The sequence below is a fragment of the Melospiza georgiana genome, chromosome 20 (assembly GCF_028018845.1).
Source record: "Melospiza georgiana isolate bMelGeo1 chromosome 20, bMelGeo1.pri, whole genome shotgun sequence".
NCBI classification, from domain to species: Eukaryota; Metazoa; Chordata; class Aves; order Passeriformes; family Passerellidae; genus Melospiza; species Melospiza georgiana.
The window spans coordinates 4,124,323-4,263,554 of NC_080449.1; the positions used below are offsets into that span (position 1 = coordinate 4,124,323).

Consider the following 139,232-nt stretch of genomic DNA (forward strand, 5'->3'; position numbering starts at 1 on the left):
CGTTCGTGTCCCGCTTTCCGTGTGTGTCCCCGTGTCCGTGTGTCCCCCTGTCCATTCATGTCCCCGTGTCCACATGTGTCCTCCTGCCCATGTATGTCCCCCGGTCCGTGTGTGTCCCTGTGTGCCTCCGTATCCGTCCGTGTCCCCCTGTCCGTCCGTGTCCCGCTGTCCGTCCGTGTCCCCCTGTCCTCGCACGGGTTCCCCCTCTGCAGTACCCGTTCCCGCCTGCCAGGGGGCGCTGCCGGCGGGCGCTGCGCTGCGGCGCGGGGCGTGGCCCTGGCAGGGCGTGGCCGGGGCGTGGCCGATGACGCAGCTCGCAAGCCCCGCCCCGGTCAGCTGAGCGCGCCGCACCGCCCCCCCCGCGGCCCCCCGACCCCCCCCATCACCACCATCCTCCTCCTCCTCCTCCTCCTCCTCCCTCCGCCCTCCGCATCCCCGCGCCGCCACCCGCAGCCTCGCCCGGCCGTGCGCGCCCCTGGGTGCCCCCCGAACCCCCCCGGCGCGGAGCCATGGCCCCCATCGGACTCAAGGCTGTGGTGGGAGAGAGTAAGATCCGCGCCCCCCCCGCGGGGTTGGGGCTGGGGGGCAGCGCGGGGAAGCGGCGGGGGCGGGGGGGCTGCCCCGGCCGGGGTGGGGTGCGGTGCGGTGCGGTGGGGTGGGGGGGATGCTGCGGATGCGCAATACGGACCCTCGGGGATGGCGGGGGGGACACACGGGACACCCCCGTGGGGACACGCGGGCGTCGTGGGCTGGGGGGGGCCGCGGGTGCTGTCACCTTCCGGGCTGTGTTTGTGGAATTTTTGCGGGTGTTTGGGGTTTTTCTGCAGTGCTGGGGGAGGGGGGGGATTGGTGACGGGGCGGCGGTGGAAAAGCCGGGGGGGGGGGGACAAGGAAGCCGGAGACGTTCGAGCCCCCCTCGGTTTTATCCCCCTTCGGATTTATCCCCCCGTGGTCACCAATCCCCCAAAGGGCCTGGGGGGGGCACAGAGGGGTGCAGACCCCCCCAAACCCTCCCCCAGCGCAGCGCCAGGCCGGGCCCTCCCGCTTTGTCTGCAGCAAATCCCGCTCAAACGCTGGGCTGTGTTGCATTATTATTATTATTATTATTTTTATTATTCCTATCATTATTATTATTATTATTTTCGCGGCTGTGCCGTTGCTCTCGCACCCTGGGGGTGCCCCTGTGTGTGTCCCCCCTCCTCGGGCATCCCTTGCCCGGGGGTCCCGCTCCGTTCCCGGCCGGAATCTCGCCGGGAGCCGCGGGGGGGGCCCGGCCCCATCGGCCCCGGCTCCGCTTCCTCCTTCCCGGCTGTGCAAGGCGATATTTCCCCGGGGGGAAACGAAGGGGGGCAGCTTGTTCTCCAAAAACACCCGAGGCTGGAGCAGCAAGGAGGGGCGCTCCTTTCCCCGGGGCGAAATTAAAGCGAAAAAACTCCGCATTATTGAGGAAAAAAAAAAATAAAAAAGGAGAAAATGAAAGGGCAGGAACCGGTGGGAACTTCCCCCCGCAGCCATGAGCCTTCCTCCTCCTCCTCCTCCTCCTCCCCGCCTCTCGCAGGGTTTATTTCCGTGGCACCGTGGCCGGCCGCGGCCGGATCTGGGTGTTTTTTTGGGGTTTTTCGCTGTTTTTGGGGGTGTTTTTGGCGTTTTTGCCGGCCGTGCCCGTGGCCGTTCCCCCGCCCTCCCGCGGGCGCTGCGGATGGCGCGGCCGGGCCGGTGTGGTGTGACCGGCTGGGTGGCGATGGCCGGGGGGGACACGAGGGGGATCCCCGGGGCTGTCTGGCCCTGCCACCCCCCTGGTGGCACCTGCCGGTGTCACCTGCCCGCGGGGATGGGGCTGCGAGCCCAAAATGGACGGGAGAGGCTGGGCAGTGTGCCGGTGGGGCTGTGCTGCAGGAGCAGCCGTGGGGAGGGGGCTTTGCTGGGCTGTAGCAGGAGGGGACCGGGCTGTCCCCAAGCCCGGGGGGATGGCAAAGAGGGGGTCAGACCCCTGGCAGGGCCCGAGAGGGGACAGAGAGCAGCGCCACTGCGTGTCCCCTATTCCCATTCATTGTCTCTGCGCTGCGAGACAGCACAGCCACACAGACACACACACACAGAGAGGTTCCAGGCAGCGTCAGGGAAATCTGACTTAATCCTCCCCTTCAGGGTTTAGTGACAAACCGCTCCGTTCTCTCCCTGCAAACATCATTCCCGGCTGGCAGTGGTGATGGGGAGCCGGGCAGCCGGGCTGGGGACGCGTGGGTGGCTGCGAGGGGGGAGCCGCGCTTGTGCATCAGAAATGCTGCAGAGCAGCGAGGGTGGCACCGGGGGGGCACCCCGGGGTCCCCACGGCGATCTGGGTGCTCCTCAGCCCCCCTCGGGGAGCGCTGGGCTCGCTGCATCAGCCTGCCTTGGGGGCTGCATGCTGAGATGCTCCCCCGGAGTTGAGCAGGGTCCCCAGAGCTCTGTCCCTGGGCACTGCACGAGGGTTCCTGGGCTGCGCCAGCCTGGCACTCCCCGGAGGATTTCCTGCAGGAGATGTTTGCTCCTGAGGAGCGGGAGAGCCAAGCCTGGGGCTGACCCCGAGGCAGGACGTGTCCTGTGGGTTCCTTTTGCAGCAGGAAGGGATGGATGGATGGATGGATGGGGAGGATGCTGCCGCGTTGCCATGGCTCGCTCCGCCAGCCCCCCCTCCCGAGCTGCATTCTGCCCTGGCTTCCCTCCAGGCCCGGATTATTCCTCTGACCAGCTGGTGCCATAACAGGACGGGGCTTGGAGGCCTCTGATGAGGTTGCAGGCGGCGGCCAGGGGGAGAGGTGGCCCAGGGCTGCAGGAGGAAAGGGCAGAAGCAGATTGTGACGCCCAGAGCTGTGGGGTGTGGGCTGGGGGTGTCCCTGCACCTTCTTGAGGTGTCCAGCCGTGGTGATTGCATCCTCCTGCACTGGCTGTTGTCTGCACAGCCCTGGAGCTGAGTGTGCTTGTCCCCAGAGGTGGTGCCCGAGGAGCAGCTCCTCCTGCTGTGTCGCTGTCCCCTCCCAGGGAGAGCTGGCCCCTCTGCCCTGGAGCTGGTTGGGAAAAATTTCACCTGAGAGTGGCAGCTCTGAGGACACCCAGCCCCAAATCTGCATCTGACCCTCCCATTGCAGGGACATCATCCCCAAATCTTCACCTGACCCCCAACTGCACAAACATCATCTCCAAACTTTCACTTGACCCTCCCATTGCAGAGACATCATCCCAAACCTTCATCTGACCCCGAACTGCTCAGACACCCCCAAATATTCACCTGACCCCCAACTGCAGGGACATCATCCCCAAATCTTCACTGACTCCCAACTGCACAGACATCATCCCCAACTCTTCACTGACCCTCCCATTGCAGGGACATTATGCCCAAATCTTCAGTGACCCCCAACTGCAGGGACATCATCCCCAGGTGTTCGCTGATCCCCCAACTGCTCAGACATCCCCAAATCTTCACCTGACCTTCCCATTGCAGGGACATCATCCCCATATCTTCATCTTACCCCCAACTGCAGGGACATCATCCCCAAATCTTCACCTCTCTCCCTGATGCACATCTCCCCAAACCTCTTGTGCCCCTTGGATCTTCTCAGGGCCAATTCCCCCGCCCTGCCCAGTGGTGGCTCTCCTGCAGCAGCCTGCAGTGAGGAGGAGGAGGCTGGTTTTACTTCACTGAAGTGTCAGCAGCCAGGAGAGACGGGCCCTGCTGCAGGGGTGACACCTGTGCAGCGCCTGCCACCGCTCTGGGCCGGCACAGGACACCAGGACACGCAGCTGGATGTGATTCCATGGTGGATCCAAACCCCTGCAGCCCTTCAGCCTCCCCAAAGGCTCCTTTGGCTGTCGTGGGCAGGAGGAGCCCTGGGATAAGGAAGCGCTTTGCAGAGGCAGCAGGAAAACACCTTTCCCCCAGGGCACCAGGTGATCCTCCCACGGGGCAGCCTCACCTGCCCAGCCTCCCCCAGAGCTCACCTGTGCCCTGTGCCTCCTGCCAGGGCCGTGCCCACGGGCAGATCCAGCCTGGACACTGCCCAGTGTCACTGCGTGTCCCCAGCTGGGCCTCTCCAGGGTCCAGCCCTGCCTGGGGATGACTCAGGGATCAGGCTTGGGTTGTGCTGCACCTGCAAGGGCAGGGCTGGGGCTGCTGCCAGCCTGGGCCACAGCCTGGTCCCTGACCCAGCCTGGCTGTTTGGGGCACCTTGCAGCCCCTGCTGGGCACAGGGAGCCATGGAGGGTGAGATGCTGCTCGTGGAGGATGTTCTGAGCCTGTCTCAGTGCCCAGGGCACCCAGGAGGGTGAGATGCTGCTCGTGGAGGATGTTCTGAGCCTGTCTCAGTGCCCACAGGACGTGCCTGCTGTGCCAGGCAGAGAGGAAGAGGAGGCAGCAAAGGGCACAGGATCATTGCAGGGTGCCCCTGGCATCCTCTTGCCTGCACAGGGCACAGCTGTGGCCTCAGAGGGTGGGTGGGTGAGGAGCAGGGGGTCTCTGCACCCTGTCCCCATCATGGGTGGGAGCAGACCCTGAGTCCAGTGGCTCCCTGAGCAGCCCATCCTCCCAATTCCTGCATTCCAGAGTGCCAGCCTGGTGTGTGGGTACAGCAATGGGCACAGCTGGGGCTGCAGCTCTGTCACCAGGCTCTGTCTCACCTCTGGTGTTGGCTCAAAGTTGGAAAAGCTTGAAAAAAATCCTTGTAAAATTCAGCGTTCACCATGTCAAGCATTGCAGAACAATTTCAGTCTCCAGAGCACAGTGTGCACCAGGAGCTGAGAAACTCCTGCCCATATGTGCCCGTGGAAGGTGACCAAGAGTGACAAACCTGAGTTTGGCAGGACTGCACCCACCCACCATGTGCAGGAAGGTTAAAAAAGCCACCAGTGGAGAGGATTTGGACTCTTTCCTTTTAGAAAGGAAAAAAGAAGTGAGGTCTGTGTCTGATTGCTCTGCACCTCTTGGAGAAAGCGGCCCAGGAGAGATTCCTGCCTCCTTCCCACAGAATCAACACTTTGCAGAGGAGAATCATCACCATCACAAGGCTCTTGGTCTCACGCTGAGGAGCAGATGCTGCTCCCTCCAACTCACAGTGCGGGGAGGGAGCTTGGCTCTGGAGAGTGCAAAAATAGAGCAGGGCTGAAGGTGCTGCAATCTGTGGGCTCCCACATTGCCCAGGATGGGAGAGAACGTTGGGGATGTGCCCACACCTGTGCTGGAGGGGCTTTTGTGCAGCCCATCAGATGGGTCAGGGAGCAGCAAGGACCACTCAGCCACGTGCCAGCTGCCCTCCAGCCTGTCCTGCTGTCCCTGATGGACTGGAGACCAGCCCAGCCTGGATTCCCACCACAATTTGTTGGTGTTTTCTTCCGTTTTGGCTCAAGGCAGAGAGAAGAACAAGCTCAGAAAGTCATGGCCACACAGAGGAATGTGGGGTCACCTCCCCTCAGGGACACTGTGACACCTCTGGGCACTGAAGCACCACAGCCATGGAGAACATCTGCTGGGGATGGAAACATCTGGAGCAAGAGGACATGTGGTGGTGAAGGGTGATGCCTTCAGCACGGACTGTGGGTCGATTGTACCCAACAGGGAAACTCTGCTCAGCTCCCAGGTCCTTGTGCTGATCCAAGGAAGTTGTCTGGAGTTGCCACAGAATATCCTGAGCTGGAAAGGACCCACAAGGATCAGCAGAATCCAGCTCTGGCCCTGCAGGACAGCCCAACCATCACCCCGTGCCTGATCCTGCAGTGGAAACCTTGTGGATTTTCCTCTGTTTCTGCAGGGCACTCAGAGGGCTCATGGGTGTGATCATGCAGTTCATTTCCCTTTTTCACTTCTGGCTGTGTTACTCAACTTCTGCAGAGTTCAGGAGCTCCAGGTCTCCATCCTCCTCCTCTTCCCTGGGCTGTGCAGCTCTCCCAGGGCTTTGCCCAGCAGGGATAAATGTGGGCACACTTGATGAGAGCAGTGCAGACAGGAACAGGAAGAGTTAAACACAACTGGGACCAATCCCTGCGTTCCTGGGTGAGAAATGTGTCCTCCAGGAAGGCTGAGGGCTTCCAGGCATAATCCAGTGGGAGAAATGGGTGTTCAGGACTTGGGCTGCTGAAGGGGAGGTGTTTGAGACTTGTTTGGGTTTTGGGCGCAGCGGTGGCCAGATTCAGGTCATCCCTGGGTGGTTCTTAGCCATGCTGGGGGACATCAGCTGGGCTTTGTCTCCTCTCAGTGATCCCACGTGCTGGTGGCCGTGTGGGGCCGTTGCTGCCACCCTGAGCTCCCTGTGCCTGTTTGATTTGGGGAGGCACCTGCAGAGCCCCAGCTGGGGCTGTTGGAGCTGGGGACGGGCTCCGCTCCGTGCTCGGATCAGTGCAGCGTTCACACTGGCTTGAGCAATGAGTTAATGAAGCTGCACAAATGCAGTTGCCAGGCCAACCCAAAGCCAAACGTGTCCGTCTGGAGATGCAGCCTGACAGCTTTTTGGGAGAGGTGGCACTCCAGCAAACCTCACCCTGATCCCATGGAGTCATGGGTTTCCATGATCCAGCTCTCCAGAGCTGCCCTGGGATTTGGGATCCTTCTCAGGTTTCTGTGGTTGAAATGATTTTCAAGGTATTAGAAAGTTGATTTGTTTTAGTTTTGCGACTGAATAAGAAGTTGAGATTTGTTGGTTTTGCTTTTTAAGGTTGTTTATTTTTTCTTATCTATTCCATTCCTTCTCTGACCTGATGAGATCTGTCCAGCAGGTTGGGTTGTGGCACAGTCCCTGCCCTTGGGGTGTTGTTAACTTTTTATACTAAAAACTGTGTGTACTTTATTTACAATAATTTTCTAATACCTATCACTTATGTTAAACTTAGACTTGTGGAAGGCTTTAAAGACTTTTGTCTTTAAACCATCAAACAGTGTCACCATCACAGCAGAAGATGGAGGACAAGAAGAAGGAGAAGAAGGACAGGATATGCCTAAATTCCTCCATCTTGCTTCTTGAACTTCCATTCTAAAATTCTACTTTTTCACCCTATGACAAATTCACTATCATTCTACTCAAACCCTTGTGTCTTGTAACTCCTCACACAAAATTGGTAATTGTTTCCATGGGCATCCCAAAATAAGCCCATCTCTTGGGGCATTATAAAAAGGGTCAATCTCTTGGGGCATCATAAAAAGGGAACCCCAAAATGGATCCATCTCTTGGGGCATCATAAAAAGGGTTAATCTCCTGGAGAACCCCAACATGGATCCATCTCTTGGAGAACCCCAGATGAGTCCATCTCTTGAGGAACCCCAAAATGGATCCATCTTTTGGAGAACCCCAGATGGGTCCATCTCTTGAGGAACCCCAAAATGGATCCATCTTTTGGAGAACCCCAGATGGGTCCATCTCTTGAGGAACCCCAAAATGGATCCATCTCTTGGAGAACCCCAGATGGGTCCATCTCTTGAGGTAACCCCAACATGGATCCATCCCTTGGAGAACCCCAGATGGGTCCATCTCTTGAGGAACCCCAACATGGATCCATCTCTTGGGGAACCCCAGATGGGTCCATCTCTTGGGGACACAGCTTTGTTGGCGTGGCAGGGATGCTCCCTCCCTGCCCAGCCCCAGTGGGACACGTGGGGCTGGCTCAGTTTCCATGTCCAGGGCAGGGCTGGGGCAAGGCCAGGGTTTAATAACGTGGGATGAGCCTCTTGGAGGGATGGATGGGCTCAAGTCCTACTAGGCCAGCGTGTCAACTGCTTGGGAATGCTGCAGGGGACACAGCCATGCTGTGTGTCACCCTGAGAATGACTCTGGGTGTCCATGACCCCTGCCTGGTGGCACTTCAGGGCCATACTGCTCCAGGAGTTCTCCATTCACAGCAGAAGTGTCCTGACCCCTGTGCTTTACTGGGATGGAGGCTGTGGAGTGGGATGGAGCTGATGGGATGGGATGATGGAGCTGATCCTCTGGTGCTGGAGGAGGATCCAGAGCTGTCTGTGTTCCCTGTTCATGGGAGAAATTGTCATTTAAATTCTTTCAGCCTGAAGGAAGCAGATGTGATGTGGAAGGTCCAGACCAGCCAAGTGTTGGAGGCACTGGATGAGATGCTCATAGGGATTTTTTTCCCTCCCTGAAACCTGGTTTTATCTCCAAGATGAAACACTTGGTTGTCAGCATCATCAGCTGATGTTAGAGCCTAAAAACCCTTTCTGGCCAGATGTTTGAGGACATGGACAGCAACATCTGGCCTGCTGATGTGGAGTGAGAGATAAGCACTTCTCCCATTTCCCCTGGGAGTGCAGAGCACTCTTCCCTGAGCTGGGGTTCAGTGGCTGCTGCAGGGACACCAGGAGGGGAAGTTCATGGTCACAGCTCCCTAAATGTGACACCAACCTCCAGCTGTTGCTGGACTTTGTGCCCTTTGGAGGACCCTGGATCTCCTTGGAGGATGCTCTGTGGATCGGCCTCTTTCCTGACCCTACCGGGGCTCTGGGCTCCAAATTTTGTGGAAGAGCCAAAATTTGGAGTCAGATCTGTCCCAGGGTAGGAGAGGACATCAGTGTAGGGAATGAGTGTGCCCAGGGAGCAGGGATTTAGGGACTGACCCCCTAACCCTACCAGGCTCAGAGAAATTGCTCTTTGAGGTGCCCAGCTCCTGCTCTGAGGCCCATCCTGGTTCCAGGGTGGGGCTGGGGATGTGACAGCACTTTGTGCAGCCAGGCAGATGCTCCCCCCTCAGACATCCCCCATCCATCCAGCCCGTCCTGTGCAGGAGGGACACGGTGTTCCCACAGGAGGGACAGGGTGTTCCCACAGAGCCACAATGTCCCTGCAGCCAGGACAGGCTGGGGGAGCTGAGGCAGCACTTTGGGAGCCTTTTTTGGGATCTGCTGCCCTTGGGCTCTCTTCCCTCATGGGAACACCATCCCCTGGGCCACAGGATGCTCCTCCCAGCCTCCTTCTGTCCTTCCTTCCTTGTCCTTCCTTCCTTCCTTCCTTCCTTCCCCAGCTGGATTTGCATTGCAGGGAGGGGCAGGAATTCTCCCTGGGTGCTGCTTTCTGCTGAGCCCTTGCATGGTGCTCCAGCAGGGCCCCTGGGCTGTACTGGGATGGAACTGTGGGGTGGGATGGGATGGAGATGACGGAATGGGATGGGATGGGATGGGATGGGATGATGGAGCCTGTGGGATGGGATGGGATGGAGCTGATGGGACAGGATGAAGATGGAGCCTGTGAGATGGGATGGGACGGGATGGGATGGGATGATGGAGCAGATGGGATGGGATGGAGCCTGTGAGATGGGATGAGGATGGAGATGATGAAGCCTCTGGGATGGGATGAAGCCATTGGGATGGGATGAAGATGGAGCCATTGGGATGGGATGAAGCCATTGGGATGGGATGAAGATGGAGCCTGTGGGATGGGATGGGATAATGGAGCTGATGGGATGGGATGGAGCCTGTGGGATGGGATGAGGATGGAGATGATGAAGCCTGTAGGATGGGATGAAACCATTGGGATGGGAGGAAGATGGAGCCTGTGGGATGGGATGAAGCCATTGGGATGGGATGAAGATGAAGCCTGTAGGATGGGATGAAGCCATTGGGATGGGATGAAGATGAAGCCTGTAGGATGGGATGAAGCCATTGGGATGGGATGAAGATGGAGCCTGTGGGATGGGATGAAGCCATTGGGATGGGATAATGATGGAGTGGATGGGATGGGATGATGGAGCAGATGGGATGGGATGGAGCCTGTGGGATGGGATGAGGATGGAGATGATGAAGCCTGTAGGATGGGATGAAGCCATTGGGATGGGATGAAGATGGAGCCTGTGAGATGGGATGAAGCCATTGGGATGGGATGATGATGGAGCCTGTGGGATGGGATGGGATAATGGAGCTGATGGGATGATGGAGCCTGTGGGATGGGATGGGACAAAGTTGGAGCTGATGGGATGAGGATGGAGCCTGTGGGGATTGGATGAGGATGGAGCTGCTGGGATGGGATGAAGATGGAGCCTCAGAGCTGCCCTGCAGACAGTGCTGTTGTTGCTGTTTGCTCGCTCTGGGGCAGGAGCCAAGTGAGCAATGGCAGGAGGAGCAGGGATGAGCTGGCACAGCTCCTTGCCAGCTGTGCCCTGCTGTCACAGGGAGCAGCACTGGGCTGTGTGGGCAGCCCTCAGTGCCAGCTCCTGCCCACACAGGACCATCCCTGCTGCAGCTGGTGGCTACAGGTGGGCAGCACACGTGGGCACAGGCAGCAGCTTTGCCTGCCCAGTTCAGGTAGCCTCCATCCCCTCTCCCAGCCCAGAGCTGTCCTGTGTCCCCTCTCCCCATGGGGAGGCCAAAGGATGTGACCAAGGGCAAGGCCAGTGTCCCCTGGGGCTCCCTGCAGGCAGATTTAGTTATTTATGTATTAAGGGCACCTTTGGGTAAGAAAGGTGATGGATGTGCATTCCTACCTTGCAGTGATAGGAATGGCTGTTTGCTCCAGGTTTTCTCCAGGTTTTGCAGCAGGACAGACAGACAGACAGACAGCCAGCAGCACTCAGAGGCTCCTGTGTTACCCCTGTTGGCACCAGTGCCAGCTCTGGACCCTGCTGGGCTTTACCCAGGGAGGCAGCACCCTTGGGGTGACCCACAGGGGAGGCTCCCAGGGCTGAGGCTGGCAGGGTGACACCCTCACACCTCTGGTTTCTAGCTCAGAGATGTTCCTCAACTGGGTTTTTATTGGGCATTTCCATCCCTGTCCCTGGCACCAGGGGCTCAGAGCAAACCCCGCAGGGATGGAATCCAGGGGAAATACTGTGGGAGGAGTTGACACTGATTCCTTTGCTCAGGTTTAGCTCTGTGAGGGACAGAGATTCACACACCGGGCTCAGAGGGGACCTGCAGGGTTTGGGGGGCACCTCTGTCCCCCAAAACTGATGTTTGGGCAGCAGGGCAAGGCTTGAACCCCCCTTCCTGCCACTCAACCCCAAAGGTTGTCCCACTGCCACCTGCTCATGTCCCTGAACTGTCCCAGGGGGCTGAGCAGGAGCAGGGGAATTTGGGGTGGGTGCTCCTGGGGTGCTGCTGTCCTGCCTGGTTGCATAAGCCCAGCAGCCACGGGAGGTGAAATGGGATTGTGAGGGATTACAAGGAACAGGCTCAGGCCGCTTGATTCTTGTTTCTAAAAGGAGCTCTTAAGCTGCTGTTGTTTTCCCAGCACTTTGGATTAGGGCTGAACCTCGTGGGGCTGCCCCCAGGCTCCCCAGAGGGACCCCCCCAGCCAGCCTGGGGTCTGTCTGTGAGTGCCAAGCATGAGGGAAAAGGCAGAGCGTGCCTGGCACAGTGTGACCCTGCACAGGGGTGGGGGTTTGGTGCCCCCAGGGCAGCCCCTGTGCTGCCAGCAGGCCCTGGGGTGCTGTAGGAGGGACACTGGGGTCTGTCTGTGAGTGCCAAGCACGAGGGAAAACAGGGCTAGGGGGTGACCACCCCTCCCTGGGCACCCCAAAACCACCCCCATCCCCTCCTTCACCCCCAGTTAGGGCACAGCGTGAGTGACACAGTGTGACCCTGCACAGGGGTAGGGGTTTGGTGCCCCAGTGCAGCCCCTGGGGTGCTGTAGGGGGGACTCTGGGGTCTCACCACTGCCCACATCCCCTTTCTTGCAGAGATTATGCACGATGTGATCCGCAAGGTGAAGAAGAAGGGGGAATGGAAGGTGAGCACTGAACCCAGGGAGGGGAGGAAGCGGGCAAGGGGCAGGGTGGGGAGGGTGCTGCTGTGCCCCCAGCTCATGGGGTGCCCACAGGGTGTTCACGGGGTGCTCACAGGGTGCTCAGAGGGTGCTCAGGGTGCTCTCCTGTCCCCAGGTGCTGGTGGTGGACCAGCTGAGCATGCGCATGCTCTCGTCCTGCTGCAAGATGACTGACATCATGACAGAGGGCATCACCAGTGAGTTCCCCCTCCTGCCTCCACATTCCCTGTGGGAAGGGCCAGATCTCCCTCTGCACACCAGGACACCCACAAAGGCATCTCCAGGCTGGCACAGGGAGGATGGCACAGCCCCCATCCAGCCCTGTATCGCTTGGGATGGAGCCACTCTGCCTCCCATGGATGGCTCCTGGTGCCAGGCTGGAGTTCCACAGGTGCCTCCTTGCCTGCTGGGGCTGGAGCAGCCAGAACACTTTGTCTCCTGGCAGCCCTTCAGTTCTAGGAGGGGACCAGGTGTTGGTTTTTATCAGCCTGATAGTGAAATGGCTCCCTGCAACACCTGGGAAGGAGAAGGAAATGCCAGGCTGGATCCTGGGAGGTGCTGGGGATGGTGGGGTTTTGTGTGGGACAGCAGAGCTCAGGTGAAGGGGGGTGTGAGGGTAAACCAAGGGAGCAGGAGCACAGACAGATCCCCTGGGATGTGGCCAGGTGCCCACAGGCACAGCTCCAGCAGGGCTGGCATGGCATGGGGTGGGCTGGGGGTGTTCTGGCTGTGGAGGGGCTGCCATGGGGAATCCAATGGCTGTGGGGTATCCAGCCACCACGGGGTGTCCAGCAGCCCTGCATGGCTGAGTGCCCTGCCCACAGCCCCCCTGCCCTGATCCCTGACCCCTGTTCTCCCCCCAAGTTGTGGAAGACATCAACAAGCGCCGGGAGCCGCTGCCCAGCCTGGAGGCCGTGTACCTCATCACCCCCTCTGAGAAGGTGAGTGCATGAGGGCACAGGGACAGGGTGAGGGTGAGGGTGAGGCCTGGCACGGGCAGCTGTGCCCATGGGGAGCATCCTGGCTCCAGTGGTCTCTGGTTGCTGTTGATAATTTCTGCCCCGAGATGTGCAGGGTGTCTCTGCTTCAGCCCGCGCAACTGAAGAACGAGTCTGGACTCTTTGCTTTTTGGTCTTGAGGTTGTTTATTAATTCTTATCTATAAAGTTTTCTTTCTGCTCAGCAGGGCAGCCACAGGCACTCTGTGTTGTCCTTTTATACTACAAACTACATATAACATATTTACACTTAATTCCCAACACCTATCACCTGTGTTAGACAGTGAGCTTCTACTCTAAACCAATCCCAAAGTGCCAACAGCACTGCAGAAAATGGAGAACAAGAAGAAGGAGAAAGGCTGGACACACCCTGATTCCTCCATCTTGTCCCCATAACCCCCACACCAAAAATCCTAAAATCTACATTTTCACCCTGTGATCAATTTATTATTACACTGTTCAAACCTGTGTGACTTTCAGGTCCTCATACAAAGCTGGTAACTTGCTCCAAGGGTCAAAATCAAATCCCCAGGTGCTCTGGGCTCTGTGCCAGGGTCTCTGAGCCCCCTGGCAGGGTGCTTGGCAGCTCTGGACACCCAGAGGGATGCACTGAGCTCTGACACAGTGGTGCCAGCAGGGTGTTGGGATGGAGGTGCAGAGCCTGCCCTGAGCAGGAGGGAGGCTCACAGTGCCACCCTGCCCAGCCCAGCTGCTCCCTCTCTCTTGCAGTCCATCCACTCCCTCATCAATGACTTCAAGGATCCCCCCACCTCCAAGTACAGAGCTGCCCACGTCTTCTTCACTGACTGTGAGTACCCAGAGGGGTGGGGAGGGGTGAGAGGTGAGGGATGGAGAGATGCTGAGCACCTCCCTCCTCCTCCTCCTCCCTCACAGCCTGTCCTGACGCCCTGTTCAACGAGCTGGTGAAATCCCGCGCCGCCAAGGTCATCAAAACCCTGACTGAGATCAACATTGCCTTCCTCCCGTCTGAGTCCCAGGTGAGCCTGGGCTGGGCTGGGGGATGGCCAGGGGGGCTCCAGGTCCCTGTGCAGCCCACAGGGTTTGTGTAACCCCCAGCTGGCTCCTTGCTCCCTCCCTGTCTCCTCAGATGCCTTCCCAGGCTGATCCCAGGGGGATTTAGCGGGTGCTGTGCCTTGGCCCCGTGCCCACAGCTGTGCTGGCCAGCTCTGCCACCAGCCAAGGGCACCAGGGAGCTGGCCCTGGGCTGTGACCGTGTTCACAGGGGTCTGAGGATGAGGGAAGAGATGAGGATCTGACTCCATTTTTCTGAAGGCTGATTTATTATTTTATGATATATGTTATATTAAAACTATACTAAAAGAATAGAAGAAAGGATTTCATCAGAAGGCTGGCTAAGAATAGAAAAAGAAAGAATGATAACAAAGGTTTGTGGCTTGGGCTCTCTGCCTGAGCCAGCTGACTGTGATTGGCCATTAATTAGAAACAACCACATGAGACCAATCACAGATGCACCTGTTGCATTCCACAGCAGCAGATAATCAATGTTTACATTTTGTTCCTGAGGCCTTTCAGCTTCTCAGGAGGAAAAATCCTAAGGAAAGGATTTTTCATAAAAGATGTCTGTGACACTGGGCCATCTGACCCTGTTGGGGACAAAGGAACCAGGAGCCAGACCTGCTGAGTGCCATTAACCCTTCAATGCTCAGCATTCCTAGGGGGTGACCCCTGGGCATCTTCACATGGTTTTTGCTGGGGCTGGGGTGCAGTGTGTTTCTGCTTGGCCCCAGATCTCTGTCTCCCTGTCTGGGAGGGGTCTCCTGCCTCCTCTGCTCAGCTGGGAGGGACACGTGCACAGGGATCCTACCATGGAGCTGGAGCTGGGAACTCTGAGGGATGCCCTGAGCATCTCTGAGCTCCAGCTGCCTGGTCCCAGGCTCAGTTGTGTCCATCTGGGCATGAATCTGGTTTCCAAACCCAGCTCTACAGCAGACATCCCTCCCCTCTGACCTCCCTGCCTCTGCACCCCCAGGTTTATTCTCTGGATTCAGCTGACTCCTTCCAGAGCTTTTACAGCCCACACAAGGCCCAGATGAAGAACCCGATCCTGGAGCGCCTGGCAGAGCAGATTGCCACGCTCTGTGCCACCCTGAAGGAGTACCCAGCCGTGCGGTACCGCGGGTGAGGCCAGCTGGGCACCCAGGGGCAGGGATGGGGCAGTGTGGGCACCCAGGGGCAGGGATGGGGCAGGTGTGGGCATCCATGGGCAGGGATGGGGCCAGGATGGGCATCCAGGGGCATGGATGGGATCAGTGTGGGCATCCAGGGGCATGGATGGGGCCAATGTGGGCATCCAGGGTCATGGATCAGTGTGGGCATCTAGGGACAGGGATTGGCCCAGGGTGGGCATCCAGGGCCATGAATGGGGCAGGTGTGGGCACCCAGGGCAGGGATGGGATCAATGTGGGCATCCAGAGACATGGATGGGATCAGTATGGGCATCCAGGGCAGGGGTGGGGCTGCTGTGCCCAGTGCTGGTCAGAGCATGGGGTGGCACGGACAGACAGACAGCCATGCTCAGTGTAAACAGGCTCAGACTAGATCTGGGGAGCTGGGGGGGTTGGGACTCTGAAATCTTAAGTGGCATCAAGGCCACTTGAAGTGGGAGTGCACAACAAAACCTGCTCAGGTCCCTGCTCTCCCGTGAGCCAAGGATGCTGCACGGGGCACCCAACATCTCCTCCCCAAGCTGTGCCCTGTGGGGCTGACCTGTCCCCTGCCTCCCCAGGGATTACAAGGACAATGCCATGCTGGCACAGCTGATCCAGGACAAGCTGGATGCCTACAAGGCTGATGACCCCACCATGGGTGAGGTGAGCACTGCTGGCAGTGGGGAGGGTGCTGGGGTGATGCTCCCCTCCTGCAGTCCCATCAACCTCTGCCCTCTGGGGGCCCCCAGAGCAGCTGTGGGGCTGAGGGAGCCCCCAGGGTGGTGCTGATGGCTCTGCTGTGCCCGCAGGGTCCGGACAAGGCTCGCTCCCAGCTGCTCATCCTGGACCGTGGCTTTGACCCCGCGTCGCCGGTGCTGCACGAGCTCACCTTCCAGGCCATGAGCTACGACCTGCTGCCCATCGAGAACGACGTCTACAAGTGAGTGCAGGGCACCCCTGCCCCTGTGACACCCTGGGGGCAGTGCCAGAGCAGCAGCTGGAGACTCAGCATCCCTGCATCCACTGGGTCCTCCATCCCTTGGGTCCTGCATCCCTTGGGTTCTCCATCCATTGGGTTCTCCATCCATTGGGTTCTCCATCCATTGGGTTCTCCATCCATTGGGTTCTCCATTCATTGGGTTCTCCATCCATTGGGTTCCTCATCCGTTGGGTCCTGCATCCATTGGGTTCTCCATCCATTGCCATCCTCTATCCATTAGATTTTCCATCAAGTTCTCCATCCATTGAGTTCCTCATCTATTGGGTCCTGCATCCACTGTGTCCTCCATTCATTGGGTTCTCCATTCATTGGGTTCTCCATCCATTGGATTCTCCATCCATTGGGTTCTCCATTCATTTGGTCCTCCATCCCTTGGGTTCTCCATCCCTTGGGTCCTCCATTCATTGGGTCCTCCATCCCTTGGGTTCTCCATCCCTTGGGTTCTCCATCCGTTGCCATCCTCTATCCATTGGATTCTCCATCCATTGAGTTCTCCATCCATTGGGTTCTCCATCCATTGGGTTACTCATCCACTGGGTCCTCCATTCATTGGATTCTCCATCCATTGCATTCTCCATGCACTTGGTCCTGCATCCATTGCATTCTGCATCCATTGTGTTCCTCACCTATTGGGTCCTCCAGCCATCAGATTCTCCATCCACTGGGTCCTGCATCCATTGGGTTCCCCCTCCATTGGGTTCCCCATCCATTGGGTCCTGCATCCACTGGGTCCTGCATCCATTGGGTTCCCCCTCCATTGGGTTCCCCCTCCATTGAGTCCTGCATCCACTGGGTCCTGCATCCATTGGATTTTCCCTCCAGTGGGTTCTGCATCCATTGCCATCCTCTACAAGTCCTCCACTGGGGACACCAGTGTTGCACTCTGGCAGCCCTGGTGGGCAGGACAGGGACTAAAAGGCTTTCCCACCCTTCAGCCCTCAGCCCCTTCCCAACATTTAGGAGTTGAAGGGGTCGCAGAGGGGAAGAGGTCAATCCCAGTTGAAATCACTTTGCTGGCACAGCCAGGAAGAGCCCTCGTGTCCCCCCATCTCCCCAAACCCAGCAGTGAGGGGGCTGTGTGTGCCCTCAGCCCTGTCCCCTGTGTCACACCCCTCTCCTCACCCCAGGTACGAGACCAGTGGCATTGGTGAGGCCCGGATCAAGGAGGTTCTGCTGGATGAGGATGACGACCTGTGGGTCACCCTGCGCCACAAACACATCGCCGAGGTGTCCCAGTGAGTGGCCCTGGGGGGGACACTGGCCTGGCATTGTCACCCAGCCCTCTGTGAGGGACCCTCCCCACTCACAGCTCTGCCCTCCTGCTCTCTGCAGGGAGGTGACCCGGTCCCTGAAGGAGTTTTCTTCCAGCAAGAGGATGAACACGGGTGACAAGGTGACCTGATGCAGCCACCCAGCTGGGGACAGGCTCAGCCACGGGCTGGCACCTGCTGGGGTCTCCTGGGGACACTGTGCCAAAGGAGAAGGGTGGTCGGGGGGGGGAAATGGCTGTGGGATGCCAGCCCTGCCCCTGGGGCTGGGAAATGGGGTGCTGTGGGGTGCTGTGCACCAGGGATCAGTTTACTGGGAAATGGGGTGCTGTGGGAGAGCTCTGCACCCAGAGATCAGTTTGCTGGGAAATGGGGTGCTGTGGGACAGCTCTGCACCAGGGATCAATTTTCTGGAAATGGGGTGCTGTGGGAGAGCTCTGCACCCAGAGTTCAGTTTGCTGGGAAATGGGGTGCTGGGGAGAGATCTGCATCAGGGATCAGTTTGCTGGGAAATGGGGTGCTGGGGAGAGCTCTGTACCAGAGATCAGTTTGCTGGGAAATGGGGTGCTGGGGAGAGCTCTGCACCAGGGATCAGTTTGCTGGGAAATGGGGTGCTGTGGGAGAGCTCTGCACCCAGAGATCATTTTGCTGGGAAATGGGGTGCTGGGAAGAGCTCTGTACCCAGAGTTCAGTTTGCTGGGAAATGGGGTGCTGTGGGAGAGATCTGCACCCAGAGATCAGTTTGCTGCAAAATGGGATGCTGTGGGAGAGATCTGCACCAGGGATCAGTTTGCTGGGAAATGGGGTGCTGTGGGAGAGATCTGCACCCAGAGATCAGTTTGCTGCAAAATGGGGTGCTGTGGGAGAGCTCTGCACCAGGGATCAGTTTGCCCCCAGCACAGGGTCTGTGCACCTCCCTCAGCAGCTGCTCTGTCCCTGTTCCCTGAGTTGGTGGCAGTGAGAGGACCCTGGTGGCAGTGAGGGCTGTAAAGGTGGCCAGGACCATCTGAGCCCCAGCCAGGCACACGAGGCTCCCACAAGGAGATCCTCAGGGGGTTTCTCCCCACCACAGCCCAGTTTGCAGAGCTGCACACCCCTCCTGCCTCAGCTTCAGGGGAGGAGAGCTGGCAGTGCCACATCAGGTGTCACCAAACCCCCATGGGGGGCTCACATGGGGACAGAAGTCCTTGGCAGGGTCACCCCCTCCCTGCTGGTGGCCCCCAGGTCCCTGAGGGTGAGTGACCGTGTCCCCTTCCCTCACAGACCACCATGAGGGACCTGTCCCAGATGCTGAAGAAGATGCCACAGTACCAGAAGGAGCTCAGCAAGGTAAGGGGAAGGGACAGTGTGTGTTCAGTGACTGAGGGAGCAGGAGTGGCAGCTGTCCCCTGGCCATGGCTGGTGGCACAGGGACCCCGAGCTGCTGCCAGCCCTGCAGAGGGGTGACCACTCTTGTGTCCCCAGTACTCCACCCACCTGCACCTGGCTGAGGACTGCATGAAGCACTACCAGGGCACTGTGGACAAGCTGTGCCGAGTTGAGCAGGTACCAAACACCTCCCCTCATTGCCGTGGAGCCATGGGGGGTACAGCTCCACTCTCCCAGCATGGAGTGGTGCTGAGCACGTGTTCCTGCAGGACCTGGCCATGGGCACTGATGCTGAAGGTGAGAAGATCAAGGACCCCATGAGGGCCATTGTCCCCATCCTGCTGGATGGCAATGTCAGCACCTATGACAAGATCCGCATCATCCTGCTCTACATCTTCCTGAAGAACGGTGAGCACGTGTGGGCAGGCACAGCCAGGTCTGGCCAGGACAGTCCAGCTCTGCCTCCCTGACCAGGCTGAGTGTCCTGAGGTGGCAGCAGAGGGGCTGTGTCCCCTCTGAGACATCCCTGAGGAGAACACCCCCTGTTGCATTGCCAGGAATCACCGAGGAGAACCTGAACAAGCTGATCCAGCACGCTCAGATCCCGGCAGAGGACAGCGAGATCATCACTAACATGGCCCACCTCGGGGTGCCCATCATCACAGACGTGAGTGTGCTCCTCCCCTGGCCCTGCCCCTCTGCCCTGTCCCCCTGGGGTGGCCTGGGGCTGTCCCTGGTGCTGCTGGGGCTCAGGGTGTCCCTGTGCTCTGTGCCCAGTCCACGCTGCGCCGCCGGAGCAAGCCGGAACGCAAGGAGCGCATCAGCGAGCAGACCTACCAGCTGTCCCGGTGGACCCCGGTGATCAAGGACATCATGGAGGTGAGCCAGCAGCCAGGACAGGCCTGGGGGCAGGGCAGGGGGTCACAGAGCCACCCAGGAAGGGATTGGCACACAGCTGGGTGCTCCCAGCCCAGACCCTGCCACCTCTCGGGATGTGCGTCCTCCAGGCTGCTCCTGCCTGGGATATTTTGGGAGAATTTCCTGGCCCCAGATAGGGTGCACAGAATCACAGTTGGAAGGGGTACCAAGGAACATCAAATCCAGCCCCTAGCCCTGCACAGGCACCCCAACAACCCCACCCTGTGGTCCCAGTTCTGGCAGGGAGGACCAGGAACACAGCCTGGGGTTAAATCACTGCCTGTGGGGGACAGGACCTGCACTTGCTGAACAGGGATGGGAAACTCAACTGGTGCTGCATGGACTGAGGGAATCAGAGTAGCACAGAACATCCTGAGCTGGGAGGGACTGAAGGGATCCCCCAGCCCAGCCCCTGCCCTGCCCAGCCCCCCCAGCAGCCCCAGCCTGGGCACCCCTGGCAGCGCTGCCCAAAGGCTCCTGGAGCTCTGGCAGCCTCGGGGCCGTGCCCATTCCCTGGGCAGCCTGGGCAGTGCCAGCACCCTCTGGGGGCAGAGCCTTGCCCTGAGCTCCAGCCTGAGCTGCCCTGGCCCAGCCCCAGCCGTGCCCTGGCTCCTGTCCCTGGCCCAGAGAGCAGAGATCAGTGCCTGCCCCTTCCCTTTCCCTCCTGAGGAAGTTTCAGACTGCACTGAGGTCTCCCCTCAGTCTCCATGGCCCAAACCAGGCTTGCCAGCATCCTTGGATTACAAATGCAATAACAGCTTAGGTGGCTGTGTGTGTGCCACCGTGGCCACCAAGGTTGGGTGGCCTTGTCAAAGCCTTGCCCATGTCCTGGCAGACCAGGGGACAGGCATGGCTCTGTACAGATGTGTCCTCAGGAGCTGTGCACTGGGATAGCCCTGGGCAGTGCAGTGCTGCCTCTGCACTTAGACCAGCAGAGCCCCAGCTCCCTTGGGTCCCAAAAGCACAGAGCTCATGTTTTCCTGTGTCACACCACCCCCACCACAGGGTGGCTGCACCCCCAGGACACCCCTCAGCCTCACTCTGAGGACAGATAGGGGTGCCCAGGGCAGCAGCACCTCAGCAAGGAGTCCCAGGTGGCACTGACCCTGTGTGACACTGACCCTGTGTGACACTGACCCTGGGTGGCACTGACCGTGGGTGACACTGAGGGTGCCTCGTGCTGGAGGGGTATCCTATGGCTGGAGCCTCCAGTTCAGCACCTGCTCCTGAGCTTCTCAAGAAGGGAACCCTGGGCACAGGCTGCAGAGGGGCTGTGGGGCCTGGGGCTGTGCCTGGCTCCTCGCTGACCCCAGGCCTGTGTCTGTCTGTCCCCAGGATGCCATTGATGACAAGCTGGACACCAAGCACTACCCGTACATCTCCACCCGCTCCTCCGCCTCCTTCAGCACCACTGCCGTCAGGTGGGTGCCCCTTTGCCCTGTCCGTGCCCACCTGGGTCACTGTCTGTGCCCACATAGTCCCTGTCACCATCCACCCCACACAGCCCCTGGGGCTGCAGCCAGCAGCAGCTCTGGGAGATGCTTGCAGGGCATCCTGCCTCAGTTTCCCCTCAGGCACTTCATGTGTGCATTCCTTTGAGGCACCCCGGGTCTGTTTCCCTGCAGGCAGTCTGTGCCTCTGTGTCCCTTTAGGAATCCCTTGTCTCAGTTTCCTTCAGGCATCCTGTGCCTCAGTTTCCCTTCAGGCACTCTGTATCTCCATTTTTCTTTAGTCATCCCGTGCTCCAGTTTCCCTACAGATATCCTGTGTCTCCGTTTCCCTTTGGGAATCCTGTGCCTTCATTTCCCTTCAAGCACCCCATGCCTCAGTGTCCCTTGGAGTATCCATTCCTCAGTGTCCCTTGAGGCATCCCATTCCTCAGTTTCCCTTTAGGAATCCCATGCCTCAGTTTCCCTTTGCCTCACCTTCCCTTCATGCAGCCCATGCCTCTATTTCCCCCATGGCATCTTGTGCCTCAGTTTCCCTCCAGATATCCTGTGCTTCCGTTCCTTTGTAGGAATCCCATGCCTCAGCTTCCCTGTAGGAATCCCATTCCTCATTTTCCCTTCAGACATAACATACCTCAGTTTCCCTGCAGACATCCCATGCTTCTGTTCCCCTGTAGGAATCCCATTCCTTGTTTTCCCTTGGGACACCTGGTGCCTCAGTTTCCCTCCAGGCATCCCGTGCCTCAGTTTCCCTTGAGGAATCCCATTCCTCATTTTCCCTTCAGACACAACATGCCTCAGTTTCCCTTTAGGAATCCCATGCCTCAGTTTCCCTCCAGCCATCCCGTGCCTCAGTTTCCCTTTAGGAATCCCATGCCTCAGTTTCCCTCCAGGCATCCCGTGCCTCAGTTTCCCTTGAGGAATCCCATTCCTCATTTTCCCTTCAGACACAACATGCCTCAGTTTCCCTTTAGGAATCCCATGCCTCAGTTCCCCTTTAGGAATCACATTCCTCATTTTACCTTGGACACAACATGCCTCAGTTTCCCTCCCTGTAACAGCGAGCAGCACTCGTGGCTGGATCACTGGGCTTGCCCTGCTGCGACAGCAATGTCTGTATGATTTAACTGAGATGTGGTGCCCGTCCTTCACCCTCCTCTTCCTCTCCTCAGTGCCCGCTACGGCCACTGGCACAAGAACAAGGCCCCCGGCGAGTACCGGAGCGGGCCCCGCCTCATCATCTTCATCCTGGGCGGGGTGAGCATGAACGAGATGCGCTGCGCCTACGAGGTGACACAAGCCAGCGGCAAGTGGGAGGTGCTAATAGGTGAGTGCTGGCCCGGGCTGGCCCCTCCTGCTGGCTGCTCATCCCACTCCATCCCCAATCCCCGGCTCCCGAGCCTGCGGGAGCTGCAGCTCTGCCCGAGGGTTTTCTCCGGACATCTCTGGTCACCCCCTGTGTGTGCCCTCCTTCCCCATCGGGGTTGTGTCACTCCAAACATCCTCATTTTTGCTTCCATTTTTTCATGTCTCCTGGCTGGTGTTGTCTGAGCAGGGCTGGGTGAGAGGGGAGGTTTGGCAGCTCGGATTGCTCCTCGGTTTTGGGGGCGTTACAGGAAGAAAAGTGCAAAATGAAGAGGGGTGCAAACAGGAGCCAGGTTTTTCAGGGTCTTGCAACAGGGTCAGCTCCCATCTCTGCTCCCAGGGGAGCTGTGGGTGAGGCACACAGGACACAGTGGATGCTCTACCAGCAAGGAGCTCTTAGGTCTCTAAAACTCCTCAGGGAAGCACAGCTTGGATCCACACCCTGGAGGGCACAGGCAGGTGTCCTTTACCATCTGATCTGCTGCCTGGTGGAGCCTGTCCCCAGCATCTCCCCTGCTCCTCGGGAGCAGCATCGCAGCCTCCATCCCCTCCTGCTGCCCCGGCTGTGTCCCTGTCACCGGACACCCATGCCAGCTCCATCCTGCCTGTCACCATCTCATCCCGCCTCTCTCCAGGGTCCATCCCCTGCATGCGCCTCCAAAGCTCCGAGCTCCTCCTCCTTCCTCTTCCTCCCCCCAGAGGCAGCTGGTGGTGGTGGTGGGGGAGCCTCGGCGCAGCCGTCAGCCCCGCTCTGTTCTCCTGCAGGTTCTACTCACATTCTCACTCCCACCAAATTTCTCATGGACCTGAGGCACCCCGACTTCAGGGACTCCACTAGGGTATCATTTGAGGATCAGGCTCCAGCAATGGAGTGAGCCAAAGAAACCAAGTAAAGGCAGCTTACTAATGAAAAAGAAACTCTTCCTCCCCGAAGGGTTTTCTTTGATTCTTTGATTCTTCTTTTTTTTTAATTGTCGCTGTGGGGTCTGTTGGGTTCTCTGATTAGAAAATGCTTGCGGTTCCTCCGACCAGGTGGAAGAGCATCCATCACCCCTCAGCCATGTCCCCTGGCCAGCTCCTTCATGCCATGAGCTCCCCCTCACCAGGGCTGGAGGGATCAGGGTCCTGCCTGCCCCACGGATGGGGGGACAGAGCTCCCAAATTCTGCCCTGGGAGTGGCTGGAGCGGGGCTGGGGGAGAGGGGCTGCAGTGCAGACCCCAGCACTCACCCTGGGCTGGGCACTGCTGGGACCCCCCAGCTCTGGGGTGCCCTGGGGCTGGAGTCCCGCTCAGCTCAGCTTTGCTGTTGGATAGGCAGGAGCCTCGTGGCGTTGCAGACTCCCAAACCCTGCTCTGGGGTTCAGCTCCTGCTGGTTTCACCAGTGAGTGCCACCCCAGCACGCCCTGTGTGCTGCTCCCTGCGGTGCCAGAGTGGGCAGCACGGTGGGACCCCCCTGGCACCGTGCTGGGGGACCCCCAAACAAGGGGAGTTTTCCTTGTTTTCCTTGTCCCATCCCACCCTTCCGGCCACCTCTGTGTCCCCAGGATGCTCCGTGCAGCTTGGGGGGCCTGGGGAAGGTCCCTCCATGCCAGCTGTCCCCTGCACTCCACCCCTGCACCCAGCAGTGCCTCCTGCAGTGGCCCCAGTGCCACAACCCCCCTGCACCGGCTCCTCCCGGCCCCTGCCTCATCCCACCAGCTCCATCCCTCACCTCCATCCCTCCTCCTGGTCCTTTTCCTGTTCTCCATGCCCCCAGAGCCCTCCCCCTCCCCACAGACTGCATTTCCTCGCAAGCATTTCCAGCGGCGCGGGGCCGGCGCCGCCAGGTAAGGGGGACCTAGGACAACGGGGATGGGCTGGGCTCCCAAACCATCACTGATCCCCTTGCACCCCTTCTCCTCTGCTCCCACAGGGTCCACGCACATCCTCACCCCACAGAAACTGCTGGACACGCTGAAGAAACTCAATAAAACAGAGGAAGAGAGCAGCAGTTAAAAGGAAACGCTGTCACCACTCGATGCCGACCCATGTCCCCGCCGGGCGCCCGGCCCCGGGTGCCACCCTGCACCCTGTGGGCCCCAGCTTCTCTCTTGTTCTTGTGTTGATCCCCTCCTCTCCCCTCCCAGCGCCTCCCCCATCTCATTTTATCCACAGGGAGGGGATAACAGCCAAAAAAAAAAATAATATATATATATATATATTAAGAAAATGGATGCATTGTGTTTAAGAGAAAAAGGAAAAAAAAAAAATCTATATATTTGTAGCTGCAGCTGTGGGAAGCGCCCAGGAGCTCATTGCTGAGTAACCATCTGCCCATTGCTAGTGGTGGGGAAAATGACAGAAAAACACTTTTTTTTTGGGGAATGCTCCTCATTGGGGTCTTGTGTGGACGGGAGGACAGATGGACGGACACCCCACACCGCTCCAGCTGCTGCTCAGGCGGGCACCAGGCTGGCACCACCATCTGTCCCATGGCTTTTGGGGTGGTGGGTGCTCCTGCCAGATGTGCACAGCAACATCTGGGTGGGACTTTGCGAGGGGGGTGGTGTGGGAGTGCAGCCAGGACGCTTCACAGCGTGGTAATTCCCGTGTGAAAAGGGACCAAACCGGTCAAAACTGGGAGCTGGGGCCCGTCTGCTTGCACAGCCCTGCTGCAGCCCTGCCTCCCTCTCTGGGAATTCCTTCAAAAATATATATATATATAAAATAAAAAGCTATTTTATATATATATATGTGTGCTATCTCTCCATGGATACCTCTCTCTATCCATCCATCGCCATGGGAGCTTGGTGCCCGTGCCCAGCTCCGCTCGTGTCGTCCCGTGGTGAAGCGTTTCTGAGCGTGCCGTCACCCTGAGACCCCCAAAACCCCTCTGGGCCCTCCCTAAAACTCCTCTGGGCCCTCCCCAAAATCCCTCTGGGGCCCCCCAAACTCCCAAGGCCCCTCCCCCAAACCCTCTGGACTCTGTGTATATTAATGACTGTGTCTTGTGACGTTCTTACGAGCTTGGTGTATAGTGATTTCCCCAAACCTCTGATTTTAGTTGGGTTTTTATTTGACGCCCCTGGATTGCCCCCCTGTTCCCTTGCCTTTAGATGCACTGCAATATTTTGGGGTCTATGGTTTTGTTCTCTTCCCCCTGAAGGCTGTGAGCCCCCTTTTCCTACCCTAAAATTGCTCTTTCTTGCCTCGTTGGTGGTTAGCCCCCCCTTTTCCCTTCCTTTCCCGTCTGCTCCTTGCCCATAAAGTTAAATATATATTTTTAGGGCAAAGGCTGTATCATTGCACTGATATTTGTTGGTTCCCCTTTGGTCTCCCAGCCCGTTTCTGTTCCTCTTTGGTTTAGCAATGCAAATGCTTCAGGATCTTGTATGTTGGACATTATTATTATTATTATTATTTTTTCTGTTACAGTTATTTATATAAAAAATAATTTATCAAAAAGGAAAACTTTAAAAAAAAATTAATCTAGTCTGTCTTGGAACTTGTTTACCTTGAAATTACTGGAATCTAAATGTTTGAAAGTGTTGAAGCACAAACATGTATCATCTCTGTATATCTGTTCTTCTGTACTAAAGCACTCGAGTGACTAAATAAAAGCGATCTCCATCCCTAGTGCAACAGGGGCTGTGCTCTGCTGCTCCCTCAGGGCCAGAAAAACAGGGAAAAGGCATGGGAAAATATTCCTTCTAACCCCAAGGGAGGGCTCCTGGTGTGGTGATGCCAAACCTCCCCCTAGGAGGAGGCTTTGGGAAGGAAAATCAGCACACGAGTCATCCAACTGCATTTATTTCCTTCAAAAATAGGTGATTTCTTCGTACAAAATACCATCCCAGTGGCTCTGCTGGGCGTTAAAACATAGGGGATAAGGGAAAAAAAACAACATTTGGTCCTGGCTACTGCATTTGGAATAATTAACCACACTTTCCACATCTTCCTATCACGCCCTGCCTGGGCTGAGGGAGTCACGGCTTCCAGCTTGGGGCACAGGCATGAGCAGAGGCAACCAGAGACAATAAAACCTCTTTTAAATTCTCCAAACCTCTTTAAAATCTGCCAAACCTCTTTTTAAGTCCCCCAAACCTGTTTAAAATTCCCCAAGCCTCTTTAAAATCCCCCAAACCCAGCCCTCTTGGCCCAAAAAAGGAGGAAGGGACAGCTCCATTCCCATCCTCTCTGGGCTCATGTCAAGGATGAGGCTCAGAGGGAGCTTGGAAGGTTCCAGACCTGAGTCCTTCACTGATCCCTCCCTCCAAATGTGGGAATTTGTACAACAAATAAAAGAAAAATAAATACATTTGACACTGGCACTTCAGGTAGGTCCTACAGATGAACACAGGCTGAGGGGTGGAGCAGGGGGGTTTGGCTGGACCCATCCCTGGAAAAGCTGCCCCAACCACATCCTTTTCCCTAAAAAATAGGAATTAACTCCTTAGAAACCCAGCTGGGAGGAACAGGGGCTCCACAGCCCCACACCTGCCTTTGTCTCAGGTGACTTTTCCTCCACCAGCCCAGCTTCCCTGAGGATCCCAGGGGGAAAACCTCAAATCCTTCATTTTATTTTCTGCCTGGATGATGCTGTGGGTGGCCACATCCAGGGATGACCAGAAAAGAACCCCAAAAATGCCCTAAGGGTTGTGCTGGAAATGCAAACCAGAATATTTATATATATATGTATCTGTAGAAAGATATATCTATAGAATCAGATACAGATCTGGACATACACAGATCTATTTATATCTGTCTCTCTATAGACATAAAACTAAATATAGATATGCCTATATCTAGATATATCCATTTATAGATACACATATATCACACACACATATTATAGATCATCAATCAACACTCCAAAGAGTGATTTAGCTAAAAAAAATCACATAAAAACCAACAAAAAAATAAATTTCCCCAGGGAGGATCCTGCTGGGTTCAAGTCCAAGGGCAGAGGGCACAGGGCACAGCCCCCTGAGGAGGCCTGGAAAGGGTGGAATAGGGAATGCCAGGGGATGCCAGGGAATTCTGCCCACACAGGCACAGAGGTAAACACAGCTGCCAAGGGGGCTCGACCCACACGAGGTCAGAGCACCCCCAGAAGTGCTCAGGGTGGGGTGGCCACGGCCCTAGGGGGACACCTCACTGCTCCCAGGGGATAGGGCTGAGGAAGGCTGGAGGATTCTGCCCACACCTTCCCCCCTCCTGCAGCTTGGGAGGTCCTGGAGAGGGACAGACCGACGGACAGGCCATGCAGGGACGGCAGGACCGGGGTGGGAGCCAGGGCAGGAACCTCTGAGGTACCTCTGGCCCTGCTGCCCCGGGTTTGGCAGGGAGCACACAGTGAGGGACAAGGAGGGGTCCATGCCCCTCTCCTGGTGGTATGGAGGGTCTGGAGGTACCTCTGGCCCCAGGTTTGGCAGGGGGCACCTAGTGCAGGGACAATAAAGGGCCCATCCTCCTCTCTTGGTGGCACAGAGGGTCTGGAGGCACCTCCAGCCCTTGTGGCCCAGGTTTGGCAGGGGGCACACAGTGAGGGACACTGAGGGGGCCATCCTCCTCTCCTGGTGACATAGAGGGTCTGGAGGCATCTCTGCCCCCATGTTTGGCAGGGGGCACACAGTGAGGGACACTGAAGGGCCCATTCTCCTCTCCTGGTGGCACAGAAGGTCTGGAGGTACCTCTGGCCCTGCTGGCCCCAGGTTTGTCAGGGGGAATGCAGCGCAGGGATGCTGTGAGGAGCCCATCCTCCTCTCCTGATGGGGCACAGAGGGTTTGGAAGTGCCTCCAGCACTGCTGGCCCCAGGTTTGGCAGGGAGCACGCAGTGCAGGGACAATAAAGGGCCCAACCTCCCTTCCTGGTGGCATGGAGGGTCTGGAGGCACCTCAGGCCCCAGGTCTCGCAGGGGACATGCCATGCTGGGACACTGAGGGGCCCATTCTCCTCTCCTGTGGCACAGAAGGTCTGGAGGTACCTCTGGCCCCATGTTTGGCAGGGGGCACTCAGTGAGGGATGCTGTGAGTGGTCCATCCTCTCCTGGTGGCACGGAGGCACCTCAGGCCCCAGGTCTCACAGGGGGCATGCCGTGCTGGCACAATGAGGGCCCCATTCTTCTGTCCTGTGGCACGGAGGGCCTGGAGGTACCTCTGGCCCTAGGTTTGACAGGGGGCACACAGTGAGGGATGCTGAGGGGTCCATCTCCCTCTCCTGTGTCACAGAGGCCCCGGAGGTGCCAGCCGGGCCCTCAGAAGAGGCAGGAGCCGCGCAGGCCCCGCGGCCGGCCCAGCTCTGCGGCCAGGGCCCGGCTGAGGCGGCTGGAGCTCAGCCTGGCGCTCTGGGCAGCCTCCACAGCCCGGCCCAGGCACCAGTTCAGCTCCTCCAGCTCCTCCAGCTCCAGGCTCAGGCAGCGCTGGTGGCCCTGGGGCCGGGGAGGACGCTCTGCCCGCCGGGGACCCGCGGGGACAGCGAGGGGGACCCCGGCCATGGCTGGGGCTGAGGTAGGAACTGCTGGGGAGCAGTAGCTGGGAAGAAGAAGGGACACAGCTCAGTGATGGGGTCTGTGCCACCACCCCACCACGTTTCCATCCCTCTTCCCCATCTCCTCCAGGCCCACCTCACAGCACCACCCCCTAAACACAGCTTGTCCCCAGAGGAGCTGGTGGCAGTGTCACCCCAGAGTGGATCCCTAGGGTGGGGACAGCTCCTTCTGGGTTCTCCCTCCACCCCTGGGGATGCTGACGCCCCTGAGCCCCCTCCCAGCCCTAGGGCATCCTTACAGCATGGAGGGCACGTAAGGCACGAGGGGGACGGGTGCCAGGCAGATGGTGGCAGCAGGGGGGGCTGCCAAGTACCAAATGCCAGGTTGCTCCAGCTTCTCGGCTCCAGCGTGGGGACCTGGGGGACAGGAGCCACCAAGGCCATGCTCTGCTGAGGGAGGAAGGGGGTTAGATGTCCCCATGGGGGTTTGGTGTCCCCATGGGGGTTAGATGTCCCCATGGGGGTTCAGTGTCCCCATAGGGGTTTGGTGTCCCCAGGGCTGTGCATTGAGTGGCAGCCCCAGTGCCACCCTCCCCTGTGCCACACTGGGTGGGCACAGTCCCCTGGCATTGTCAGGGGGCTGAGGTTGTTCCTTGTCCCACCAGCCAGCCCCCAGGCAGTGAGAGCTGTGCCAGGACGTGTCACCCTTGTCACCTACCGTGTGTGGCTGTGTCCCTGGTGCCCGCGGGTGCCCGGCAGGTGGGGCAGGACGTTCTCCTGGGGGTGCTGTGCTGGGGCTGCCGGGGGGTGTCACCTGCCCCAGATGCAGCTGTGGAGAGAGGACACCAGGAATGTCCCCTGCACTGCCAGCCAGGGATGGCTGGGGAGAGCTGAGTGGTTTGGGGCGGCTGGTGAGATGGGGAGGGGGCTTTCCCTGCAGGGAAAGGGGGGTCTGCAAAGGTGGGCTCTGCACTGGCACCTGGGACAGGGCTGGGGACAGGTGACAGTGCTGCCAGTGACACCTGGAAGCCCAGGGAATCCCAGCAATCCCAGGGAATCCCAGCAATCCCAGGTATTTCTGCCCACACAGGCACAGACAAACACAGATGCCAAGGGGGGCTTGACCCCTGCAAGACCCCCACGAGATCAGAGCACCCCCAGAGCTGCCCAGGTTGGTCCCCCTGGGGGACAGTGGGGTCTGGCCAAGAGGAATGGGTTTGTCCCCTCCCTAAGCCTCTCCAGTTAATTAATTACGGTCATTAGTAGCTGTTAGGGGTGGTAGGGAAGGGAAGGGGCTGGGCACCACTCACCTGATGCCGTCCTGCCCCTGTGACATCGGGGACACCCCGAGGTGCCCGGCTCTTCTTGGGGTGCCGGGGTGGCACGTGCTGTCCCCGCCTGGTACCGTGTCCCTGCCAAACCCCAGCGTGAGCATGGCCAGGGTCCCCAGGGTGGGGACAGCCACCTTCAGCCCCACCACCGACCAGCACCCACCTGTGTGCTGTCCCCGGAATGTCACCGGCCCCGGGGGCTTCCCAAGGTGCTTCCGCAGGACGGGGGGTGCCCGTGGCCCGGGCTCTGACTCGGAGGCTGTGGCAGAGGACAGGGAAGGGGGGTGGCACCCGCCGGGACCCAGCTCCAGACCTGCAGGAGCCGCCCGGGGCTGAGCACTGTGGGATCCGTGGCACCACCAGGACCCCACAGTCCTGCAGCCCCACAACATCCTTGGGAAGGCAAGTGGCGTGCAGGGAGGAGCGTGTCCCCTCTGTCCCCACCCCACTTACCGAGGGCCAGCTCGGGCTTGTCCCGTGGCAGCGATGCCGACCTCCCCCTCTGCATGGGTGTGACCCCGGGGGCTGCCCTGCCCCGCACCGGGGGGCTCGGCTGCCTGCACAGGGGACAGAAATGCTGTCACCGCCTCCAGTGTCACCGCCTCCACTGCCACCACCTCCACCCACCAGGCTGGCAGTCCCCTCAAGCCAAACGCCTCGATGGGGATAGGGCCAGGCTGAGGCTGGGGGTGTCCCCACGCTGCCCCCGGGTCCCTCCTGTCACCTACCCCGAGGGTGCCGCGTCCTGCGGGGCCGATGGTGCGCTGGCCAGCGGCTGCCCCCTGGCCGGGGTGACACGGGGAGTGGCTTTTCCCTCGGGGTAGCTGCGGGAGTGGCACAGGCTCTCCTCCAGCCTCCGCCGCAGCCGCCACACCTCGTCCTGCAGCGCCCGGATGGCCTGGCTGCCCCAGGACACACGGCCCAGTGAGGGGGTGCAGCCAGCAGGGACCCCAACAGTGCTGGTGAGCATCAGCACCCCCCTCCCAGAGCCCCCATCCCCACCACCGGCACCCAGCAGCTGGGACCCTCCCCAAACCAAGCCTGGGCTGGGGTCCAGCGCCCAGTGGGTGCCTTTGGGGGGTCCCTGTGTCACCCAGGCGGTCTGGGGACACAGCCACTCACTCGCGCTCCAGACGGGAGCCCAGCAGGTCACAGTGAGCCGGGTCCAGGGACGGCAGGTCGGGGGACAGGAAGGTGGGGGATGGCGTTTGGGGGGAGGGCAGGGGGCTGGTGGGGGTCCTGGCCATGGCTGGGGGGCGGCCACCGGCGCTGGCACAGCTCCTGGCTCCCACCTCCGAGTCTGTGTGAGCTGGGGAGCAAGGGCAGCACAGTGAGCAGAGACTGGCATACACCTCCCTCCAAGGAGGGTGACTCCAGCACCACAAGGAGGCCTGGGAACCCCAAAAACCAGAGCCACAGAGGCAGGGCTCTCCAGATCTCTCTCCCTCACCAAGGCCCGTGTACTCACTGCCATCACCGTCGGGGTCGGGTCCCACCTCGCTGCCCTCAGCCCAGCGAGGGGGGGAGCTGCTCTCAGAGGGGCTGCTGGGGGGCCCCCCTGTGCCCCCCGGGGGGTAGATGCCCATCAGTGCTGTCTCGGAGGGGAGCGGGGTGGTCTCTCTCTCCCGTGGGGTGCGGAGGCTGCTGGGGATGGGGACGGAGGGTCCCAGCGAGCCCGGAGCCCTGCAGAAGGGACAGGTCATGCAGGCAGCCCCAGGGCTCCCCCTGGCCACGGGAGCTTGTCTTTCAAAAAAGAGCTACTCCTTTTTAACTATCTTCTCTTTACACCCCGAGAGCATCATCACGGCAACACAATGTGAGAAAGAGTACACTTCCTGCAGTGCGAGCTGAAGAAAGTGTTGCTAGCTCAGGTATCAGGAAACTGATTCCATAAGATGATTCTCAGCAAAGCTGACAGAATCACTGAACTGCAGGACAGCAGCTTGGTTTGGAAGGAACTGAAAGATCATCTGCACATCTCCAAGCCTGCTCCCCACACCTTCAGTGCCTCTCCCACCACCCCTGCTCCCCACACCTTCAGTGCCTCTCCCGCCACGCCACCCCTGCTCCCCACACCTTCAGTGCCTCTGCCACCACCCCTGCTCCCCACACCTTCAGTGCCTCTGCCACCACCCCTGCTCCCCACACCTTCAGTGCCTCTCCCACCACCCCTGCTCCCCACACCTTCAGTGCCTCTCCCACCACCCCTGCTCCCCACACCTTCAGTGCCTCTCCCACCATCCCTGCTCCCCACACCTTCTGTGCCTCTCCCGCCACCCCTGCTCCTCAAATCCCCCAAATCCCCCAGGCAGGGCCGTACCCTGGGCCGGGGGGATGGTGCTCAGGGGTGTGCACAGGGGGTGACACCCTGCTGGCCTCCGAGCCCACGAAGCCGCTGTCGGTCTCTGGGGACACGATGCGCTGCTCCTGCAGAGGGACAGGGACAGCAGTCAGTGCCCAGCAGCCCAGGAGGCTCTGGGGGGGCTCTCAGGCAGGGACCCCCAGCCCCAGGGACTCACCTTGCGGGGCCCAGGCTGGGTGGCACCACTGTCGGTCCCACCGAGGGACAGGGACACCCGTGGTGGCCCAGAGACCCCCAGGGGGGGCTTGGCAGAGGCTGGTGGCTCCTCAGCAGGGGCAGGGGAGGGGTGGCCCAGTGTCTGCTCCAGGTTTGGGGGTCCTCTGGGGGGAAGAGTTGCAGCTCTTCTCTGTGGGAGGTGCCTGTGGGGAGGGGATGGAGCGGGAATGATGGGGCAGAGCAACCCCAGGCACGGGGAAATGTCCTGTGGGGAAATGTCCTTGTCCAGCTGTGCCATGGAGGTTGTTAACCCTAAGGTAAATAAAACTGGAGACCTGATGTCAAACCTCCTGCTCACCCCCGCCCCACACAGCACTTACACTGCCAAGGGCTCGAGGCTGGGCTCCTCCTCGAGTGACCGTGTCCTGCAGGGGACCTTGCTGGGGCCACCATCCCCTGCCGTGGGTGCATCCACCTCCTCCTGGGACTGGCTCCCCACCAGGCTCAGCTGCTCCAGGCTCAGTGACTCTGGCAAGGACTTGAAGTGCTTGTACCTGGGGGGACACACAGGCAGGAGGGGGTGGCTTTGGGGACATGCCCTGTGTCAGTGTCCCCCCTGTGCTGCTGTGAGGGCACTCACTGCTCCAGCAGCTCCCCAAAATCCTCCTCCACTTGGTGCTGCTTGTGCCAGAGGGGCCAGGGCAGCCCCCCTGCCACCCCCTCGCTGTCCCCTGCTGTCCCCCGAGGATCCTCCACCAGCGCAGGGCTCTGTGGGCACAAGGGAGTAAGAGGGGCAACTCCCCATAAATGCAGTGGGGTGGGGAACCTTTGCACCCCCAGCTCACCTCGGGGTGTGGGGAGTGGGCAGCCGGTGGTGGGGACGGGGCTGGGGGGCAGCAGGGCTGCGGGGGGAGCTGAGGGAGGGACGGAGGGAGGGGCTGCCGCCTGCCCCCCGCCTCCAGCCGCTCCCTCAGCCCCTCCAGGCGCAGCCCCAGGCGGTAAATCTCCCCTTCCACTGCCCTGCAAGACACCAGCCATCAGAGCGGGGGGACAGCGACCCCCGGGGACATTCCAGGGGCTCTGGGGAGGGGGTGGCAGGGGGATGGAGCCCGTACCGGTCCGGATCGAACCCCCCCGCAGCCGCCGGGAGCTGCTGCCGGCCCCGCAGGTATTCCCGCTCCAGCGCATCCTGCGCGTCCTTCAGCATCCTCATCCTCTGCGGCACAAGAGCGCGGTCCGAGCCTGTCCAATGGGCCCTGGGCACGCTCCATGCCCCCAGACAGGGGTCTGGGAAGGGGCTGACGCACCTGGAGCTGTTCTGAGGGCGTGGGGGTCCCTGCACGCACCCAGCTTTCGAAGGATTCCACCTGGCCGGGGTTGGACGGGCTGAGCCTGGACCTACTGTGCTCCCCCTGCACCCCTCCACATGAAATATCCCCAGGGACTGCTCCAATGCAATTCCCCGCTGCAGCCCCCTCTCCTTCCTTCTTCCCTTCCCTTCCCTTCCCTTCCCTTCCCTTCCCTTCCCTTCCCTTCCCTTCCCTTCCCTTCCCTTCCCTTCCCTTCCCTTCCCTTCCCTTCCCTTCCCTTCCCTTCCCAGCACCCCACAACACTCCCTCTTCCCCACAGCATTTCCCCCAACCCCTCCCATTCAGACCCCCTCCACAGCTGCCCCCAGCAGCGCCTCCCCAGCCTATCTCCATAGTCTCCCCTCAGAACTCCCCCCAAATCCCCTCCCTGCTGCCCCACAGCCCCCACCAGCACTCCCCAAAAGCCCTTCTCCATGCAGCCCCCCTAGTATCCCCCTCTACAGCTCCCTGTTCCCGCACCTTTTCATGCCCCAGCCCCCCAGCAGCCCCCCAGTCCTCACCTGTGCCTGCAGCCGGCGGCTCTGCCCCGCCAGGGCCCGGGTGAGCCGGGGGCCGGGGCAGCAGCAGGGCCCGGGGCAGGTGGGGCAGCACCCCCCCGCTGGAGGAGGGGACTGAGGCTGGGGTGAACCCCCCTGCTCTGACACTCCCGGGGCTGCAGCTGTGAGAAAACATGAGGACAAGGGACACTGCAGGACCGGTGACACCAGAGTGGGGAAGGGGCTGTGGGGGACAATCCTCCCAGAACTGGAGTGGGAGGGGGGTGAGCGGGGCAGGGGACATGGATCTACACACCTGCGAGGTGTGGGATATGGATCATCAGACCTGTGAGGTGTGGGGCTGTGGGATGTGGGATATGGATCAACACACCTGCGAGGTGTGGAGGTGTGGGCTGTGGGACATGGATCAACACACTTGTGAGATGTTGGGCTGTGGGCTGTTGGGATGTGGATCAACACACATATGTGAGGTGTGGGGCTGTGGGATGTGGGATATGGATCTACACATCTGCGAGGTGTGGGGCTGTGGGATGTGGATCTACACACCTGCGAGGTGTGGGATATGGATCATCATACCTGTGAGGTGTGGGGCTGTGGGATGTGGGATATGGATCAACACACCTGCGAGGTGTGGGGCTGTGGGATGTGGATCAATACACCTGCAAGGTGTGGGGCTGTGGGACACAGATGAACACACCTGCAGCTGGCGAGGCCGGGGCTGTGGCCGGGGCTGTGGCCATGCCCAGAGCCGCTGTCCGTGCCTGGGGGATGCTCAGGGTCATCACTCGGCTCCCGGTGCTCACGGTGCCCACGGCGAGGCTGCGGCTGGGCTGCGGCGGGTCGGAGAACAGGCTCACCTGGGCAGGGAGAGCGGGTTTGGGCAGCCAGCCTGCACCCCGACCCACCCACCGTGCCCCGGGGCACCCCGAAGCACCCCATGGCACAGCAGTGGGTGCGGTGAAGGTGGGTACATGCGTGCGGGGGGCGGTTGGCACAGCCCTGCCTCAGTTTCCCCACCCACGCCGTGGCAGAGGTGACACGGGGACGCGCTTCCTGCCATCTCAGAGACGTGCCCCGCCATTCCGGGGACAATCCGGCTCTGCCACCGCCTGGCACAGAGGGGACCCTGCCAGGCGAGGGGAGCACGGTGCTCCCCGGCTGCTTTGGGCTCAACCCCCCTCCCTGGGCTGGGACCGCTCAACCGCAGCTCCCCGGGAGGAGGAAGAGGAGGAGGGCCGGGGGAGGAAGGCACAACTCAACCTCAGGGCAGGGGGAGCAGAGAGGGGAACCCCCCCAGGCATCCTGAGCCCCCACCCACCCTGGCGCCCAGGCGCAGCTGGTCGATGGTGTTCTCAGCCTCGGCGTACTTGGTCAGCAGCTTGTGGTAGTCGTCCTGCGGGGAGGGGACACCAGTGAGGGGACAGCACCCGGCACGGGGGCGGAGTCCCATGGGTGGGGTGCAGGAACCCCCTCTCCAAAACACCCGACCCCTCTGTGCAGATGTGACCCCCGTTTCTCTGCCCCCTCTCCTCCCAGGGGGACAAACATCCTGAGGGTCACAAGCTCTGTGGGGGTGACCGCCATCCCGGGGGGACGAGAGCATCCTGTCCCCAGGCTGAGCACTGCCCACATCCCTGCTCCTTCCCTCCTCGCCAGCTCCATGCAGGACGGGGAAAGTGTGATCAGCACCACACCCCATGAGGGTCCCAGAGGCAGTGACACCCCCATGTCCCCCCTCCCAGTGTGGCTGTACGGGGGGAGCCGGGCGTTACCTGGAGCTGCTGCACCAGCGCCGTGGCTTGTCTGGGGGACCTGAACTCCTGCGGCAGCCCGGCCGTGCTGGGGGGCTGCGGGGACGCGCCCTCCCCGCTGCTCAGCAGCACCTCCCGGACGATCTCGGCCGGGGATTTGAAGCCGACGGGGCCGCGGGGGGCGGGCGGGCAGCACCCGGCCCCGGGGCGGGCGGTAGCTCTGGTCGAACTTCACCCGCGCCTCCACCTTGGACAGGTCGGGCAGGGGGTGGTTGAGGCGCCCTCGGCCGTACTGGGTGCCCTCGGTGCCCGTTCCCGAGGGATCCTTTGTCCCCTTGGCACCCGTTCGCCTCCGGGGGCTCAGGGACCGCGACTGCCGGGCGGCCTTGGGGCGCACCACGGCGGGCGCTGCTTTCTTGGGCACTCGGGATCTGCCGTGCCCTTGGGGTGCCGGGGCATTCCCGGTGCCCTGGGGCTGCCCGGCGGGTGCCACGCCAGCGGGTGCCATCCCTGTGCCAGCCCTCTGGGGCTCGGGGACGCGCTCGGGGCCATCGGGGGAGAGCTGCAGGGGGAGGCTCCGTCTGGGGCTCCACTCCTGCCTGTGCCCCCCGAGGGTGTCCCCGGCCGTGCCCCAGCCCCGGAGCTGGCGGGACGGGGTGCCGGGGCCAGGGCTGGTGTCCGAGAGCCCTGAGGTGTCCCCGCCGTCCGTGCTGCAGCCCCGGGGCTGGCACAGAGCCCGGCGGTCCCTCACGGCCTCGGGGCTGCCGCTGGAGCCCGAGCCCCAGCAGCCCCCCGAGGACAGCTCGGGGTAGGGGTCCCCATCGCTCTCCGCCCCCCAGGGCCCCTCGTCGCCCCCGGAGCTGCCCCGCTCCTCCTCCTCCTCCTCGGCCGGCTCCTGCCGCGGCTGCCATCGCCCCTCCTGTGCCGGGGACCCCTCCTGCAGCTCCTCGCTGCCACCTGCAAAACAGCGGCACGGCGGGGCTGTCACCACCCACACCCGGCCCGCGTCCCCCGCCCCAGCGGCTCCGGCGACATTGGGGACCACCCCCTGTGGGCAGGACTCACCCCACGGGGGGCTCCTGGCGCCCTCCCCCAGGCCGATGACCCCATCCTCGTCCATCCGCCTTTCAAAGTCGTCTTCTTCCTCCTCCTCCTCCTCCTCCTGCTGCTCTTCGCCGTGCCAGCGCGTCAGCTCTGTTTGCGTCCAGCGCAGCCATGGTGCCGGGCTGGCCATGGCCCCTCACTTGTGTCGCTTCATGGCCCGCCGGCGGTGGCGGCGGCTTGGGGACCTCCTTGTCGCGAATGTAGGTCACAGCATCGCCGCCGCGTCCTGGGGGGGACGGGGGAGAGGGGGGGGGTGCTCAGCGGGACGTGCTGGGCTCTGTTTGAGGTGTCTTCCCTGTCCCCCAAATCCCGGGACAAGAGCAACCCTCGGGGGGCGCTCCTTATAAATGACGGGGGGGGACACCTCGGATCAGACCTTCCCACTGTGCATCTCACCCCAAAGCTGGAGCTGCCACATCTCTGCCAGCACTGAGGTCCTCGTGAGGAAGGAGCCCCTCAGAGCCACCCCTAAATGTCTCCCACACTGGGAGGGTCTTCCCTGTCCCCCAAATCCGGGGACAAGAGAAACCCCCGATGACGGGGGAGACACCCTCGGATCAGACCCCCCCACTGTGCATCCCACCCTGAAGCTGGAGCTGCCACATCTCTGCCAGCACTGAGGTCCTCGTGGGGAAGGAGCCCCTCAGAGCCGCCCCTAAATGTCCCCCACACTGGGAGGGTCTTCCCTGTCCCCCAAATCCCGGGGACGAGAGAAATACCCGATGACGATGGGGACACCTCACACCAGACTGCATCCCACCCTGAAGCTGGAGCTGCCACATCTCTGCCAGCACTGAGGTCCTCGTGGGGAAGGAGCCCCTCAGAGTCACCCCTAAATGTCCCCCACGTTGGGAGAGTCTTCCCTGTCCCCCAAATCCCGGGGATGAGAGAAACCCCCGATGATGGTGGGGACACACTGCATCCCACCCTGAAGCTGAGCTGCCACATCTCTGCCAGCACTGAGGTCCTCGTGGGGAAGGAGCCCCTCAGGGCCACCCCAAAAGGTTTGTCCCCCCCACCCCGGGAACACCCAGCCCATGCTGGCACCCTGTGGATGTCACCCCAGCGGGGCAGACACACCCTGGGGACCACCAGCAGGAGCACCCCAAGAGCCCTCTGGATGTGGGGTCACAGCAGAGACCTGACACACAAATTCTCCTGATGATCCCAAAGCATGAGCTCTCCCCTCACCCCCACATGGGGTTTCCGCCAGCAGCCGGATGCCAAAACCCCAAATGTGGAGTGTGGCAAGAAAGGCCACGGGGTTTCCAACCCCTCTGCTGGATTGGAGCCCCATAAACCCAAATTTTGCCCCGGGGAGCCAAACCGGGCACCTCCAGCCCCATGCAGGGACACTCACCCTGTACCAGCAGCCTCAGGACATGCCCATCACTGTGACCCCACGAAAACCGAGCCCCCCGAAACCTTCCTGTGCCTGTGGGGCAGCCCAGCTTTTGCAGAAGGAGGAAATGATGTTTCCTGCAAGTTTGCAGGTGGCCACAGAAGTTTTAACCCCATCCGGCCCTGCGCAGTGGGGGCTGAACCCTCCTCCCGCAGCATTTTCTACCAAAACCTTTATTATTTAACCCAGTTCAGAGCAAAATGCTGTAGGAAGAGAGGAGAGGGAGATCCCTGGGATCATCAGCAGCTGATCCATAAAACATCAGCACGAGGATCTTCCAGGAGACCCAAAATTGAGCTTTAAAGCCCCAAAATTCAGCCATCCTTGGAAATCCCCCAGATTTCCAAAGGGAGGGTCCATGCTGGGATGCTGCTCACACTCCCAGGGATGCTGTGGTTGCACCCAGCCACTGTGGCCTGTCTTGGCACATCCACAGGCAGCCAATTAAGCCAGCTCGTTAATGTGTAATTAGTGGCACGCAGAGGACAGCTTGACATGCTAATGAAACCACAGCACGATCCCTGGGGTGGCTGCTCTTAGCCAGAGGGTGCTGTGGTGATTTTGGGGTGCTGCTGGCTCAGGGATGGGGGTGATGAGGACTAAACCTACCCACAGCACCCACATGCTCTGGGAAAAGTCCTCTGATCCCCTCCCAAGCCTCAGTTCTGCAAATTCCTTGGGTGTTTGTGGGGTTTGAGGTTATTTTCCAGCACTGCCTGCCACCAAGGGCATCATCCTTGCACCAGCCTTGCTCCTAGTCCTGCCTGCATCCTTGGGGATTTCAAGCAGGAGCAAACCCCAAAGCATCCCTTAGGGTCCTGCAAACCTCCTGGGGGGTCTGCATGAGGTTTTCCCCCCCATAATGAGTAGATAAATCCATTCCCCACACCTGGAGATGCTCCACAGCTTCTCCTGCCACCGGGGGAGATGGGACTCTTCAGACTCTGAGTTACTGAAACCAATTTGGGATTTTGGCTTTAGCTCCTCCCTGGGCTGGGATGTTTCCAGTCCTTACACACATCCCAGAGATCCCCACTGAGTGCCTCCCATCCCACCTGGAGCCCTGCATGATCCCAGAGCCATGAGGAACCCCAAAAACCACACTCGGGGTTCCCACAGGAGAGTGCTGGGTGAAAGCAGCCTGGGTATAGGAAGGTGTTTTCTATTGACAGAGTGACCAAATTATTCTTTGTCTACTTAAAAAAGCACAATACCCACAAGTTTCTCTCCTCAATTGGGTAAAAAGACACCTCACAAGACCTTTAGGACTTCACCTCAAACCTGGGGCTGCCCAATTAGACAAAGGCCAAAAAGTCCCACCTAAGTAATTCACTAAAAAAAGAAGAGAACAAAGGAAAAAAAAAAATCACTTTTGTGGAGTATTTTACCAAAAACAAAACCCTCTTACTCCTAACTCAGTTTTTCTCTATAAGAGCTTTATTATTTTGCTTTTTATTAAAACTTTTTCTGTTTCCAGCACTACCTCAAAAACCACCCTACTAATTTTATACCATTAAAAGTAACTAAGCTATCTCAAGTGTAATAAATTCTCTACGAGCACATAAAACCTAACTCAAAAAAAACCCCATCACCTGGGGGTCCTGTTCTCTTGGGATAAAGGGATTTAAAACATTCCCAACCCATTTCTGGTGTTTCTTTAACCCCATCCCAGGCAAGGGATGGGGATTTTGCATTTCTTGAAGGAGGCCATGCCTAACCCACATACTGTCACCCCATTTCTGAGCAGTGATTCCCACATGCACAGCCCACAGCAGTCCAAACCCAGCCACAGTTATTGCTTTCCCAGAAAATCCCTCTGCTGATGGTCATGGTGGCAAGAGCAAAAAATTTCTGATTCTTTTCCCCCCTCTAAGTGATTTTCTCCCTGTTATGGGAGCACAGAAAAGCTTGAAAAATGATGTGGCTTCGTGCTCAGCAGCCACAAATCAAACAGAAACAATCCCAAATGTGTGTGCAGAAATATATCCATATATTTTAATTTTCCTCTTTGAAAGCCAGGATTTTTTGCAACAAAACCTAAAAAACAAATTTAAAAGCCTCAGCTAAAAATCCTGCACTCTGCTCTGCCCCAGCCCCTCAAATCCTCTCCTGCCCTACAAATCCCAGCCAGGGCTGTCCCAAATTGTGGATCAGGGCAGAGGGGCTCAGATGAGGGGGGGATGCTGCCAGTATTGCTGGGTGCTGCCAGGTTTCTGTCTGTCCTTCCAAACCCCTGATCCTTTCTGCAGGCAGCAATCCCATCCCTGTCCCACTCCCTGCTCGGATCCCTGCCCCGATCCCATCCTTGTCTCACTCCCTGCCCCATCCCATCTCTTATCCCATCCCTGTGCCACTTCCTGCCCTGATCTCATCCCTGCCACGATCCCATCCCTGCCCCAATCCCATCCCATCCCATCCCCTCCCATCCCATCCCATGGATCCCATCCCACCCCATCCCATCCCATCCCATCCCATCCCATCCCATCCCATCCCATCCCATCCCATCCCATCCCATCCCATCCCATCCCATCCCATCCCATCCCATCCCATCCCTTCCCATCCCTGTCCCACTCCTGGCCCCGATCTCATCCCTGTCCCACTCTCTGCCCCAATCCTATTCCTGTTCTACTCCCTGCCTTGACCCCATCCCCGATCCCACTCCCTGTCCCAATCCCACCCTGATCCCATCCCTGATCCCACTCCCTGCCCCAATCCCATCCCATCCCATCCCATCCCATCCCATCCCATCCCATCCCATCCCATCCCATCCCACCCCACCCCACCCCATCCCATCCCCTCCCCTCCCCTCCCCTCCCATCCCATCCCATCCCATCCCATCCCATCCCATCCCATCCCATCCCATCCCATCCCATCCCATCCCATCCCATCCCCTCCCTGCCCCGGGCAATGCCCGAGGTGCGAGGCTGATCCCGCCCAGCTCATCCCGTGTGTGCAGGGAAGCCGCAGCCATGCAGGCCAGCACGGAGCCATCGCCATCGTGGCTCCTGGGTTGATCAGGGCTGACAGCAGAGGAGACAGGAGCATCCTCCGCCCCAGGGCTCGCTCGGTGACAGCGAGGGGGGGACAGGGCTGCTGTCACTCTGCCTTCACTGCCCTGTCAGCCCCGGGCAGAGCAGGGGGGATGGGGGGGCTCTAAACCCCGCAGCTCCATCCCCACATTCTCTGAGTGATGTGGAATTACCCTCCTGCTCTGTGTCCCAAAAATCCCTTGCCTAGGACGGGTTACAGCCCCTCTTGCACATCTGTGCCCATCTGGGATGCAGGGGGAGCTTAACCCCCGTCCCAGACAAGGGACGGATGTTTTGCATCTCTTTTAAGAGAGGTTTGAAGGAGGCCAGAACGGCCTCGGGCTGAAACTTGGCAAGGCACGTCTGCGCTCCAGGAGGGAGAAATTCCTGGTGTATAAACCCTTTTTTAAAGCCCACAGAGCCCCGTTTTAATAGCCGTGAACCTTTTTTAAAGCCCACAGAGCCCCGTTTTAATAGCCGTGAAAGAGGGCAGAGAAGCGGAAACGCTGCACTCTCAGCTTGCATTATTTCCTACTAGAACGAGGGAGGGACCATCACAGCGAGGAAGAGCCTGACAAACCTCCCTGGTCCTCTGACAGCACACGCCTGTCACCATCACTGCACAGCCCACGTGTCACCCCAATTCCAGCGGCTGGAGGGGCCCCCCATACCGGCACACCCCCACGGAGAGGCACCAAAACACCACGGAAATGTCATTTTCCCAGCACTCGCACCGAAGCAAAGCCCCATAACAAGACAGAGAACTCTTCTTTCCTCCCTCCTCCCCGGCACACGGACCCTCCTGTCCTGGCTGGGGACACCCCCGAGCTGAACAGACGCATGGCCGGGGGCGGATGGCCGTAATTCCCGCTCTGAAGGACAGACAGCCTTAATCCCCGTCTGGAGAGCGCTGCCGCTGTCCCCACCACAGCCGGTGCCACGGAGATCCCTTCTTAGCACAGGGCAGAGAGGCAGCGGGGACACGGCCGGGGAGATTGTGCTGGGCTGAACCACCCCAGCTTCCCTGAGCCTCCACCTCCCACAGCAAAGAATTTATCCCCAATATCCCACCCAGCCCTGCTCTTTGTCAGTGTGAAGCCATTCCCTCTATCCTGTCCCTCCATCCTTTGCCCAAAGTCCCTCTCCGGCTCTCCTGGAGCCCCTTTAAGCACTGGGAGCAGCTCTGAGCTCTCCCTGGACCTTTTTCATCCCCATCTCTCCCAGCCCCTACGGGCAGCGCCTGCCCTGCCGCGCTCCCCGCCTGCCCTTGAACTTTAAGAAGCGATTTCAGCCGCGCCCGGAAGGCACCGAGCGGCTGCGGCCGAGCACGGGACATCCGCGACACCCCGGGGCAGCGGCGGCTGCCATGAGCACGGCTGCCCTTTAAATAAAACACGGAACTGAAGCTGAACCTGCCCCGGAGGAGCCGGCGGCAGCTCCCGGCCCCGCAGCCTCCGAGAGCCCCGGCCGAGCCTCCGAGCCGCCTCCGCAGCCCCTGACGAAACTCTGCCGGAATCCTCCGGCCCCGGCGGGGAGGAGGCACCGGCAGAAGGAAAGTTCTGACAAGTTTCCTCGGGGCCACAGAGGCTGCGGTGGCGTGGGGAGGACACGCCTCGGTCAGGAGCGGCGTGTCCCGCATCCTCCCGGCGTGTCCCGCATCCTCCCGCCGTGTCCCATGTCCTCGGCCGCTGGGACCCTTGCCAGGGCTTGGGGTGCCCCCGCTCAGCCCAGGGATCTCAGGCAGCCCTGCCGAGCCGGGCTCAGCAAAGCCGGGCTCAGCAGAGCCGGGAGCTCTGGATGCGGCCCCGGGATGGGGCCCGCGGGCTGCGCCTCCAGCTGTGCCTCCAGCTGTGGCTGCAGCGGGGCTCCGGAGGCTCTGTCCTTCCTTCCAGCTGCAGCAGGGGCTGCAGGGAGCAGCCCAGCCATTCCTGGTCCCCCCGGGCACAGCTGGGGCACATCTGGCCCGCGGGCACCGCTGGAGCGGAGCCCTCACCCCGCGCTGCCCACCTGTAGGAGGGCCCGGCCGGCGCCTCCTCGGCCGGCGCTGGGCGGCTCCGGTGCCGATCCTGATCCCGGTTCTGATCCCGATCCCGGTCCCGGTCCCGGTCCCGGTCCCGATCCCTGTCCCGATCCAGCCCGGCCCGGCCCCGCCGGACAAAAGCGCGGCCCGCGGCGCTAGGGGGCGTGGCCTCCCCTATTAGCATACCCGCCGCACTCCGCCAATCCGCGCGCGGAGGGAGAGGTCGTCAGCATAAACCCCGCCCGTCCTTATTTGCATATCCGCCGCTAGCGGCCAATCAGAGCCGTGGTTGAGGGAACTTCATTGGCATAATTTATGCAGCGCGGGCACCCCCTGGCGGGGCGCTGCCCATTCCTGGGAATTGGGATGGGATCCATGGAAGGAAGGGAAGGAAGGGAAGGGAAGGAAGGGAAGGGAAGGGAAGGGAAGGGAAGGAAGGGAAGGAAGGGAAGGGAAGGGAAGGAAGGAAGGGAAGGGAAGGAAGGGAAGGGAAGGGAAGGGAAGGGAAGGAGGGAAGGGAAGGGAAGGAAGGGAAGGGAAGGAGGGAAGGGAAGGGAAGGAAGGAAGGAAGGGAAGGGAAGGGAAGGGAAGGGAAGGGAAGGGAAGGGAAGGGAAGGGAAGGGAAGGGAAGGAAGGGAAGGAGGAGGAAGGGAAGGGAAGGGAAGGGAAGGGAAGGGAAGGGAAGGGAAGGGAAGGGAAGGAAGGAAGGGAAGGGAAGGGAAGGGAAGGGAAGGGAAGGGAAGGGAAGGGAAGGGAAGGGAAGGGAAGGGAAGGGAAGGGAAGGGAAGGGAAGGGAAGGGAAGGGATCCATGGGATGGCCAATCCCAGAGATCCCTGGCAGGGATTGAGATGAGAATGGAGAACGGATGGGGTGGGAATGAGGAGAAATTGAGATGGGAAATAATGAGGTGGGATGGAATGAAATGGGCATAGGACTGGGCATGGGATGGGATGGGAATAAGGACTGGATGGGTCAAGGTGGGATGGAGCTGACATAAAGCATCCCCTCATCACCACCACCACTGCACTCCCACCCACCCTGCCAGCCCTGGGAAGCTCCCAGGATATTAAAGAAAGTATCCTGGCACCCCTTCCCATTCCTAGCCCCTCATCCCAGCCCCAAAGCACCCCCCAAGCGCAGCCTTTTTTCTACCCTGATAGATTTATTGAAAAATTAAAAGCACAAGCTCTGTATATATAAATACAACGACATTGCCAGCGATTTACAAGGCCTCCGGTTGCTCTCTCTGCATCCCCACCCGTGGCTGGCACCACCCACCTGGGCACCTTGGGGACCACCCAAAGGAGCAGCAACGCCCCGAAACTCCCTGCAGCCTGAGCCACGGGCCCGCCTTGCTCTGTGTGTGGCACTCAAATGACAGCGGGGACACCCAGAACCGAGCCGTCCTGCCCCGCTCCCAGCCTGCCCGAGGGGGAGACAACATTCCCTACCCCAGAGAGGACAGGGATGGAAACTTGAAGGGATGTGCCCTAGGCAGGCAGCGAGCCTGCGGCGGGCGCAGGGACGTTTGGGGACAAGCCAGGGGTGTGTGTGCGCGTGCGGGGCCGTGGGACGCCGCTGTCCCACCTCGCTGCCATCCTCCATCCCCATCCCAGCGCTGCAAAAACCCTGCCCCTAAAGGGCCACGTTGAACTCTGTGACCAAGAAATCGATGTAGTCCTTCTCCTTCAGCTTGAAGGCCTCGGCGATGATGCGGGCGGCCTCGCGGTGCTCCTTGCCCCGCAGCCCCGTGCCGTTCACCTCCAGGATGACGTGTCCCACCTTCAGCTTCCCGCAGTTGTGTGCCGAGCCACCCCGCTGCAGGACACAGAGAGGGGTCAGATCAGCATCAAGCAGGGGGGAAAAACTGCATCCCACCTTTCCCAGGGGGGAAAAATGATGTGTCCCACCTTCAGCTTCCCACAGTCGTGTGCCGAGCCACCCCGCTGCAGGACAGAGAGGGGTCAGGCCACACTCCCACTGTCGGAACTCAGCACATCCCTCTGGGTGTCCAGAGCTGCCAAGGACCCCGTCAGGGGGCTCAGAGACCCTGGCATGCTGCCCAGAGCATCTGGGGATTTGATTGTGACCCCTGGAGCAAGTTACCAGCTTTGTATGAGGACATGAAAGTCACACAGGTTTGAATGGTGTAATAATAAAATTATCACAGGGTGAAAATGTAGATTTTAGGATTTTTGGTATGGGGGTTTTGGGGACAAGATGGAGGAACTTGGGCATGTCTAGTCCTTCTTCTTTCTTCTTCTCGTTCTCCATTTTCTGCAGTGATGTTGGCACTTTGGGATTGGTTTAGAGTAGAAGTGCACTGTCTAACACAGGTGATGGGTATTGGGAATTCAGTGTAAATATGTTATAGGTAGTTTGTAGTATAAAAAGACAACACAGAGTGCCTGTGGCTGCCCTGCTGAGCAGATCTCGGCTGGGCAGAAAGAAAATTTTATAGATAAGAATTAATAAACGACCTCAAGTCCGAAAAGTGAAGAGTCCAGACTCGTTCTTCAGTTGTGCGGGCCGAAGCAGAGACACCCTGCACATCTTGGGGCAGCAATTATCAACAGCAGCCTGAGATCCCACCCCTCCCTGCATCAAGCAGGGGGAAAAATTGGGAGGTATTTCATATCTGACATGATGGATGTGAAATATTTCACTTTTTGGAGAGAGGGGATGAATTTGGCTTCCTCCCGCTTGCTCCTGGAGCGTGACGCCAGCTGGAATGGCCAAGAATAACCAAGGCAGAGTCGGCTCTGCTTTTCTTTGCTGTAAATAACTTGAATTTTGCCCCAAGTAAACAGGCAGACAGCTCCAGAGGGCTCAGTCCCCTGGCTCCCATCCACTATTCCCCCTCCTCAATCCCCTGTCTGGCAGTTTCCAGACATCTGGAGACAGCAGCCAAGCTTTCAGGGCTGCCCTGATCCCCTCGTAGATGTCTGGAGCACACAGCTGACTCCCACACAGGAGGTGTGTTCTGGAATGGGATCATCCACAGGACACAGACACCATCCTCAGCATGGTAGAATGGTGCCTGGGGAGCTGCAGGGCTGGACAAATCTCCAAAATCCCCCTGGCCCCAGCTTGCCCAGGGAGGAGAGGGATGGGATGGAATGGGATGGGATGGGATGGGATGGACCCCCCTCTTAATCCTACTTTTCTCTCCACCTCCAAGCGATCCTGGGACCCTCTGGGACCCCTCCTCCCTTTCCATCTCTGAGGGACCCTTGGGGCCCTGCACACTGCTCCCTCACCTCCACTTCTTTTTCCTGGGATGGGATGTGATGTGCTGGGATGGGATGTGATGTGCTGGGATGGGATGGGATCTGCAATAGGCTGGGATGGGATGGGACGGGATCCATGGGATGGGCTGTGACAGGCTGGGATGGATGGGATGGGATCTGGGATGGGATCTGGGATGGGATGTGCTGGGATGGGATGTGCTGGGATGTGCCCAGAGCTGTCCCCTCCCAGCTGCCCTACCTGGATGGTGACGATGCGGGGCAGCGGCTGCCGCGTGTTGGCGCCACCCTCGATGGCGATGCCCAAGGTGGGAGCGCTCTTGGACACCCGGATCAGACACGACGTGGGCTCCAGGAGCCCTGGCTGTGGGGACAGATGGCAGCACTGCCAAGGGGGCCTGGACACCGTGTGCCAGCCGTGCTCCCTCGGCCAGGGCCCCACAGCAGGCAGGGACAAGCTGCTGCCACCACAGAGCGACAGACATAGCCCTGCAGTTGCTTTGACTCCTGATCTAAAATCCCAACTCTGGGCAGCTCTGGAAGGATTTGGGAAGGAGCAGAGCAGCTCTCTGCCTGCCTGCCTGCTCGTGTCCCTCAGCCTCACCACCACCAGAAACCCTCTGAGTTATGTCTGACACCCGCTGCCACCTTCCCTTTGGGTGACAAGTGACTTCATTCATGCAGCTTGTGGATGTCCATTTACAGCCGGGAATTCTCCCATGCCCCAGGTAGCTGCTGGCTGGAGCTGGCAGGGATGGGGTTTACCCAGGATGGAGTGAATCAGCCCTACAGTGCCCCTCTCAGCCACTCCTGACCCCTTTCAGAGAACTGACTGCCTGCAGCAGAGAGGAGAATACCCCAGCTGTGCACGGACCAGCGGCTGCTGCCTGTGGGCAGAGGGAGTGGAACGGGCTGGCCAAGGCAGCGGTGCCCCCTCCCACACAGAGCAGCACCCCAGGCCCCCCTCACCGGCTTGGAGGCCCCTTCTGCCGCCCCCTCGCTCCTGGTGGCCTCCTTGGGGCTGCGGCTCTTGCCGGGGCCTGGCTGCCGGCTCCTGTCCTTGCCGCTCGTCTCCACCTCCCCGATGTCCACCCCGCTGTCCTCGCTGAGGGTCTGCCCGCTGTCCGACAGCTGGGAGAGCGTGGAGGCTGGGGAGAGACGCGGTGTTAGCGGCGCAGTGCCAGGGCCAGGCACCCAAGGCCACGGGGAGAAGGCGGCTCCTACTCCCAGGGCTGGGCAGCTCCCCTGGGATTCAGAGCAAGATTCCCAAGCACAGCCCTGCAGAACCTTGGAATTGCTTAGCTGGGAAAAGTGTTGGAACTCAGTACATCCCTCTGGGTGTCCAGAGTTGCCAAGGGCCCTGTCAGGGGGCTCAGAGTCCCTGGCATGCTGCCCAGAACACCTGGGGATTTGATTGTGACCCCTGGAGCAAGTTGCCAGCTTTGTATGAGGACATGAAAGTCACACAGGTTTGAATAGTGTAATAATAAAATGATGACAGGGTGAGAATGTAGATTTTAGGATTTTTGGTATGGGGGTTATGGGGACAAGATGGAGGAATCTGGGTGTGTCCAGCCTTTCTCCTTCTTCTTCTTCTTGTTCTCCATTTTCTGCAGTGCTGTTGGCACTTTGGGATTGGTTTAGAGTAGAAGTGCACTGTCTAACACAGGTGATAGGTATTGGGAATTCAGTGTAAACATGTTATATGTAGTTTGTAGTATAAAAGGACAACACAGAGTGCCTGTGGCTGCCCTGCTGAGCAGATCTTGGCTGGGCAGAAAGAAAATTTTATAGATAAGAATTAATAAACAATCTCAAGACTGAAAAGTGAAGAGTCCAGACTCGTTCTTCAGCCCCGTGGGCCAAAGCAGAGACACCCTGCACATCTCAGGGCAGCGATTATCAACAGCAACCCGAGAGAAAAGAACTCTCAGATCATCAAGTCCAACCACAAGGGCAGCACTGCTAAGGCCACTTCAAAGCCATATCCTCAAGTGCCACATCCACAAGGCTTTTAGGTTCTTTCAGGGATAGGATCGCCACCACTACCCTGGGCAGCCTCTCCCCAATGCCTGACCACCTTTCAGTGAAGGGATTTTCCCAATATCCAACGTGAGGCTCCCCTGGCACACCTTGAGGCCCTTCCCTCTTGTCCTGTCCCTGTTTCTTGGGAGAAGAGACCAACCCCAACCTCACTGTACTCCCCTGTCAGAAGAGCAGAGCTGTGCACAGGCAGCATCCAGAGACAAGTGGCCTCAAACTCTGGTGTGGAATCACACCCAGATCCCAAACTGGGATGGAGGGAGAGAGTGACGAATTCAGGGGCCAGTTTATGCACCCCATGCCCCACAACAGGGGCTGGGAGGAGACAGCGACCAAGCCAAGTGAAGAGGTGCTGCCATGTAGGAGCTTTCTGCCCTCCGAGGATGAAGACCAAGTGCAGATGGAGGCTGGAAAGGTCAGAAGCAGCGGCAGAGCTGCATTGATGCACCCGCGGCGCTGCATTAACGCAGCCATACCACCCTGCGGGCAAGGGCAAGCTGCAGTGACGCTGCTGTGCCACGCGAGGGCGACATTGCCACTCGTGTCGCTGCCGCAGCGCGGGGTGGCGGGGCGGGAACGCTCCGGGACCCCCGGGATTGCCCTGGGTCCCCCTTCCCTCTCCATGTCCGACACCTTTGGATCCCACTTCCCTCTCCTTCTCAGAGAGATTATCTAGATCCCCCTTCCCTCTCCATCCCTGAGAATTCCTGGATCCCCCTTCCCTCTCCTTCTGATCACTGGATCCCCCTTCCTTTCAATCCTGGCATTCCAGAAGGGCATCAAGGGATTGGCAGATTCAAAGGGTGCCCTCTACCCCTGGGAGGCATTGCGCCATCCAGGTGTCCTTTGTCCCTTTGTCCCTCCCCTCCTGTCCCTGCTTGGTGGCTCCCTGCCCCTTCCCTGCCCTCTCCCCGGGGTTCAAAGGAGCAGCAACCACGGGCTCAGGGAGTTCTGTTGGAGCTGGTGCTGGGTTCAGAGGCCTGTGGGCCAGAATAAAGCTCTGGACCTAAACCCTCCATCAGAACCGACTCCTTTCCTTCACCATCCCCTTAAAGCTTCTCCACAGAGGGAAACCTGAGGAGCAGCCCCTGTTATGGGGGGAGGCTCCATCCCAGCACCACCAGAGCTCCTGCAGGCCTGGACTTGTCCCCATGTGCCAACTGCAGCACCCAGCCAGGCAAAAGGGTCTGTGGGGTGAAACACCACACACTCAGCCAGCCCAAAGGGTCTGTGGGGTGAAACACCACACACCCAGCCAGCCAAAAGTGTCTGTGGGGTGAAACACCACACACCCAGCCAGCCCAAAGGGTCTGTGGGGTGAAACACCACACACCCAGCCAGCCCAAAGGGTCTCTGGGTGAAACACCACAGTTGCTGCTATTTGGTTCAGCACCAAGGGCCTGACAAGCTCAGGCATGTCCCATCCTGCTGTGTTGGTAATTTGTCACAGACATGTTTTATGAAAAATCCTTTCCTTAGGATTTTTCCTCCTGAGAAGCTGAAAGGCCTCAGGAACAAAATGTAAACATTGATTATCTGCTGCTGTGGAATGCAACAGGGGCATCTGCGATTGGTCTCTTTCTAATTAATGGCCAATCACAGTCAGCTGGCTTGGACAGAGAGTCTGAGCCACAAGCCTTTGTTATCATTCTTTCCTTTTCTATTTTTAGCTAGCCTTCTGATGAAATCCTTTCTTCTATTCTTTTAGTATAGTTTTAACGTAATATATATAATAAAATAATAAATCAAGCCTTCTGAAACATGGAGTCAGATCCTCGTCTCTTCCCTTATCCTCAGACCCCTGTGAACACTATCACACACAATAATGTGGATTTCTCTCCCATTCCCTCCTCCTTTCCCTGAGCAGATCACCTTGGAGGCACAGGGCCCACACGGTGACAATGCCCACAGTGTGACAGTGACAGTGACTCTGCTCAGCCCAGCAGCCCCCAGCAGCCGTCCCTGCCCTGGGGAGGGCCTCACCTTGGTGTGGGAACACTGTCACAGCAATTATTCCAACTCTGCCCCATTTATCTCCCTCCCAGCACCCCAGGGATGGTTTCCCCCAGCTGGGGAGGTGCCACCCACCTCTGGCCTGGGGCAGGGGCCTCACTTCGTTGACGTCGGGCTCGCTGTTGGGCTGGTGCACCTCCACCATGATGAAATGCTGGTTGCCCACGGCCGAGGGGCTGCCCTTGTCCGGGGGAGGGGGCGCGGGGTGAGGGGGCGGCGGAGGAGGGGACGGGGCCGGGGGGCTCTGAGGCCCCTCTGGGGACGGGCTCTTGAGCCTGCTGGGGGACTGCACCCTGGGGAAGGGCCCGATGGGGTGCTGGCTGAGCAGGGACAGCGGGCTGTCCTTGGGCTGGCTGCGAGGGGACAGGGGGGAGATGGTGGCGTAGATGGCGCTGGGGTTGGAATCCTCGGTGGCCGTGGAGGTGACGCTGAGCGTGTCCTTCTCAGGAGGGTTGGGAGGGGGAGAGGGGTTGCGGGGGGCCACGAAGAAAAGGCCGGACTGGGAGGACTCGGACGAGGGGCGCTTGGGCTTGTCCTTGCCCGGGACACGGGGCTGGGCTGAGCAGGGCTCCAGGGGCTGCGGGGCTGAGGGAGGAGGAGGAGGAGGCTTGAAATCGGGTGGTTCCTCTGGGAAGGAGGAGAGATCATCCTGCCAAAGCAAGCACAGGTTGTTGGACACCGTGCCCAGGCTCAGTGCATGTTCATCTCCTCACACTGACCATGGCTGAAGAGATGGTTGTTATAGAAACACCTTCCCGAGCTGATGGTGATACACAAACACCTTCCTGACCCTACAGTGTCACACAAACACCTTCGTGACCCTACAGTGTCACACAAACACCTTCCTGACCCTACAGTGCTACACAAACACCTTCCTGACTCTTTGACAGGGTCACACAAACACCTTCCTGACCCTCTGACAATGAGAATTCAATTCACAAATAAGCACAGCCGCATAACACCTGATAGGCTTATAATATATTGTAATTAAGAAATGCTTATAATATATTGTAATTAAGAAATAGTTGGCTTCTGATTTTGATGATGAGAATTATAACATCTGTATTGTCTCACCTTTCTCATGAGACTGAAAATAGAATGAAAGTTTTAAAATTTTATATTTTATTTATAATAATAAAGTATATAAATATATATAAATATATAAAAATAATATATAAAACATATATTAATATATAAATAAAAATATAAAATATAAAAATAATACCTAAAACATAAAATAATATATATTTAATATATGTATATGTATACACATATATAAAAATGTATATATATAAATATATCTTAGAATATATTTTACACATAAAAATAAATATAAAATATATAAATATAAATAAATATAAATATATATTTATATATATATATATATATATATATATATATATATATATATATATATATATATAAAAAATCTATTTTATTTTATTCTCAGTTGCCCCATGTCTGGGTCAGAAAAGGGCCTAATCCAGCACAGACCATCCCCCCCCAAGCTTTTCTTTGGTTGCACAAGGCTGCTCCTCTCCAGCCAGGCAGAATCCTTGTCCTGCCCCACCTGAGGAGCTGTGCTCAGTGACTCCCCTGGCACAGCTGCTGCACTGGGGCACCACCCAGCACCCCCAGTTTGCCTCCTGCTCCCCCCAGCTGCGTGCAGCCTTACCAGGGACACATCTGGCAGGGTGTTGATGCTGCTCTGGTGGCAGTCCCCAGCTCCCTCCAGCTCTGACGTGTTCTGGGAGGGCACACAAGAACAGAGAGCCATGGCACAGCAGCAGGAGAACAGCACAGTGCCAGGGGATGGGCAGAGGGATGCTCCAAACCCCTCCCCATGCAGGACCAGCCCTACCCAGGGGGTTTTGTCTCTTTAGGATGCCTTTTTTGGGACACAGGCTGTCCCAAGCTAAGGGACGTGCTCAGAGCATGCTGTGGACCTGATACCTTGGGGTGTGCTCCTCTAGGCCAAAATCAGCTCCTCCTGCTGAATTTGGAAGGGACCAGCCCTGAGGGCTGCAGGTTCAATACCTGTTTGTTTTTTTTTTTATCCCCAGAGGAAGGACAATGGAAATTTAAAACTCTCCTCCCTGGCAACTCAGTGCAGTGTATTGCAGACATGTTTTATGAAAAATCCTTTCCTTAGGGTTTTTCCTCCTGAGAATCCTAGAGGCCTCAGGAACAAAATGTAAACATTGATTATCTGCTACTGTGGAATGCAACAGGTGCATCTGTGATTGGTCTTATGTGGTTGTTTCTAATTAATGGCCAATCACAGTCAGCTGGCTCGGACAGAAAGTCCAGCCACAAACCTTTGTTATCATTCTTTCTTTTTCTATTCTTAGCTAGCCTTCTGAGGAAATCTTTCTTCTATTCTTTTAGTATAGTTTTAATGTAATATATATCATAAAATAATAAATCAAGCCTTCTGAAACATGGAGTCAGATGCTCATCTCTTCCCTCAGCCTGAGACCCCTGTGAACACGGTCACAGCAGTGGGTCTCAGATGCAAAGAGAAGCTGCTGCTGCTTTATGAGCCCAAAAATGTCATCAGGAAATGCCAGACCGCAGTGTTGAGGAGTTCACAGCTCCAGGAATCCAGAAGGGATTCCCAGTGGGAATCTGTCTGTAGGGATGGGCCCAGGGAGAGGCCATGGGTGCACCAAACCTGGTGAAGTCAGGGGTGGCAGAGTGGGGACACAGCAGAGCTGTGAATCCTCTGCCAGGGGGGGATCATCCCCAGCTCCCTTGGTGGCAAACCCAGCCTCAGCCTCCTCTCCCTCAGCATGTGCAGCTCAGGGAGGCGGAGCTCAGCTCCTGGCAGGGCTGTTGGGATGGGGCAGGGCACAGTTTGTGTTTAAGTGCCTGCTATTTATTGCAGGGTAAACAGCTGATTAGCTGAAACTCCGGGGTTCTGCATCTTCCCCGGCTGCTGGAGGCTGCTGCTGTGCCTGGGAGATGCTCGAGTCCCAGAATAGACACGGGAGGCAATTAAGACCATTAGAGGAGCAGCAAAAACATTGATGTAAATAAAGTGCTTTTATCCCTGTGGCTTCTGAAGGAGCCCTGGAGAAGGAGAACACAAAGAAACAGCTTGTTCAGGGAGTGACAGGTAAAGACCTGGCTTGGGAAACGGGCTGGTCCCATCCTCCATTACTCCAGCATATGGGCAGGGGACTTTAAAAGAGAATCACAGAAGGATTTGGGTTGGAAAGGACTTTAAAGATCATGCAGTGCCACCCCTGCCATGGCAGGGACACCTCCCACTGTCCCAGGCTGCTCCCAGCCCTGTCCAGCCTGGCCTCGTGTCACTGACATCTTTTATGAAAAATCCTTTCCTTAGGATTTTTCCTCCTGAGAAGCTGGGAGGCCTCAGGAACAAAATGTAAACATTGATTATCTGCTGCTGTGGAATGCAACAGGTGCATCTGTGATTGGTCTCATGTGGTTGTTTCTAATTAATGGCCAATCACAGTCAGCTGGCTCGGAATCTCTCTCTAAGCCACAAGCTTTTGTTATCACTCTTTCTTTTTCTATTCTTAGCCAGCCTTCTGATGAAATCCTTTCTTCTGTTCTTTTAGTATAGTTTTATTATAATATATATCATAAAATAATATATAGTATTATATTATAATATATAGTATTATATTTAATTATATATAATATATAAAGATTAATTAATAATTAATATACATTAATAATTATATATTACATATTACAATTATATATTACATATAATATAGTATTATATAAAATATAATATATAATATAGATCATATATTATATATTTTAATATAATATATATCATAAATCAAGCCTTCTGAAACATGGAGTCCTTCTGAAACAAAGAGATCCTCATCTCTTCCCTCATCCTCAGACCCCTGTGAGCATGGTCACAGCCTTGGGCACTGCCAGGGATTCAGGGCCAGCCCCAGCTGCTCTGGGGAATTTGCCTGGCAGCAGCCAAACTGTCCCAGCTGTGCCACCACTAAAATGGGAATAATCTGCCTGATGCCCCCTAAACCTGCCAGGGCATCTCCCCCAGCCCTGTGCCCACCGCAGGCCTTGTCCCAGCTCTGGGCTCACAGCAAGGACCAGCCTGTCCCACACCCTGCCCCTGTGCCCCTCAGAGCCACTGCCAGCCCTGTCCCCCCAGCCAGGGACACGGATGCTGCTGCTGCTCCTCCTCAGGGCACCTCTGCCTGCAGGAGATTTGCTTTTCCTCACTCCTTCAGGGGGAAAAAGCAATTAAATAGTGATTGCTCTGGGCCATAAACCATGATGGCTTTTAAGCACATTTGCTTTCAGGAATTGGCAATTTCGAGGCTCTGCCTTCCTGGATTTCCCTTGAAGGACTCACAGAAACCACGGCCCTGAAAAATGAGTGTTGAGAAGGCTGCTCTCTCCTGCTCCTCTTCTATTTTCCAGTTCCTCAGGGGAACTGGGGCCAGGTGAGGCCCTTCCAGCCCCTCCTCAGAGCAGCTGGGAAATGTTTCTCCTTCTTATCCTAAAAAGAGTGCCCAGCAGAAGAGATGGAGCTGCAGAGCATCTTTCACACAGGCAGACACTTTTCATTTGCAGATTAAAGAGTGGAGAAATTGCCACCTCCCCGGGGAACACAGCCCAACCTTTAATTAACCTCTCAGCTCCAAATCTGTCCCCTAATATTTCCACTTACTGCTAACGAGAGCTTTGCTGAGCTCCTCAGCCTGAGCCCTGCAGGGTGGCAGCTTTGAACAACTGCCCCAAAACAAAATCCTGGGGATAAATCCAGCTTCCCTTCCATCTCCCACTCCGGAATGCAGCAACATTGGAGGGATGGAGGATGGAGGGGAGGGAGGGATGGAGGAGCCACAAGCCCCTCCTGCAGATTTTAGGGGCTCTAAGCATGCAAAATGACCTCCACACAGTGGTTTCGCTCTGTCCCTATCCTCATCCTCTGAGAGGAGAATTTCCAGCACGTGGGAATGCTCCATGTGGGCTATTACAGGGAGCTGATTCACTCTGGAACCAGCTGGAGCAAGGCAGCACATCTGGAACCAGCCCTGGGAGGAGAAGGCACCTCTGGCTGGCATCAGCTTTGCTAGGAGGTGGTGGAGAGGAAAACCAAAACCCCCAGGGATATCAATTCCTTCATCCCAACACTGAGGGTTGGGCAGGAGGTAGGCACAAAGGGAATGCCAGAACAATCAGGAATTCCCACTGTTCTGGTCAGGCATGCTGCACCTGATTCCTGCAGGCTGCAGCTGATCTCTGCCCTGCAGGACTCATCTGCAGGCCCAGGATTCCCAGGAGGTGCTGGTGACCCTCAGACAGTGGCTGGGCACCATCCAACATTGGCTCTGAGCACCTTGGTCCAGCTGAAGATGTCCCTGCTCACTGCAGGGCAGCTGGATTAGATGGGTTCAAAGGTCCCTTCAACCCAAACCATTCCATGATTTTCTGCTGCTGTCTAGCCAGGCTGCCCACCCAGCACAGCAGCAGGGAGGGCAGGGAGGGCTCTGCCAGGCTCCAGCTCTGCTGCTGCCTCCAAAACCCCATCCCTGAGGTGTCTGTGGCTCTCAGCTCCAGCTGGGTCTGGCTCAAGCTGAGCCTTGTGCGCACTGCAGGACCAGGGACTGGGGGAAGGAGCTGCTCTGTGCACAGGCAGGAGGAGCAGCAGGGCTGGGTGAAACAGGGGGCCCTGCAGGAGCTGCCACACCCCTGGCAGCCCATCCATCCCTCCCCTGCCCACACCCCCTGCCCCAGGCACTGCAGCCCTACCTCCATCAGGTCTATGAGCCACAGGAGCCGCTCCTGTGCCAGGGGAGAGCAGAGGGAAACAAGCACAAAAGGGAAAATGTGCCATCAGGGAGGGTGTAGAACAAAGGAGAGAGCTGAGCAAACCCTGGCACGGCGCTGTCCCCAAACCCACACCCATAACCCAGACCAGAACCCATCCCATAACCCAGCCCAGAACCCAGCCCAGAACCCACACCCAGAACCCAGCCCAAGAACCCAGTCTGGAACCCACACCCAGCATCCAACCCCAGAATTCCACCCCAGAACCCTCACCCAGAATTCAACCCCAGAACCCAGCCCAGAACCCAGCCCCAGAACCCTCACCCAGAACCCAGCCCCAGAACCCAGCCCCAGAACCCTCACCCAGAAGCCAGCCCCAGCTGCAGCCAGGGAGGGTTGGGAGGGCTGGAGGGAGCTCCTGCTCCCAGGGGTGCTGGGGAGGGAACAGCAGCAGGAGCTGAGGGATCACTTTGGGAGCCCTGCCCACATCTCTCCTGCTGTCCAAGCACCCATCCACCACAAGCTGGTGCTCTTTGCTTGGCAGCTGTTCCAGCAAGAGTGGGCACAGGCCATGCTCAGTGGCAGCATTCCCATCCCCCTGGATGGATCATCTCCATTCCTGGAGCAGGGTGTGCTCTCCCACCCCTGGGGACAGCTGCCACATGGCCAGAGAGGACACAGGGGACACGTGCTCTGGAAGGAAGCTCTTAGAGCAGTGGTGCCCCACTGGTGTCCCTCCCCGAGCTCAGGGCTTGTGTGCCAGGTGGGGCTGGGACACTGGTCACACACACTGGCCCAGGCAGGCACGTCTGGCACATATAGTGGGGCACCAGGCACACCTGGAGCACGTGGCACAGCCCCAGGCATGGGCACAGCATTAGAACAGGGTGTTACACTCAGCACACATCCCTGGCAGACCTGTGCCTGCCCTCAGAAAAATTTTCCCAGCAGCTCCTTGGAGAGCAGAGCAAAACTCACTTTGTTTATGCAGATCCAGAAAGGATCTCACTGAAATCCCTCCTGACCTGAGCAGGTGGCTTTCCTGTGGCCACTTGTGGATTTAACAGGACAAAAGCACAGCTCTGATGCTCTGACACACTCTGAGGTCTCTCACGGGCAGGCAGACCCCAGGAAAGCCCCCTCCCCTCTCCCCCATGGTCTGTGCTGGGTGGGCCCTCCCCAGCCCCATCCCAGCATCGTGGGCTGCTTTCCTCGCTGAGCACAGAGCCCATTGTTCCCCCTTCTTTCCATGAAGGGTTTAATTTCCAAGGTTACTAATGCATTTATGATGAAAGGCATTTTATGGCGAGGAAATTAATTTGGGGGCTGTGTGCCTGCACAGTCTGAGGTGATTACAGTAACTTAATTAGACAGTGCGTGCGACAGGGGCCTGGCAGAAACGTGGGAGTGCTGCTGCTGCTGCTGAGTGCTGAGAGTGGGTGGCAATGGGATGCAGCTGCCTGGCCACTGAGGCTCCCACTGGGATGGGGAACAGGCAGCCAGCATCCTTAGGGGTGATTTAGGAGCTGCTGAACAGCTGGGATGGGATTTCTGTGGGGACACAGCTCCAGGGGATTTCTGGGAGCAAGGCAGGCTCTGTCCCGCACTGGGAGGAAGGTGATGCCTCAGGTTTCAGCTTTTCTATTTTTCACATTCTGTGCTGCTTTAGTGTGTGGGTCTGAGCTTCACATCAGGGGATGGTGAGCTCTGTGCACAGAGCAGGGAGACAAAACAATTCCTGCTCCAGCTGAGCACCAAGGACAAATGATCCAAATCTCAGCCCCCAAGAGCACAAACACCGTGGGCTGGAGAGAGAAAAACAAGCAGGGTGGGACTGCCTGGGCTAAAGCTGGGATGGGACAATGAACTGCAAGGTGCAAATGGAGCAGAACTGATCACAGTGACAGACCCCGTGCCCGGCCGTGCATTTTGGGGCCATTTTAGTTCATCTTGGGTGCAGCCCTGGCTGGGCTCTTGTGCTGCCCAAGGTGCATCCATGGAGGCCTTTGAATAAATCCCTGCTTTATTCTTTATCTCTGTCCAGCCTCTGTTCTAGGCCAGCTGCACAAGGCATCAAAGGGACATGCAGCCCTTGAGCAGGGCACAGCAGCACCTCAGTGTCAGGGGCACAGAGACACCCAGCACCTCATGGCATCACCCACAAACCACCCAGAGTGCACAGAAAAGCAACAGCCTTGGGAACCCATGGGGGAAGCTGGACAGGGACCCCGGAGGGGTGAAATGGCCTTGCAGCACTCTCTGCCCCATCAGACACTCCATGAAATGTAGGATAATCCAAATCATACTCTATGCCTTTCCATGAAAAACCCAACCATTATCTCCTAAGCGGGCAGTACAGCCACCAGACACATTCTTGTTTCAGGTACCACACAGCCCAGGGAGAGCAGCTTGCTGTAGCACTGCCAGGAGGAGGGGCTGGAAGGAAGGCATCAAGCAGGAGGGACCTACCCTGGCCGAGCTGACGGTGGTGGCAGTGAAGTGGCTGCTGGAGGACGAGACGGTGTCGCTGTAGGACATCATGGAGTAGGAGTCGGGGCTGGGCCCCGCGGGCTGCCGGGCCTTCATGGACTCGATCTCCCTCTTGAGCACCAGGTTGTCAAAGCGGTCCAGGTCTTGTGGGGAGATCACCCCCCTCACCTCGGAGAGCAGCGAGAACTGGCCAGGCACACAAAGCCACAGCCAGGTTGGGGCACAGTCACATTCCTGGGGAGCTGGGGGCCTCCCTCCCACCATGGTCAGCAGTGGCAATGGCAGGTGATGGAGGAGGTTTGGTCATAAATGATACCAGAAGCTCCTCTGCCCCTGAACACCAGCCTGCATCCCCACAGGGTGCTCAGAGCAGCTGTGGCTGCCCCTGGATCCCTGGCAGCACCCAAGGCCAGGGCTTGGAGCACCCTGAGGTAGTGGAAGGTGTGGAACATGGCAGGTGTGGAACAAGGTGATTTTTACAGTCCCTTCCAACCCAGACCAGGGTGGAATTCTGTGCTCGTTCCATGATTGTCACAGACGCATTTTATGAAAAATCCTTTCCTTAGGATTTTTCCACCTGAGAAGCTGAGAAGCCTCAGAAACAAAATGTAAACAATGGTTATCTGCTGCTGTGGAATGCAACAGGTGCATCTGTGATTGTTGGTTGTTTCTAATTAATGTTGGTTGTTTCTAATTAATGGCCAATCACAGTCAGCTGGCTCAGACTCTCTGGCCAAGCCACAAACCTTTGTTATCATTTTTTCTTTTTCTATCCTTAGCCAGCCTTCTGATGAAAACCTTTCTTCTATTCTTTATAGTATAGTTTTAATGTAATATATATAATTAAATAATAAATCAAGCTTTCTGAAACAAGGAGTCAAATCCTCGTCTCTTCCCTCATCCTCAGACCCCTGTGAACACGGTCACACACAATAATGTGGATTTCTCTCCCCTTCCCTCCCCCTCTCCCTGAGCAGATCACCCTGGAGGCAAAGGGCCCACACGGTGGCAATGCCCACAGCATTGTGACAGTGACAGTGACTCTGCTCAGCCCAGCAGCCCCCAGCAGCCGTCCCTGCCCTGTGGGGATGCAGGCTCACCTTGGCGTGTGTGTTGAGCAGCTCGAAGAGGGCCATGACCAGAGCATCCACGGAGATGTTGCCCTCCTTGTACTCATCCAGGTAGTAGCCCATGGTGGCTCTCTCCTGTTCGTTGAGGAGGTGCCGGGCCTGCTCCTCCAGCATCACGCGGCTCTGGTTCACCATGGTGCTCAGGGTCACCTGCGAGCCGGCCAGCCCCCGGTAGAACACGGGCTGCAGGGCACAGGGGACAGCCTTGGGGCAGGGGGAAGGAGGGCAGAGCTCTGCTGAGCCAGCTGGGCCAAGGAGGGTGCCTGCTTTGGGCTCTGCCACCAGCCCTCCCTGCCAGCACTGCCTGCACAGGAGCTGGGAGTCAGACTGCAAGGAGAATTTTGGGAAGGACAGGAGGAAGGTACCCCCAGGTACCCCCCATTAGCCTTTCAGTGTCACCTTTTGTTTGGGTAAGTCCAGAGCCAAGAGCAGAGGAGCTGAGCTTTGCTCTCTGGGACAGGGAATGGCTGGAGCTGAACCAGGGCAGGAGCTCAGGGCAAGGCTCTGCCCCCAGAGGGTGCTGGCACTGCCCAGGCTGCCCAGGGAATGGGCACGGCCCCGAGGCTGCCAGAGCTCCAGGAGCCTTTGGGCAGCGCTGCCAGGGGTGCCCAGGGTGGGGCTGCTGGGGGGGCTGGGCAGGGACAGGGGCTGGGCTGGGGGATCCCTTCAGTCCCTCCCAGCTCAGGACATTCTGTGCTACTCTGATTCCCTCAGTCCATGCAGCACCAGTGGAGTTTCCCATCCCTGTTCAGCAAGTGCAGGTCCTGTCCCCCAGCAGGCAGTGATTTAACCCCAGGCTGTGTTCCTGTTCCTCCCTGCCAGAACTGGGGGAACTGGGGCCACAGGAGACAGGCCAGCTCCCCATCCTGTGGAAAAGGCACATTTGCCCCCACTGCCAGCTTGAGGCAGACCCTAGTGAAGAAAGAGCCACTGGCAACCAAAGAGCCACTGGCAACCAAAGAACTCCCAGGGAGAGACAAGCCTGGCTGCAGATAAAAGAGTTTTTCCCTTTGAGAGGGATTTCTGAAGGGAGGTCCTTAGTGTTTCCTCCCAGACAGAGCTGGCACAGGGATATGGAACCAGACCAGACCCTGACTATCCCAGAGACAGAGAGGAGTTGAGGCTGGGGAACATGTTTTGCCAGCAAAGAGTGCAAAGCTGTTATCAGTGAGAGCCACCTGTGAAACCTTCCTGCTTAATTTCCATTTAAAAGTGACGTGCTTTGCAAGGAGGAGATGCTGGCACAGAGCTGCAGGCACAGCACGGGGTGAGCTGGGGAGGGCTGGCTCAGCTCTGCCTTGGCTGGGACAGACCCCTGCAGCTCCCAGGACACACAGACAGCCACCATGAGGCCAGTCATGGTCACCTCTGCAGGGTGGAGGGGTCCCCATGGTCCTTGTCCATGGGTGATCATTGCCCCTTGCCCATGAAGGCTGGAGGGCACCAGGTGTGCTTAAAGTGGCACAGGAGAAGGGACACCACTGTGTCACACTGCAGAACACAGCATGGGGAGGAGAAAAGCCCATTAAAATCCCAAACCAGCATCCCTGCTGTAACCAGGAGCATGGGTCCCTCCCTCCCATGGAAAATTATCAGTGATAATTTCACAAGGATCAGGAATGTCTTACCCTGGCTGCCACGTCCATGGCATGGTCACCCACTGCCCTGTGAGGAGGGAGAAGATCAGTTAGCCCTGAGTGCCTGTCACAAGTTGGTCAGAGAGTGAAACAGATAACTTTCCCAGGCATTGTTCTGGGAAAAGCTGTGAGAAGCTCAGGGAAAAAGAATTGAAACAATTCTTATGTTAAGTCTCTGCAGATGGTGTTTGTGAACATGTGGAACGTGTTCTACGTGATGTTTATGGAAAGATGGTGCTGCTGCTAATTAACAAATGGGGTGGCAGGTGTTATTAGAACCAGTCAGGTTCTGGGTGAATGATGTTGCCTATAAAAATGTGAAGTTTTGTAATAAAGGAGCTTTTATGCCTTCTGAAAATGCATAGAGTTGTGTCGCCTACATTCCTGTTCCTGACTCAATGGTGACATCAGACAGCACAACATTGTCCACACCTGCTCCACCCTACAGGCCAGAGATGCTTCCCTGATGCAGGAGCCAGACCCTAGAATGGGGAGCTCCATGGACAGGCTGGGGGTCCCCATCCTCCCACGGGCTCTGAGCTGACAGACCTCCTCCAAACAGCCCATCTTGGGCTGGAAATGGGGCTGTGTGTTCTATCCCCACCTGTCAGAGCTGGGGCAGCTCTCTGCTGTCCATGGGGCAGTTGTTTCTTTCTCTCTCCCACAGCCAACCCTCCCTCCAGGAGATCTCTGCTGTCCATGGCCACTGAGTGTCCCTGCAGGGCTGATCCAACCCCAGCATCCCATGGGGAGATGCTGCGCCCAGGGATGGAGCCAAGCATTCCTGCCTGGATCCAATCTGAGCCTGGCACAGCACAGCAGCCTTTGCCCCCTGCATTGCCAGAGGAGCAGCTTTCTGCTGCCCTGCATGGCCAGAGGGAGCCCAGGCCCATCTGCAGCAGCCCTGGAGCTGCAGAGGAAAACTCCCCCCTTGTGCAGGATCCCTGCTGCAGCAGAGCCACAGCTGGCACTGCAGGAGGGCTGAGCCCCCCTGGGATGGGGCTGGGACACCGCCCTGACACACAGGGGGACAGGCTGGATTCAGTGGTTTGTTTTCTTTTTTTATACTATTTCATTTGTATTTTAATTTTTATAGTAAAGAACTGTTATTCCTGCTACCATACCTTTGCCTGAGGGTCCCCCTTAATTTCAAATTTCTAATAATTCAGAGGGAGGAGGTTTGCATTTTCCATTTCAGGGGATGTTCCTGCCCTCCTTAGCAGACACCTGGCTGTTCAAACCAAAGCAGCCCCCCAGGCCCTTACCCTGCAGAGCTGAGCAGGGTCTCCCCGAGCTGGGAGCTGCTGATCCAGCGGGTCTCATCCACCGTGGTGCGGGCGTGGGGCAGGCGCCCGATGTCCTTCACCGTCATCATCAGGTGCCGCGAGGACTTGAGCAGCTTCACAGCCTCGTCATGGGGGATGCTCAGGAAGCTCCGGCCGTTCACCTCCAGGATCTGGTCTCCCACCTGTGGAGTTAGGATGGACTGAGCCTGGTGTGTCCTTGGAGCTCTCCTGTTGGGAATAACCTGTCCCAGCAGGGAGGTGCTGCCCAGTCTAAGCCAGCTGCAAAGTGGGATGCAGCAGTTGGGGGGACCAGGGACAATGCTGCTGGATGGAGATCATTGTCACTGTCATATTTTCTGAAAAATCCTCTTTGCCCAGGATTTCTCTCCTAGGAAGTTTAGAAGCCTCAGAGAAAAAGGAAAACAATTCTTAACTCATTTGCTTCTCCTGTGTTTTGCTGCTTTGGAATGCGGTTGGAAATTGTTTTTCCAACATGTGAATGGTTTTAACTTAATGACCAATCATGGTCAGGCTGTGTCAGGACTCTGGAAGGAGTTCACATTCTCTGAAAAAATCTCTTCACCCAGCATTTGGTGGGGAGAACATCTGCCCAGGTGCTGCTGGCAGGTTGTGGGAGGTATGAAGTGGCTGCTGCAGGATGTGCTGGATCTATGGAAGGGTTGTTAATTGGAGATAATCAGGCACATCCCTGTGGGGTTTGTCCTGTGGGGAGAGCCTGGAATGGCCCTGCACAGTCAGCTCTGCCCAGGGAATGGCAAAGGGCTGGAGCTGGGACATTCCAGGCTGGGTGGAGGGGGATTGTGGCATTCACATTCTCTGAAAAAATCCCTTCACCCAGGGTTCTTCTCCTGGGAAGCTGAGAAGCCTCAGAGAAACGGAAAACAATTCTTGTCTCATTTGCTTCTCCTGTGCTGTGCTCATGTGGAATGTGTTTGGGGATTGTTCACCCACAGGTGATTGTTCCATTGCATTCTGCTGGGAGTTGTTTTCACTCTTTGGCCAATCAGGGCCAAACTGTCAGGACTCTGGAGAGAGTCACGAGTTTTTCATTAGTATCTTGTTAAACCTTCTGTCTGTATCCTTCCTCCATTCTTTAGTATAGTTTTAGTATAGCATTCTTTAATATAATATAGAACATAAAATAACAAATTAGCCTTCTAAGAACATGGAGTCAGATTCATCATTTCCTCCCTTTGTCCAGGGGACCCTGAAAATACCACAGATCATCCCTCAAGCTGGCAGCCAGTGAGGCTGGAGGGGCCTGTTGAGGATCCCAGCTCAGACTGATCTGCCCAGTCTCCTCCACCATCCAGACCAACCCCAAAGAACATCAAGGCCTCCAGCCCAGTCCCTGCTGCTGCTCTGGGATGTCAGGAACCATCTGTGGAGGCTCCAGCCCTCAGATCTCTGCATGCAGCAGGGAGGGGCTCACCACAGCCTCCATCACAAACTGCACATCTGGCACAGCTGCATTCCATCTCTCCTCTGCTGTTTCCTCCCCTAAGAGATTTCATTTTGTGGGCAAGGCCCTTGCTGGAACCAGGAGCTTCCCTGACAGCCTGGCCTTGTTTGAGACACAGCACCCATCTGGTGTTTCACCCTTCCTCCCAGGTCCTCTTCCTCTGTGCTCCCAGAGCATCCAGGGCTGCTCCTCCTCACTCCTGTATCACAATTCACCCTATTCCTGAGAAACCACATTTTTGAAACTGCCCTTTCCTATCTTTGCTTAACCACAGGCCTCAGCTCAGCTCTACCAAAACACAGCAGGGATTTTCTCCTTGCCTGGCCACCAAGGAGACACAGGGGGAGAAAAGTTGCAGAGAAGTGAAACAAATGCTCAGTGGCAGATGAAGGTGCCTGTGAAAGGACGGATGGAAGAGATAAGGCCTGTTAAATTTAGAGAGGAGATCATGTGGGGGGCTGGATGGAGCTGTACAAAATAAGGCTGGCACTAATGAGAAGCCAGGGAAGGGCTCCTGTTTGCCCTTCAGGAGGCTCAGGGAGGATGCTCAGAGTGGTGCTGGGAGGAAAAAGGAGAAGGAGCATCATGGAGTCATTTGGGTTGAAAAAGGCCTTTAGGATCATTGAGTCCAGATGCAGCAGAGCTCAGCTCCATGTTCAGCTCCATCCAAGGACCCTGCGTGGATTTGCCTCATTCTTCACCATAAAGTTCAATGGTTTGTGTTGGAAGTGACCTAAAACATCCCAGGAGTGTGAAGGGAGGGATCCAAGGGAAGGTAAATGACACAAATGACCCCAACCATGGGGCTCCACAAATACCTCGGGTTCCCTTTGAGCTCTGTCAGCTTTAAATCCACTGTCCGAAAATTGCTGGCTACCTATGGATTCTTTGCTTCTTTTCTGCCAGGGTCAGGATTAAATCACAAGATGATATTTCTTGTTCAGACTCAGATGTTTATTAGCTCTTATCTCTGTTACAGTCTCACAAACCATGAGTTCTACAGCACTTCACTCTAACACACTAAAAATGGAGCCAACTCTCTCTCTCTACAAGGCCTTTTAAGGATAAACTATCCAATTAAGAGATGACACCTAAATTATTTTTACTTTTAACCCAATAACCAACCACCCACTCATGGCCTGCAATATGGACTTTTTAATCCAATTACACAAAACCACCCAAACCCATGGAGAAGAAGGTGGAAGAGAAGGAGGAGAAGGAGGAGAAGGAGAATGTGAAGAAGAAGGTGAAGAAGAAGGATCAGCCTTGGCCCTAAAATCTCCATCTTGCTTTATATATATTACTATATTCTAAACCCTTAAACTCTGAGTTTTCCACCCTGTGATATCACAAACTTCTGTTCAAACTCCTCACCCACAATGCCAGTTCTATCATTCCATTTCTGGAAGCTCCTCCATGGCCTCAGGTTAAATGCAGTGTTCTTCTGGGGGTCAGTGCCTGTCAGCACAGAAATCTGAAATTCTCAGTAACTGGTAATTATGCCAGGGGCTGAAATGCCAAGAGAAACCTCCAACTCAGATGCACAAATATCTCCCAGGCCTTTCTGATCCATCAGGAGTCCCCTGGAGTGGATTTTGCTGCTCAAACAAGGAGCACAGAGTTCACTGCAGCACCAAAACAATAAAAATCCAAATTTGATTAGGCAGTTTTATTGCAATTATGAATCTTTAATGGTTTTCCATAGCAGGGATTAAATTTTCATTGTTTTTTTTGGTTCAGGACAGTTACACGGGTTTAATAATCTTTAATTTCTCCTTTTAAGAGTGAACCAAGAGGAGCCTGGCACGCTCTTGTATCATCAGGGAGACCAGAGGGGCCCTGGATTTTTTGCTAATTAACATAGATAATTATATTTTCCCTCCAAAGTCAAGGAAAATAGGAAAGTAACAAAAAATGTGCAGAGAAGCAAATGAACCATCGACTAAAACAAAAGATGACCCTGAGAAATGATTTGCTGTATTCACAGCTCCAAACTGGCACAGAATAAAAGAAATAATAATAAGACACACACACAAAAAAAAAAAAGTTATAATAAAACAGAGGAAAATTATTGCCCTGGATATTTCAGGAACTCCTTTTCAGTTGTGCTCAGCTAATGGTGGGTGGATACCCAGGATGTGCTGAATGCTTGAACACCTCTGAAAATGTGGATTACTCTCATTTCCCAGGGAAAATTGAAGCCTGAAATGCAGGGGCTGAACACGACACGCAAAAGGTGACAGACCATGAGAAAAAGAGAGTTTGGAAATTACACCTTGATGACAGCCCTGGCTCCTTCTCCTTCTGGAGACAGTGGGGAAGGGGAGGTGCAGTCAAGAGAAACATGATGGGCTTCAGACAAGGGTTCTGAGCAGCAGAAATAATCAGAATTTGCTCAGAAAAAATCCCTTTAAAATAATCAGAATTTGCTCTAAAAAATTCTCTTTAAAATAATCAGAATTTGCTCTGAAAAAGTCACTTTCTGATTAAAATAATCAGAATTTGCTCTGGGAGAAAGTCAATCACACAGACAGAAAAATAGGCAAGAGATTTTAAATGTGAGTTAAGGTTAAAAGACACCAAACTGAGCTGGGAATAACAGGGCCAAGGGGTTGATGCCAAATGGGTTGGCACTGGCACCAGTCCTGTTTAATGCCACTGAAGTGCCAGCAGAGAGGCTAAATGACACTGGAGATAGCACTAAAGTAGAAGGAGCCTCTCTGCAGCACAAATAATTACCAAAAGCCCTTAAGAAATTAAAGATATGGGCAGGAAAATGTATGGATCAATTTGGAATCGACCAAGTGAAGGCTCCCAGTAAATAAGGGAGCACTCAGCTTCTCCAGGAGGGAAATGGCTCAGGGCAGATGATCCATGTGGGAAGGGTCCGGGATAGACCTGTGGCATTCACATTCTCTGGAAAAATCCCTTCACTGAGGGCTTTTCTCCTGGGAAGCTGGGAAGCCTCAGAGAAAAGGAAAACAATTCTGATCTCATTTGCTTCTCCTGTGCTGTGCTCATGTGGAATGTGTTTGGAGATTGTTTACCCACAGGTGATTGTTCCATTGCATTCTGCTGGGAGTTGTTTTCACTCTTTGGCCAATCAGGGCCAAGCTGTGTCAGGGCTCTGGAGAGAGTCAGGAGTTTTCATTATTATCTTTTTAGCGTTCAGTAAGTATCCTTCCTGTATTCTTTAGTATAGTATAGCATTCTTTAATATAATATCGTATTATAAAGTAATAGATTAGCCTTCTGAGAACATGGAGTCAGATGCATCGTTCCTGCCTTTGTTGGGACATTCCCAGCAAATCCAACACAGGACAGGGAATGGGAGGCCATGGCTGGCTGAAAATGGCTCCTTTCCCCAAACACTGCAGCCCAAAGAGGGGATGTGAGAGCCCAGGGAGGGAAGGGGCTCTCTGGGGTGACAGTGCCTGTCTGTGGCCACATTTCTCTTCCCAAAGAAAAGCAAGGCACGACCTCCAAGGATATTTTCTGGGAATCGTAGTGAGGAATCTCAGAGAAAGAAAAAGCAATTCTTATCTCAATTGCTGCTCCTCTTGTTGAGCTCATGTGGAATGTATTCTGGGGATTGTTTACCTGAGGTGACCAATTGCATCCACGTGTGTGTGTCAGGACTGTCAGCGGACAGTCACAACATTTAGTTGTGGTGCAGGTGTAGTTGTGGAGTTGGGGGTGCTTGTGCAGTTTCAGTTTAGATGTAGTGTAATAAAGTATAGAATAATATAGTAAAATAAAGTGATCAATTCGCCTTCTGATATCCATGGAGTCAGATGCATCACTCCTCCCTGCCAGGGGGGTTGCTTGCTTTTCCAATAGTTGTGGCACTGATTGGGGGAGGTTTTTGGTGGCCTCACAGGAGAGGAGATTTCTGTCCCCATCAAGGTGACACCACTGGAAAGACCGGGAGAAATGTCATATCTTGGGTACCACAACCACAACCTCCTGAGTGATTTTGTCATTTTGTAGCTCATGCCCAAACTCTGACAAGCCACGAGGTTTTTATTCCATCTTCTCTTTTTCTAGGACATTTGTCTGTGTGCAGACCTCAAAGATCACTGCAGCTTTCAAGGGGTGGCTTTGGGATGAGGGGCTCAGGGGAATTTGCAGATGACACCAAATGTGTCCAGGGAAGGGAACGGAGCAGGGGAAGGGTCTGGAGCCCCAGGAGAGGCTGAGGGAGCTGGGCAGGGGCTCAGCCTGGAGCAAAGGAGGCTCAGGGGGCCCTTGTGGCTCTGCACAGCTCCTGACAGGAGGGCACAGCCGGGGAACAGGGAGAGGAGGAGAGGGGATGGACTCAGGCTGGGCCAGGGGGGCTCAGCTTGGATATTTCAGAAAAAATCTTCACCAAAAGGGTTGAAAGGACTCCAAAGTCCCCATCCCTTAAAAGATTTAAAAGCCATGTGAATGTGGAACATGGGGCAGTGCTGGCCTTGCAGTGCTGGAGGAATGGTTGGACACGATGATCTTGGATATCCTCAGCCTAAATTACTCTTTGTTCTATGACAGCCAGTGCTGAGGTAAAATCATTCAGCTCTTCCTATTTAGAGTCTCCCTTTCCCTCTCCTCTCATATCTGGATAAATATGGATCATGATTTTGCCCCCAGCCCTCGTTCTGGGAACTCAATACTGAGTTGTTTGCTCAGAGCAAGCTCCCTGGAATCTGCTATTTCTGATCTAAAGGTCAAGGAGAGCAAACAAAAATGGCTTAAGGACAAAAAAGAACCCCAATCCTGACAAAACACAGCAGCAGGAAAAATGAGCAAGGAAGAAATGAGGGCCAGCAGGGCCAGGAACAGCATCAGGAGCTCAGCTCGTGCCAGCACCTCTGGGGACAGCAGGAAGGAGGCAGGAAGGACAGAGGCTGAAAGCAAACAAGGCTGACTCACCCCCCTCCTCCTCTAACCCCCACTTCTCCACTCTCAGAACTTCCTTGGAGGCAGCAGATTCTCAACCATGCCCCAAGAACACACTGGCAGAAGTTTCATGAATGAATAAACATCGAGGAGGCCAAGGGCAAGCCCATGAATATTGAGTTATTGACTGAGTTTGGCTGCAGTTCTGCCTGCTGAGGGAGCAGGACAGCAGCGCCTGAACCAGCACCAGCTCCTCTGGGACCCTCATCTCAGGGTCTTGGTCCTTGTTCCTGGAGCTGGGAAAAGTTTCTAGGCCTCAGAGAAAGTTCCTTAGTTTTGTCTGACTTTCAGTAGTTTTTGTTTGTCCTTCCATCAAAATTTAAGGGGAGTGTAAAACATTAATTATTTATTTTTGTTATTATTTAAAGCGTCTGAAATTCTGATTTGGTGCAATAGATACAAGGAGGTAAAAATGAAATGTTTGACAACATTACAGATTGGTTTGGGTTAAAAGGGAGCTTAAAGCCCATCCAGTGCCATTCCTGCCATGGCAGGGACACCTCCCACTGTGCCAGGCTGTTCCAACCCCCATACAGCCTGGCCTTGGGCACTGCCAGGGATCCAGGGCCTGCCCACCCTGCCAGGGAAGGATTTCTGCCTTTTCTCTCATCTAAACATCACCTCAGAATCAGCTCAATTCTGGTAACAAACTCAGTGAAAACAGCAAAGCCCACAGAAGGATCCACTCCTGGGAAGCCAGCAGGAACCTTCCTATCCATCCACCCAGCCAGGCTGTGTTGAGCACACACTGAGCAATCCCACAATATTTCCATTTCAGAGAGCAACAAATTACCTGGAAATCACATTTATCCACCAGTTCTTGCTTCCTTGTGGCATCACATCCCTTCCACCACCACCTGAAGCAGCAATCTATACCCCACCATGTCTAACAGCAGGACATAAAAAGCCTTTTTTTACCTCCAAACCCCCAGGCAGCACTGAATTTACAGCCTGTAGCATACACAAATCAGGGGGGGAAGCAGCTGTGAGCATCTGAAATCACACCAAGGCTGGCATCCAGCACAGCACGAGCCTGCTGGACACACAAATCACTGCTTGGAGAGCAGAGCAATGAGGGGGGATCTCCAGAATCAACCAGCAAAGGCTCAGGTGTGCAAACAGCAGTGGCAGGACCTGGGGGGACAGGGCAGGGAACTGGAACTGCTCTGGGTGCTGAGTGTGGTTATTTGGTGGTGTTACAACAGGCATGGAAGGATTCAGACAGGAATTCTGCTCTTGGGACTGTCCCTGTGACATCTCCTCTGCTGAGCTCACTGCCAGGGGAATAATTTTATTCCTTTTGCATTCCTTTATGCAAAAGGAATAAAAGCAGAGATTTTCCCTGTACAGCAAACCCAGGGAACAGAAAAACCACCAAGGAAAACACTTTTATTTGTATTTTTGGGGCCTGAGGCAGTGAGGCGTCCTTGAGCTTCAGGCCTGGAGGAATTGTTGTGTCTGAGCAAAATGTGGAGACAATTAATTAACACTTTATATGGAGTTTAGAGTTATGCACTAATGCAGGACAGGGTGTGAAAAATATAAAGGGTAAAATCTGAAGGCATCAGGTGAGAGGGACTTTCTGATGAGGAGCCTGTGGGAGAAGAGAGGACTGAGAGGGGACCCCACCAATCCATATAAACACCTGCAAGGGGTGTCAGAGGATGCTGCCAGAGGCTTTTTGTGACCGTGTTCATGGGGGTCTTATGTTGAGGGAAGAGATGAGGATCTGACTCCATGTTTTAGAAGGCTGATTTATTATTTTATGATATATATTACATTAAAATTATACTAAAAGAATAGAAGAAAAGGTTTCATCTGAAGGCTAGCTTTCTATAGAATAGGAAAGAATGAATAACAAAGGCAGCTGTCTCAGACTCTCTGTCCGAGCCAGCTGACTGTGATTGGCCATTAATTAGAAACAACCCCATGAGACCAATCCCAGATGCCCCTGTTGCATTCCACAGCAGCAGATAATCAATGTTTACATTTTGTTCCTGAGGCCTTTCAGCTTCTCAGGAGGAAAAATTCCTAAGGAAAGGATTTTTCATAAAAATTTGTCTGTGACACCTTTTCAGTGACAGGATGAGGAGCAATAAATTAAAACACAACAAGTTCCACATCAACATGAGGAAGGAATTCTTTCCCTGAGTGTGGCAGAGCCCTGGAACAGCTGCCCAGGGATGAGGTGGGGTCTCCCTTTCTGGAGACATCCCAACCTCACCTGGACACGTTCCTGGTCACCTGCCACCCCCTCTGGGATCACTCTCACCTTCAAGCCAGTGCTCTCTGCCTCGGAGCCCTTGTCCACACCTGTGATGTAGATGCCCAGGGAATATTCTGCCCCTCCTCGGATCATGAGGCCCAGGGACTTCCCTTCGTTCAGGACCAGGTTCACCTGCAGGGAACAGGGACAGACATTGATGTGGTGTCCAAAGCAGGGGTGGGACACAGCCACAGAGCTGGGCTGGACAGCAGCTCCTGTGGGACTGAGGAGGCACTGGGAAACAGGAAGAAAAGCTCTGGGGGCTGAGAGGTTCAGCTACATCACGCAGGGGGAGCACGTGGGGTGGATTGTCAGCCAGGATCTTTAATGGAAACTCTTCCCCCCCCAACCCAGGGAGGTGTGATGTGTTGGAATGGCTACCTTGAACAGAGGCTAGAGCAGATAAAGACAATAAAAAGTACTTATTAAAGGCCAGCAAATCAGCTGCTTCACAGCAGTTTTCCACTCTCTCCTCTTAGAGGTTGTAAGAGACAGTCCAAAGTTCCCTTCATTTGCCTCATGATCATCACAAGGACCCTGAAGACCCCAAAAACCCAAACTCGTGACTGTCTCCAGAGCCCTGACACAGCTTGGCCTTGATTGGCCAAAGAGTGAAAACAACTCCCAGCAGAATCCAATGGAACAATCACCTGTGGGTGAACAATCTCCAAACACATTCCACATGAGCACAGCACAGGAGAAGCAAATGAGATAAGAATTTTCAGGGTCCCCCGGACAAAGGGAGGAAATGATGAATCTGACTCCATGTTCTTAGAAGGCTAATTTGTTATTTTATGTTCTATATTATATTAAAGAATGCTATACTAAAACTATACTAAAGAATGGAGGAAGGATACAGACAGAAGGTTTAACAAGATACTAATGAAAAACTCGTGACTCTCTCCAGAGTCCCGACACAGCTTGGCCTTGATTGGCCAAAGAGTGAAAACAACTCCCAGCAGAATCCAATGGAACAATCACCTGTGGGTAAACAATCTCCAAACACATTCCACATGAGCACAACACAGGAGAAACAAATGAGATAAGAATTGTTTTCCTTTTCTCTGAGGCTGCTCAGCTTCCCAGGAGAAGAACCCTGGGTGAAGGGATTTTTTCAGAGAATGTGAATGCCACAATCCCCCTCCACCCAGCCTGGAATGTCCCAGCTCCAGCCCTTTGCCATTCCCTGGGCAGAGCTGACTGTGCAGGGCCATTCCAGGCTCTCCCCACAGGACAAACCCCACAGGGATAATCATGTGCCTGATTATCTCCAATTAACAACCCTTCCATAGATCCAGCACATCCTGCAGCAGCCCCTTCATACCTCCCACAACCTGCCAGCAGCACCTGGGCAGATGTTCTCCCCACCAAATGCTGATTTACAAACCCAGCTTCCATCTGCCTTCATCCACCCTCTCCTCCTCACAGGGCCTGACAAGATCTGGGTGTTCAGGTGGGGATTTGAAGGGCAGAGCAATCCTGTGCTCAGCCCCCTCGAGGACTCTCCATTTAAATTGGCCTTTGTTCCCTCTCTGCACGACACTTACAAAATGAATAACTCCAGGGTTATTTTTTTGCTCTGCTCCCAAGTTTTGAGTCACTTCTGAATAAAAGCAGACAGCAGGAATAAAAACAAATGAGAAAAGCCAAAATGTGTTTCACACTGATAGAAACAGCCAGAAACAAGCTGTTTGTGAAGGGCTTTTATATTTAAACCCTTTTACTGCAGTCAAACCAAAATCTTGAACATTTACCTGGATGGAAAAATAATTCCCAGCTTCAAGCCGGTAATTAATCCATCTTTCTAGAGGACACAGCATCACAGAGGGAATTCAGGCCAGCCTTAGAGTGGCTGGAATTGAAAACCCATTTTCTGTCTCGGTGACAGAAACACAGAAATCAGCAGCAGGACATAAATCCACCTAAGGCTCCAAATTCTGGATTTAGAGAAATGGATGCAAAGCTGGAATAAGAACTGTAAAACATCAACTACCTGTACCAGCATCCTTCTCTGAAAAACCTGATGTTCCCTGAGGCTTTTTTCCCCTGCTTTAAAGGGCAGAAAATGCTGGAAACAATTTTAGCATGGAAAGATTATAAAGGAATTACAGAGACCTTCATGCTCCAGGCTGGGGAGATGAGCTGGGCACTGAACCCACCCAAAGGAGCAGCTGCCTGTCACTTCCAAGGGCACTTTTGGTTTTTTCCTCGCAGGGAAACCTTGCTCTGAACCACAGAACACTTGTTTGAGTGTTTTTGAAAATTAGGAAAAGATTCAACTTTACTGAAGTGCTGTTACAGGGAAATTTAGGATTTCCCTGCTGTAAGTTTTTCACCCCCCTGTGACTGTGCCTCTCAAAAAATCCCCCAGCATGGGAAAAAATACAAGTTATGGAAATGCAGCAAGATGCCTGGAATCCCAGATCACACCAGAACAGACTGGGAATGGCAAAATTCCACCTGGAAGTCCCTGAATGACATTTCTGTGTGCTGGGGGTAGCTCCAGAAGGGGCAGCTCTGCAGGCTGACATTTCCATTTCCCTTCAACACTATCCTGGTAAGCTGAGAAGCTGCTCCCCCACCTTGGGAGAGCATCAGATGGAGTAAGAGATACACCCTGTGCCTCTGCTCCTCGGGTGCTGCCACGTGAGCTGCTCTGTTTGGCCTGGCCAAAATGTGAGATCATTAATTAACACTTTATATGGAGTTTAGAATCATACACTAATGCAGAACAGGGCTTGAAAAATATAAAGGCTAAAATGTGAAGGCATCAGGTGAGAGGGACTTTCTGATGAGGAGCCTGTGGGAGAAGAGAGGACTGAAAGAGGATGCCACCAATCCATATAAACACCTGCAAGGGGTGTCAGAGGATGGTTTGCCCTGCAGTGAGCAAACCTGTGCTTCCAGAGGCAGGAAAAGCATGGATACAGAAATCCTGGAGCCACAGAAACCAGCAAATGCAAGCTGTGTGTGCAAACCTGTGCTTCAAGAGGCAGGAAAGGCAAGGAAACAGAAATATTGGAGCCCCAAACAGAAATCTTGGAGCCACAAAACCAGCAAATCCAGGATGTGTGTGAAAACCTGCACTTCTAGAGGCAGGAAAGGCACGGATACAGAAATCCTGGAGCCACAGAAACCACAAAATCCAAGCTGTGTGTGCAAACCTGTGCTTCAAGAGGCAGGAAAGGCAAGGAAACAGAAATATTGGAGCCACAAAACCAGCAAATCCAGGATGTGTGTGAAAACCTGCACTTCTAGAGGCAGGAAAGGCACGGATACAGAAATCCTGGAGCCACAAAAACCAGCAGACCTGAGCTGTGTGTGCAAACCTGTGCTTCCAGAGGCAGAAAAAGCAAGGAAACAGAAATATTTGAGCCAGAAACAGAAATCCTGGAGCCACAAAAACCAGAAAACCTGAGCTGTGTGTGCAAACCTGTGCATTTTCAGAGGCCAGGAAAAGCACAGATACAGAAACCCTGGATCCACAAAACCCAGCAAACCCGAGCTGTGTGTGCAAACCTGGGCTTCCAAAGGCAGGAAAGGCACAGATACAGAAATCTTGGAGCCACAAAAACCAGAAAACCTGAGCTGTGTGTGCAAACCTGTGCATTTTCAGAGGCAGGAAAAGCACAGATACAGAAACCCTGGATCCACAAAACCCAGCAAACCCGAGCTGTGTGTGCAAACCTGGGCTTCCAAAGGCAGGAAAGGCACAGATACAGAAATCTTGGAGCCACAAAAACCAGAAAACCTGAGCTGTGTGTGCAAACCCAAGCTCTGTGTGCAAACCTGCACTTCCAGAGGCCTGAAAGGCATGGATACAGAAATCCTGGAGCCACAAAAACCAAAAATCCCAAGCTGTGTGTGCAAACCTGCTGGCAGCCCAGAAAGCTGGGCTGCTCAGGGCTTAACTGCATCTCTTAATCAGCTAATAGCTGCAGCAGGAACTGCCAGGAACAGAGGGCAGAGCAGGGAGCAGCCAGCTCAGGGACTCACTGCAGATTTTGGGAATGGCTGGGGAAGGGAGAGAGCTGGGCTCAGCCTGGGGAGGGAAGGTGAGGCCTTTGGGGCTACCTAAAACCAGAGGCCAGACAGAATTAAGGCAATAAAAAGCATTTCTATTTATTGAAAAGCCTTCAGGTACATTTAGGGCAGACAAACCCCCCCCCCCCCCCCCCCCCCAGGGGCTACACCCAAAATGGATGATGGTTTCACAGGTTTTTCACACTTTTATAAGTTTGGGCCATTATTGGGGGTTAATCTGCCAATTACAGCTTCAGGTAATGAAGTCATTCACCCCAAGTTTGCTCCCCAAAACTCACTTTTGATTCCATCTCTGGGGCCTGAGGCAGTGAGGTGTCCTTGATTTCCAGGTCTGGAGAGGAATTGTTGTGTCTGCCCAGAATGGGAAAGCAGCACCTCACACTGATTGTGGAGTTTGGAGTTACACACTAAAGAACTGCAGGGTTACAAATGTATGGAATGTATTTGTATAGCTAGAATCCTAAGGGATCACAGGATAGGCTGATTGCCAGGATGAAGCAAAGGCTGAGCCACTCCATGCCAAGGGCTTGGGGACCACAGGGGACAATTTGCACTCTCCTTTCCAAGGGTCTGCAGTGATGGCACAGTTGGGGTGGTGACAGGAGGGGTGGCCCTGCCTGCTGGCTGTCCCATTGTCACCCTCCTGCCAGCCTGGCCCCACTGCCCACACACAGCTCTGGGGTGACACTGTCACAGACATCTTTTATGAAAAATCCTTTCCTTAGGATTTTTCCTCCTGAGAAGCTGGGAGGCCTCAGGAACAAAATGTAAACAATGATTATCTGCTGCTGTGGAATGCAACAGGTGCATCTGGGATTGGTCTCATGTGGTTGTTTCTAATTAATGGCCAATCACAGTCAGCTGGCTCAGGCAGAGAGCCCAGCCACAAGCCTTTGTTATCATTCTTTCCTATTCTTAGCTTAGCTAGCCTTCTGATGAAACCTTTTCTTCTACTCTTTTAGTATAGTTTTAATGTAATATATATCATAAAATAATCAATCAAGCCTTCAGAAACATGGAGTCAGATCCTCATCTCTTCCCTCATCCGAAAACCCCTGTGAACACGGTCACAACACTGAAGCACGAGCCCAGCTGTGCCCAAGGAGGGAGCTTAACCTGAGACCAGGCTGATGTTCCCAGTTGTTCCCAGTGGTGATCCAGGGTCCCTCTGGGAGCCTCAGCACAGCATTGCCTAGGCCAAGCCCCTGTGCCTGGGCTCTTCCCCTCAGGCTGGCACCTCTGTGATTAACACTCCAGTGCCAAGGCTTGGCCCAGAGAGGGCATCTTGGTGCCATTTCCACTTTATGCTTCCACTCTCCCCCCTGGCTGAAGCTCCCTCAGGGAGAGCTGAGATCACCCTGAGCTCCTAAAACCAGACTGTCCTGACACCATCCTAAACCAGGCAGCAAACACAGGCAGCTGTTCTGTGGGGGAAACTGAGGACATCCCAGATAAAATAATGGGTTGGAAAGAACCTTAAGTCCCATCCAGTGCCACCCCTGCCATGGCAGGGACACCTCCCCCTGTCCCAGGCTGCTCCCAGCCCTGTCCAGCCTGGCCTTGGGCACTGCCAGGGATCCAGGGGCAGCCACAGCTGCTCTGGGCACCCTGTGCCAGGGCCTGCCCACCCTCACAGGGAAGGATTTCTCCCCAGTATCCCATCATCCTTCAGCTTAAAGCCATTGCCTGTGCCCTGTCATTCCATGCCTTGTCCCCAGTCCCTCTCAGCTCTCCTGGAGCCCCTTTAGGTCCTGAAGGCACAGTAACACTGAGGCAAGGCCATCCCCACCCTCTGCCAGGCATTGCACAGCACATCACTACCCGGTGCCCACCTCCTTCCCTGTGCCATCCACAGCCCCAGGCACCTCCTGTGTGCATCACACAGAACCATTAGGAAGTCCAAGGTCACATTTTTAATTTCTGTTTCAAGGCTGAAACATCTGCCATCTCCTGTAGCAGGAAATGAAGGGGAGGGGGGGAAATAAAAATGCCATCATCAGTGAGGGACTTGCTCTGAGCTGATTCTGCACAGGATTGCTGCTGTCTGGCTTTATGGAATTACCTGTTGACAGATTCCAATTTGCCATTAGAAAAAGGCCTTTCAGGCAGGAATTAGCCTGCCCCAGTAAGGCTCAGCGCACAGCTGGGTGGCTGAGGAGGTTCCAGCCATGCTGGCAGCAATTTCCAGGCCATTGCTGCTGCCACACAACACAAACAACGCCTGGGGAGGCTGGCAGGGCTCATCCTCCTCCTGCTTCCCAAGGAAACCCCACAGTTTGTGTCTAGACATTGTGCACACAGCGAGGGTGGGGAGGCAGGGCTGCCTCACAGCCTTCAACTGAGTCCTGAGGGCACCCAGGGGTGCCAGGGCCACCAGAGCTGTGCCACTGTCACCCTGTGCCCAGGGCACATCCCTAGTGTAGGGGATAGAACATAAGTAAATAAAGGAAGTCTAGAAAGTAATCTTACCCCCTAAAGAGTTGCAGCTGAGCCAATTATTAAGGATTAGGAGCAGGCCTGATGTTAACAGGCCACAGCTGCAGCCAGTAAGAAGAAGAGTGTTATAAAAGAGTGGGTGGGTTGGTTGAGGGGCACTGGAGTCAGTTGGCTGCTGTGAGGATAAGGAAGAGTCAGTGCCTTGAGGAGCTGCCTACAAGAAATATTAAGGAGGTATGAAACTCTAGCAACATGGAACCCTTGCAATGTAATGATAATAGAACTCTTGCTCTATAATGAGCCACACCAGGACTTGGGCTGTCACCCAATGTCCAGCACAGGGGCAGTGACCAAACCAGGTCCTGTGCCCATCCCAGCTCCATCTCCTGCTGAGCCCAGCACTGCCTCCCCACAGGGCAGGGCTTGGTAAACACCAACATCAATTTTGGGTGCTGCTTCTGCTTAAAGTGATGCCTCAGGTTTAGCTTTTCTATTTTTCACATTCTGTGCTGCTTTAGTGTGTGGGTCTGGCTTCATATCAGGGGATGGTGAGCTCTGTGCACAGAGCAGGGAGACAAAACAATTCCTGCTCCAGCTGGGCACCAAGGACAAATGATCCAAATCTCAGCCCAAGAGCACAAACACCGTGGGCTGGAGAGAGAAAAACAAGCAGGATGGGACTGCCTGGGCTAAAGCTGGAATGGGACAATGAACTGCAAGGTGCAAATGGAGCAGAACTGATCACAGTGACAGACCCCGTGCCCAGCCGTGCATTTTGGGGCCATTTTGGTTCATCTTGGGTGCAGCCCTGGCTGGGCTCCTGTGCTGCCCAAGGTGGATCCATGGAGGAGATGCTTTTCATAAATCCCTGCTTTATTCTCCTACTCTGTCCAGTCTCTGCTCTAGGGCAGACTGCACAAGGCATCACAAGTGCCTGAAATAACCAAGAGGTGGAAGTGCTGCCCTCAGGGTGGGCTGGGCTGTGACACAAATGGATTTTTTGGGTAAATCTGCTGGGTTAGGCCTACAGAATGCCTGAGGCAGAGGAAGACTCCTGGAAACATGGAAGGGCAGGCTGGATGTGGCTCAGGACAAGCTGATGAAGCTGAAGATGCCCCTTCTCACTGCAGGGGCTGGATTAGATGGGATTGAAAGGAACTTTCCAACCCAAACCATTCCCTGCCTTTAATCCCCAGGATGCTCTGCACTAGTGGCTCCCTGTTGCAGACATCTTTTATGAAAAATCCTTTCCTTAGGATTTTTCCTCCTGAGAAGCTGGGAGGCCTCAGGAACAAAATGTAAACATTGATTATCTGCTGCTGTGGAATGCAACAGGTGCATCTGTGATTGGTCTCATGTGGTTGTTTGTAATTAATGGCCAATCACAGTCAGCTACCTTGGACTCTTTGGCTGAGCCACAAACCTTTGTTATCATTCCTTCTTTGCTATTCTATTCTTATCTAGCCTTCTGATGAAACCTCTTATTCTATTTTTTTAGTATAGTTTAAATGTAATATATATCATAAAATAATAAATAAGCCTTCTGAAACATGGAGTCCGATCCTCATCTCTTCCCTCATCCTCAGACCCCTGTGAACACCATCGCAGCTCCCATCCCACATTCCAGTCTCACACAACTCAACCAGCCCCCCACCAGCCTGGATATCCCTCAAGCTGTAAACAAAACCAAACCCAGCAAGGTCAGAGCAAGCAAACAGTGAGAGACGTGGGGAGCTGGCTCATTCCCACTGCAAATGTCATTACAGACTAATAGAGAGAAACCCTTCCTTCCCTCTCCTGCATCTCTTATCCTTCATGCTCAACTAGGCACCAGCAGTGTCTCAAACATTCAAACCACACATTATTGTCACTGATATTTTATTTTTTTTAATAATAATTACTGCTACTTTTGGCTCCAGAAGTGCCTGAAGCTGAGGAGATGTTCTCACTCCCTTTATTATGTTTTCTTTCTTCTGCTGCACCAAAAGCTTGCAGGAATAAGCAGCTCCCCTGGCAATAAGCACATTAAGGCACCAATTCAGCTGATGGAATGGTGCTTCTCAGAGAACTCCCAGCACTGCCAGAGTGCTCTGCACACTTCATCTTCCTCCAGCTCAGCAGCACCTCTGAGTTCTCACTATCTGAGGCTTTCCAAAGTGCTTTTAATGAAATAAGCTGTCAATCCCGCAAGTCCATCAATGACAATTCACAGCACAAATGGCTCTTGCTGCTGCTGTGACAAATCCAGAGGACTCTAAGCCTGGGCAGGCAATAAAAATCCGAGTGCTCTGGAGCAGAGGGTGAGCATGGGAAGCAGTTCCCAGCTTTTCAGCAGGCTGTGACATCCTGGGGTGGGCTGGGGCTGTCACCTGCTGCTCTGTCTGGCCTGGCTCCAGCAGCATTTCACTATTGCAAACCCTTCCTTTCACACTTCCTGACCACTGGAGACTCCCCCTGGGGGCACAGGGCTCTGATGAGACATGAACTCACCAATCACAACAGGAAAATGCTAAATTTGGGAAATCCAGCACCTGTCCCACACAGCATAGCCATGGCAAACAAGGATCTCTAGGTCCCAGAGCTCTGCACTATTGCAAACTCACAGCAGTGAGACTGTTTTACTGATAAGAAAGAATAAACACCTGAGTCCCTACATGAATTCTTGTCTCAAGTGCCTTCAATCCTGCCTCAGAAAAACCACAACTGGTACCCCACAGGCAGGGGACCCCCAGCTCCAGGTGTCTGAGCCTTTCACACCCACACCCAGCCAGGACTGAAGGAGGGATGTGCACAGAAACAACCCCCCAGAGCTGCTGCTGCTCTGCCAAGGTGACACTGGGTGGCAGGGGTGGGGACAGAGCCAGCAGAACCTGCTTTCCTCCTCTCCTTAAAATAAAAATAATAGGCCCTTCTCCCTTGCGGCCCACATGAATATTTCATCAGCAAACTGCCTCACCCTGGATTAGATTTTTCTGCCCCTCTGGCTGAGATGGGAAGGTCACAGAGCCTTGCAGGAGCTGAGGACATTTTGGGCACAGACAGAGTGATATCAGGATAAAAGGATAGAAATAACCAAGGCTTCAAGCAATTCTGTGTCTCTGGGAAGGCAGTGCTGACTCCTGATATTCCATGGGGGCAATGAGGGAACATTATTAGAAACATATTCCATGTGGTGGAAACAGCACGTCCTGCTTGTATAGGATGTGGTTCCCTGTCCGTCTGTCCCTCTGTCCGTCTGTCCCTCCCTCCATGGGCACCTGAGCACTGTGACTCTGCAGCGACAGCTCTGCAGGCCTGGCTGGCCCTGGGAAGTGTGAGGGAGAGGAGACATCAAATCCCTGAGATCAAATATTGCAGCCTGTGCTGGCTTCCCTTACACCAAGGGCTGCTAAAGGAGGGCAGCTCCCAGCCAGGGAGCAGGGCTGGAAATTCCATGTGCTGATGGTTTCATTCTGTCAGAGCCCAGCACTGGCCACACTGCCCTGGTGTCACTACAGAAGCCATTCCCTGTCACAGACATCTTTTATGAAAAATCCTTTCCTTAAGATTTTTCCTCCTGAGAAGCTGGGAGGCCAACAAAATGTAAACATTGATTATCTGCTGCTGTGGAATGCAACAGGTGCATCTGAGATTGGTCTCATGGGGTTGTTTCTAATTAATGGCCAATCACAGTCAGCTGGTTCGGACTCTCTGGCCTAGACACAAGCCTTTGTTATCATTGTATTCTTTTTCTATTCTTAGCTAGCCTTCTGATGAAATCCTTTCTTCTATTCTTTTAGTATCGTTTTAATATAATATATATGATAAAATAATAAATCAAGCCTTCTGAAACATGGAGTCAGATGCTCGTCTCTTCCCTCATCCAAGAACCCCTGTGAACACTGTCACAGATGTGTTTAAAAAAAGACTGGACATGGCTCTTGGTACTATAGTCTGGTTGAGGTGTTAGGTCATAGGTTGGACTCAATGATCTTGGAGGTCTCTTCCAACCTCATTATTCTGTGATTCTGTGACACAGGAGAGCCAGCCCAGTGCAGGATGACACAGGTGACAATCCCAAGGGTGTGGTATTCACATGGCCTCTGAACAGAGAGAAGCTGTGAGACAAGCAGAGAAGAAGGAAAACGCAATTCTTATCTTGCTTGCTGTGCCTGTGTTGTGCCAAAGCAGAATGCAATATGGAGATTGTTTACCCACAATGAGGATGTTTGGTTCCCTTGGCCTGTCAGGGCCAGGTGTGTGTGTCAGGACTGTCATGGGACAGTCATGGGAGATTCAGAGATGATGAGAGCAGGGTGAGCAGCTGTGAGCAAGGGTGAGTGCAGGGCAGATTCAGTTTAGATACAATGTACATAGTACAGTATAATAAAGTGATTAATTAGCCTTCTGATATCCATGGAGTCAGATGCATCATTCTCTCTCCCCTTTGTGGGAACCCAGAACATCCCTCTGGCTGTCCAGGATGGCCAACACCCCTGCCAGGGGGCTCAGAGACCCTGGCACAGAGCCCAAAACACCTGTGGGTTTGATTATGACCCGTGGAGCAAATTACCAACCTTATAGGAAGATCAGCAAGCCACAACAGTTTAAGTAGAATATTAGTGAAGTTATCACAGAATGGAAAAGTAGATTTTGGGGATTTTGGTATGGGGGTTCAGGGGGCAAGATGGAGGGAACATGGTGTGTCCAGCCTTTCTCCTTCTTCTTCTTGGCCTCCATCTTCTGCTGTGATGGTGGCACTTTTGGATTGGTTTAGAGTAGAAGCTCACTGTCTAACATAGGTGATGGGTATTGGGAAGTAATTGTAAACATTGTACATGTAGTTTTTAGTATAAAGACATAACACTGCCCTGGGGGCAGGCAGAGTGCCTGGAACTGTCCTGCTGGATGGACCTCAGCAGGACAGGAGAAAATTTTTATAGATAAGGAACAAAAACAACCTTGAGATGGAGAAAAGAGTTCCAGCTCATTCTTCAAGTGCTCAGGCTGGGAAAAGAGACTTTTAACAATCTCAGAGTCACAGAGAACCGAAAAGCTCCCAAGACCCCTTAATCAGTGCCACCTTTGATTTACAATACAGGGGGACAAAGAGAGCTGGCGGCTGCATGGGAGGAGCCCCCCAGGGCTGTGTGTGACCCCCCCTTTGCTCACCTTCTTCTCATCCCCCTCCTGCAGCAGCTGCAGGTGGCTCCTCTTCTCGCTGTCCCTGCGCAGGGAGCTGTGCTGGTGGTGGGGCAGCCCCGAGGGGGGGGACACGCTGCGGCCCTGCGGGTCCACCCACGTGTAGATGTGGTTGGTGACATAGCCCCCGGGGATGCGCCCCACCGAGTGCACCGACAGGTTCAGCTTCTTGCAGCCCTTCAGCACCTGCAAGGCAAGCCAAGGACAAGGGGTTAGTGTGCCACCACAGTACCTTCTGAAAAATCCCCTCACCGGGATGGTTCTCCTGAGAAGCTAAGAAGCCTCAGAAAAGAAATGTAAACAATAATTATCTGATTGCTTGAAACGTGCTCTGGAGGTTGCTTCCCAACAGGGGCATCCTTGGTTTCATGTGAATTGCTTTTAATTAATGGACAATCCCAATCCAGCTGTGTCAAGCCAAGGACAAGGGGTTAGTGTGTCACCATCATATTTCCTGACAAATCCCTTCCCCAGGATTTCTCTCCTGACAAGCCTCAGAAAAGAAATGTAAACAATAATTATTTGATTGCTTGGATTGTGGTCTGGAGGTTGCTTCCCAACAGGTGCATCCTTGGTTTCATGTGAATTGTTTTTAATTAATGGCCAATCCCAGTCCAGATGTGTCAAGCCAAGGACAAGGAGCTAAAGTGTCACCATGATATTTTTGACAAATCCCTTCCCCAGGACTTCTCTCCTGAGAAGCCTCAGAAAAGAAATGTAAACAATAACTATTTGATTGCTTGGATTGTGGTCTGGAGGTTATTATTTTATATTATTTGATTGCTTGGATTGTGGTCTGGAGGTTATTATTTTATTATTATTTGATTGCTTGGATTGTGGTCTGGAGTTTGCTTACCAACAGGTGAATGTTTGACTGGTTCAAGTGAATTGTTTTTAATGAATGACCAATCCCAGTCTAGCTGTGTCAAGCCAAGGACAAGGAGTTAATGTGTCATCATGATATTTTCTGAAAAATCCCTTCACCAGGATCTTTCTCCTGAGAAGCCTCAGAAAAAAAATGTAAACAATAATTATTTGATTGCTTGGATTGTGGTCTGGAGGTTGCTTCCCAACAGGGGCATCTTTGATTGATTCCATGTGAATTGTTTTTAATTAATGACCAATCCCAGTCATTAGTGTCTGGGACATGTGTCACCATGGTATCTTCTAAAAAATATCTTCTAATAAATAGAAGTTCTTTGGTTCCATGTGAATTGTTTTTAATGAATGGCCAATCCCAGTCCAGCTGTGTCAAGCCAATGATAAGGGGTTAATGTGTCACCATGATATCTTCTAAAAAATCCCTTCATCAGGATGTTTCTCCTGCATAAAAAGCTGGGATTTTTTTTTGTTCTTTCCTCACTGTAACACAGTGAAGGCAAAGCTGCTGCTGAGAAAACACGGAGAAAAGCTTTCTCATCAGCCAGAAAAGAGCAGAGTGGGGAGGTGAGGCAGGCAGAGCCATGGCCAGGATGGGCTGAACCTGGGACTGAGCAGCTCTGGAGAGGAGTCAGAGCAGGACAGGGGGCAGTGCTGGAGCAGAGCAGCACTCACCCTTGTCCCAAGTCCTCTCCAGCCCCCTCACTTCACCTTCCCCTAATGCAGGAGCCCCTTTAGGCACTGGAAAATGCTCCAAGGTCTCCCTGGAGCCTTCTCGGTGACTGTGCTGGCAGCAGACAAAACCAGTGTGGGCAAAGGCTCAGCTCAGCCCCAGCCTGGAGAAGCTCCTGGTGCCTGCAGGGAACATGCACAGCACTCCCAGAAATTCAGCCACTGAGTTACCAGCTGCCTGCCCCAGCACAAGCAGTCAATTAATGAAGGAATAATTACTCAACACATCCTCACACTTAAACCAGCATGCACAGAGATGGCCTTGGGGGCCACAGGAGGTGATTAGCTGCTCTGCCCCTCCAGCTTCCACTGTGAGGAGCTGACACAGAAACTTCAATTAGCTCAGAGGAGTTCTCCCTGGGGACAGCTGATCCCTCCAGAGGCCTCAGGGACACCAGCACTGCAGATCTGCTCTCAGAAACATCATTTTGATGAGCTGCCCTGCAAGCTCTGCTGTCCCTGCTGAGCAAAGCTTGTGCCTGGGAAGGACTAAAAGCAGCAGCTCCTCAGGAAAGGGTAAATGGTCAGGATTAGGGCTGGCTGCATCCCAGGCCTGAGCTGGCAGCACTGCTGCTCCTCCCTGCCAGAGCACAGAGACTCCAGCTCAGAGCCCAGCTCAGCATCTCCATCCCACACAGCAAAGCTGGCTGCAGACCTGTCACATGCCCCAAGGTCACCATGTGCCACAAGGACTGCCAAACCAGTGGGGACACCCACAGAGCATTCGCCCCCCTGGCTGCTCTGTGATGGTGGTCACAGGGGTTTTCAGGTGAGGGAAGAGATGAGAATGTTGACTCCATGTTACAGAAGGCTTGATTTATTATTTTATGATATATATGACATTAAAACTATACTAAAAAGAATAGAAGGAAAAGTTTCATCTCAGAAGGCTAGCTAAGAATAGAATGGAATGAATAATAAAGGTTTGTATCTCGAACAGAGTGTTCAAGCTAACTGGACTGTGATTGGCCATTAATTAGAAACAGCCACATGAGACCAATCCCAGATGCACCTGTTGCATTCCACAGCAGCAGATAATCATTGTTTACATTTTGTTCCTGAGGCCTCCCAGCTTCTCAGGAAGAAAAATCCTAAGAAAGGATTTTTAATGAAAAGATGTCTGCAACACTGCTCCCCAGCTCCAGCCCCTGCTCCTGCAGCTCCCCAGGCCCTCAGGTAGGGATCTGCTCCCTCCCTGGGCACTCAGCTGCGCTGCTCCCCATGCTCCCTCCTGCCCAGGTCTCTCTGGGATGGTGGGGCAGGTTCTGAGCCCTCTGCCCGTTCCAGGGTTCCCCTCTCCCATGGGCACCATGGCTGTGCCAGGCTTCAGGGCACAGAGCAGCTTCCTGAGCCAAAGCCAGGCTCAGGAGGGGCTGAACTCCACAGAAATCAGTGAGCTGGGGGTGGCAGGGACCCTTCTCACCTACACAGAGCTACCAGGGCAAGGGATCCCTTTATACACTTACTGAGGGGAGGACTTCAGTAAGTGTACCAAGGACTCTGCAGAGTGTCCCCAGCCTGCTGCAGCACTGCCTCTCTGGCAGACACTGTCACCAGCAGTGTCCTGCTGGCTCTCCCAGCTCTGTTCACTCTGTGCCCCCCTTGGATGGAGCCCTGGCTCTGTGCAGCTGCTCCCCTCCCCTCGGGCTCACTGCTGTCACCTTCATGCATAAAACATCTCCCTGAGCCCAGATCCCTGCTCCTGGTCGCCCTGTGAAGGCAGCTGCAGGGGGACATAACAATCCCCGTGTAAATCTCTGGCCTCTCATCCCTGCTAATTTCCCTGTGCCGCCAGAGAGCAGCTCTGCTGCTGTGCCTGCCCTGCCAGGGGGTGACATTTGGCTCAGGCTAAATGGCTCTGCCAGGCTTCAGCAGCCACCCCTGCCCTGTCCCTGGGGCAGCTGTGACACTCCAGGGTGGAGCCAGCCTGGGCCTGATCCCTTCTCCTGTGCCTGATGCTCCTCCTGTGCTTTGTGCTTTCTCCTATGCCCTGTCCCTTTTCCTGTGCCCTCCTCCTGTGCTCAGTCCCCTCTCTGTTGGTTTCTCGGCTGTTTAGGTGACCTGGAAAGGCCCCGGGTGGCCTTGGGCAGCCCGCGCTCCAAAGGACGAGGAGAGGCTTCAGATCTTTTCTCGGTCTCGGTGTTTATTAATTGTTTATCTAAAAGATTTTCTCTTGGCCCGACAGAGTCTGCACAGCAGCCAGCCGTGAGCACACTGAGAGCCCCCGGGGCGGTCACATATCTTTATACTTAAAATTACGTATACAATATTTATCAATTTTCCCCAATACCTTTTGCCCTTATTAACCAGTGCACTTTTAGTAATAACCAATCCCAAAGTGCCAACATCACCACAGAAGATGGAGGCCAAGAAGAAGAAGAAGAAGAAGAACAGGACACGCCCCAATTCCTCCATCTTACTTCTTTAGACCCCCCTGTACAGAAATCCTAAACTCTGTGTTTTACACTCTAATTAACCTATCCCTTCACCATTCACCCCAGTGAAATCCCCCCATCCTCATACAGGTGTCATCTCCCGTGCAGGATCAAAGTCCAGCCACCAGACACTTCTGGCAACATTCCAGGACTCCCGAGCCCCCCAAGGGTGGTCCCGGTGACTCTGCACCTCAGTCCTGAGGCGCTGAGATCCCACACCTCTCCTGTGCCCAATCCCTGCTCTTGTGCCCCAGTCCCTCCTGTGTGGTGCAAACCCCGAGGTTTCCTCTGCTCCTTCTCCTCCCTGCCACGATGGATTCTCTGGGGAAGGGAGGGAAGGGGATCCCTGTGCCATGTCCAGTCCTTCCCTGAACACCTCCAGGGATGGGCACTCCAAACCTCCCTGGGCAGCCCCATTTGATGTTTAATCACCCTTTCCATGGGGAAATTCCTGCTGATGTCCAACCTGAGCCTCTCCTGAGGCCGTTCCCCTCCTCCTGTCCCTGTTCCCCAGCTGTCCCCTCCTGTCAGGAGCTGTGCAGAGCCACAAGGGCCCCCTGAGCCTCCTTTGCTCCAGGCTGAGCCCCTTCCCACCTCCCTCAGCCTCTCCTGGCGCTCCAGACCCTTCCCACCTCCCTCAGCCTCTCCTGGCGCTCCAGACCCTTCCCCAGCTCCATTCTCTTCCCTGGAATTGCTCCAGTTCTTCCTCTGAAGGGCCCAGAACAGGACAGAGGATTTGAGGTGGCCCCAGCAGTGCCCAGCCCAGGGGAACATCACAAGGGACAGGCTCTGGGTGGGAATTCTACAAGGGAAAACTTTTTCCTCCCAGACACACAAATTGTCCCGTGTGCACTGAGTGCAGAGACACCCCCAAAGCCACAGGAGAACTCACCCTGTGAGGTTTTTGGGACATGAGGGGCACACTGAACCTCACCCAGAAGGTGATAAGAAATAAGAAATAACATTAAGATTGAAGAAATTCCACCTCCTCAATGCTCTGTGCAGAATCAGGCAGTGCAGGCTGCATCTCCATCTCCTTTCTCAAGCCACTGCAGGGATTTGCAGCCTCAGATAAGATTTGGCTTTGCCCAGTCTCTGCTGTGTTTGAGGACCACGGGGTGGGAGGTTTAGGGCTGGCAGCACAGTGTGCAAGCTCACCTGCCAGCTTACAGAAATCACTGATGTGTATCTGGGAATTAGTGCCAAAACCTTCAGCAGGGAAACAGTCACCGACTGCCCAGAAATGTCAGCAGAAGCAGCAAGTGCCAGAGAGAGGGGCAGATTGATTCCATGAGGCCACTGATCCCCTAACAACGCTCCATTTAATTATCAAGCCCTCTGACAGGGAAGGAGATCGTTTAAAATGATCAAAATAGGAAACAGACATCTCATGTGCCACAATTACCTTCAAAAAACCCCATAAAACCCAAACAGCTCCCAGTACATCATGTTCTTTCCTGGGATCCAGAGGGGCAGCTGCCACCCTTCAGGTGGTTTCATAGGTTTTATATCAAGAGGTTTTATAGAGATGGCTCCAGACCCTGCAGGTCTCACATCAACGAGGGCTTTCCACTCCCATCTTCACCATTCCCCACTTCCCAACAGCCCTGAGAGGTAAAAACACCTCCAAAAATCCCCCCAGAAGGAGCACAGCTGCCAGAAAGGAACAGCAATGAATCACCAGGATGCTCCTGGCAGCCTGGGGCAGGGACAGCCCCCTCCCTTCACCTTCCCCAGTAAAGGAGCAGCCCAGAGTGGGAAGACCCCAGTTGGATACTGGGAGCATTAACCATGAGCCATCCTCCTCCTCAGCACAGCCTCCAGCTGCTTTTCCTCCAGCAGGAACAGCCTCCTGGAGATGGTTTGGCATGGGATAATGGGCATGAAAAAATGGCTATGTGGCACTGTTATATTTTCTGGAAAAATCCCTTTGCCAGGATTTCTTCCCCTGGGAAGCTGAGAAGCCTCAGAGAAAAATGAAAACAATATTATCTGATTTGCTTCTCCTGTGTTTTGCTGCTTTGGAATGTGGTTTGGAGATTGTTTATCCAACATGTGAATTGTTTTGACTTAATGACCATTCACAGTCAGGCTGTGTCAGAGCTCTGGAGAGTCATGAGTTTTTCATTAGTATCTTGTTAAGCCTTCTGTCTGTATCCTTTCTCTATTCTTCAGTATAGTTTTAGTATAGCATTCTTTAATATAATATAATAACATAATAAATTAACCTTCTAAGAACATGGAGTGAGATTAATCATTTCCTTCCTGCCATGGGGGACCCCTAAAATACCACAGCTATGGAATAATGGGCATTGCTCTGCTGGTGAGCTCCAAAGGTCAGTGTGGAAGTTATTACCAGGAATTTGACAGCATGACACCCCAAAAAGTAAGGCACAGGTTTAGAAATAAAGCTGCAAAAGGAAAGAAATGCTGAGATACTGATGCCTCAGGTTTCAGCTTTTCTATTTTTCACATTCTGTGCTGCTTTAGTGTGTGGGTCTGGGTTCATATCAGGGGATGGTGAGCTCTGTGCACAGAGCAGGGAGACAAAACAATTCCTGCTCCAGCTGGGCACCAAGGACAAATGACCCAAATCTCAGCCCCAGAGCACAAACACCGTGGGCTGGAGAGAGAAAAACAAGCAGGGTGGGACTGCCTGGGCTAAAGCTGGAATGGGACAATGAACTGCAAGGTGCAAATGGAGCAGAACTGATCACAGGGACAGACCCCGTGCCCGGCCGTGCATTTTGGGGCCATTTTGGTTCATCTTGGGTGCAGCCCTGGCTGGGCTCTGGTGCTGCCCAAGGTGCATCCATTGAAATATTTCAATAAATCCCTGCTTTATTCTTTAGCTCTGTCCAGCCTCTGTTCTGGCTCAGCTCTCCCAAGGCATCAGTTCCACAGGAGGGAGGCAGGGGGAGCTTTTACAGCGCGTTCCGGCTCCGTGCAGCAGCGATGGCAGAAGTTTGTCCAGCCGCTCTTTCCTGCTCCATTCCAGGGCGTTCCTGCTGGACTCAGGGGGGTTTTTAAGCTTGTGGGATCAGATGGACTGGGCAAAACAATGATGCTGTCAGGGGGAATGAAGGAGCTCCCTGTGGCTGCTGGGGAGGGGAGCAGGACATTTTACATGATTGAGCCACATCAGCTGAAAGACTCCTCTGCCGAGACAGGACAGCAGGCACAGGATTTTCGGCTCCCAAAATGTTTGCTCCAGGGGTCAGCTGCAGGCAGGATGGATAAAAGGCTATTGCAGCTCCCACTGCACACCTGGGTAAGGCCAAATTTGCCAGGTGAAGCAAGGAGAGACTGTCCCTGCCCCAGAGTGCAGAGAGGGATTTTGGAACAAGCTGCCCAGAGCAGCTGTGGCTGCCCCTGGATCCCTGGAATGCCCAAGGCCAGGCTGGACAGGGCTTGGAGCAGCCTGGGACAGTGGAAAGTGTCCCTGCCTATGGATCTGGATGAGCTTTAAGTTCCCTCCAACCCAAACCAGTCTGGGATTCCATGATTTTAAGTCTATCCCAGCCCTGTGTTGCCTGAAAAAGCACAGGGAGCTGGATGTGAGCAGAGGAACAGAGAGCCTGGGAGGCTCTGAGCTGGGAGGAAAAGGGAGAAGTGGAACGAGGAAAAGGTGACCCAGAGACAGGAGGGGAGAGCAGGACACAGGAGGAGGCTGAGGGAAGCACAGATGGAGGGACAGCAACGGTGCCAGGGTCCAGGGGACACAGGGGTGACACCAGGGGTGACACCAGGGATGCCACAGGGGTGACACAGCCTCCCTGCAGGAGGACAAACAGGAGCTGCAGGAGGCACAGTCCAACCTCTCCCCCTCTCCCAAGGCAAAGGACAGCAGTTGGGCTTTCAAGTAGAGGCACTTATGCAAATCAATGCAAATCGATGTATAATTATGGTGATTGCACACATTTAGCCCCAAGGCATCGGGAAGCCCATGTCCCTTTCACGGCAAAGGTCAAGTGAAATCTAAGCTCCAGCACCTTCTCCCCAAGCCCTCCAAGGGCTGACACATCCCCATCCCCACCCTGCAACCTCCCACCTCTCCACGCTGCTCCCTGCCCAGTGCAGCCCTCAGGGAAGCTCAGGACGGTTCTAAAAACAGCAGAGAGTTCCACATAATTGTGGAAACAAAGCAAACCCAAAGCTGTTTGGGTGCTTTCAGGGCAGGGAGAGGCATAATGGAGATGCAGATTGAAGCACTGCCTCCTGCTTCCTCGGGTCTTCTCTCTCTGCTCCAATCCAAGCAATGCTGGAAGGAGTGATGTGAAGCATCATATTGGCTAAAAATGATAATGCCATCAGAAAAAGCCACACTGTCTAAACAGGGTTAATGGCTGGGTGGAAAACTTTGGAAGAATCAATGTGGGGAAGTGAGGAAGATGCTGGATTGTAGGAGCATCAGGGGTAGGACGGTGGGGATGGACGGAGACGAGAGATCTCTGGAGCCAGGTCTGGAACTTGGGGTTTATTGCAAAGGGCCTGGGTGCAGGGCCCTGCTGGGAGCTGCCAAACACAGCTCAGAGCAGGCCCGAGAGAAGAGAGGGGAGAGAGGGTGAGAGGGAAAGAGAGTAAAAGGGTAAGAGAGTAAAAAGAGTAAGAGAATAAAAGGGTAAGAGAGCGAGGTTCCCGTTACAATACAATAAATCATCTTCTGTGTTGAATATTCTGATTCTCACTAACCAATCCAGTACAAGATACAAATCCTATAGCATTTACATACAGCCTATAAGAATCATTACGTTACCATCCTGTGTTACATTTTAAACCCTAAAAACTCCTCTTTGGGCCCCTTCTGCCAAGCTGTAGGGTCTGCTCTGACCCTTGAGCCTGTCTGCAAGCAGAGGGTGTTGTTCCATCAAAAGGGGATCACCTTCAGCTGGCCACACCATTGTTTTCCAGTTGTTCAGTAACTGAGGGATCTCAAAGCTTGCTTTCATTTCAATCTGACTTATAGTTTCTATATTCTCAAAATCTTTTACCAGGCACTCAGATTTATAAGGCTTTCCTGTTTCATCTTCCCCAACAGTGCGTGAAGCACCGAGGGCATCCAGGCAGAGCCTGCACAGAGCAGAGCCCCCTCCAGCCTCTCCCAGCCCCAGGGGCTCCGGGGCATTTTCTGGGGCACCTGCATGACCAGAGCTCCCCCAGGGCTCTGCTATACCTGTCCTCACCCAGCACCTGGTGCTCCTGGCAGGGAGAACTCAGAGCATCCAGTCCAAAGAACCCAAGGTAAATCACACAGCAGGTGCTTTGTCACTCTAAGTGAGGGCATTTAGAGCTGAATAATTCTCCGTGGCATTGAGGAAAGTGTCAAGAAAATCCATCCTCATCCCTGAGGACAGGGGAGCTGGGTAAAGGATATTTTAATTCACCAGTTCTGACGCTTTTGTTTTCTTCCAACGGCCACTAGAAGGAAATAAGCTTTTATCCTCCAGGTTATCTTATCAACTTCTCTGCTGAGCCAAAACTGTTTATTTACAAGGAGCCCACTAAATAACAGAGATGCTGCAAGAACTCCAGGATGCCCTGACAATGCTAACCCTGATGAACAAGCCAGTGCTGGTGCCAAGTCCTATCATCCCTGCATTATGAGGAGAGGAGAGATTAAGGCCCTCATTCCAATCTTTTGCATCACTATAAAATCATTTGATTTCATTAGGGCTGATTGTGATTTGCTGGTGAAATGAAGGGAAACAGATGACTAAGGAACTTGTCCACCGAGGGAAACCAGTGGCAGAGCAGCAAATACAACCAACTCCAAAGCCAGGTGGAGCAGCCAAACCCACGTTCCCACAGCCCTGGCTGGGTGTGCAGCTTCACCCCAGCCCAAGTCACACCAGGAACTCATCTGGAGCTCCAGGTGAGCTCCAGGGCTCAAACCACAGCTCCAGATCTGCCCTGGAACCAGAGCAGCCCTTCCACTGCCATCAGCCCTCCTCCTCAAGGAGCTTTAAAAGTCATTTTAAATGCAGATGCCTCCAAGCTCCAGAGTGACCATTTTCCCTCCTCCTTTTTCCCAGTCTTTACACTTCCCACCCACTCCCTTGAGTCCAGCTGAGCACAGGAGCTGACTGGAAAGTGTTTGCAGGACAGAAGGGCAGAGCAGCAGCTCCTGGCATCACACAGCACCTGCCTTTCAAGCTGTGAGTGCTTTTTTGGTGCAGTTTTGGGGGTTTTGTTTCTAAGCAAATGCAGGAAGGGATTACCACTCTAATTATTGAGGTGGATGCTAGTCACATCCTCCTTTTCCATACACCAGCTCCCTCAGATCCCTGGGGAAAGGGAGAAGTTTCAAACCTCTTTCTTTAGTGCCTTCTAAAAACACACAGCTTCGATAAGCACGCAGCAGTTAAAGGAACAGGGCTGAAATCCTCACAGAATCAGGGATCAAAGGAACAGGGCTGAAATCTTCAGAGAATCAAAGGAACAGGGCTGAAATCCTCACAGAATCAGGGATCAAAGGAACAGGGCTGAAATCTTCAGAGAATCAAAGGAACAGGGCTGAAATCCTCACAGAATCAGGGACCAAAGGCTGAAATCTTCACAGAATCAGGGATCAGAGGAACAGGGCTGAAATCCTCACAGAATCAAAGGAACAGGGCTGAAATCTTCACACAATCATGGATCAAAGGAACAGGGCTGAAATCCTCACAGAATCAGGGACCAAAGGCTGAAATCTTCACAGAATCAGGGATCAGAGGAACTGGGCTGAAACCTTCACAGAATCAGGGTTCAGTGCATTGCCTGCATCCCTCAGCCATCCCAGCTCTGCTCTGGCTGATCAGCCACAGCTCCAAGCACTTGGAAGGGTCAAACCCAACCAAACCAAGCTGCACTCAGTGCTCTGAGCCCCCAGTGCTGGGGTGATTAAATCAGCAGTGTCAGATCGTGGTGATCAATTAATTTGGCATCACAAGAAACAGTGGCGTGAAATTTGCTTCATGGGAAGCTGGCTGGAAAGAAAAATGGCTCTAAATATGTTTGAGGCTCGGGGCTGCACATCTCTGCTGTCATTTCTCAGAGGTCTTTCGGCAATCCCACACCTGGAGTCCTTTCTTATGAAATACTGAAATTTCTGAAGAGATCACCTTGTTTGCCAGTAACGGGACATAGAAGGAATTTTAATCTCTTAATTATTTTTAAATGCCCACTTGGCACTTCCATCAGAGCAGGAGATGGAAGGGATGGAGAGAGTGAAGAGCTCTGCTGGAGCAGAGATGGTGGAGGCTGGGGATGAGATTCCCTCCATCCCAGGCTGGGGTGTGGGGTGGTACCCCCTGATGCAATCCCCTTCCCTCACAGGGACCAGGACAGGCTGGCAGTGCCACATCCCAGAGCCCTGTGCCTTGTCAGCCTCATCCCAAGCCTTCCCCAGCCCCTCCAGCCTCTCTCACAGATAAAAAACCCAAGCCAGGGCACCTGAACTACTCCAGTTCCTCCAGAATAAACTCAATTCCAGCCCAGTGACTTTGGCAAAGCCATCACAGATTTACACCAACACCAAAGAAGCAAACTCCCCCAGCTCAGCACATCCAAATTAGTGAAGTTTTGGGGATTTCACTCAAGCTGATCCACATCTGCCAGGAATAGCTGGGCCAGTGGTGGGACCAGTGCAGCTCTTTAAGCCAAATCCTAAATCAGGAATTTTTCCACTTCCTCTTGTCCCTTCCCTCCCTAAATGTCTTTTTATTCAAAGGACATAAAAAACCTACAGCAAAGCAAGAAAGGTAAAGGGTGGGAGAGAAAGGAGTAAGAATTTAATGCCAACCCCAGAGCACTGGGGAAACACCTCCCTGGGTGAAATTTTGATGGTCTAAAGCCACAAACACCTTGATTTTATCAAGTTCTCTGGATAAAATATGACAGCTTATCAATACAAACTTTCAGCAGTACTGCTAAAATATAGCAGTATATGCTCAAATCCAGCAGCATATACACCATAAATAGTAAAATAAATATATATATAGTGTGTAGACATAATATCCTAAAGAGCAAGGCTGATAAAAACCAAGCCAGCTCTAAAAATATGGCAGACAACAATAACTTCTCCACTTACCCCATAATTCAAATGCTGGTGATCTTTTGCTAAAGTGCACTCATGAATGCTGCAATGATGGAGCTGTAATTGTAATGGAGTCATTTAATTTGGATTTGGATGGCACAGCCGAGCTCTGAGCAGACAAGGCATAAAACTCCCGTGCTCACGTAAAGGTTAAGGAGCTGGTCATTAAGGGAATTGATTTGAGTGCTGAGGTAATCTTGTGCTTGAAGGCAGAATGCCACTTTTTATCTCATTGACGCTGGAAACATCTGCAAACAGCAGTCAGTGAGTTCTGGGCTGGGACATCACACGGGTCCCTTAGCCAGGTGTTGTGGCAGCTCTCATCTTGATTCACTTCGGGTGCATCACTGAGCGATGCCTGAAAATTCCAGGAGTGAACAGAAATTGCTGCTACCCTGTGGAAGGGGCTAACAGCAGGCCTGTTGGCTAAAGGAGGGAGAAGATGCTGAGAAGCAAGAAGAAGCTGATAAGGAGCTCACTCCAAGGCTGTAACCAAGGAGTCCAAGAGAAGTGAGGAATTGAAGAAAGATAAGAAGAGAACTTTGCAGCTGGGCAATGTCACAGACATCTTTTATGGAAAATCCTTTCCTTAGGATTTTTTCTCCTGAGAAGCTGAAAGGCCTCAGGAACAAAATGTAAACATTGATTATCTGCTGCTGTGGAATGCAACAGTTGCATCTGGGATTGGTCTCATGTGGATGTTTCTAATTAATGGCCAATCACAGTCAGCTGTCTCAGTCAGTCACAAACCTTTGTTATCATTCTTTTTCTATTCTTAGCTGGCCTTCTGATGAAATCCTTTCTTCTATTATTTTAGTATAGTTTTAATGTAATATATATCATAAAATAATAAATCAGCCTTCTGAAACACGGAGTCAGATCCTCATCTCTTCCCTCTTCCTGGGTACCCTGCAAACACTGCCACAGGACAAAGTATTTTTAGAAAGTTAGCTGAAGTCACTGTAACTTTTCACCAATGGGGTTATGTTGATTTATTATTCTACCTTTTATAGTCAAGGTAGAAGTATAAACAATTAGAAACTGTATAAAAGGTTAGCCATGCTCGATAATAAAGAGTTGCCATCTGAGGCTGCTTGTGGTCTCTGCTTTGTGTTGTGACCACCTCGACAGCTCTAAGAGCCCAAACGAGAGATGTGGGACTCCAGGGGCTCTCCAAAATGCAGTTTATTGTATACAAAATGCAGTTTATTCCATCCAGGAGGTTACAGCAGCCCCGGGTAGTGGGTGACAGAGCTGTGCCCACAGCTGTCAGCTCCAGCTGCAGGCAGGCCTGGAGACCCTTTGGGTTTGGTTACAATGCATTATAGACTTTTCTTTGCTGAGCATCTTCATACAGCAGAACCAATCTATACCTTAACTATTATCTGTAGCCCATCATAACTACTGTAATTACCATATTCATGTTACCATTCTCCAATCACTAAAAGTCAGTACATTACAGTTTAGGCTAGAAGTTGTTTTTCAGTTTTCTTGCAGTGGAAAGTTCTGAGACCTTTTTTCTACTTGCCACATTGGCAGGCTTGTTTGCCTGTGCTCTCTTTCTGCTTGGTAAAAACATCTTGTTTGGGGTGGGTTTATCCTTTGCTCTAAGCCATAAAAACCCCTTCTAACTAACACACCCTTTGCCTCCTTGGTTATCCAGTGAGACTGGCTCAGCAATTCTTTTCTTCTATATCAAAACTTGCTTCCATCTCTATTCCTTCATCAGACTCTACATTTAAAAATCTTTCTGCTAAGCATCCGTATCTGTGAGACTTTCTTGTCAAACTTTCATCCCTCCCAACAGACAGTGACACTACCCCACAGCAGAGCCTCTCTCCTCCTGGACAGGAGGGATAAAAGCAGCTGGGGCTCCAGAAACGCACAGAAAGGCAACAGAGCCACCACGACTGATAAAGGAACGCAGTGGCTGCCGTGGGAAGGCTCATCCGAGGCTGCACAAACGATTGCAGACATTGCATTTATTCCCTGCTCTGCCCGAGCAGCTGGCACAGCCCCAGCCGGGCACCCCGAGCATCCGCGGCTCGGGGAGTTGGTCACGCTCAGCCCGGAGCCTTCCCGAGCCTGCCCCGGCCCCAGGAACGAGCTCTGACAGCTCCTGTCAGCCCAGCACGCCGTGCCTGTGATGGACAGCAGGGCTCCCCGGTCAGACAGCTGCTGGCTGCAGGACAGGGGGAAAGAGGAGCTGGAGCATCGCAGGGACCGAGCTGAGCTCCGATCGGACACGGTGTGCCCCAGGGAGCTCGCACAGCCCCTCCTCTGGAGCGCAGAGTGTCTGAGAGATCAGCCACACAGCCAGGGGCTTTTGGTTACCAAGTCTCTCTCCTCAGCTTTCTCTGTCTCCGTTACAGCGTGTGCACGAATGCCAGGACCAAGCCAGCTCTGGTTTGTCACAGAATACTCTGAGTTGGAAGGCATCACAAGGATCATCGAGTCCAACTCTTAAGTGGGCAGCCAAGAAAGGGGTCAGATCCCCAATCCTGGGGTTATGAGCACCAAGCTCTGAGCAAGGGAGCCGATTTTGGCCATCCAACACTGCCCCACTGCAGGGCAGATCAAGAGCCACCAGTGAGGAGGGCAGGACACAGCGAGGTTGGCTCTGCCTGAGGAGAGCCCTTGCAGAGCTGTCAGTGCACCCACCTGAACCCCAGCTCCCAGGTTTCAAGGGGAAGCCGAGCACAAAACAAATCCACTCATCACCACCTCTTGTCCCTGCAGCTCTGCCACTCTGCATGACACCCAAAACATCGGGCTGAGTACCTCAAACCTTCAAATTTGTACCTACAACCTTCAAATGCTGCCCTTGAGCATCACTGAAGGCAATCTCCTCATTTCCCCCTCCCAAATGCAGCATCTGATGGCAAATTAACACTCGGTTCATTTTAGGGTCGCCCAAGGATTTATTAGAGCTGTACTGTAAATCACTCTGCCACTCTTCCCAAGCAAAATGTTTCCACCACCACGACGTGGGTCATCAAAACCCTTCCCAGATGTGGAAAGAACCCAGGAGCTCAGGAAGGTGTCAGCACACAGGGAAAGTGATGAATTTGTTGTTGAAAGAAGTTCAGTTCACAAGGAGACAATTTCTAAGCTGCTTTTTCCTATCAGGATCATATTAACAAAATATAGCTCTTGGCAAGCCACGTCCTCCAGGAATTATTTCTGTGCAGGAAGCACTTAGTTTCACTCAAAATTAATAATGTCTAAAAGGCATCAATTACATTATATTAGAGAACAAACAGAAAGTGATGTGAATTACCCAGCAGAGTGGGATGAATTGGAGATGAAGTCATGGAGTAGAGCATTCCTGACACCTGGTTCCTCTCCATCCCAATGCTATAACCAAAATACGTGGGGGTTGCAATCTCCAAGCCACAAAATTGCAGACTGACAGCTGAAAGCTCACCCTGCTGTTGTCCTATCATTAGGAACAAGAGGAAAGCAATTCCTACAAACCTTTCATGTTCTGTCAGGATTACCAGGGAGTCATTTCCAGCCTGGAAGTCGTGCCCTTGCCCAGGGCACTGATTTAAAGCCGGGGTAGGGAACACACAGGTCGGCAGGGAAGTGTTCAAAGCTGAGCAAGATTAATGTGCTGTCAGAGGAAGGCTCCACATGGAACAGGCTCCCAACAGAACCACTTTAGCTTATTATGGAAAAATTAAAGCACAAACAGCTGGAGAACAGCCTTGTCACGCCAGACCCCAGCTCTCCATACGCTGCCTACAAATTGCAGCTCCAAAAGTCGATTCTGCAGCTCGATAGGTTTGTGCCTCGGGAACATTCCGAGCGGAGCCCACCAGCCACGAGCTCGGCTCTGGGAACGGTTTGGGACACTCAGACTTGGATTTGCCTCAGAACCCCGCGTTTCAGGCGAAAATCCCACAGTTTATGGAGTTCTCCCCCCACATGAAAGCTTTTATCGATAGCCCCCATGCTGTTTCGGGCTACAACAGGTCGCCGGGGCACGGGGAGCTGTGCTGGGAGAGCGGGAGCCCTCAGTTCAGTTGTGTAACTGTTCCCCTTCTCCCCCTGGAACATTCAAAGGGGAATCGGGGATCTGCTCCTGCCTCGGGCAGCCTTTGGGGGGGTCTGCTCTGCTTCTCCGTGCCTCAGTTTCCCCATCTTTGCGAGGAGAAACCCACTAGAGCGGCTGGAGTACGTCCCTCAAAACCCGTCTCACGCAGATTTCCAGCTTCCACGAGCATCCCAGGCTGCAGGCGAGCCACGAGCAGGCACCGCCGCGTTTCAGAGGCGCGACAAAAGCGCAGGACGAGCCTGCCGTGCCCGGTCCCTGCCGTGGGTGACACCGCTATCGCCACCGCAAACTTTCCGGCCGCGCTCCGAACACGGCGGGTCCCGCACGATGCAAACCCGGAGCGGCTCCGCTCCGCCGAGGGCGGCGGGCTCCGAGCGCCGCGTCCCGGGGAGCGGCACCGGGGGCTCCGGACACACCGGCCGATGGGGATGGAGCCGGGGAGGGATGCGGAGGGACGGGGATAAAACCTAGGGAGGGAAGGGACGAGCGGGGGGACACCGACAGGCACCGGAGAGGCAGAGCGGGACGGGGCGCGCAGCGGAGCTCGGGACAAGGCGGGATGGAGAGAAAACACCCCCGGAGCCGCTGTGAGCCGCCTTACCTTGACCGCCTCGGCGTGGGTCACCCTGTCCAGGGACTTGCCGTTGACCCCTAGGATCTGATCGCCGACTCGCAGCCCCTCCCGCTCGGCCAGAGAGCCGGGTTCCACCAGCGACACATAGATCCCCACGCCGTGCTCGGCGCCGCCGCGGATGCTGAAGCCCAGACCCTCGTGGGCTTTGCTCCGGCGCAGCGTCACCTGGCGCAGCTCGCCCGGGAGCACCGGCGGCGGGGCGGGGGGCGGCGGGGGGCGGCCGGGCGGCGGCAGGTACGGCCCCTCGGCCGTGTACTGGTCGAAGAGGAGCTGGTCGGAGCGCGGCAGGACGAGGCGCAGCAGCGGCAGCAGCTGCCGCCGCCGGGGCCCGTCGAGGAGGGCGCGCAGGGAGCGCACCAGGTCGCAGACGTTGCGGCGGCCGTGGTAGGCGTTGAGGCAGAGGATGAAGCGCTCCCGCTCCGCCTCGCTCAGCAGCGCCGTGAGCGCCTGGTGCAGCCGCCGCACGTTCGCCGAGAGCGGCCGCGGAGCCGGCCCCGGCGCCGAGCCCAGCGAGCCCGACGAGGAGGAGGAGGAGTGCACGGACACGCCGTCCAGCTCCGCGCTCATCGCCGCGGCACCAAAAGCGCACCGGGGGATGGAGCGGCCGGAGCGCGGCGCGCCGGGCAGGAGCGCGCCCGAAGCGGGCGGAGGCAGAACCGGGCGGGGCAGCAGCGCAGCCCCCCGGGCAGCACCGACACCGGCCGGCCCCGCCGCTCCACCTGGCCGTGCGCTCGCCCGCGGCTCCCCAGGAAGTGACGCGGCCGCCGTTGCCGGGAGACCGGTTATACAGAGCGGCCCCGGCGGCGGGACCGGACCCCCCCGCCCCGCCCCAGCGCCCGCCCCCGCGGGACCCGCAATTAGCGCGCCCGCTCATCCGCGCTCATCAACGCGCCGAGCTCTGCTCTGCCCTGCCCGCGGCTCAGCGCAGCTGGGAGCTGGGAAAGTCCTGGCACCCGTCCTCAGCCCTCCCGGGATGGATCGCGTCCATCCCGGAGCTCCCGCAGCTTCCCTCCATCCCAGCATGGCGAGCGCGCTCGGGGTGGAGGACACGCGGCAGAGGACACCGGGCAGGGATCGGTTTACAGCCGAGAACAGGCTGGCCCGGCGCACGAAGCGTTACCTGAGCCGCGGGGATGTTTTTCCATTGCCCGGCGTGCCAGGTGTGGGATTGTTGTTACCTCAGAGTGCTGGGCACGGTAACTGCTGAGTTGTGGTGCACAGGCTTTGTTTTAATCACACCTAAACGGAATTCAGACACATTTGCTACTGACAGGGTGTTGAAGGAATCTATGATTGGGGGAGCCGTTTTTAAAAAGGAGAAATTTAGATTAGATCTTAGAAAGAAATTGTTCTTAAGAATTGAGTGAGGGTGGGCAGGCCCTGGCACAGGGTGCCCAGAGCAGCTGTGGCTGCCCCTGGATCCCTGGCAGTGCCCAAGGCCAGGCTGGACAGGGCTGGGAGCACCTGCAATAGTGGAAGGTGTCCCTGCCCATGGCAGCGGCGGGATGGAATGGGATGATCTGTAAGGTCCCTTCCAACCCAAACCACTCTGTTACGTTGGGTTTGGATTCCACCTCAAACTCCCAGCAATTAATTCCTCATTTAGCAAACACAACCAGGACAGAGAAGCCTTTACTGTGAGGGATCCTGGTAGTCCAGATCTGATGCTTAAGAAGCTGGCAGGGCCGCAGGCACACGGTACTGCAAACCTGCATAGGTGAGATGCAGAGAATCACATTCCCATCTAGGATGCTCCTGCACAGGTAGCCCTGCCTCAACACCCATAACTTGTGACCTCAGACCCAAAAGAGAAGCATCAGGATCAGGAGGAATGAGTGCAGAAATCCAGGGACTGCTTTTCTGCTTGCTGGATGAATTATTTCTTACTACGTGAGGTTTGAGTTTCTTTTATGGCTCTGGAACACCTGAGCAAAGACCATTTTCCATCTCAGTCATTTGAAATCTTTCTGTCTTTGTTGAAGTGCCTTCCATCTGCTACAGTAGAGGAGGATTAAACCTAATTCATCAGATGAATCTTGATAGCAGTAGAACTCATTTTGTTCATGGATATGATGGAAGAGCTTAAACAGCTGCATTACAAGTAGCTTTATGTATTAAAGCTTTGTTGGAGCTCTCAATGCCTTGTTTAAAACAAAACTAAACAAAGCAGATTGCTAATTGAAATTCGCGTTCGAACTGGGGCTGATAAATAAGCAGATGGAGCAGTCAACATTACTGGAAAGAAAAGGGACAATATAGGACAGAGAAGCGAGTAAAAACAAAAATACGCCTACATCAGCCAAACAAAGTGAGAGAAGGGCAACCAAGGTACTGCAAGTCTTTGAATTGCACCCAGACACGATGGGAGTGCTGAGTCCCGCTCAGACTCTATTTAAAGCACTGCTGCTCCCACCAGTGCAGTGGCTGAGCTCCTCCAGCCTCTTTCAATCCTACACCAAGGCTCCCAACGTGTGAACACGAGCAGATGCAGTGAGAGCTGCCCCTGCTCCAGCGTGGAGCAGCACATCCATCCCCTCCCTCTGCAGCAGAGCCTGGCATGCCCAGAGCCACCAGGGCTGCCCTGTGGTGCCACTCGCTCCCTGAGCTTTTGACCTCTACTCCAGAACGTCACAAAGTCACTTTCCCAGTGCCAGCATGTGACCGTGTTCACAGGGGTCTGAGGATGAGGGAAGAGATGAGGATCTGACTCCATGTTTCAGAAGGCTGATTTATTATTTTATTATTTATGTTATATTAAAACTATACTAAAAGAATAGAAGAAAGGATTTCATCAGAAAGCTAACAAGGAATATAAAGAAATGGAATGGTAATAAATCTTGTGACTGACCAGACAGTCGGAGCCAGCTGACTGTGATTGGCCATTAATTAGAAACAACCACATGAGACCAATCCCAGATGCACCTGTTGCATTCCACAGCAGCAGATAATCATTGTTTACATTTTGTTCTTGAGCTCTCTCAGCTTCTCAGGAGAAAAAATCCTTAGCAAAGGGATTTTTCAGAAAATATCATGGCTATACCAGCACAACTCCAATCCTGTGCTACCCAGCAGAAACACACAGAGCAGTTGTCACTATAGCACTCAAAACAGCACCAGCACACATTGCTGTTCTCAAGGTGGAAAAAGGGAAGTCTATTTTCTGACTCCAACATTTATAGATTTCCAAAAGTGACAATGGGTTGGAGGGTGACAGTGCCACCTCTCCAATTGCACTGGACAAACCAACAGTCCATCAAATTTCTCCTCCTCCATAAAAGAATACAAAACAATAAATTATTTACAGAAAGTGTGTGAGAAAGTTTGTTACAAGAATGTAAACATCAGAAGGCTTAGAAAATCTTAAAAAAATCAAGGTGACAGAGTAGCTATTTGGGAATAATTCTGTTTTCTTGCCCTGGCAGCAGCCACTGCTCATCCTTGGGGTGCCCCATCCACTTGCTCTTGCCACAGGACAGCTCTGAGCCTTCCCTTTGGATGAGACCCCTGGTTTAGTTTCTCCTCAGAGAAGTTTTATGTTTAGATTGTTCACACATTGGCAAGTTGGATCATTTCCATACACTCCAGACAGGGGCACCCACTGCTTTCCCTTTGGAGAGAAAAGGATTGAGGTGTTCTCATGGAGCCTCAGCTTTGAAGTGAATCTGGTGGATTTCTGGGGCTTTATCCTTTCAATTTCTGTAAACACTAGAGCCAGGCAGTTGAGAGTTAGCAGCACAAGAGCAGCTTTCCAGAACCAGAATCATTCCCAAATGCAGAGCCAGGGGATTCATGCAGGTCTTGGGCTCAGGAGTGTTCCCACCTGAGCAAAACCTCTCCAACCTTCCTCAGCCCAGGTGCTGCTGCTGAATGAATGCCCCCGTTGGGTGCAATAGCTGTGCAGGGCTCCAAGGGGCAGAGTCTCACCACATCAAAGTGCTCCTCAGGACTGCCTAGGAAGAAATTGTTCCCTTTGAAGGTGGGGAGGCCCTGGCACAGGGTGTCCAGAGAAGATGTGGCTGTCCCATCCCTGCAAGTGTTTAAGATCAGCTTGGACAGGGCTTGGAGCAATGTGGAATGGTGGAAGGTGTCCCTGCATTGTGGTAGGACAGGGTGATCTTTATGGACCTCCTAACCCAAACCGTTGGTGGTGAAGCCCCATCCCTGGAGGTGTCCAAGGAAGGTCCGGATGTGGCTCTCAGTGCTCTGGGCTGGTGACAAGGTGGGGATCAGTCAAAGGTTGGACTTGGTGATCTTGGAGATCTTTTCCAACCTCAGTGATTCTGTGATGATTTGGAAAAGGAGCTCTGCCAGGGGGGAGCTGGCAGCAAGTGCTCAGGGCAGAGGATCAATGCCAGGTACAGACAGCATCACCTACAAACATCCTCTGGAGGCAAGAATCATGGACACTGAGAGTCCACAATAATTCCTGGGACAGCTGCTGGCTGAACTGAACCTTTGATAACTGCAGGGACCTGACAGACACCAGCAAAGGGACCTCAGCACAATGGAGAGCTCCAGAGCAGCTGGGCACTGCTCACTCCCAGCTTTCACCTCCACCACCTGCCTTGCCAGCAGAGTCCCTCAAGGCCAGCAGGAGCCCTAAAGATGTTATTCTTGGGAGTTTTTAAATCGTCCTTGCAGCACCAAATAATCCAACGCGTTTGCTAAGTGCCACCTGAATAAATTGCCTAACCTTTCTGAATGTGGCTCTCAGTGCTCTGGCTGGTAACAAAATGGGGACTAGGCAAAGGTTGGACTTGATGATCTTGGAGATCTTTTCCAACCTCAGTGATTCTGTGATGATTTGGAAAAGGAGCTCTGCCAGGGGGGAGCTGGCAGCAGGTGCTCAGGGCAGAGGATCAATGCCAGGTACAGACAGCATCACCTACAAACATCCTCTGGAGGCAAGAATCATGGACACTGAGAGTCCACAATAATTCCTGGGACAGCTGCTGGCTGAACTGAGCCTTTGATAACTGCAGGGACCCGACAGACACCAGCAAAGGGACCTCAGCACAATGGAGAGCTCCAGAGCAGCCAAGCACTGCTCACTCCCAGCTTTCACCTCCACCACCTGCCTTGCCAGCAGAGTCCCTCAAGGCCAGCAGGAGCCCTAAAGATGTTATTCTTGGGAGTTTTTAAATCATCCTTGCAGCACCAAATAATCCAACGCGTTTGCTAAGTGCCACCTGAATAAATTGCCTAACCTTTCCGCTTTAATCCACTGTAATCACTTTCCAGAGGCACTCTTTGAAAAGTGAGCTCCGTGTTTCCAGAGCAGCTGTGCTCCTAATTAAAAGGCACTGTAGCAAGAAGCCAACAAAACCTAATTCTGCTTGGAAATGCCTTGCTGCAGTTGGAGGACTGAGGTGAACTGTGAGGAGGGCCAGGGAGGAAGCAGCAGCTGCCTGTGCTGCTTAAGAGAGTATTAGGAGAGGGCTGGCACTCGGGGCTGCCTCTTGGCTAAATCCCTGTTTAGCAGATTGGCTCCCAATCCTCTGTCCCTGGCCAGGCTGCTTTGCACAGCTTGGACATGTGCAGGAATCAGCTGAGTGCTGCAGCTGAGTGCTCCCAGTGCAGAGGGAGAAGCATCCAGAGGGTTTTCCAGCAGAATTCCTGGGTGCCTTGGCTTCCAGCACCGTGCATTCCTCCTGCAGCAAAGCTGAATCCAGCACAGCGCAGGCTCACAAGGTCCCCATGGTGCAGGGAGCAGGCTCCATCTCAGCTCCAGATAGAACAGGCAGAAGTTGGATTTGAAGGAAAGCTGTAGGAGCTGTGAGAAATCATCATTTCAAGGGAGATTTTTTGAGCTCTGCATTATGAGCATAAACCTCTCACAACAGGGGTGCTCCCAATGAATGGAGGTTGCTGTGCTTCATCAGCCCAAGTTCAGTTTGACACATCCCAGCTGAGTCCAAGCAGGCAGAGGGGGTAGGAAACTCTGACACTCCTTAAATCCTTCTGTATCTGCATATCTACAAATCTCCTAAAGCTCAGTGCCATACAGACTGCACCTAAGCAAAGCCAGCCCCAAACAGCTTCATTTGAGTGGGAGTTTGGTGGTTTCCACTGTGCAAGAGAACATCAAAGATGAGAATTTTAGCACCAAACCCTAATGTTTCCAAGTGGTGGCCCGCACAGGGTTAGAGTTTATCAGTCATTTAGATAGTGTGGATTAAAAACTGAATCAAATCAAACAGACAGCAATAGTTTCACCTGTATCCCCAGCCATATTTTCATTTCAAGGAATGCTGTAATACTTAGTAAAACCCTAAGTAAGTCAAAGCAATTCAGATTCAAACAAAGCTCCATTTTCTGATGACAAAGCCTGTGCAAGGAGCAGAAGCTCCCCCCTGATTTGCCTGCAGTGATCTCTCCACAGTGCCAACACCACTGAGTGTAACCCTGCATGGCAGAGGCAGATGATTTAAGAGCTGCAATCCTCCTCCCCTCTCCAGCAATTTCTTGCACTTATGCACTCTCCAGTCCTGCTTGAAATGCCTGAAAGAAAAAGCCACTTGCGTCATCAGCTGCTTTTTTTTTCCTTTTAATGCCCAGCACAAATCATGGCTCAGTCACGACGTGGGCCTGGGTGTCAGGGACAGGCAGAGCTGCCATGGGCACAGGATCAGGGCAGTGCCACTCTGATTTGGGCACCTGGGCTGTTCAGTTTGGGGTTTAAGGCTGTTCCTGAGGGCTGCCTGTCCTTGGGTGGGACAGGGCAGTTTTGGGACCCTGGTTGGTGGCAGGTGTCCCTGCCCTTAAAGCTGGATGAGATTTAAGGTCCCTTCCAAGCCAACCCATTCTGATTCCACCATTCTGAGGCCATTTTAGGATTGGGGAGCTGTCACTGTGATATTTTATGAAAAATCCCTTTGCCAGGATTTCTTCTCCTGGGAAGCTTCAGCTTCTCCCTGTTTTGCTGCTTTGGAGTGTGATTTGGAGAATTGTTTACCCAGCATGTGAATTGTTTTAATTTAATGACCAATCCCAGCCAGCTGTGTCAGGACTCTGGTCAGTCATGGGTTTTTATTATTCATTCTTTTCTAGCCTTCTGATGTCTCCTTTCTCTTTAGTATAGTTTTAGTATAGCAATAGAATATAATACAATATAATATAATACAATACAATATAAAACAATACAATACAATATAATACAATATAATATAATATAATATAATATAATATAATATAATATAATATAATATAATATAATATAATATAATATAATATAATATAATATAATATAATATAATATAATATAATATAATATAATATAATATAATATAATATAATATAATATAATATATCAGCCTTCTGAGAAATATGGAGTCAAATTCTCATCTCTAACTTCACCACAGGGAGCCCTGCCATGGGGAGCATCTGCATAAGGAGGCAGCCCTGGAGCTGTGAATAATTTACTGCACAGGACTGGGTTTATTCACTCTGTAGGAATTGTCAGACAAGTCCAACATTCCCACAGATGAGCTGATGGCAGAGGACAGCCTGGGAAGTTGCAGCATGGAGGGGGAGCACAGACTCTTTGTCCTCAGTGGGGCCTTCCTGCATGATTTGGGGTTGATTTTGTGCTCAGGGGGTCACAAGGTGCAAAGTGATGTCTCCAACCCTGAATTCTCCTCCTGCTGGGTCCATCACTGCCCAGCCCAGTCTCCACCCTTCAGGCAGAGACTTCACCCTGCTGGAGGCCTTGGCTGCTCTTGGAGTGCAGCACTCACACTCAGGCAGGGATGCTTCACTGATAGAACCATGGAATGGTTTGGGTTGACCTTAAAGATCATCTTGGGACACCTCCCACTGTCCCAGGCTGCTCCCAGCCCTGCCCAGCCTGGCCTTGGGCACTGCCAGGGATCCAGGGGCAGCCACAGCTGCTCTGGGCACCCTGTGCCAGGGCCTGCCCACCCTCACAGGGAACAATTCCCAATTCCCAATATCCCATCCAGCCCTGCCCTCTGGCAGTGGGAGCCATTCCCTGTGTCCTGTCCCTCCAGGCCTTGTCCCCAGTCCCTCTCCAGCTCTCCTGGAGCCCCTTCAGGCCCTGCAAGGGGCTCTGAGCTCTCCCTGAAGCCTTCTCTTGTCCAGGCTGAGCAACTCCAGCTCTCTCCATCTCCAGAGCACCTTCACAGTCCTCTCTGGACTCACTTCAGCAGCTCCACATCCTTCTTATGTCAGGGGCTGGCTGGTGAGTGCCAAATGAATTTGGGAGAAGTACAGTCCCTTTCTGAAGAGCTCTGTTAATATATCCAACAATTTCACATCAGACCTGAGCACTGCAGAGCTCATTTGCACAAGTTCAGCCTCTCAGCAGGTGGGAAAACCAGGGGCTTCACTCACACTGGGAGTTGCCAAACTCACACAGAGCTAATCTAATTGGAAGGTATTTATCTCATTTGAAAACATTTAAATACGTTTATCAGTCTGGTTGTGGAAGCCTGTCAGTCTGGCAGGATTTATGGGCCAGCTTCCCAAGCATTTCTGCAGTGGTGGAAGTGACTGCAGTGGTACAAACTATCCCTGCAGTTTGCATCAGGAGCACAACTCAGCCCTGCCAGCAGGAGAACTCAGCTGCAAGGTCTGATTGCACAGATTTGGGGGGACAAACACCAGGGCAGAAAGGGGGTGCTCCTTACAGCTCCTCACTGAGACTGTTCCTTTCCCTGTGCATCTATCTGTGCCCCAGGGAAAGTGCAGCACCAAAATTCCCCAGGGAGCATCTCAGTCCTGCTGTGACAGCCCTGGAATGCTGCCAGAGCACCGGGAAACTCATCCTCAATCCCCACTCCCACTGCTGGGAATTCTGCTCCCAATTCAACCATTGCCACAGGAACACAGGACTGAGATCCTGGAGGGCTGGAACAATGAGCATCTCTCCTGGTGGGGATGATTTACACCGAGATTCCTCCACTCACTCAGAGGATAATGGGGCTGCAGGGTCACACTCTTCATCCAAAGCTTCGCTCTCATCTCCTCCAGGCTGCAAACCCATCCCTGCCAGGTTGGAGAGGGATGCAGAGCTCTGGGCTCCCTTATTACAACCCTGCAGGAAGACAATGAAAAGAAAAAGTTAATGAGGTACTAATCATTATAGATTTGTAGTATATAATGCCATAAATACCCACTGCCATCGATTAAATGTAGTGGGGCAAAGACATCTAATCCATCATATCGGCCATTTGATTCTTCAAAATTCATTTCCTACTACCAGGGAGATGCCAGAGGCCCAATCTCCTGCCCAAAAGCTGGCACCATTCCCTCCCTTACCCATCACACTGTGCCCAGCCCAGACCTCCTGATAGGGATCTGTGAGGTTCCACTGCAAATCCCACAGTGAGGAACTGGGAGCTTGGAGAAATAGGAAAAATAGGCAGGACAAGCTTAAATCCTGGGTCCTTCCTCTGCAGGTTTTTATTTGTTTGTTTATTTATTTGTTGGTTTTCTTGCAGAGATGAGGCTTTTGGGAGAACAAATATTAGTTTTAATAAACAAACAAACAAACAAAAAAAAAAAAAAAAAAAAAAAAAAAAAGGAAAATCTGTTCTGGATGCCTTTAAGTTCTCCTGAAGTGTCAAATGGCCAAGAGAAAACAGATCAAAAAACCCTCTCAGAGATGTCATCACACCCAGAAGGCAGGAAAAAGCACTCTGGCGTCTCTTAGGGAGACAAAGTGATAAAACCCGGCTACAACCAGGTGTAGGTGATGGGCAGCGCTGTGGTAAAGCCTGAGTAACTGCAGAGCAGCGGGCAGGCAAAGGATGGCAGCCCAGGATGAGACCAATTAGGGCTGCTAATGCCCCTGGGTGGATCGCTAATGCTCTCAATTCTGCTCATTAGCACCGGCAGCAAAGACAAGACAAGCGTGTTATGTCATCGCTTAAATCCTGTCACATTTCCCCAATGACTCTGATTACATTTTGAAATATTCATTCTCCTCCCCCGAGGCAGGACTGCCGTGCCCTGGAGCTCCAGATCCCGGGATTTGCTCCGAGCAAAGCTCTCGCAGCCGGACTGAGCCCCTGCCTTCTGGGTGTGATGACATCTCTGAGAGGATTGTTTGATCTGTTTTCTCTTGGCCATTTGTCACTTTAGGAGAACTGAAGGCATTCAGAATAGATTTTAATATCAAGAACAGATTTTCCTTTTTTTTTTTTTTTTTTAAATTTTTTTTTTGTTTTGTTTTGTTTGTTGGTTTGTTTGTTTGTTTAAACTAACCCGGGTCCTCGGGAAAGAGGAGGAATCCCCTGGTGGGAACATTCAAGGCATATCAGTTCATGCTGCCCTAATTATCCCCATGATTTTACACCTCTGACTGGGGTTCCACTGAGTATTTTCCAGTCACCTTTGCACGAGGAGGGAGTTTGGGGCTGTGGATCCCTGCATGAGCAGGCACACTCCAGTTCAGTAAGCACAGAACACCTTGGCAGCATGAGGAGTCGATGGTTGTTGAGTCAAATGGCAGGAGTGAAAAGAATAAATATTTACAGACATATCCTGCACTGATCTGTGCTAGCTGGATTTATAGGAGCTCTCACTCAAAGGGGGCTATCAGCCTTTTGCCTTCAGTGCCCAGGGACCTGCTGGTGGGGTTGGGGGGGTTGGAAGGGCTGGAAATCCTCCCACAGGGACCCTGATCAGGGAATACCCAGGAACAGTCAGCACAGAGAGCAGCAGGGGTGGGAGGGCTGTGGAATCTGCTCTCATGCCTTGAAACCCAGGGCAGGGCACGTGGAAATGGTCACAAACACATCCTGTCCAGGGGGAGGGAACATCAGGCCCATTCACTCTTCCCTGCAACATACCATTTCCACAACCATTTTGTAGATGCCACAGAGGGAGAAGACCTGTCCAGGGACACATGGGACAGCCCAGAGCAGCTGTGCCATCCCCCAGCCACAGACTGAACCATCCCATCCCATGCCATCCCATGCCATCCCATCCCATGCCATCCCATCCCGGTTTCCCCAGGGCTGTGGAATTGGTGTTGCTGTAGATCTCCCTCTTACCTTCCCTTCAGCACTGCAGACAACACCAGGAGGACTTGGTGAGCTTTTTGCTGCAGAATCTCCTGGGAAAAGGCTGAATTGCTTTTGTTCCAGCAGTTGAGGGTTTCAGAGCTTGCTTATGAAAGCAGGGAAAGGAAGAAATAACAGAAAGAAGTGGATGGAGTCAGATGTGCTTTAAGAGGAAGGGTTTACACTAGATGGCACCTGATCTCACCACTTTGGATGCAGAAGGTAAAGCCAGCAGGATTACTGTAGGGAATGATGTTATTCCTTCCCCAGGAGCTGCCTTTGTGGCCCTCCCTGAGCTCCCAGCCGTGCAGGAGGAGCTAGGGGGTGGAATGAGATGGTTTTTAAGGTCCCTTCCAACCCAAACCAGTCTGTGATTGTACAACCTGAGCTAGAGCTGCCCACCCCATCATCCACTTTCTGCCCCTAAGTACCATCAATGAGATTCCCATTAAAAAAAGCTGGTAAATAATTAAAATCTAAATAGTGAGTGAGGAGATGATTTCTCTACAGAGGCAGAACCAGCAACAAGTCTCAGCTGTCTCCTGAATTATTTTGCCTCCTCTTGGATCCCCCCTGGACTGGGGAAGGGATTTTTGTAGGGAATGATGTTATTCCTTCCCCAGGAGCTGCCTTTGTGGCCCTCCCTGAGCTCCCAGCCGTGCAGGAGGAGCAGCTCACCCTGCAGCCAGCACTGCTGTGAATGTTAAACACCCTTTGCATAACCCCACTCAGAATCTCTCTCCAGGTGCTGGAGTTCCCTGCTTGGCTCAGCCCGAGCTGCTTCCAGAGCCACTTCCTGAGGCTGAACATGCCCAGCCTGTTTGCAGGCAGGTTCCTCTCGCTGGAAGCACAACTTCCCTCCTGGAGGGAGTAAGAAGGGCTCTGTCCCTCAGGGACTTAATTCTGAGGCAGCAAAGCCACTGCAGGGCTGTGACGTGATAATCCACCCTGAGCACTGCACAGTGGTCACTTGGGCACCTGGGGACACGCCAGCTCTGCCACAGGGGTGTGACCGTGTTCACAGGGGTCTGAGGATGAGGGAAGAGACAAGGATCTGACTCCATGTTTCAGAAGATTTGATTTATTATTTTATGATAGATATTATATTAAAACTATACTAAAAGAATATAAGAAAGGATTTCATCAGAAGGCTGGCTAAGAATAGAAAAAGAGAGAATGGTAACAAAGGTTTTTGTCTTGGACAGAGAGTCTGATCCAGCTGACTGTGATTGGCCATTAATTAGAAACAACCCTATGAGACCAATCCCAGATGCACCTGTTGCATTCCACAGCAGCAGATAACCATTGTTTACATTTTGTTCCTGAGGCCTTTCAGCTTCTCAGGAGAAAAAATCTTAAGGAAAGGATTTTTCATAAAAGATGTCTATGACACAGGGGTGGCACAGAGACACCAGAGCCCAGGCCCTGATTTCACACACTCCCTGAAAGGATAGGGAAGGTGCTGAATGTTGCCACATTTCTCTTCCCAGAGAAAAGCAAGGCACAATTCTTCTCAATAATATTTCTGGGTTTCACATTCTCTGAACATCAGAGAAAGAAAACACAATTCTTATCATTTGCTGTGCCTGTGTTTGTGCAAAAGTAGAATGCAGTATGGAGATTGTTTACCCAAAGTGAGGATGTTTTGTGTCCTTGGCTATCAGGGCCAGGTGTGTGTGTGTGTGTGTGTGTTAGGACAGTCATGAGATCGAGTGCAGTGTGTGCAGAGTTGAGTGCTTGGGAGATTCAGTTTTTGATGTATAGAATAATAAAGTATAATAATCAAGTATAATAAATTAGCCTGATATCAATGGAGTCCTCTTCATCATTCCTCCTTCGTTGGGGCCTTCCCAGCACAGCTATAGCTGAAGAAACAAAATAAGTGGCCGTGGTTTCAGCAGCCCATAGAGGATGAAGGGTTTGCAGGAACCACTGCTCCACACACATCCACACGCACATGGAATGAGTCAGGGAATTGCTGTGGGAGAAGAGGGAAGAGCTGCCAGCTGGGAAGAGAAGAAGAGGGGCTGAGCCTCAGGCTGCTGTGGTGCAGCACATCCTTCCTCCTGCTGCCATCAGTCAATTCCTGAATTACCAGCCTGAACCTGGATCTAGCCAGGATGGATGGGCCTTGGAGCAAGCTGGTCTCTAGGAGGTGGAATAAGATGGTTTTAAGGTCCCTTCTATTGGAATATGAATCCCAATATTCCCAGTTAGATTGTGCCTGGGCCAGTCTGACCCTCGCTGCTGGGCCAAAGGCAGCAACTGCGGTGTATCACCCCAGAGATACCTTGGCTTGCTGGTGGTTGCAGCTGGGCACTGAACAAGGCCAGGCTTGTTAGGAACCCCATTTACCTCAGGAGGAATGGCTTCAGGCGATGGTGAAGAGAAAAAGGAGAGGATTCTGCTGGAGGGTTTAATGTCCAGAGGTTCATTCCATGGTTACAGAGGTCTGAACGTGAGCAACTGCTCCAACAGAACCTCGGCCGCATGGTCTGATCACCTTTTTAAGCTCAGGGACAGGGGGAGGGGAGGTACAGGTGAGCCACCAGCCAGGTGAGAGGGGCAGGGTCTCAGGGGAAGATGACACCCAGACAGGCCAATGACCCCTGGGCCTGAGGGGCATCCTTTGAACTTGACCAACCACACGACGCCTTGCTGGAATGTTCAGCCTGATTGACAGGACTCACTCAGCATGGGGGCAAGGGGGAAGGGAGAGAGGTATAGGCACACCTGGGGAAGGAAGTTTACAACACACTGCAACACCTTCCAACCCAAACCAGTCTGTGATTGTACACTGAGCTAGAGCTGCCCACCCCACCATCCACTTTCTGCCCCTAAGTACCATCAATGAGATTCCCATTAAAAAATACTGGTAAATAAATAAAATCTAAATGGTGAGTGAGGAGATGATTTCTCTACAGAGGCAGAACCAGCAACAAGTCTCAGCCCTCTCCTGAATTATTTTGCCTCCTCTTGGATCCCCCCTGGGCTGGGGAAGGGATTTCTGCTCCTGGCAGCTCCACAGCACCTCTGTCACGTGTCTCAGAGTGTAAGGTCACAGTCGTGCTGCTCTGAAGACATTTGCAGGGAAATTACTCTGCCTCTCCCAAGCACAGACACTCATTGCTTCAGCAGGAGGCAGCAAGCAGATTACATGAGATAATTTAGTAGCTGACATTAAAAACACCTCATTTAGCCTGGAATAAAAATATCTTCATTCAACCTAAACCATATTAAGATAACTGAATTCAGAGTAGGCTTTGAGTAGCTGCTAACCTGGGCAGCTGAATGAAGACTCCAAATCAACATCTGCCTGTCACTGTGTCCCTGCTGGAAAGCAGCAATGCCAGCAGGGACTGTGGGAGCAGAAGGGTCCTCATGGGGCCTAAACCTCCCTCCCTGCTACAACAGATTGAATTTCCCAGCTTTCCTGGATGAATTGCTTCTTACCTTCTCCCTGGTGTGGGCCAAGGCCTCCAGCTAAGAGAGCAAAGATGAATTTTGCTGCATCTCAAGCAGCTGTTGCTCTGCTTGGTTTAATGCAGTGCTGTGAGCAGAGCCATGGCTGCAGAGAGAGAGTTAATAATATCCTGAATGAGACAAGAGACAGGGAGAGGAGATGGAATGGGATGCAGGGAGGAGGGATACTTTAAACACTGGTTTATCTGACAAATTCTGCAATTACACATCCTCTACTCTGCTTTCCAGCAGACAGATGGAAACAATTTTTACATGACTTAAGCAGAGGAGAAGCAAATGAACTCTTGCTCCCAGTGCAAGATTCAACAGCACAGGCACCACCTCTGTAACCTTTGGAGATGTCCATAATTAAGGAATTACCAAGAAAAGGGAGATAAAATCCTTGTCTGCCCCATTTTGGGGGCAGCAGGTGCTCTGAGGTGTTTGGGATTCACTCAGGCACCAGTTCAGGAGAATCTTCCCCCAGCAGCTCCAAGTTCCTGCTTTTCAGCAGCAGCTCCCAGAGCTCTTTGTGCACAGGTGTTACCACTCCTGCTTCCCAGCAGCTCCAAAAGCACCACTGGCAATGCCCAGAGTGCTCTAATTTGGGATTCTCCATCTCAGCACCTCATTTCCTATTATCCAGAAGAGTCAGAATTTGCCATTCCCCCTGCCAGCAGTTCAATGTGCTGGTGCTCCCTGTAGCTGCCCAGGTAGGAAGGACTCCCTGCAGGTGCACAGGTACTGTCCCAGCCCTCTGCTCCCACCACACCCTCAGCACAGCCCTTTTCAGAGAAAAACAATTAAATCAAAGCCCTGTGGCACACTGGTCCCTTGGATTCCTTCCAGAGGTACCCCAAGCTCTTCAGGCTCTGTGGGTGCCTAGCTCATGGCTGGGGGTGCTCCAGTTCCCACCTGTTGGGGAAGATGAAACAGGAAAGCCCTATAAATGTGATTGTCTGGCAAAAGATTTTGAGAATATGGAAACTATAAGTGAGATTGAAATGAAAGCAAGCTATGAGATAGCTCAGTTACTGAACAACTGGAAAACAATGGTGTGGCCAGCTGAAGGTGATCCCCTTTTGATGGAACAACACCCTCTGCTTGCAGACAGGCCCAAGGGTCAGAGCAGACCCTACAGCTTGGCAGAAGGGGCCCAAAGAGGAGTTTTTAGGGTTTAAAATGTAACACAGTACGGTAATGTAATTATTCTTATAGGCTGTATGGAAATGCTGTAGGATTTGTATCTTGTACTGGATTGGTTAGTGAGAATCAGAATATTCAACACAGAAGAAGATTTATTGTATTGTAACAGGAACCTCGCTCTCTTACCCTTTTGCTCTCTTATGCTCTCACCCTCTCTTCCCCTCTCTTCGCTCGGGCCTGCTCTGAGCTGTGTCTGGCAGCTCCCAGCAGGGCCCTGCACCCAGGCCCTTTGCAATGAACCCCAAGTTCCAGACCTGGCTCCAGAGATCTCTCGTCTCTGTCTGTCCCGACCATCCTACCCCCGACACTCCTACACATACCCTATCTCTGAACACAGCACAACATCTGCCACAGGGATTTGGTCTGAGCTGACACTTTTTGGGTCAGATGCTCCTGAAAGTGATGGACAGAGGGAGTTCCAGCCATGAGGACAAACTCACCCAGTATCAATTGCAGCAGCACCTTTGGCTGCAACAGAGCTGCCTGATTGAAAATCTTAGGATATCCTGAGCTGGAAAGAACCCACAAGAATCATCAATGTTCAACTCCTGGCCCTGCACAGGGCAACCCAAACAATCCCACCTTGTGCCTGAGGGCATTGTCCGAATGCTTCTTGAACCCCTGAGGACCAGACCCCAGGGAATCCCTCCAAAGGCTGCCTGGATGGGGCTTGGAGCATGAAACCAAGCTCTGCCTGTCCATGCACTGCAGGAAACGCTGCTAAACCAGAGGAGATGTCACTGTCCTTCTGGATTTGCTCCCTGGAGCTCTGTCAGAGAAGTCAGAAGGCATTTGGCATGTGCAGCTGAATATCAGACTTACAATGAGGATGTCTGGGCTTGTTTCCCAGCTTTGAGACTGACATACTTTGCAAGCTCAGTCAGTTCTCCTTCCTCCCCAGGCCGGATTTCATCCCACTCTGCACCTTCCCCAGTCATTTTGTACCTGCACAAAGCATTAACCCAGCCAGAACATTTTGCTCACTTAGATGGGTGTCACATCTAACACCAAGAGGGGAGTGCTCTCAGCATCACTTAATGAGGCTTTTCTGCTTTGCATAAAAACTTGGCAATGAGCAGGGCAGGATGATAAAGGAGGAGGAGAGCTGCCAGCTGCCAGGCAGGAGAGACAGACAGCTCCTGTCACCCTCCTCCTCCCTGGACACAGGCAGGGTGGGCTGGGAAGGCAGCCAGGCTGCTGTTTTGGGGCTCCAGCAGGATCTGTGTTCACACCTCAGCCCACAGGGGCTGTGTTAACCTCTCCTCCCTGCCCTGCCAGCAGTGTGCCTGTCCCAGGTCCCAGCATTTCCCCAGCTTTGTGAAGTTATTACTGTATTATTGCTCCCTGCAAACCTCCAGCTCTTCCAATCCACACAACCCAAGGCTGGTGCAGCCAATTTCTCCTCCCTGAGCTCTGCCAGGAGCCTTCCCTTCTCACAGCCTCCAGTCCCCTTTCTCCTGCTACCAATAAACACTCCCAGGGTTTCAATTTTTCCTTATCCAAGTTCCTTCTCGTGTTCCCTTGCAGGATTTTTATGGAGGAAGATGCAGCTGGGTGACCCCTGCTCTGCTGCTTGATGGAAATGGTTCTTTTTCCCCTTTTCCCTTTCCCCCTTTTTTCCCCCCTTTTTCCCTTTTTTTTCCCCCTTTTTCCCTCTGCTCCCATAGCACAGAGAGGCTCTCAGAGCTGCAGAGGAACCTCAGGCTGGGTGAGTCCCATCTGCAGCTCCCTCTGGGCTATTTGGGGACACCAAAGGGTAGAGTCTCCAATGCCACCTCAGCTTCCCAACCCTCCTTCTGTCTCCTTGCACTGCCCACAGCCTCGCTGGCTCAGAATGAGCCTTTCCTTCCCAAGAAAATGGAGATTTTTAGTTTCAAACAAGTTTCTGGTGACAGGATATTTGCTGAGTGTTGGCACAATAATTATTGTTGGAATTAATTTGTCTCTGTGAGTGGTCAGTGCTGGGGCTGAGGCTGCAGCTCTGTTTGCACCACCCAGGCTGTTCCTGCAGCTCCTGAGCTGCTCTCCCTGCAGGATGAGCCCTGTTCCACAGCATTTTAGCAGAGTTTATTAGGAGACACTGCTCAGTGTTTGATCTTGGGAGCTTTTCTCCCCCTGGTACAACCCAGAGCATTTAAGGGGTAAATGAGATGCATTTGGGATATGTATAAAAATGCAGAGCCATAGGCCAGGAGGCTGCTAGCATTATTAACCTTGGGAATTCTGAATTACCCTTTAGGCAGGGGACTTGGCAGGGATTTTAACAAGAAATTCTAGAAAAAGCAAGGCTTGTTCTCTCATGGGTGACTATGCAGCCTGCAGCAAATTGTAAAAGACTTTTTTTTTTTTTTTTGCAAACACCACTGATCTTCCTTTGGCTTTCTAAGAACCAAATAATTTCCCTGATTTGGGGCATAGGGACACATCCTCCAAAACCAGGACTGTCTGTAGTGATGCACATTTAAATATCAACCTGCTACACCAAAGATCCTCATTCCCCCAGCACCAGACTCTGGTCACCTCCTTCTCCTGAAGGCACAGAAAAACCCAAATTTTAATAGGCTGAGTGCTTGCTGTTGCTATAAACAGCAACACAGAGCAGACAGGAGCTCAAGTCTAAGTGTCACATCAGGACACTGCAAAAATCCCCAACACTGGGGTGTTGTGACACCAGAACAGCAACTGAGACCTTTTATTTGATATATAGCACAGGAGTCTTTAGAACAGCTTGGAGAGAGAAAACCCTTAAAGCCCAGATTTAAGTGGAAAATAGCATGAAAGCCAACGTGGCTAATGATCTGACAAGGAACACTCAAGGCTAATTTAGGACTTCTTTAAGTAGAATGTTTGATTGGGCACCAGAAAGGCATTAAATCATATAAGTGCTCCTTGGGAAAAGCATCTGTCGTGAGGCTGTGGTGGGAAAGTCGGAGTGAGGTTGGGGAACACAGAGATGAAGAGAACAGAGGTGATCTGGGGAAAGAAGAGATGGCAGCAGCCACTGACACTGCTGACTGCAAGGAACACAGGGGAGGACAGTACCACAGTAGCCAGGGTACACGCTTCATCTGCACATCCTACCCTTTGGCCAGGGTAATTTAGGACTTCTGAAACAAAATCAGTCCCTAAAGAAACTCCATCCATGTGTTCCACCTGGCTCTGGTTGCCCCGGGCAGGGTGTCACTCCTGGCTCTCTCTGGAGGGCTCAGGAGATGAATTTCAGCTCAGCTCTTGGCTCAGGCTGTGCTGTGTCATGTGTGGGTTTGTGCCTGGATTCCTGACTGGTGTCCTGGGGACCTATCTGGAAATGAGAGTTCTGGACGTCTGGAAATGAGAGTTCTGGATGTCTGGAAATGATTCCTGACCAACCTAGAGCTCCTCTCCTTCTCACACAGGTGCTGTGCTCTCCTTGGTGAATGCCTCAGGTTGGAAATGGGGCTGTGTGTTCTATCCCCACCTGTCAGAGCTGGGGCAGCTCTCTGCTGTCCATGGGGCAGTTGTTTCTTTCTCTCTCCCACAGCCAACCCTCCCTCCAGGAGATCTCTGCTGTCCATGGCCACTGAGTGTCCCTGCAGGGCTGATCCAACCCCAGCATCCCATGGGGAGATGCTGCGCCCAGGAGAGGAGCCAAGCATTCCTGCCTGGATCCAATCTGAGCCTGGCACAGCACAGCAGCCTTTGCCCCCTGCATTGCCAGAGGAGCAGCTTTCTGCTGCCCTGCATGGCCAGAGGGAGCCCAGGCCCATCTGCAGCAGCCCTGGAGCTGCAGAGGAAAACTCCCCCCTTGTGCAGGATCCCTGCTGCAGCAGAGCCACAGCTGGGGCTGCAGGAGGGCTGAGCCCCCCTGGGATGGGGCTGGGACACCGCCTTGGCACACAGGGGGCAGGGCATGGTCTGACTCTGGCAGTGGTGTTTTGTATTGCATTTTTTTATTTTATTTATATTTTCTTCCCTAATAAAGAACTGTTATTCCTGCTCCCATATCTTTGCCTGAGAGCCCCTTAATTTCAAAATGATAATAATTCAGAGGAAGGGGTTTACATTTTCCATTTCATGGGAGGTTCCTGCCTTCCTTAGCAGACACCTGTCTGTTCAAACCAAGACAGTGAGGATGCTCCCTGTTCATCCTCCCTGGAACAACAACTCCTTTCTGCTGCTCCCAGCAGGGATCTCATGCCCCAAGGAGCTGTGATGCTGTGCCCAGGCTGTGGGGTGGTGGATGCCATGTGATATGGCAAAAAAAAAAAAAAAAAGGGTGAGTAGTGATCATTGATCAGTTGTGTTGTCACATTGCAGTTCCAGAGCCTGGGCAGCAGCAGTCACTGGATGAGAAGAGGCAAGTTAAAAAGGGCATGAAAATGAGGTGTTTGCCACCAAAGCAGCGAGGTTCAGCTTTGAAGAGGAAACTCCTGTCATCTGATTTAGATGAGAGGCTGCCCAACCTGCTGGCTGCTATTTTTGCTTTGCTGTGCAGGCACCTGAAGCCAGAGGCTGCCTCCCCTCTTGTTTCTGGTGGTGAGATGTTTTGTGGGAGGTGTGGGGCTTGGCTTTTCCTGCTCTGCCTTTTACCCAGCAGAGGTCAGGAGGAGCCCTGCCTGGAGCATCCCCACTGCCCTCTGCAGTCATGGGATGGTGTCAAAGCCCTCCCACAGCAGCGTTTGCTCTTCTTTGATGCCATTTGAGCAGTTTTGGGTGCTCCTTTTGAATAGCCAACAGCTGATGAATAACCTGGTGCTTCACACGTGATTACAGTCCTCACAGTCTGGATCAATAAATACAATAAGCTTGAGCAGGCTGCTGTTGTGAGCTCTTTAAAACCATATCCTCTATTAGAGACAGCAATCGATGGTGCTTATTCCAGTTTAGCAGTGATTATGTGCTGGTTACTGCAAAAAGCCACCTGCAACCCAAAGTGGGGACTGTAACTTCCTGCTGGTGTACAGCACACCTGTCCTGCTCTAGAAATACAAGTTTTTAATTAAAGTGGATAAAGCGCTTCAGAAAACGCAATGTTCTTGTTTAAATACCAACCATCAGTCATGGCCAAGGGATTTAAACAGGGAAGTTTGGGCTTTCTGCAAATAAATGTGTATCTGGTGTCTCTTTTAGCTCAGTGCAATCCATCCTGAGTGTCAGCCCTGAATTCCATGTGCTCTCTAAATGAGGAGGAGAGGAGGAAAGGGATATGGTGTGTATATATACAAGGATTCTGCCCCAATGCAAGAAATAATTCAGCTCCCTCGGTGTGAGCAGGGCCCTTCCTGGGGCTCACTCAATGTTTCCTGTCTGGATCAGGAGCTGGGAGCTGATGACTCAGCCCACGTGCAGGAATTATTCACTTGTGCCTGCATGGAAATGACAGTTCACGTTCCAGCTGTGGATTTTGTGGGGTGGATTTGGGTATCTGGTACTTCAGTGTCCTTCAAACATTGCAGCTTTGTTGGATTCTTGTTCCTGTGGGCTGAGCCTTTGGCAGTGGCCCTTCTGCATTCCAGGGGTCGTGTATGGAAAACTGCAGGAGCAAATCCAGGGAGCTCAGGGCTCTGGAATGCAGGGGGAGCAGGCCAGCACTCAGCTGCTGGATGCTGAAGTAGCCACACTCCTTCCCATGTCCTTCATGCCCAGAACAGCCACATCTTGTCCTGGCTCCAGGCCCTGCAAAATCATTCCCAAAGTCTTCTGGAAAGAACTGGTCAGCAGGTAGAGGTGGGGAGGGGCAGGAAAAAGAAGTCACATTACTTGTGTCTGTATCTTAGAGCTGTAAAATCCAGCAGCCTTCTCCTCCTTTGCCTTCTGCATTCCCAAAATAGTTTAATCATATTTTGCTTGGATTTTTCCTAGGTATTGCTCTGTTCTGGGGGATTTACAGTCCTGTAGAGAAACTCATGGCTTTGCAATGCAAAAAAGCCCCAGGCTACTTGCATGTGTGATTTATTGTTCTTGATAATCAATTTTTTACTGCAGCTGTTTCAGGTTAATCCTGCTATTAATATCCTGAAACCACTGAAGTGCAATCCCATTACACAGAGCCCAAACTCTGCTCCTGAGCCTGTGGCACAGTCAGGCAGATCATTGCAGCCCCTGCTCCAGCAGCTCTGAAATTCTGTGACCAAATGGCCCTGGGCTGCTTTGGTGGTGGCCACTTGCTGGGGAGCTCATTCTGCCAGCGTGAGGCTCAATGCTGGGCAGAGCGTGAAGGTGCTGGATGAGGGAGTGGAAAAATAGATTGATTTTATTTTCCCCTGCAGCTGAGAGCTGTCTGGCAAATCACAATGGAAATCAAGCAGGATGGAGCAGGGGTTTGATCTGGGGAGGGGAGAGCAGTGGGAAAAGCAGGGGGTAATTCAGGTAAACTGAGTGGACTTGATTTTGTAATGAGCTGGGTAATTAAGAGTCCAAACAGGGCAGCAGCCTTTGGGTTGGTTTTGACAAAATCAGAACCAGGTCGTGCAGGCTGTGGGTTTATTTTTGGCTTTTTCCCATAGTCCTGCAGCAGTGGATGGGGATAGTGAGCACAGGGATGTAGAGCTTGGATTTTCAAAGGCATTAAGGCTAAATATAGACATTGGTTATTAAGATTTTTCCGTGAATGTTGTAAACAAATTAGTTCCACTAGGTAGCTGTCTGCATGCCTAGGTGCTTATGTACCTCTGAAAAACCTTCCTGGAGGAGCTATTTGTTGTCTGGCTTCAGTCTCCAAACTTTCTGAGCTGGGAGAGAGGGAAGTTCACCTTCCTGGGGTAATTCCAAGCGTTTGGTTGAACTTGTGCAGTGAAGAGTCTATCGCTCCACTGCCTTTATGGAGAAAAATCTGCTTCATTTAGCAGGCAGGAGCCCTGCAGCTGAGTGATGTGAACAGTCCCATGACACCAGCAACTCTTGTTCTACATCTCCTCAGGCCCCAGAGGCTGCAGGGATATTTGCTGGAGCTCCAGACATTGTCACTTCCAGGCATCACTTTTGTTTGAACAAGTGCTGGAGAAGGATCCCCCTGCACCCGCAGCTCCATCCCTCATGGCCTGGAAATTCATCAGCTGCTCGAGGCTGCTTGGCATCACTGCTGCAGTGTTTTGTTATTGTCACACATTTCCATTTCTCCCGAGCTTATGATAAGCATCCAAATTAAACTGCGGCCTCCAATGTTTTTGATATTTCCAGGCAATATTGATAATGAAGCTTGTGCTGTGCTGTGTCATTTACTCAAAGAGCTGCGAGCACCAAACAATCTCCGTACACAGGGATTGTCTCATCCATCACTGCGAGTCAGTGTGACTGCACCACGGTGCACAGTGACATTACCCAGGGATTTGGGGCAGAGAAAGTGGAACTGAGAAGCCAAAAGATCTTTTATGGTGGGGGAAAACGAAGATTTTCTGTGTGTTTCTTCCGTGTGGAGTGGGGGTAATGCTCTAGTGAAGAACTGGAAGTTGCCTTCAGCAGGCAAAACTTTGGTGCTGCCCATTACAGGATGTGGTGGTGTTTGAGGATCCCCAGGACAAAGGAAGAGATGAGAATCTTGACTCCATGTTTCAGAAGGCTGATTTATTAATTTATGATATATATTATATTAAAAGAAATTATATACTGAAACTATATAACGAATGGGAAAAGTGTCATCAGAAGGCTAAAACAAGAATAATAATAAAAACCCCTGACCAGAGAATCTGACACAGCTGGACTGGGATTGGTCATTAAGTAAAAACAATTCACATGGAACCAATCAAAGATTCACCTGTTGGTAAGCAACCTCCAGACCACATTCCAAGCAATCAGATAATTATTGTTTACATTTCTTTTCTGAGACTTCTCAGCTTCTCAGGAGAAAAATCCTAGCAAAAGGATTTTAATAAAACATGTCAGTGACAACAGGAGATGCTGTTTATTGCTGTAGTTACTTCAGGAGCTGCTTTGCTTTGCTGTCACATCCAAAAATCCTGGTCCAGACCAGGGTTCATGAGGCCCCTCCCAGGATGTTCCCTGATGGAGGAATCCCAGTGGATTGGACACAGATGCCCCATGGGGAACACTCAGTCTCGTGTCCATTTATCTTCCCAGCCACATCCTTTGCAAAGGCCACCTGACCTCTGGTTAAGGATGGAGGCCAGGAGATGTCAGGGAAACAGGAATGGAGATTTCCTTTGGTGGACAAGGAATTAATAAGCTCTGCTGACACTTCATCCCAACAGAAGAACATATAAACAGAGCTCCCACGCTGGCTTTTTACAAAATATCCTGATTTATGTGAAACTGAGCCTGGTGGGTGATGTAAGGCACTGGCACAGCCAAGCATCACCCCAAAGCAGCTCTCTTATCCTGAAGGAGGAGAACAGGGGCTGACACAGAAATATGGCTTTTTAAACTGCTTTAAAAAAAATCAATCCTTACAATATCAATGTAAGTCCATTCTGGTGTAATTCCATCACTGCAATCGGGTTACTCCAGGCTTTAAATCGTCCTTGATCACAGAGCAGCTCCGGATGATAAATGGAGCTTTCTTTCTCATTTTGGGATATTTGGGCCAAATTCTTGGCACAGGTCAGGTACAGATAAGTAGCACCAATTTGTGCATTTCAGGGTTTAATTGATTTTTCTATGTAAATTCTACTGTTATGCAGTACTTTGATTTTAATACTCTTTTCATAAATGAAAAATTCATCCAAAATATGAATGCTGGTTAATAATCATTCACCGACCATATTTTAATAATCAACCAATGATGTTTTATCAACATCCAGCAGCTGCATCACCTCAGTGCATTTCTGTGAATGAATTAAACCTCAGAAGAGAGAGATCAGCTCAGTTCCCAGGGGCGAACACAAAATCTCTTTGAAAGAGCAGACAATTGCACAGAATAACAGTTTAACTTGGGGAATGGAGAATAATAACGGATCCAATTGAAAGTGCAAGGGAATTTAGAGAGGAAAAAATGTAATTACCTGCTCTGGAAAGGAGCCAGACACTGTTTAAAGTCTCATTCTTCCCAAATATGTCTGGGAATCTTTAATGACAGCAGGATCATGAGACATGGCATGTGAGAAAAGCAAAAACAAGCTGTATTTTTTTTTCCTTGATTCTAGAAATATAGAAAGCCCTATAATCTAGAAATATCTGCTGGTATTTCAGGAACCTGTGTGACACAAGCTTGGAGTTGTGACCCAGTGTAGAACAAAAGCAGAATGAGAAGAGATGCATCTCTAAAATACAAATAAGTATTTATTGCTTGCAGGAAAATAAAAAAGCTTTTGGAAAAAGAATGACAATTAAGTAAGAGATGTGTTTAATTTAATTTTCATTATTGTGAACTGTGAAAACAGCTAAAAGAAAAAGAAAATCCTTTCATTTGTTTATTTTAATAATTTGTTTTCCCATCCTAGAGAGCATGACCAGCCTCAGCCTCCTATAAATATCCTTCCTTCAGTCTCTGATGAATGTGAGGTGCATGAAATTTAGGATTGGTGAAGTTTATCATCCTCTGATATCTTTTGCCCAGTGCTGGACAAATAAAGGAATGACAATGTCAGTGTCAGCAAGAGCTGCCTCCTCTAATAGCAAGTGACAAGCCCATGTTCCCTGAGTCTGAGGGAATAAAAGCCAAGCTCAGAAGTGCTCCTGATGCTAATTAATTATCAACCAATTTCTGGTAAAATTCAAGTGGTTCCAGCAGCTTTTATTTATACCTGTGCAATTCTGAGGGTTGGAAATGACGGGTTTTGGTTTGTTTTTGTTCTTGCAACCAGCAAGAAGTGATTTTTTTCAAACATTAAGTGAATGGGGAAGTTGTTCCAACAGCTTTTTGATTCACATGTGTTTCATGTGACACACACCATGAGGTTTCAATTAGCTTTTGGGCAATTGTAAACTAGTACAACCAAGTAAAAGATTGTTTTAAATATGAACTGTTGTTGTTTTAATTATGAACTGTTGTTGTCTCCATTTGTTAACTGTCAAAATGAAATAGCTAAAAACTCATCACGTGTTTTTTTAAAGTAACCTAGAGCTGAAATTTGGAGGGATTTTTGTCTGAAAATTTAGTGTGATCAGCACCAAAGTATTTCAGGGGGCAGAAAAGGGCAGTGTTCTCATTATCACCTTACAGACCGAAGCTGTGAGTGTGAAAATTACCATCACCCAGGAGAAAAAACAAACCCCAGTGCTGCCTGTGGCTTCAGGGCAGAGCCAGACCCCTTTGGACCTCTTTGCTCCAAACCCTGTTTGATCCCTGGTATCCCCTTCAGAGCATCCTGCTCTGGGGTCACCTCTGGGTTCAGCTCAAGTGATTTAATTAACAGGGAACATTCCTAAAAACACAGGAGCAGCTAATGAGCATGGTGGGTTTTGGATGGGACTGGGGCTCAGGGGGTCAGAGGGAGACTTTAATGATTTTGTGGCCTTGGTGTAAGGTGAGAGGAGGGCAGGGGCTTCTGGGGCTTGGGGTGAGATGAGAAGAATTTCATTTCTGGGTTGTTGCTGCTCTAAGGGAGCCTGGATCTGCCCCAGCTGACCCCACCAGGTTTTTTTTGGCTGTGACATATTTTGGAATAGAGACAGCATGTCAGGGTGGTTTGGAAGTAAATGATGCCCCTTCCACCCCAAACCATTCTATGATTTCCTGTGACAACATGAGTGTGTCCCCTTGCTGGAGCTGCCCCATCTGTGACAGATGATGTAGGACCAGATTTCCTGGGTTTTCCTTCAGCCAGTACAGCCTGGCTGTGATGCCACAGCTCCCAGTGCCCCATCTCAGCACCCTAGCCTTCCTTCAAACCCTAGAATTATGTTCTGAGCTCTTCTCCCCATCTTTCCTTTTATCTTTCACTGAAGCAAAAATCCCCCTGAATGGATGGGCACGCTAAACCCATTCACTTAACCGCTGAGCCCAGCTGAAGGTCACCCTGAAAACACTCATAATTCCTATTCAGCACTATAAATATGCATTTGATTCATTGTCTCCTGTCCCTTCCATCACGGGGGATGGAGGAGGCGGGCCGGCAGCCCCCCCCGCCTCTCCCGGCAGCGATGAGTCACTGTCCTGGCTCAGAGGCTTCATCAGAGCGATATTATTTGACAATAATTGTAATTTATGCTCTGAAAGTGCCGGGGGACCTGCGTTCAGGGCTTTCAATGGCCCCTGGGGTGTGATGGGTGAGGGTTGGGTGGGATGGGGGTGTTTGGGGGATGCTTGGGAGCCCCTGGCCAAGGATGTCCAGGATGGTTTTAAAGCCCTCAGAGCACCAGTGGCTCTGGTATCACACAGGTGGGTGACACCAGCAGTAGGGAGGAGATGCCACAGCCCAGGAGAGACCAAAGCATCCCTGGTGCCCTTGTCACTGCTCATCCAGGGGCTGCCGCAGTTTCAGCGATTAGAAAGCACGAAAGAAACCAAACCAAACCCCAGAAGCGCCTTCCTGCAGGGGTTTAAGTGGATTTTGGGCACCGAAGGGGCTCAGGAGCGGGGCACGGAGAGGCCCAAACCGGGCTCGGCCGGGGGCTCCCCTCACAACCACGGGGCGTGGCCTGGCCGTATGGGGGCGGGGCCAAGCAGCACAGGGGCGTGGCTAAGGTAATGCGAGTGTTAGTGGGCGTGGCCTAACGCCAGATATGGAATTGTGGGCGGGGCTTACACCGCGCTATATGGATTATCACTATGAGGGGGCGTGGCCGAGGGCGTGGCCGGCGCGGTGTGGGCGTGGCCCGCGTGATGCAGTGACGCTGCCGCGGCCCGGCCGGACGAAGCGGCCGCCATGGCGAGCCAGTCGCAGGGGATTCAGCAGCTGCTGCAGGCCGAGAAACGCGCTGCGGAGAAGGTGGCCGAGGCCCGCAAGAGTGAGTACGGCACGGCCCGCCACGCCAGGCCCCGCCGCGGGGATGTGGTGGCAAGAGAGCTCGGTCCGGCCCGGTCTGGCCTGGCGCGGCCGCCTCAGGCCTTGCGGCCCGGCGCTGAGGGCGGCGGGCAGCAGGGATCCCCCAGCCCGGGTGTGCTCGGGGATCTCCCAGCCCTGCCCCGGGTGTGCTCAGGGATCCCCCAGCCCTGCCCCGGGTGTGCTCAGGGATCCCCCAGCCCTGCCCCGGGTGTGCTCATGGATCCCTCAGCCCTGCCCCAGGGTGCTCAGGGATCCCCCAGCCCTGCCCCGGGTGTGCTCATGGATCCCTCAGCCCTGCCCCAGGGTGCTCAGGGATCCCCCAGCCCTGCCCCAGGGTGCTCAGGGATCCCCCAGCCCTGCCCCGGGTGTGCTCAGGGATCCCCCAGCCCTGCCCCGGGTGTGCTCATGGATCCCTCAGCCCTGCCCCAGGGTGCTCAGGGATCCCCCAGCCCTGCCCCGGGTGTGCTCAGGGATCCCCCAGCCCGGGTGTGCTCAGGGATCCCCCAGCCCTGCCCCGGGTGTGCTCAGGGATCCCCCAGCTCGGGTGTGCTCAGGGATCCCCCAGCGCTGCCCCTGGGTGCTCGGGGATCTGTGGCACCCCAAGAAAGCAGCGCTGGAGGCTCCCCAGGAAAGCTCAGTGGCTCAGTGAGGGTCGGAGCCGCACCGGGACCCTCCTGGCAGAGCCCAGTTCAGGAGATTGGGGGCTCCTGGCTCTCTGGAGGACATGGTCACCATAACCTGGCCTTGGGTTGGGGCTTGGCTGTGCCTCTCGCTGTCCTTATTACCTTCAGGTGGTGAAAACAGTGTGTTTCAATATCAGTAATTAATAGAGCTAGTCTGTTTCCATATCAGTAATTAATAGAGCTGTTCATTCCTAATAGATCCAAGTTCGGTTCTCCTGTTGTGCAAGAGAAATTCCGGTTGCAAAGACCCCCAAGTTTGCAAATCTTTTCTGCTTTAAACAAGTACATATGTATATCCCTGTTTATATGCCTGCTCTGGCTTGCAGTTCAACCCCCTGACAGTGTTGCAAGAGGCAGATTTTTGCAGTTCACTCCAGTGGTGATAATCTGGGAGGGAAGAATGTGGTGGGAAGTCCAGGAGGGGAAGTTGAGGCAATGGCCAGGACTGCTCTTGGTTTCACAGCTGGTCTGGCAAAACTAAGGTTTAGTGCTCTTTCTATTGGGCTTTTTTTGGGGATCTCACAAAAGCTGCACACTCACGTGGATTGGGGCAATCCTAAACACAGGTACACACTTGGAGAATTCACTGGGAGAAGCCCTGCAGAGAGGAACTTGGAGGTTCTGGTGGGTGAGGGGCTGGACATGAGCCTGTAGTGCCTTCATGGCCTTTAGGGCCAGACACATCCTGGGCTGAGCCTAGTGTGGGCAGCAGGGCAGGGGGGATTGTGCCCCTGTGCCCAGGTGAGACCCCACCTGCAGAGCTGCCCCAGCCCTGGCCCAGCACAGGGAGGAGCTGGAGCTGCTGCAGAGATCCAGAGGAGGCTCCAGAGCTGCTACAAGGGCTGGAGCCAGGCTGGGAGAGCTGGAAGTGCTCACCTGGAGAAGAGAAGCTCCAGAGAGAGCTCAGAGCCCCTTCCAGAGCCTTAAAAAAAAAGGAGGGAGAGAGACTTTTTATATGGAAAGTGACAGAGAGAGTGGGGTTAGGTGGGATATTGGGAATTAGGAATTCTCCCCTGGCAGGGCGGGCAGGCCCTGGCACAGGGTGCCCAGAGCAGCTGGGGCTGCCCCTGGATCCAAGGCCAGGTTGGACAGGGCTGGGAGCAGCCTGGGACAGTGGGAGGTGTCCCTGCCATGGCAGGGGTGGGATGGGATGATCTCTAAGGTTCCTTCAGCCCAAACCAGTCTGGGACTCATCCTGTGACTAAGCCAGACCTGATGTTGCCTGATATGTCCCCCTGCTCTCACTGCTCCGTGGTGGCAGCTCCTGGCTCAGTGACCTTGGCCATGGTTTGCTGGGCTCCTCCTGACATCAGCACACTCAGGGAGGAGCTTGGTTTGCTCCTGCAGAGGGAGCAGACGCTGTGGTGGTGGCTGTGCATGAGGAAAACACACTCTCAATGTTTTCTCCTGTTTCTTTGCCGTGGTTTGTGCTGTGGAGCAGGGAAGAACCGGCGGCTGAAGCAGGCCAAGGAGGAGGCCCAGGCCGAGATCGAGCAGTACCGCCTGCAGAGGGAGAAGGAGTTCAAGGCCAAGGAGGCAGCGGTTGGTGTTCTCCATCACTCTCTTGTTTCCAGCCCCTGGGGCTGTGTTGCCTTCTGGAGCAAGGCAGGCGACCTGGTTCTGAGGAACAGCTCGACGGCCCACTCTCCAGGGCCGTTCGGGCCAATGACACACACAGACACCAATGTGGTGGACGGTCAAATGGCGTTTATTACTTCTTCTCCTGGGGTCTTATAGTCTTAGGGGTCTCTACGTCAAAAGGGGTTTGTCCTTCTTATCTATGGTTAGTAGGGAATGGAAAAGTACTGGGTAAGGAGTGGAAAGTTGCTGACTTCAGTGGGGCAACATTGCTATGTTAGTTTCTTATCTATGAGTAACTGAGGGTCTTATTTATGGGAAACAGAGGGTCCTGGCTTTCCGTGACATCGCGACAATCTTGCGCAGCGCCTCTTCCCTAACTACCACAGGCTGCCTTGCCCTGGCTGCACCCTCAGGGTGGAGTGAGTTACAGCAGAGCACTTCCCCAAGTGCCTTCCTGTGAGGCACAGCCACGTGTCCCAGAAAATCCCGTGGAAGTGGCTCAGGGCAGGGTGTGTTGGTCTCAACTGGCAGGGAAAGAGCTTAATGAGCTCCTGAGTGACAGCCTCCCAAAAGCTGCTGTGTGCAGCCGTGTCCAAAAGAGACTGAGCTCATTGCTCCTGTCACAGGCTCATTTCCTATGGTGCTGACGTGGCAGAGACCACTTGCTGTGTCCCTGGTCACCAGAAGGGAAGGGTGAGATTTTTATAAAGATTCTCCAAGGGTAGGAGCAATGGGATGGTGGGAATTGTGCTTGAAGTGACTCCTGGGTGTTACTTTTCTTGCACTCTCTAGTGCAGTTGTGCCCAGGGATTCCAGCTGTCTGTACAGCAGGACCTGTATTTTTGGCATTCCTTGGTGTTGAAAGCGAAGGGAGACGACCCATCTTTGTTGATCAGCATCGACTCCGATTTATTGATCAAATCAGTCATCTTTTATAATAGTGTTAATTAACTTCATGCATATTGCAAAATCTGAGCTCATGATAGGTTACAGAGAAAACTCTAACCCCTCCTTTTGTTTACAATACCCATGGTTGTTTATTGAAACCAAAATTAGTGTTCTCACTGTGAGATGAAAAGTTCTCAAAACCTTCATATCTGTTCCCAGAGCAGCCAAGGACTGTTATGAGAAGACTGTCTGAGAATCCTGCTGTTTATAGAAAAGGTGCCTAGTTATTTACAAAATAACCTAGTTATTTACAAAATCAAGCCTGGGAACTGCTGCTTTACAGCTGCCTTTTACTTTCCCATCAGCTGTATACCTTCATGGCCTCTTTCTTTAAGCCATGCTTGAACCAGGCTCTCCACTCCTTGGAAACTCATGGGATAAATGGCAGGGAGTCAGAACAAGAAGATTAAGGTCCCCTCCAACCCAAACCATTTGATGATTCTATAAAAGAGGATAAAAGGCAGAGGGGCTAATGATGAAATATGTGGACAAGTTTAAGGTGAAATCTGAGCAAAAAATGCAGCAGTACTTTATTTTATATTAACATTAACATTAATGTTCCCTCAAAAAAGATTAATGCGTGAGATGCTTCAGAATAACAAAATACAGAGCTTAGCATGGTGATTCCTTTTCTCCTTTGCTGTTTGTAGGCCCTTGGCTCCCATGGCAGCTGCACCACTGAAGTGGAGAAGGAGACTCAGGAGAAGATGAGTGTAATCCAGCAGAACTTCCAGAAGAACCGGGAGGTGGTGATGTCCCAGCTGCTGTCCCTGGTGTGTGACATCAAACCCGAGATCCATGTGAATTACCGCATCAATGGCTAATGCTGGCAGCAGGGAGCAGAGTCCTGGCTCTGCTGGGAGTCCAGGCTGAGCTTCAGGTGCAATGTACAGCTCTTAGCCATACCTTCCCTGTCCTGCTTGTCCATGTGTTAAATTATTTCAGTGAGCCCTTGGAGTTCTCTTAGTTTCTCTTTTGACACGGATTCAGAGCTTGTTGAAACATGAAGTGGCCGTGTGTCAGATGTGTGCTGAGTTATTAAATAGATATTTTCCAGCTGGCACAGGAGTGATCCCTTTCCATGGTGATAATATTCAATGAGAAGTTTCCCTCTGTGAAATAGAAAAGGGAGAGAGCTGCTGGCCTGTGTCAGTAATTGTTAAACCTGTGTACCTGTATTCCTGTTGACCAAACTGCATTTCTCAGTGTGTTGTTAAACCTCTGCACAGGGGTTAAACCCTGTAAGAAGAATTCTCTGGCTGTACAAATCCTGGCTGAACATTTTCAGGTGCTCGAGTTTCTCTGTAACGAATCCTCTGTATATTCTGCTGTTAGCTTGAGGTACAAGTCTGGCACTATGACACCTGAAAGTAAAACACTTCACCCCAAAGCCTCTGCTCAGTCTGGTTCTTCCTGCTCACTTGTTCTGGGAATGCTGGCAGGTCTTGCTGGGCACCTTGCAAGTCTGGACTCTGCAGAGTGACCATCAAGTATTGATAAAAGAAAGTTTAAGAGAGACAGCCAATATCTGAAGGTCACAGCAGGTAAGTTAAAACCCATTACAGAGCTCCTCCTCTTGGCTCCAGTCTGATGCTTTACCTGCCAGATCATTCTGAAAACCTTCAGGAACAAATGTTCTTGTGACCATTAGGGGAAATAAAATGGTGCCAGTTCATTGGAATAGTTTGATAGCCAGGTGCTGCACAGTAATTACCCTTCCCTGGGTCCAGTGCTGGTCACTGCGTGTTTATACCAAGGTCATCCTGAATCCTGCAGCATCCTGTGCCTGGGAACAGAGGGAAGAAGAGTTCTGGAGTTGTCTGCATCACTTTCCAGCTCTTTAATCAAAGATACACACAAATTATTGAGAGGTTTAATTTGGTTTCTTCCTCTTACCAGCAGAATATTAAATGCAGCTTTGCTTTTTTGTTGAGTTCAAATTCCAGGCTTTTTGTGGAAAAGGGACCTCAGCATGTCCCTGATCTGGCCCAGGAGTTGTGCAGGTTGTGATCTTTGCAAGGAGCCTCCTGGATGCTGTTGTGTTCCTCAGACAGAACATCTTCATTTCCACAGCTCCTCAGTGAGGCATTGCAAAGCCTCTTGGACCTCTGGAATTGTGCTAGGGAGGGAAAAAAGCAGGATGGATGTGGATGTGAGACCTGCAGGCAGCTCTGGGGTCTCCTTGTCATATTTTATGGTAGTGCACTGTACTCCTGGAAGGATCTCTTCAGGAATTGAAGCTATTAAACGGGTTGTAAAATTCAAACAAATGCTTCTTGCAAGGTGAAATGTGCCAGGCTAGGGGAGAAGCCAGGTGGGTACAAGCAGAACAGGATCAAAGCAGTTTTAATCCATGTGCTGTAATGTGGAGAGCTGTTATGGCCTCATAAAAGGTTGCAGCCATGGTAATTTCACTGTGTCCTTTGGAGATGAGACATTTCTCCCTGTTGAGAGCAGGTGCTCAGGCTCCAGCAGGACACTCCTGAAGCCCTCCTTGCTCCAGGCTGTAATTAGCAATTTCATTCCCTCTCTTATCAGTAACAGACTGAGACTCTGTCCAGAAAAAATGAAGTGTGTGCTCCACTTTCTCATATTGCTTCATAAGTTTCCCTTGGTTAATGAGGACTTTTATTCTTCTTTAGAACAGAAGCAGGAGAAAAAGGGGGAAAAAAATCCACCATGATTATATCTCCTTGGCAAATGTGCTGTGAAGAAGCTCCCTTTAGAACATGCAGAAGTGTTAATGTCTTACAAGAATAATAATTTTCAATAATACTTCCCTGAAACTTAACTGTTGAGAGTGACTCCCAACTTTGCACTGAAGGAAGCATTTCCAATTACTGCTCTCCAGGAAGGCTGCCTTGGTTTGTGCAGTGATTTTATTTCCAGTTGAGATTCTTTCATCTTGCTCTGTGTGCCTAAGCCAGGCTGTGCCAGGGAAATGCTCTGCAGGAACAATCCTGACACAGCTATGGAGTGGGACACGCTGCTTCTTGCCCCTGAAATCTGATTTTTGGGGCATTTTGCAGGAAGTTTGAGGAGTAGGAGTGAAGCCCACAGCAGCTGTTAGAACAAATTTGTATCTGAATTCTTCCTGCTGCTCCTCTACCCAGAGGAGTGTGGCTGCTCCATCCCTGGAAGGGTGCAGGGCCGGGTTGGATGGGCTTGGAGCAGCCTGGGATAGTGGGAGGTGTCCCTGCAGGCAGAGGGAAGGCAGGGCGATCTCTGGGGGTTCCTTCCAACCCAAACCACTCTGGGAGTCTCTGACAATCCCTCAGGACTGAGCCACAGCCTGCTTGTGTACCACAGAAAGAGCAGAAACTACTTCGGGCCCACACACCACTGTGAGATTGCCTTGATCTGGGCTCCCATCCCTGGAAACAGCTCCTGGCTCCTGCTCCTGGGGGCACTGCAGTGTGAGAGTGTCCAAAGGAGGGACACAGGGATGGGGAAGGCTCTGGAGGGGCAGTGAGGAGCAGCTGAGGGCTCTGGGGTTGCTCAGCTGGAGCAGAGTGAGGGCAGAGCTCCCCGGGGCTGCAGCTCCTCCCGAGGGGCAGCTCCCACCTCTGCTCTGGGCCAGGGACAGGAGCCAGGGCACGGCTGGGGCTGGGCCAGGGCAGCTCAGGCTGGAGCTCAGGGCAAGGCTCTGCCCCCAGAGGGTGCTGGCACTGCCCAGGCTGCCCAGGGAATGGGCACGGCCCCGAGGCTGCCAGAGCTCCAGGAGCCTTTGGGCAGCGCTGCCAGGGGTGCCCAGGGTGGGGCTGCTGGGGGGGCTGGGCAGGGACAGGGGCTGGGCTGGGGGATCCCTTCAGTCCCTCCCAGCTCAGGGTGTTCTCTGATCTTCTGATCTGATGAAATAAAGGAAGGAAATCACCTCTAACCCCAGACCTGGAGTCCAGAAATCACCTCTAACCCCAGCTCCGCAGCCCAGAGAGCTCTCATTAGTTAGTGGGGCAGCAATTCTGGCTGCCAGTGCTTTAGCAGGGGCTCCCCTGGCAGCTGCCTTTGGGCACTTTCACAAGCAGGGTGAGGACATTTTCCTGCTGCTGGAGGTCCAGGAGCCCTTCCCCTCTCTGCCTGGAGCTGCCAGGCTGGCTGTGCTGGGTGGGAATTCAGGGTGTTCCAGGGGCAAGCCCACTTTTGGCAACCTTAAATTCCTCGTTTTTCTGCTTTTGTGAGGTCAGTGCACAGTTCCTGATGATCTTCATTCAATCTGGAGCTGTTTTCATGGCAGATCCAGCCCAGTGAGCTGCTGGCAGTCCCTCCATCCCTTTCCTGCCATCCCCAGCTTTGGGCTCCTGTTGTTTTCTCCCACCCTGGAGCCCAGCTGACCCCGGAGCAGGCAGGATTTGGTAATTGCAGCAGTTCCTGGTCTGTGGGGCAGCTTGAGGGAGGTGTGGGCAGCAGGATGGGATATCCCAGGTGCTGTCCTGCTGCTGTGGGGCAGGACCACCCTGCAGTGTCCCCTGGAGGTGACAGATGACTGTGTAAACACAATGCAGCTCCTCTCCCTTCTCTCTGCCTGCATTGAACCTGCTCTGTTTTTCCTTTTTGCTTCTTTTTTCCTCCTCTGGAATCTCTTTCCCCTTTATCTCTCTTCACTAGCTCTTGCATTAATGCATAATAAGAAAGACAAGGCAAAAACCTGCTGGTCCCAGCTGAGGTCTTGGCTTTAAAGTCTTAAAGAAAATAATATTGAGAACTCTCCAGATCAATGTTCTGCTGAAAAAGTTTTCCCAAACTAATCCAAGGAAGGAGCACAGTGTAATGTTTCTTTGAGGTTGAAAGGAGAAAGTGCTAATTTCATGCAGAAAAGATTGTATCTTGGACTAGCATAGGAATAGAAAATAAATTGGTATTAAATTACATTCATCTGCCTCAAAATAATCTAATAAAGCATCTTCTGGATCAATAGCTGAATCATTATCCCAGGCACATAGCGAGCTTTGCCTCTTTTAATTTGAGATTCAAGAAAAGAGGTTTTTGCATTACCATAGTAAAAAGAATAATACTTTAAGTCTTCATAAGAAAAAGGCAGAAGTAGGAAAAAAAAGAGATAAGAATCAGACTCAGTGCCTTAAGCAAGTGTCATTCTTCATTTGAAACTTGTAATTTATGGGTAGTGTAAAATAAATTTTTATATTTAATGACTGTCAATCTGTCAGCTTTGCTGACAAAAAAATCCAGCAACGCAGAGTGAAAGGACTTTGTGTGCAGGAAGGGAGGAGAAGGGCAAGACAAGGCTTTCAACAACTTTGTTCTCCTAATTAAGGCTCGCTAGGGAAAAAAATAGGAAAGAGATGGCACAGTTCTGCCCTGAAAATGCAGTTTCATCAAAAGAAAATGAGATGTGCCAGTGTTGGCTGCAGTGTGCACAGTCCAAACAAGGCTGATGTGGAGAAAAACTGCAACCACATGCAGATTGTGGTCAAAAAAAGCTGGAATCACAGGGATGTGGATTCCAAATGCTGCAAAGGAGCTGAGTTTATCAAAACATGGAGTAAATACAGAGAGAACGTGGTCAGAATAGGCAAAAGCAGACTAAATGTGTGTGTCTGGTTATTTAAAGCATTGAGACACCACATAGGTGCTGAAGAGTGACCTCAGAAATGACATGAAGGATGTGATAAAGGTGAGGTTATTCCTGAGGCTGGATGGGGTAGATGGGCACTGTCAGCCTGGGACAGTCCTCAAATTTCTATTTTGAAAAAGCAGATTTTTTTCATTTCCCTGCAATCAGCCTCCCTGTAATATATTCATTAATGCAGCAGGTGGAACAGGGAGTACAATGTAAGTCCAGGGCACCAAGCTGGGAAGAGAGACAAACAGTACAGAGCACTGAATCACAACTCCAAATGATCTTGATAAGTGGGAGAAATGATCTGAAACCAATAGCCTGAGCCTCCCTGCAGGGAGGAGGAACTGAGGAAGGTGAAATCAAATACATCAGCTGGGAGCAATCCATGAGCAGCTGCACAGCACTGCAGGAATTTGGGAAAATGGGCTGGGGGGACCCCCCAGAGGCAGCAGATGTGGTAAAGGGAGGGTAAAGCCAGGCTGGACAGGGCTGGGAGCAGCCTGGGCTGGTGGAAGGTGGAATCAGATGGGATTTAAGGTCCTTCCAACCCAAACCATGCTGGCATTCCAGCCTCTGGTGATCCCAACACTCAAATGAGCAGGAGTTTGCTGCTGGAGGTGCTGATGCCAAGACCTTTTGTGTCTTGCCAAGCAAGAGGGGCACAGAGGCTGTGCTTAAGTTTGTTATCCTCACTGCTTTCAAGTGATTGTCCCACAGGAATTTGCTTGGAGCATTTCCTGCAGAGAGCTGGCAGTGCTTGTGGCTTCTGGTGTTCCCTGTCAGCATCTCTGTGTGGGTGAGGAGCAAACCAAGCCAAAACTTTTGATGAGGAGCGTTTGCAAAAGACCTCAAAGCTTCCCATGGCCCTGTCTTGGGTGGAGATTGGAGCTGGGCCTTGAGCTGGTGACAGATTTATGGGATTTTTCCCAGTGCCTGGATGGTGTTGCTGGTTTCCAGTGGAACAGGATCCCATGAGTGGCTCTGGAATTGTTGCCTGTGGAGCCACGTGATGGGCTGAACTCACAGCTCTGGAGCAGAACCCATCCCTCCAGAAGAGCAGCCTTTGCTCCAGGAAGTGCACACAGACTCTGCAAGAGCTGATTTTTCATTTTCTTTCAACCTTCCACCCCTGGATTTGCTTTGTTCCAGCCCTCTATGGATCGTGCAGCTTTTGGGCAGCTCTGACACCACAATTCCCAGGCTGAGGAGTTTGGTTTTCATGGTGTCTCAGCTTTGTCAGGCAAACAACTCCAGCATCCTCTGGATGGCTCCTCTGGAGGATCCATCTGACTCTGCCTTTGCTCCAGGAAATGCACACAGTCACTGGAAGAGCTGATTTTCCCTTTTCTTTCAACCTTCTGCCCCTGGATTTGCTTTGTTCCAACCCTCCATGGATCCTGCAGCTTTTGGGCAGCTCTGACACCACAATTCTCAGGCCAAAGAGTTTGGTTTCATGATGTCTCAGCATTGTCAGGCAAACAACTCCAGCATGTGCAGCACTCTGGATGATCCATCTGTCTGTGCCTGAGCCTCCTGCTTTTCTTCTGGAGCTGCTGGAAGGGAAACTTTCTCCACATCAGCACAGCCTGGTTTAGGGAGGGCTACAGCTCCTGCCCTGCTGTCATCCCTGTTCCTGAGTGCTTTCCATGACCCTTTGGTGAACAGTGACCTCTTGTCAGCCTTGAGATCTGTATTTGCCTCTTCTGATGTCTCCAGCCCTTCTTGAAACACTCACAGGAACTGATGTGGTGCAGCTGTGGGATTTGTAATTCCTGAATCCTGCCTGGCTGATCCTAGAGGAGGAGGAGGAAGGGGAGAGCCTCCTGTCTCTGCCACTCTTCAGCTCCTCACATTCCTCAGGCTCCAGCTCCAGCTCTGGACCCCCACCCTGCTGCAGGTGAGGAGGAGAATCTGCCCCTGGGGCTGTGCCTTTGGTGTGGGAACACTTCTGGGGAAGCACAGAGGGTTAAACCCACATTTCTGAAAACCAGCATGGGAACACTTCTGGGGAAGCACAAAGGGTTAAACCCACATTTCTGAGCCAGCCACAGGCAGTCACATGCACCAGGGAGATTTTGCAAGTCCCTGTGTGCAGCTCAGGGTGAGAAGGGGGAGCCAGGGGCACAGGGCTGGGAAATCCCTGCTCCAGGAGGCACAGGGGACACAGGGACCTCACCCAGCACCTTCCTGCTTGGGGGTGGCACAGTGTGGCACCTGTGCAGTGCACAGTGGGACAGTGGCACCTAAAGGACAGGGAGGAGGAGGAGGCTGAGCTGCATTCCCAGCACCAGGTAAGGCTCTGCTGGCTGCTCTGGGAATGA

At 53.5% G+C, this 139,232-nt stretch overlaps 4 protein-coding genes across 6 annotated transcripts; 2 read left to right on the forward strand and 2 right to left on the reverse strand.

Moving 5' to 3' along the window:
• The first annotated feature begins 384 nt into the window (after positions 1-384).
• STXBP1 (syntaxin binding protein 1) lies at positions 385-25,898 on the forward strand. 2 transcript variants are annotated; one of them, XM_058037978.1, is made up of 20 exons: positions 385-546; positions 11,638-11,687; positions 11,839-11,920; positions 12,588-12,664; positions 13,450-13,528; positions 13,615-13,718; positions 14,732-14,880; positions 15,488-15,572; positions 15,719-15,849; positions 17,037-17,144; positions 17,242-17,302; positions 18,441-18,506; positions 18,642-18,722; positions 18,815-18,953; positions 19,103-19,212; positions 19,323-19,424; positions 20,799-20,884; positions 22,084-22,238; positions 23,042-23,165; positions 24,190-24,279. In XM_058037978.1, exons 1-19 carry the CDS (start codon positions 510-512, stop codon positions 23,149-23,151), a joined length of 1,812 nt encoding a protein of 603 aa, XP_057893961.1. In that variant the 5' UTR covers positions 385-509; the 3' UTR covers positions 23,152-23,165; positions 24,190-24,279. The 2 variants fall into 2 exon arrangements, with proteins under 2 accessions (XP_057893961.1, XP_057893962.1); XM_058037979.1 differs by lacking the exon at positions 23,042-23,165 and having other exon boundaries at positions 387-546; positions 24,190-25,898.
• An 87-nt stretch (positions 25,899-25,985) lies between these two features.
• Positions 25,986-37,447, reverse strand: AKNA (AT-hook transcription factor). The gene is given in 22 exon segments (XM_058038503.1): positions 25,986-28,790; positions 29,046-29,193; positions 29,465-29,575; positions 30,057-30,158; positions 30,241-30,390; positions 30,531-30,634; positions 30,806-30,979; positions 31,200-31,386; positions 31,546-31,760; positions 32,398-32,504; positions 32,597-32,798; positions 32,976-33,149; positions 33,236-33,361; positions 33,541-33,615; positions 33,711-33,811; positions 33,903-33,962; positions 34,466-34,617; positions 35,160-35,319; positions 35,781-35,855; positions 36,235-36,391; positions 36,393-37,170; positions 37,279-37,447. Coding segments are annotated over 22 exon segments (3,804 nt in total). The 3' UTR covers positions 25,986-28,513.
• A 7,479-nt stretch (positions 37,448-44,926) lies between these two features.
• On the reverse strand, positions 44,927-101,159 carry WHRN (whirlin). 2 transcript variants are annotated; one of them, XM_058038308.1, is made up of 13 exons: positions 100,533-101,159; positions 83,722-83,937; positions 72,097-72,222; positions 63,383-63,585; positions 62,109-62,145; positions 60,451-60,684; positions 59,330-59,536; positions 56,843-56,875; positions 52,749-52,820; positions 51,149-51,722; positions 47,987-48,165; positions 47,259-47,381; positions 44,927-45,587 (listed from the first exon to the last, which is right to left on the reverse strand). In XM_058038308.1, the coding sequence occupies exons 1-13, from the start codon at positions 101,130-101,132 to the stop codon at positions 45,405-45,407; spliced, it is 2,787 nt and encodes a 928-aa protein (XP_057894291.1). In that variant the 5' UTR covers positions 101,133-101,159; the 3' UTR covers positions 44,927-45,404. The 2 variants fall into 2 exon arrangements, with proteins under 2 accessions (XP_057894291.1, XP_057894292.1); XM_058038309.1 differs by having other exon boundaries at positions 60,451-60,663; positions 100,533-101,158.
• A 26,797-nt stretch (positions 101,160-127,956) lies between these two features.
• On the forward strand, positions 127,957-132,723 carry ATP6V1G1 (ATPase H+ transporting V1 subunit G1). Its single transcript, XM_058038381.1, has 3 exons — positions 127,957-128,083; positions 130,246-130,346; positions 131,984-132,723. The coding sequence occupies exons 1-3, from the start codon at positions 128,002-128,004 to the stop codon at positions 132,155-132,157; spliced, it is 357 nt and encodes a 118-aa protein (XP_057894364.1). The 5' UTR covers positions 127,957-128,001; the 3' UTR covers positions 132,158-132,723.
• Positions 132,724-139,232: the final 6,509 nt, after the last annotated feature.

Coding starts and splice junctions, on each gene's coding strand:
- STXBP1 (XM_058037978.1), top strand. CDS start 510: ATGGCCCCCATCGGACTCAAGGCTGTGGTGGGAGAGA. Junction 14,881..15,487: donor CCAGCCGTGCGGTACCGCGG/GTGAGGCCAGCT, acceptor CTGCCTCCCCAG/GGATTACAAGGACAATGCCA. Junction 17,145..17,241: donor CACATCGCCGAGGTGTCCCA/GTGAGTGGCCCT, acceptor TGCTCTCTGCAG/GGAGGTGACCCGGTCCCTGA.
- WHRN (XM_058038308.1), bottom strand. CDS start 101,132: ATGAGCGCGGAGCTGGACGGCGTGTCCGTGCACTCCTCCTCCTCCTCG. Junction 83,938..100,532: donor CCCACGCCGAGGCGGTCAAG/GTAAGGCGGCTC, acceptor CTTGCCTTGCAG/GTGCTGAAGGGCTGCAAGAA. Junction 47,382..47,986: donor CAGAAGGGGCCTCCAAGCCG/GTGAGGGGGGCC, acceptor CTGTCCCCACAG/CCAGGGCTCCTGGAGCCCAC.
- ATP6V1G1 (XM_058038381.1), top strand. CDS start 128,002: ATGGCGAGCCAGTCGCAGGGGATTCAGCAGCTGCTGCAGGCCGAGAAA. Junction 128,084..130,245: donor GGTGGCCGAGGCCCGCAAGA/GTGAGTACGGCA, acceptor GCTGTGGAGCAG/GGAAGAACCGGCGGCTGAAG. Junction 130,347..131,983: donor TCAAGGCCAAGGAGGCAGCG/GTTGGTGTTCTC, acceptor TGCTGTTTGTAG/GCCCTTGGCTCCCATGGCAG.